This window comes from Procambarus clarkii, chromosome 87 (genome assembly GCF_040958095.1).
Source record: "Procambarus clarkii isolate CNS0578487 chromosome 87, FALCON_Pclarkii_2.0, whole genome shotgun sequence".
Lineage (NCBI taxonomy): Eukaryota > Metazoa > Arthropoda > Malacostraca > Decapoda > Cambaridae > Procambarus > Procambarus clarkii.
This window is the reverse complement of record NC_091236.1, coordinates 18,223,289-18,346,540: the sequence shown is the minus strand read 5'-3', so window position 1 is coordinate 18,346,540 and position 123,252 is coordinate 18,223,289. Positions and strand designations below refer to the sequence as shown.

The following is a 123,252-nucleotide window of genomic DNA, read 5'->3' as shown; positions in this document are numbered from 1 at the left end:
AAAAAGAGGCAGGTATAATGGGTATTAATAGGCCAGGGCATGTTCTATGTGCTTGCTTCTACTGTTTCTGTGTTGGGTCAAACACCGAAGGAACTGGGTTTTGGGTTAATTGAAACAAGAGACCCCTAGAGCTACCAGCTTCCTTTTCCAGCGCCTCAGTGTGGCGATACACACGGGAAATGCACACTGCATTCAGGGATCCTGGCCGCCATCTGAGGTACTGGAGGAACTCGACAACTTATGACAATCATCTTTGTACCTTATATGTAATTCCTTTTTGTAAAAATGTTTTAATTAAAAAAAAAAGTTTTAATTAGTTTAAAAAAAGTTTCACCCAGACAGTTAAGTCAAGGTCAGCAGTCACATCCCACCCAGACAGTTAAGTCAAGGTCAGCAGTCACATCCCACCCAGACAGTTAAGCCAAGGTCAGCAGTCACATCCCACCCAGACAGTTAAGCCAAGGTCAGCAGTCACATCCCACCCAGACAGTTAAGCCAAGGTCAGCAGTCACATCCCACCCAGACAGTTAAGCCAAGGTCAGCAGTCACATCCCACCCAGACAGTTAAGCCAAGGTCAGCAGTCACATCCCACCCAGACAGTTAAGCCAAGGTCAGCAGTCACATCCCACCCAGACAGTTAAGCCAAGGTCAGCAGTCACATCCCACCCAGACAGTTAAGCCCAGGTCAGCACACACACACATTGCACACGGACTGGTAAGGTCAGCAGTCACATCCCATCCAGACAGTTAAGCCCAGGTCAGCAGTCAAATCCAACCCAGACAGTTAAGCCAAGGTCAGCAGTCACATCCCACCCAGACAGTTAAGCCAAGGTCAGCAGTCACATCCCACCCAGACAGTTAAGCCAAGGTCAGCAGTCACATCCCACCCAGACAGTTAAGCCAAGGTCAGCAGTCACATCCCACCCAGACAGTTAAGCCAAGGTCAGCAACAAGGTCATCCCACACAGACAACACTGGAACTGTCTGGGGCGGGGTTTGACCCGGCCGCCTCAGAGCCAGACTGACAACTAAGACAATCAAGCCATCGAGGAACGGCCAGTTGTGTTAGATTTGGAAGTTATATCTATATTCCACATGTTAAAATTTTTGTATAATAACTTTTTCCTCGTTATATATATATATATATATATATATATATATATATATATATATATATATATATATATATATATATATATATATATATATATATATATATATATAACATATATATATATTTATATATATATATATATATATATATATATATATATATATATATATATATATATATATATATATATATATATATATATATATATATATATATAGGGTACCACCTCTGGTGCAAATGTAGGGACCCATAGCCTCGGAGAAGAAAATAAAGAGTACTCAGAGAAGACCTTGTGGATCCTCAATGAACACTTTGATATTTTCTTCTCCTACCACCCTTCTCTCTTCTCTCTTCTCTGTTAAGTGTGTATATTTATCTAACTTTATTTGAAAATGTCATTACACAAAAAAGTTACAAGTTATATATATATATATATATATATATATATATATATATATATATATATATATATATATATATATATATATATATATATATATATATATATATATATATATATCGTACCTAGTAGCCAGAACGCACTTCTCAGCCTACTATGCAAGCCCCAATTTGCCTAATAAGCCAAGTTTTCATGAATTAATTGTTTTTCGACTACCTAACCTACCTTCTTGAGGTTATCTTGAGATGATTTCGGGGATTTAGTGTCCCCGCGGCCCGGTCCTCGACCAGGCCTCCACCCCCAGGAAGCAGCCCGTGACAGCTGACTAACTCCCAGGTACCTATTTACTACTAGGTAACAGGGGCATTCAGGGTGAAAGAAACTTTGCCCATTTGTTTCTGCCTCGTGCGGGAATCGAACCCGCGCCACAGAATTACGAGTCCTGCGCGCTATCCACCAGGCTACGAGGCCCACCTAACCTAACTTAACCTAACTTTTTCGGCTACCTAACCTAACCTAACCTATAAAGATAGGTTAGGTTAGGTTAGGTAGGGTTGGTTAGGTTCGGTCATATAACTACGTTAATTTTAACTCCAATAAAAAAAATTGACCTCATACATAATGAAATGGGTAGCTTTATCATTTCATAAGAAAAAAATTAGAGAAAATATATTAATTCAGGAAAACTTGGCTTATTAGGCAAATCGGGCCTTGCATAGTAGGCTGAGAAGTGCGTTCTGGCTACTAGGTACGACATATATATATATATATATATATTGTGACGGTAAAGCGTTGGTGTTCGGCTGTTTCAAAAGCTAGGGGCAGGGCCTCGTCACATTAAAGAAAAAAAAGAGAAAAAGCTGGAACTTTCGTCTGTGGTAAGGTAATGGGAAGATACACAAAACACAAGTAAATTTAACAATGAAATTTTAATTACGTTAGAAAAACAAGACATGAATAAAATTGAGCATAAAATATACAAGACAAGTCAACAAACAAAATAATAAGAATAATCACTGGCAAATGAAAAGTTACGTTAAGACAAGTGAGTTATAGCAAAATAAATAATATTGGTGCTGGAATATTGGCTTCGAGCTGCCACCTCCCTTAGTACACGAAAGCCAAGGCTTAGTCTACCAACGAGAGATGTCAACTGCAAGGAGGACTGGGATATTCTGACTGTTCTGGGCCACTGCAGCCCAGACATCAACTTGTGGCGGAGGGCGGAGGGTAGGTGCGACGGGACACCAGCTAATCAGCGACAGGCAGGCAATGGACAAGCAGTTTGCCGGTGGCGGTGGCGAGCAGGTGTGCCGGTGTGCTGGATACGTTTTGCTCTCTGGGCAAAACGTTTTGGAGATACTTGCTGGCCGTATCTTCTATATTATCTGTTGTTGTTACGTACTTTGAAGGGAAGAGCAGGCTCAATATCTCTTGAAAGAGATTATCGTCACAATATATATATATATATATATATATATATATATATATATATATATTTATTATAAAAAAAATGAAAATGTTCGTTTGTTCAAAATCGCTAATCTCCGAAAGTTTTTCACCGATTGCTTTGAAATTTTCACACAATGTTCCATTCGCATCCGGCCATGTTTTATATACATACTATATAGATGTCACGTCTGTGGCGGTAAAAAAAACATGCTTTCTCTGAAAAACTGTTTTTCAAGTGAGGGAAATCTTTGAAACTTCTTTACCGATTGCTTTGAAATTTTGACACAACGTTGCAATCGAATAGGCATGTCTTTTTATATATCTACTATATACATGCCTCACCTGTGACGGGAAAAAAAACATGTTTTTTTTTAACAGCCCCATCTGTTGCATGTAAGAGCAACACACACATAATATACTAAATATGTAACAATTCCATTTCAATGTTTCTGACTGCATTGATAAATGCAATTTTCATAGATTTTGATTTATTTGCATTTGATTGAATTATTTTGTTTGAATTGCGTTGGAATTGAGCTATGTTGTTTACCATACCGTTCATTTCGTGAGAATAGTTTTTTTTGTCATTATTTCATTTCATTTTTAACTGTTTTTCTTATATTTCAGTGATTGGAACATCAGATCACTTGATGTTCCCAATTTTCTGGTGGGAGCATCAGACGATTTGGGAAGGCATTGGACGAGGGAGTGGGGAAAGGTGGGGATGATGAGGGGACGGAAGTGAGAGATGGTGGGGAGGACGAGGGGACAAGAGAAGGGGTAATGGTGGGGAAGGACGAGGGGACGGGGGTAGTTTGGGATGGTGGGAAGGAGGGGGATGGGGGAATTGAGAATGGCGGGTAGGACGAAGGGACAGGGGAGTGGGGCATGGTGGGAAGGAAGAGAGGATGGTGGAGTTGGGAGGACGGGGGACAATGAGTAGTGGAGAGTACGCCAAGCCAGGACCGTTTTGCTTTTTTCGACGGTCCTGACTTGGCGTACCCATTTTTAGTTACCCCAATGAGATTTGACGGCCCTGACTTGGCGTACCCGTTTTTAGATACCCCAATGATATTTGACGGTCCTGACTTGGTGTACCCATTTTTAGTTACACCAATGAGATTTGACGGTCCTGACTTGGCGTACCCATATTTAGTTACCCCAATGAGATTTGACGGTCCTGACTTGGCGTACCCGTTTGTAGTTACCCCAATGAGATTTGACGGTCCTGACTTGGCGTACCCGTTTGTAGTTACCCCAATGACCCTTGCACAGGCATCCGTAATGGTCAATGACGTCACCAGCTAGCCCCTCAGTGTTCCTGCACAGGTACGTTCAAGGGAATTAAAAGGTCCTGACTAGGCGTACCAGTTTTTAGTTACCTCTGCTAGTGATTGCCTTATAGTTCATGAATCCATTCAGGCACACCTCTATCATGTCACCCCTATGTCTTTTTCGCCTTTCTAGTGAATGTTTTTTAAGCATTGTCAATCTTTTTTCAGAGATTGCTTATGTAGCATAGGGCAAATAAAAATGAAAACCCACTATCAACCATTTGTATGAAAACAGTCCCCTGCCAGGCGTGGTGACTTCAATGCGATTTCAGTAGTAATCAATATTACTGAATTAACGCATAAATATATATGCGCGTGCATAAATATATATGCACATCTCACATTCGCTCAAAACATGCCTCGTACACATTACTGTAGCATATAACAAATAAAAAATACTCATTAAGTAAAAGCAAGCCTCTCATGTTTTGAAATAAGGCCTTCTGCAGTTACCTTCTTGTTACGGCCCTCTCGGGACGCAACGGGGTTCTCACTCTGATGTTGTTAGAGGAAGATATATGTATCCGTTCCCAAGCCAGTAGTGGCTATCAAGGGATGAGATCCGTGACGCAAGTAACTTAAAGGGAGTAGGGAAAGAAAGCTAAGAACTTAATATTATAATTACCATCACCGTTTAAATATATAAAATAAATGAGTGCACAAAGGGGAGGGGTATTAACACTTTACAAGGGGATTAATCCTCAATCGATGTCTTCTACTGAAGACGCTGGTGCCATAACTCTCGGTGCCGAGTCCTTGGTGCTTTCTTCGTGGCCTCACGACGTGTCCTCTGAGAATGCCGAGCCTACCCGGGCCACAGGTCAGCCAAAACGCAGGTCCACTGGGGGCACCGTCGTGGAGGCCGTCAACCACACGTCCAGCTGGTCTGCTGGCAGGTACTGAGCCACCAAGGCTGGTATGGCCACTCCACGAACGATATAAGGGGTACTCCCTAGACAGGAGTCTCGTGTGATATCACAAATCACCCTCCTGTCCTCAATACCCCAGTGGATGATCGTCTCCAACAGTCGGTCCCAGGTAAATCCTTTCACTGCCACTCCACTGGCAGGCTAACACATCACAGTGCTCTTCCGGGGGGACGACGTCACAACAGCTGCAGCAAACTTCACAGTATGGAGACTGGCTGCCTCGGGTAGACTGACTCCACTTCCATCTCAGTGGTCCCAGGTCGGCTCTGTAAGCAGACACGTCATCAATAACCGGGACACTAATACTTACGGGCTCGGGCACAAACACCTGACGTATCCAGTCCATAGATGGCGCTGTCGTCGGAGCACCACCTCACCAGAGGTCAGGAGCGGCTGTGTTGTGAGCTGCACAGGACTGGAAACTGGCCCTTGTGGCCGATATTCGCCGTCCTCATACGGTGTCGTCGTTCGTTTGGCGGGGGTTTCGGGAGCTGACCCACAGATGGCGTAGTCGTTACTGCTCCTAGCTCGGACGCTGGATCCGGGTTCGTAACACTTCTTTTCTGACGTCTATGCCTCCCCACCATCCCTGCCTCCCACCAGCTCTGCCACACACCAATCCTGCCTCCCACCATCTCGGCCTCCCACCATCCCCACCTCCCACCATCTTTTGCCTCCCACCAACCCTACCTCCCACCATCTCTCCCTCTCACCAGCCCTGCCTCCCACCATCTCTTCCTCTCACCAACCCTGCCTCCCACTATCTCTCCCTCTCACCAACCCTGCCTCCCACCATCTCTCCCGCTCACCAACCCTGCCTCCCACCATCTCTCCCTCTCACCAACCCTGCCTCCCACCATCTCTCCCTCTCACCAACCCTGCCTCCCACCATCTCTCCCTCTCACCAACCCTGCCTCCCACCATCTCTCCCTCTCACCAACCCTGCCTCCCACCATCTCTCCCTCCCACCAGCCCTGCCTCCCACCATCTCTCCCTCTCACCAACCCTGCCTCCCACCATCTCTCCCTCTCACCAGCCCTGCCTCCCACCATCTCTCCCTCTCACCAGCCCTGCCTCCCACCATCTCTCCCTCTCACCAACCCTGCCTCCCACCATCTCTCCCTCTCACCAACCCTGCCTCCCACCATCTCTCCCTCTCACCAGCCCTGCCTCCCACCATCTCTCCCTCTCACCAACCCTGCCTCCCACCATCTCTCCCTCTCACCAACCCTGCCTCCCACCATCTCTCCCTCTCACCAGCCCTGCCTCCCACCATCTCTCCCTCTCACCAGCCCTGCTTCCCACCATCTCTCCCTCTCACCAACCCTGCCTCCCACCATCTCTCCCTCTCACCAACCCTGCCTCCCACCATCTCTCCCTCTCACCAACCCTGCCTCCCACCATCTCTCCCTCTCACCAGCCCTGCCTCCCACCATCTCTCCCTCTCACCAACCCTGCCTCCCACCATCTCTCCCTCTCACCAACCCTGCCTCCCACCATCTCTCCCTCTCACCAGCCCTGCCTCCCACCATCTCTCCCTCTCACCAACCCTGCCTCCCACCATCTCTCCCTCTCACCAGCCCTGCTTCCCACCATCTCTCCCTCTCACCAGCCCTGCTTCCCACCATCTCTCCCTCTCACCAGCCCTGCCTCCCACCATCTCTCCCTCTCACCAACCCTGCCTCCCACCATCTCTCCCTCTCACAAGCCCTGCCTCCCACCATCTCTCCCTCTCACAAGCCCTGCCTCCCACCATCTCTCCCTCTCACCAACCCTGCCTCCCACCATCTCTCCCTCTCACCAACCCTGCCTCCCACCATCTCTCCCTCTCACAAGCCCTGCCTCCCACCATCTCTCCCTCTCACAAGCCCTGCCTCCCACCATCTCTCCCTCTCACCAACCCTGCCTCCCACCATCTCTCCCTCTCACCAGCCCTGCTTCCCACCATCTCTGCCTCCCACCAACTCTGCCTCCCACCATCTCTCCCTCTCACCAGCCCTGCCTCTCCACCATCTCTGCCTCCCACCAACTCTGCCTCCCACCAACTCTGCCTTGAGGAACGCTAGATGGTTACAAATTCCTCCATACATCAGATTAGATAGACTTAATGGGTCCCGTTGTGAAAGATCGTCAGAGAAGTTGGTCAGTGGTCTGTTATTGACCCTTGATTCAATTTCGGTGACGATGGTGTGAAGCTCTTGTAGATCAATCTTCTGGTGGTGGAGGGTTTTCCTTAAACACCACTTGACTGTTCCTACCATCCAGACATAGAAGCCTCCATGCCATGGTCCTCTAGGAGGATGGGGTTATGAACTTCCATTGGCACTGCTGTTGATTTAGGGCAGTGCATACCACTGGATGATTCCAGACTTCCCTCAGACATGCTTCCCCTGCCATAAATTCGGACCCAATGACTGAGATAATAAAGTTTGGACAGGATCGATGGGCCACAAACCTTAGGAAAGCAGGTATGAATGACTCGGCCCTCATGTCTGGGGTCCCTACAGAGTATTAGGGATGTAATTTTGGAGATAAATGTAGCCTCTGCGATTAGATTAATGAGGGGGTGGAGCTAATGAATTAATGTCTGTTATGAAATGTAATGAACATTGAATGTTAATGAATAATAAGAGAATATGAGTACCCTATGTTCTAATCTTATAGAGCATGATGGTATTCCAGAATGTATTGCTTTGCCGAAGAGAGAATTCCCACTACCATGGGGGGATTGTAACGTAGATGTAGTAATTATTCCAGTGCAAACGAAAAAAAGTATGAATAAGATAGGAAAGCTGAGAGCAACATATGATTGTATAATTAGAGAATTGACTACAGAAAGCACACTACATATATATTGTGATGGGTCAGTAGCTATAGTGATCATTAGCAAAAACTGTCACTGCTCTACCTGTTGTAAAGGTTAAAATAACAAGTTTTTCACAGATTAAGGAGCAAATCAAAAATAAAATACTCCCATCTATCACAATGGCAGGTTCGAAAGAGGAGTACACAGTGTCTTGTTTCTATTACATCAGTGAGTCTTACTTCCGCTGATTTAGCTCTGTGGTGACTTGTGATAGATGGGAGTATTTTATTTTTTATTTGCTCCTTAAACTGTTACAAGTTACTAGAGATTGACTGATCCGTAGCTGGCCTGTGGAACATTTAGAACAAATCGGTTTTGTTTCGAGGCGCCAGGGCAGTTTTAGTAAAGAAAAAATCCTGCTTGATAAACTTGCTGGAATTTGATAACAAGATGACGGGAATCAAGCAAGACAGAAGGATGGGCAGAATGCATATTCATCGACTGCCAGAAAACATTTGATACGATCCTGCATGAAAGACTCCTACTCAAATTAAAGGAGCAGGCTGGTGTAACAGGGAAAGTCCTAAGGTGGGTCAGATAATATATCTCAAGAAGGAATCAAAAGGACAGATACATCAAAGTAGAGAGAGGTTACAATTGGAGTACCACAAGGGTCGCTTCTAGGACCCAACTGTTTAAAAATTATGTCAATCATCTGACAGAGGAAATATTCTCTTGTATCAATATTTACCAATAATGGAAAGCTATTGAGAAGTCAGGACAGTGATGGATTGTGAGAATCAATCAAATTTGGACATACTTCAAAAATGTTCTCAAAAATGGCTGTTAGTTTAACCCAGCCAAATGCAAAGTTATGAGGAAGGGAACAGGCGCACTAAGACCAGTACAGCAATATAGAATAAAGAGAAAACAGATTATATTATCGGAAAAGAAGAAAGTCCTGGGAGTGGTCATAACGCCATTTGTGATGTCAGAAGCCCACATTAGCAGAATAACAGCTGCATAAACCATTTTGGCCAACATTTGTGTATCCTTCAGAAATTTGGACAAGGGAGGGCTTTCCGGTCCCTATATACAGGAAAGGTGAGACCCACACATATGAATGTGCATCCCCAGCATGGAACCCTTACCTATAAAAGGACAAGAAAAAAATAGAAAAGGTCCAAAGATATGCAACGAGACTCGTTCCTGAGCTGAAGGGTTTATGCTCTAAGGAAAGACAGAGAACTGGACCGTACCACACTGTAGGAAAGGGGAGAGAAGGGGAATATGATAATATATAAAATTCTAAGGGAAATTGACAAGGCAGACAAAATAATATTGTTCAAAGCAAAGAACAGCAGAACGAGGGGTCATAGAAAGAAATTAGAGACCCAAATGAGTCACATGGACGTCAGACAGAACTTTTTCAGTGTCAGAGCTGTCAATAAATGGAACTGTTTAAACGTTGAAGTCGTTGAAGTTAATTATATTAAACAATTTATATGTAAATATGATTAAAGTGGGATAAAACAGACATTGCAATAACCTAAGAATGTTTAGAAGGTGGGGCTAAAAGCCTAGCTTGACCATGAAGGCACATCTAGGTGAGTACATCTATGCGAGTCCGCACAAACACATACACAGGTCCTTGCAACAGTGTATAACACTCTGAGGTCGTGGTCCTAAGGCCCCGGGTTTGATTCCCGGGCGAGACATAGGACATGGGCAGTTTTTTTTCACCTGATGTATCTTTTCATCTAGCAGTAAACAGGTACCTGGGAGTTATACAACTGCCGCGGGCTGCTTCCTGGTGATGTAAGAGGAAGAGAAAAAACACATTTAGTATGAAAGAGGCAAAATAGGGCTGGAGTCGGTAAATTACACAACCAGCGATTAGAAAGGCGGAGTCCAAGAGCTAAGAGTTCGACCCTACAGGCACACAGTAAATACACACACACACACAGGACGCACAACACCGTAACTGGTTGCTGTACCTGGCCCCTGGTCTAGACCCCAACATAACAGTTACAGAAGGCGTTATGGAGCTTCCAAGCTACTAGGTGGGTGTGGTAGTGGGTTTAATGTCCAGTAGTGAAGTATGTGCTTTTAATACATACTCACACTTGCTCATACTTCACATTAATAGAAATAAACTCTATATTAATATTGTTGAAGTGACTTGTGAATTATTTGTATGTGAGGCGGCGTCATGTCAGGTGAGGTGAGTGACGTCACAGGTAGTTGACCCATCAGGCCAAGCTAGTCAAGAGGCGCGGCGGGCAGTGTGGCGCGGGCCGGCGTGGGGAGAGGTGCTGCTCAGCGCCCGCCTCATTGGTGTTACTAAATTAGTCACCTGGACAGTCCTGTGCATGAGGTTACCTGCGCCAGACTTACAGGCAAGTTACTCTAGATGATTAGTTATTTTATCACATTGTATTCTCTTGGTAGAATTGTCTATATTTGCTGTCTAAATAAGCAGAGTTACAAGATGTTAAAGTTTTATTTAAAAAAATCAATGTTTTGGTTTACTCATTTGTAAAGATAGAGTAAAATACCTTTGTCTATTGGACGAGTCGTGTGATTAACTGTTCCACAACAGCGGCTTGAGTGTCAACTTTATAGTGAAATTGACCGTTCGACCCAAAGCTGGTGTAAAAGAGTTTACACAATTATTATTATAGTTAAATTCTGGCAGTTATAAGGTGTTTCTTGTTAACGATCAGATTTCAATCTTTGAAATACGGACCAAAGACTTTTAGTCTAGCAAGCGTCACATGACCCCCCCCCCCCCCCCCCCCCCGCCCCGGCCCATCCCATGTGAATGAAACTGTCCATCCTGAGTCAGTGTCGTCCACGCTGCAGCCAACCCCAGAGACGCCTTAATTAACATTAACGTCCTGTGTAACAAACTACTATATTTTGTTCACTACAAATATATATTAATGAATATTAAAATTGTCTAATTTAAATATTTGTAGAATTTAAATAATTTCCATCAACTATGGTAGTCGATGGAAATTATAGCACGTGAGTGCATTCCCACCTGTCTCCCTCGCCTAATAAATAATAATGTATAATAGTTCAAGAATCAAAAACTCTTAAATAAATCTTGTGTTAAAATGTATGAACTGTTGTGGGTCAGTGCACGGACGAGCATAGACTGAGGACAAGTTAAATGTGAAGCGTTCTTCACGTTCATGTTTGGTTGCCGGGTTAACGACCACTTGGCCGTTGTTGAGAACGTCCATGTTTGGTTGCCGGGTTAACGACCACTTGGCCGTTGTTGAGAACGTCCCCGTTTGGTTGCCGGGTTAACGACCACTTGGCCGTTGTTGAGAACGTCCCCGTTTGGTTGCCGGGTTAACGACCACTTGGTCGTTGTTGAGAACGGGCTGTAGAAGACTCAAGTCTGAGGTTGGGTTATGCCATTCTGTGGTATAAGCCTGCTTTTTGCATCAAACAAAAGTCTGACCTGAGCGATTGTCTAGTTATTTCTTCATCTTTAAATGAGGATATGTTCAATTTACTATTTTGAGGTATTTAATATAATGTGTAATTTCAGGTATGTACGAGGGTGCATCAGTAGAATGGCACTGCAGGTATGGTCAACCAGACCCAAGAAATTGGTCTCGTACAACAGCACTGCAGGTATGGAGGGATTAAAGTTACTTGGGAAAACTTTCGAATCGCAATTGGTCATAATGTAGTGTGTGTGTATTCCCACAAGTACAACAGGTGAAGGGAACTAGTTTAACACGTTATACCTTGCAGCGGTGGCCTTCTAATAGGTATAGCCTAAGAACTCTATGCATTAACCACTTCAGAGTGGTAAACCATTCTTCTGGCCAGTAATTTGAACATTTAGTTGTGGTGTAACATGTTAATGTTTATCTAACATTTTTGGGTACATTTCAATGCTCTTCCCTCTCCATCCACCCTTCTGTTAGTCTTTACTATCCCACCAGTCCAATGAATTATAAACACAAACATTACCCAAGAGGGTGATGTTGCAGCTGGGGATAGAAGGAAAGTTTGTGTGAGGGGAAAGTGCCGGGGCATAACCTAGCAAGCTGAATATACCGTCGGACACAGTTTTGGGAGGCTGAGCACTTGCAGCTATGTGGCCATCATCCGCATCTTGCACAAGATATTGGTAGCCCCTGAACGCTGCAGCAATTCTGCAAATTGACAAATATTGTGGTCAGGCGGCAGACACTGAAGTGTTAAGAGGTGAACGTTCCTGGGTCTCCGAAACGAGGTAACGTGGTGCTTCAGGTTTGTTGTTAGTGCTCACGGTTCCTCATTATTAGGGGGAGAAAAGATTATATAATTGGCGTATGATGCCTTGCCGGATTATGTAATTGGCGTTTACCGTAGTGCGCCCGGCCGGACCCACCCGGGAGTACGGTTGCCAGGTACTGCTGCTGGTTCTACTACCTGTGCTGATCCATCTGGACGTTGTTCGTACCAGCTGGCTATCAAATACTTTACCATCTGCCAACCAACACGTATACCAGGGGGCCAGACGGCAGGTTTCTGTTCAGCCTAATGCACGTAAAGTGCCAGGAACCTGCCTCCTAAGGCCTTTTCCTCCACACCACCATGAAGAACGGTTGCAAAGGTCTGCCTCCAGCTCCACTCGCTGTTCAAAGCCATCTGGAGGTGATATTCACTCCAGCCGACTGCAAAACTCAACACCTGGTAATTACGAAGTGCACAAGGGGGACCAGTGCCAGACCCAAGACTCCTGACATCACTCCAGCTTCCCCACAAGTACCAGGTGTTGTAACTTCTGCCAGTGGTGGGCCTGCCCCTGATGTAGAATGGCCACACCTCGGTTCTGCCAGTGGTGGGCACGCCCTTGATGTAGAGTGGTCACTCCCCGGGTCTGGGACTGTCACCTACTCTGGGGGGGGGGGGACCTCCCACAGCTGGACCCCAGTAAACTGGAAGTTGGGGGATAAGCAACAGGATCAAGCCGAGACGGATCGCAACATCAGCCTCCATATCAACTCGCCACTGGGTCGCTCCACTGATCAAGCCGATGCTGACCATCGTGAACTGTGGCAGGAACACCAGCAGCAGTCACAGCAGGAGACGGAACAGCTTAAAGAGCAGCTCCGATATGAGAGAAAATCCATGAGCAACATTGCAGAGCTGCTCACGGTCATGAGGGAACTTTTAAGCAAGGACTGCCTCCCTCCTTCCCCCTACCCCGGGAACCGGTCGGCCGAGCGGACAGCACGCTGGCCTTGTGATCCTGTGGTCCCGGGTTCGATCCCGGGCGCCGGCGAGAAACAATGGGCAGAGTTTTTCACCCTATGCCCCTGTTATTTAGCAGTAAAATAGGTACCTAAGTGTTAGTCAGCTGTCACGGGCAGCTTCCTGGGGGTGGAGGCCTGGTCGAGGACCGGGTTGCGGGGACACTTAAAAGCCCCGAAATCATCTCAAGATAACTCGAGAAGATACCCCTCCTTCCACCCCTGAACCCTCCAAACATGTGCTCCCTTGCCAATCAGGTGAAACATCCAGTGATCTGGAATGCTTGTGTAGAGGAGCCCTTCCACGATGGTTAACTGCCAAAGCTGTGCTAAGATATTGGATCGACTTTGTTTGCCTTTTCATCTATAAAGTACCAGTCTCCGTGGTGTAGTGGTAAGACACTCACCTGGCGTTCCGCGAGCGCTTTGTCATGGGTTCGTATCCTGGCCGGGGAGGATTTACTGGGCGCAAATCCTTAACTGTAGCCTCTGTTTAACTCAACAGTAAAATGGGTACTTGGTTGTAAAAAAATTCTTCGCGGCGGGAAGGGGGGGGGGGGTCGTATTCCAGGGACCTGCCCAAAACGCTACGGTACTAGTGGCTGTACAAGAATGTAACAACTCTTGTACACTCTTTTTTTTTTAGATATGTACTAGACAATTAGAGGCAAATGGGACATTGGTAATATGCTAAGAAATGTTCCTGGAGTTGTATCTAGTGATAATATATATTAAGTGGACTAATAATATAAATCTATATAATGCTTATTTGAAATGTACAAATGAGTTATCCATCCTAAGCTGGAACATTGCAACCGTCAAAAGAAGTTCTGTAATTTACATCACAAAGTAACAACTGAACACACCAATATTGTAAGTCTCCAGGAGTGCAGAGTTCCTGCAAGAACCTCGCCCTCAAAATGGCTCTCATTTGTTTCTTACTCCCTCAGGTCCAGTAACTTTCATTCTATAAATCAAACAATCCCTACCCCATCAACTTCGAGAAAACCAAACTGAGGGCAAGAATATTATGTAGCGAGTACTTATGTGGGCAACTCTATCCTCAATATATTTAATCTATATGCCCCAGCAGGAGAGTTAAATTATATTGATCTTCCGGCCTGCGCTCAAGCAGAGCCCACAATCATTCTTGGTGACGACAATGCTAGACACAAGGACATTGGTGGCTCTCGATTCAGAAACAGGAATGGGAATCAACTTCTGTCGCTACTAAATAGTTACCAAGATGTGCAGATTGTGGGCGACCTTGAACCTCCACACTTCTGGAGGCATTCTAGACCTCTGTGTTGGTTTCAACGTCACTTAGGTCTGGTCCACATCTATTGTAACATATGTTACAATATCAAATGTTATAAAAGATGTCAGAAAAAACGATGTCAGGTCATCCTAGATTGACTACTCTATGTATCTGAAATACCATCCTGCATGGTGGTAATTTTTAAACGCAAACGGCTCAGTGTTCCTCCTGCTCGACGTAAAGACTGTCACTCATATGTCAGTGTTACAGCACTTATGATCCCTCCACAGTCGAGATACTTAACGACGATCTAGTACAGAACATTCAGATGTTCGCTGACCCTTTAAGTCGGCCCTCCGCACCAACCAGTGGTCGGAACGATATGAAAAGTAATAAACACCATGTCTATTACAATGACCCTAAACTGCGTACTTAGAAATGCACTTCTAAACAGTTGGACTTGCATATAGGGAAACACGTATGCCAGCAATGCTCAAGCTCATTCAGAAAGCCCTGCCCAAGGCGAAGGAACGCATGGCAGAGCTCGGGCAAGATAACTGAGACACTTGTGAAGTCTAAATTCTCACACTCCCCTCAGCCAGGCATGGAAGAATATTCAAAGGCGATAAGATCGTTCAAGTGTCACATCCTCACCCTCTACACAGAGCAAACGAGGTTGTCGATGCTTGGACAACCACCTCTAGCTTCAATAATCTTCACCCAGATCATAATCAGATTAAATGTTGGTTACGGAGATCTAGAAAGGCTCGTTGACTTCATGAACCACAAGGAAGATGAATGCAACGTGCCATTTACCGAGTTTTTTTTTCGCCCTGACCCCCTCCCCGCTCAGCTCGTTGTCGCCGTGTGGGGGCTTAGTGGGCGGCTGCCGGAGTGTGATGCTCCTTGGGACAGTCCTCTGTCCTTTTCTAGCCTTGTGCTCCTGCTGCCGTCCTCTCCAATTTTGCTGGGCATCTTTTCCTTTTCCTTCTGTTTCGTTTTTCTCCCCCCTCTTCTCCTATCTGCTTGCCGTTTCCTGCCGACCTTTTGCTCGTTCTGGTTCTTCCATGGACTTCTTCTATTTTGACGCCCGGGTGCTTGAGGAGGCATGCTCATGCACCCGTAGAACTGCAGTACCCGACGTCGAGAGCGAGGGGAACCTTTTATTGTCAATCCCCACTTCGTCACTGAACCCGATCTCGACGGACTGTCGGTTTCTTAAGGTGGCGTTTGTGGGGCGTATACTCACGACGCACCCCTAGGAGGCCCCGACAAGATCGGCGATAGCTTCTTGTTGGGTGTCCTGCCTCTAATTGTGGCTCCATGGTGGGTGTGGGGGCACATTCGTGAGTGAATTCTTCATTTCGTCAAGATGATAACCCCTGTTTCGGCTGCTTCTGGCTTACCTTCTCAGGCTCGTGGGGTGGGCGACCAAGCCCCCGAGTCGGTCCGTATTGGAAGACCGGGCTCTGTAGCCTCCGCTGCATTGGGCCCCGACCTTGCTCCACCTTTGGCCTCTCTGACTCCTTCCCCTGGCTCCCCTCCCTCCTCTGTGGTTGGGTCGAGCCCCAAGCCCCCAGTGGTGACTACCTCGTCCCCTGGCGCGGCTCCTTCTCTAGTTGTAACTACTGCGCCTTTTAACCCCTCTCTCTCTGGGGGTTCTCACCGCCGTCCTCGTCACGGACGCCCTCGCTCGATTCCTTCCAGTTCTGCTACCTATCAAGCCTTGTTTGGTCCCGCTTCGTGGGCCAAATATTTTGATCTCCTCCCTCTTGATTCTGCGCCTCCTGACGATTTCTCCCTTCATCGACATCTCATTGATTTCGTGGATGCCTCCATTACTTTCAACCCCACTCGTCTCGGTACACGTGTCGTTGCTGCTCCTTCTCAGGATGCTGCTTCCCGCTTGGCTGCCTTATCCTGCCTTGGCGAGACCCCCGTTCGGGTCTCGAAGAACGCTCAGTTGAATGCCAGTGTTGGCACTGTTTTGCTCCCGCCCCATGTTGCAACCGGTGTTCGGGACCTGCGCGACTGCCACGACGATATTCGCCATATCCTCGCTGCCCAGGGCCATTCTATTCTCCAGGTGGACACGTTTACTCGTCCCCCTCGTGGTAGTCGCCGTCAACCCCTCCGGGTTGTGAAGATTACCTTTGATGGTAGGACCCTTCCACCCTCTGTCATTCTTGCTGGTGCCAGGTGCTCTGTCCAGGAGTACATTCCTTCTCGGCTCTGCAACAAGTGCTGCAGGTTTGGGGATGGTGCCCTCCGCTGCTCCGGGACTGTCTCTCTCTGTCCTTTGTGTGGTGGCGAAGGTCACTCAAATTCGGAGTGCACTTCTCCCCAGGCTCGTTGCCTCAACTGCGGTGAGGCCCATCCTACCTTCTCCCGTGCGTGTGTCCATTACAAGCTTGAGGCAGCCGTCCTCAACCTGAAGCACCGGGAGCGTTTATCTTTTCCTGAGGCGAGGCGCCAGGTTCGCCGGCTCCCGCCTTATGCTAATATCTCTTATGCTCGCGTGTTGCGCTCTTCCTCTCCTCGTCCTTCCCGCCTTCCTCAGACTCACAACCGTTTCCGGGCCTTGGACCCTGATGCGCCCACTGCCCCCTCCTCTGTTCCTTTGGGTTCTCTCCCGAAGGATCCTCCTCCTGGTCCTCTGTCTGGGGTTCCCCTTCCTTCTACCCGGTCTGTCGTGTCTAATGTGTCTTCTTCCTCGTCCCCCTCCGATCCTCCTTCCCATCCTCTTCCTCCATCTATTGGCTCTCCCCACCGCCTGTCGGTGCGGGCGGATGTCCATCGCTCTCCTAACGGCCGTCGTGTGTGCTCTTGTTCGGCTTCTCCTGTTGAGACACTGGAATCCGTTGCCCGGTACGTAGTTGCTGGGACACCGGTCTCTTTAAGTCAGAAGCGTAAGCCTGGCTCCTCTCCTTCCTCTTCCCCGGCGGGTAAGAAGGCTTCGCTTTCTTCCTCAGCTCCTCCTTCTGGCTCTGTTGCTCCTTCCCCTCCCGTTTCAGTGCTTGCGCCCCCTGTTCCTGCTATGGAGGTTTCTTTGGCCCCTGCTTCCCTTTCGGTTGCTGCTCTTGCTGGGGTGCGCTCCCCTCTTTCTACTCCCCCTCCTCCTGCTGCTGTCCTTGACGGCTCCTCTCCGTTGTCTCCTCCTCTTCCTCCTCCTCCTCCAGACCCTGCCCGCCCACCTCTGCTCTGTTCTCCCGTTTCCTTCCCTCCGTCTTTGCTCAGTTTACCCATGCCCCCTAACCCTGACTTTGCTGACCCTGATCCCGATCCTGATATTCTTTAACGTGCTCTGTTGCTCTTTCGCCTTTGTTTCTTCCTTGTTCTCTGTTTTTGTCCTTTCTCTTCTCGTCGTTGTCCATTCTTCAATGGAACGTTCGAGGTTATTACGCCAATTTCCTCGAACTCCAACTTCTGATTTCGCGGTTTTCGCCCCTTTGTGTCTGTCTCCAGGAGCCAATGCTTGGTGCTCGTCCTGGTCGTTTTCGTGGCTATTCCTTTCTCTCCCCCCCCCCCAGCCATTGCTGGGGCTTCTAATTCTTCTGCTCTTTTGATTCGGGCTGATGTTCCCTTTGTTCCTTTACTTTTTCCTTCGCCTCTCCATTATTCTGCTGCTCGTATCTTTGTGGGGAAATTGTACACAGTTTGTTCCATTTATCTCCCCCCGAGTGTCCCGCTCTCTCTTCCTGATTTGAAACACCTCCTGGACTCCTTGCCGGAGCCTGTGCTCCTGCTGGGTGACTTCAATTGTCGTCATTCTCTTTGGGGTGACGTTCTGACGAATACCCGGGGTCGCCTCCTTGAGCCGTTTCTCCTCTCTTCTTCCCTGTCTCTTCTGAATTCTGGTGAGCCCACTCATTTGGACTCTCGGACTCGCACCCTTTCTTGTCTTGATCTTTCTCTCTGCTCTTCTTCTCTTTACTTAGATTTCACGTGGCAGGTTCTTGATGACCTCCATGGAAGTGATCATTTTCCCATCCTTGTTTCCTTTTTCTCTTTTCGCCCTTCCCTCTCTTTCCCTAGGTGGCAGTTTGCTAAGGCAGACTGGACCCTATTTACCCTCAGTGCTGCTCTCTCTGACCTCTCCCTTCTGCCTCTCTCTCGCGCTCTCCTCCTTTTTCATGACACTGTCTTCAACGCTGCCCTCCGCTCTATTCCTCACTCTTCCTCTCGGGGTCCACGGAAGTGCGTTCCCTGGTGGAATGCGGACTGTGCTCGGGCTGTCCGCTGTAAGCGTGCAGCCTGGAAGAGGCACCGCCGTAGGCAGACGACCGATTCTTTTCTTTTCTTTCGGAAAGCGAGTGCGGTGGCCCGTTGGGCCATCCGTACGGCTAAACGTGAATGTTGGGCATCTTATGTCTCAACAATTACGTCCGAAACCCCTCTGGCCCAGATCTGGAAGCGTATCCGCAAGATAGCGGGTAAGTTCGTTCCCGATGTTTCACCGGTCCTTCACCTCCATGATACTCTTGTGGCGGACCCGTTGCAGGTCGCTTCCGAACTGGGTTCCCACTTTTCTTCTGTTAGCTCTGGTCTTCATCTTCCCCAATCTTTCCTTCTTCGTAAACCTGTCCTTGAATCTCGTCCTTTAGATTTCTGCACTCATCTTCAGCTTCCCTATAATGATCCCTTCTCTCTCTCTGAACTTCGTTCTGCCCTGGCCCTCTGCGGTTCTACGGCGGCGGGCTCCGATGGTATTCATTATGAGATGCTTCGCCATCTCCCTCCGAGCACGTCTCAGTATTTACTGAGTCTGTATAATCGGATCTGGGAGTCGTCGTCAGTCCCTGAGGACTGGCTCGATGCCGTTGTCCTCCCTGTTCGCAAACCGGGGTCTCTGGGTACTTCCCCTAAGGACTTTCGCCCTATTGCTCTCACAAGTTGTGTCTGCAAACTCTTTGAACGTATGGTTAACGTTCGTCTGATGTGGTTCCTGGAACACCATCACCTCCTCTCCCCTTCTCAATTTGGTTTCCGCAAGTGCCGCAGCACGACAGATGTCCTGGTGAACTTGGAGGTCTATATTCGTACTGCTTTTGCTGCGAAGACCTCCGTTGTTGCCGTCCTTTTTGACCTGGAAAAGGCTTACGACACCACTTGGCGTTATCATATCCTATCTCAACTTCATTCTTTTGGCCTTCGTGGTCATCTCCCTCTCTTTCTCCGCAGCTTCCTTTCTCGTCGTTCCTTTCGGGTGCGCCTTGGTACTGCTCTCTCTCCCTCTTTTCAGCAATACGAAGGTGTGCCCCAGGGTAGTGTTCTGAGCACTACTCTTTTTCTGGTTGCCCTCAATGGTCTTCTTTCCTCTCTTCCTTCTGGTGTCTTCTCCGCTCTCTATGTCGATGATCTTACCCTTTGTTGTCAGGGTGATGATTCGCCTCTCCTTCAACGCCGGCTTCAACTTGCAATTGATGCCGTGTCGTCTTGGGCCACTGATCATGGCTTCAAGTTCTCTACTTCTAAGACTTGTGCCATGACATTTACGCGGAAACGGGTTGTTCTTCGTCCCTCTTTGTCACTTTATGGTCATCCCCTTGAATACAAAGATTCCGCGAAGCTTTTGGGGTTATTCCTTGACACTCGTTTGTCTTGGTCTCCCCATATCTCTTACCTCCGTGTTGAGTGCTCTAAGGCCCTTACCCTCCTTCGAGTCTTGTCCCATACTTCTTGGGGGGCAGATAGGCGCACTCTCCTTGCTTTACATTCCTCTCTCGTCCTGTCTAAGCTCGATTATGGTTGCCCTGCTTACTCGTCTGCTTCTCCTTCTACTCTTCGCCGTCTTGATGCTTTGCACCATACTGGGTTGCGCCTCAGTTCTGGTGCCTTTCGTTCGACTCCCATCCTTAGCTTGTATGTTGACACTGGCCTCCTGTCTCTCCAGGACCGCCGTGATCGCTACTGTCTTCGCTATCTTGCGCGGTCCTTGCAACATCCTTCCTCTCGCCTCTGTCGTGCTTTAACTTTTACCCCTCCTGCGGTTCCTGTTCCTCTTCACCACCTCCCTCTTTCTGTCCGGTTATCTCGCTTACAGGATTCTCTCTCCGTTCGTATTTCTGATGTTTCTCCTCGTGTTGTTCCTTCTTTGCCCCCGTGGAGGGTCCCTCTTCCGCGGTTTTGTACTTCCTTGACCCGTATCACTAAAGCTTTTACCCCTCCTACGGTTCTAAAACGCCTTTTCCTCGAGCACTTTTCTTCTCACTCCCGCTCCGTTTCTGTCTTCACCGATGGGTCTAAGTCAGCGGACGGTGTTGGCTACTCTGTTGTTTTTCCTGATCGCACTTATATGTGTCGCTTGCCTCCGGAGACTAGCATCTTTACAGCGGAACTTTATGCTATTCTCTATGCTCTTCGTCTCCTACTTTCTCGTTGTCAGTCTTCCTTTGTAGTTGTTGTTGACTCTCGTAGTGCCCTCATGGCTCTCGGGTCCTTTAATCCAGTTCATCCAGTGGTTGTCGAGATCCAGCATTGGCTGTTTCTCGTTCATAGTAAATTTAAGTCGGTTGAGTTTTGTTGGGTTCCCAGCCATATTGGTGTGTCTTTAAATGAGCGTGCGGATGCTGCCGCCAAGGAAGCTGTCCACTCTTGTCCCATCTCTCGTAAGGGCATTCCGTATTCCGACTTTTACCCGGTTATCCATTCCTCAGTCCTTACCCGTTGGCAGGCTTCTTGGTTGTCTGTTACTGGTAACAAGCTACGTACTCTTAAATGTTGTGTTTCCTCGTGGCAGTCCTCCTTCCACCGTAACCGGCGGTGGGAAACAGCTCTGGCGAGGTTGCGTTTTGGCCATACTCGCTTAACCCATGGTCACTTGATGGAGCGCCGCCCTGCTCCTTATTGTCCTAGTTGCATTGTCCCTCTTACGGTCGTGCATGTCCTTCTTGAATGTCCTGACTTCAAGGACGAGCGTATGTCTTGCTTTCCGACCGCCCCTCGCGGTCACCTGTCCCTCGATAGAATTCTTGGTGACTCGGATACTTTTGATATCGTTCGCCTTATGCGTTTTTGTTCTCGTATTGGCATCCTTGGTGATATTTAGCGCCCTCTGATTATTTTGCGTCTTTGATGGTGCTACATAGCCTTCCCGGTTTGGTGCCTTCTTTTGATAATTACTTACTTACTTTTCGCCCTGAGCAAAGGTATGCCACGTCACCTGATGAGGATGGCACCACTTATGGCATTTTGTTTGCTTCCTCTAGTACCAGGAAATCCCATTCTTGAGATATATAATATGAGCTATGTAACTGAGGAACTTCCTATCTCTTTGACCAACAGTATAATCATTCCAACTGCCAAGTTAAATAAAGATAATACGTTCTGCCCAATTTCCCTTATTAGCTGCATTTACAAAACATTCGAGAGTGATCCTTAAGTCTCCTCCATAGAATAAGAACAATGTTATCCCCCCCCCCCCAGATATATAGCTATGTATCTGAAGGAGCTATATATCATGGTGGTGGTGCAATGATGCATGGAAGGAGTGTGTCATTGCATCGCCACCTTTCTTACCCTGCACACTGAAATTATATACCACCTTCCTAGATCTCAAGTCTGCCTTTGATATTGCAAACAGACATGTTATCTTAAGTGAGCTTGCGAGAATGAATATGGGTGGTCGGCTTCTTTGTTGGATTAGGGGTCCCTTATCCAACAGGAAGTCATGTGTTTTTCCAGGGGCATAGTTATGTAACAAGAGACTTCTAACTAGGTACCCCACAGGGAGGTGTCCTCAGTCCTAAATTATTAAATATCTTAAACACGCTGTTAAACTGTTCCGAACAAACACAACGTGCACATGATTAGCTATGCTGCATTATCTAACACTGTGCACAGTTACAAACCCAATAAGATTTCAACTTAGATTGAACAGAGCAGAAGTTGTTACACATGGGGACAAAACCTTACTGAAGCGATCATACGAATCATAAATACTCACACTCCGCCTAAGTAAAACAGAAACAAGCAACATTTAGTGTGCCAGCCAGACGGGCACGTGCAGGAATTTCCATGCCAAAACAAATCCTATGTTGCTGATATGATACACACCACTGGGTATGCCAGCACGCAGAACACTCTTAACTCTGTATTAAACTCGTGTCAAGACCTAGGTTTAGTCATCTCGGCAGATGAAACATACTAAATCGGCTCCCACCCAGGCAAGGGGGAAGGGAAGGGAATTATCAGGGGGAATGTGCCAAGCCATAATTACTATATAGCACTTAAAAGGGGTCAGGATAAGGATTTGGGATGGGACTGGATGGGGGGGGGGGATGATTACCAACCACTTGGACGGCTGGGAATTGAACATCGACCTGCATGAAGCGAGACCGTCGCTCTACCGTCCAGCTCAAGTGGTTGGGACACGGGCAAGGAGCTGCTGTTCGCAAGATGTAACTGTCTGATAGATCACAGCTTGACTATGTAAATAGATTCAAATAACTTGGCCTTGAGGTGCCACTGTATGGACCTGTTGTATTCAGACTTTGTCGTCAGTATAAAGAGAGGCTCAGAGATCTGAAGGCTATTGTAGATTATCAATCAGGCTATTGTGCCAATATCAGAATTGTCAAAATGATGTACCTTTCATACATTAGATCTTTAGTAGATTATGCTGCACCTCTGTTTGCTTTGATGCCTGAAATAGCTTGGAGGGCTTGAAAAATTGCAGAACGAAGCCTTGAGGATAATCCTTGGGTGCCATCGTATCACAATGATACTTAACATAAGAAAGGAACTTAATATTCCGAGCGTTGTTGATCGTGTTATTGAAATTAACTCAGTGGTATAAAAATGCTTAAGCTAACTCATCCTAACCCTTGCACAGGAGCCCTCCTTGATTATTGTATTTGAAGGTCAACATTGTTCCAAATGGATAACTAAAACGAATTGAACTCTGAATATATTATTTATAATTTGTACCAAGAGACAACAACGGCACTTAATTAACTGCATCGTGGGAGATTACACCATTTCCCATTGTAATATCTCCCTTTCCACCCAAGAAACAAATTAAAGATCAGCCCGAGCTTCGTCTTGAGGTAAAGATCAACGCCTTTAGCCATATTGATGCTCTGTCCAGAGGATTCTCTCTCTCAAATCATATACACTGATGGTTCCCAACACCGCCCCGCGTGAGCAGCTGGAAGTTCAGTTGTCCTGACAATGTGCGATGGCTTATATTTTGAGTTGCGAGTCCATATAAATAACTGGGGTTCTACCCTTCAGACAGAAGTATTTGCCTCGATTCTCCCACTGAAGTGTGTTAAGTCTTCAAACTTGATACATTGTGACTCTATCATCCTTAATTGCTCTCAACTCTTAAGACATAGATGTAACATGCTCGTGTCTGAAGCTAGACACAAATACAACAAAATTATTAATGATGGTAAGAGTCCATTTCATGTGGACTCCATCTCATGTTGGCCTCCGAATGCATGATAGACATAATGAGTTAGCCAAAGAATCTGTCTTTAAAGGAGAAGCTGAATATAACCTTGGATTGCCAATAAGCAGTCTGAGAGCAAAAGTACACAAAGAACTTCAACAAAATCTTGTAGCGCTGTGGCGAAGTGAAATCGACACCAGTAATTCCATCTATCATTATATTATCATGCAAGAGGAGTCACACATCTATGGATCATAAAATACAATCTGGAGACTTAAAGATGTTGCAACTGCTCGGCTTACACTCGGTTACAAGTATCATTGGGAATTCAAATTTTGTTGATGTAGACCTGACCAAATATAAACTGTTAACAAAATTATTCGCACACTCTCCGTCACTGATGGAGTGCAAAAAGATACGCGAATTCAGAGAATTCTATAAACATGTTCCAGAGATGTGTAAATACTTAATTTAAAATAATCTGCTACCAGAAATCTTGGCCAAATATCCCTAGTTTGCTAACTGTAGGTAGTAACCGAGTGATTGTAACCTATCCACCGCTGCCCACTGGATGGGGGGTGGTGTGCAGGACAAACATATTGACACTAGCTCTCTTCATATGTCAGTTTCTTAATTTAGTAATTGAATTTTGTAACTAGCTCAAGATTGTAACTTGTTTAGCAAAATTGTTGGGTTCAGTCCCTGAGCCCATTATGTGCCTCTAACCCTTTCCACTACCGCCCACATGATGGGTATGGGGTGCATAATAAGTGAACTAAACTAACCATGACTAGAGCTTGTTAACTTCCTTTCGGATGCTTCCTGAAGCTGTTTGAATTATATAACTTGGTTAGAATAATCCTCTATAGTCTGGATGTGTGTGTTCCTGTATAAGAATGTCACTGGAGAGGGGCTGGTTTCATGGCAGCTTCTTGTATGGTTGATTCTGGACAGCCTCTAGCTTTAAAGATGCCCCCAGAGCACCTCAAAGGCTTTCCCCAGATTATTCTGATTACTTGTTATTCCTTTGACTCGGATTCCCAGAGAGAATAAGAGGTCTCTTGAGGGAAACCGGGTGGTCTTTCTCAGTCTATATATATACACTTGAGTACCTAGGAAGGGAAGCTCCTCCATGCGGGTCTAGATAGTAAATTTCAGGTCTGCTTGAACTTGCCCATTCATGGACGGCTTTAACTGCAGTGAACTGTATATTAAATTGTATAGTAAACTGTAGTTAAGCAGCCAGTCCTCTTCCACAAAAGGGCAAATGCTCGTTTCCAGCATCACGTCCTCAGGCCTGGCTAGTTAGTGGTAGCCATCCCCCCCCCCCCACCCAACCCAACCCAATGCATTCATCAGTTTCATCGTGTATTAAAAATTGTATTATCTTCATCAAAGTTAATATTATAATTTCAATTACAATGTAAATTTAGGGGGTAGGTTAGATTAGATGTTAAGGTCCTGTTGGCCATTATTTGTATTAGAACTACATGGGGTGAAAGTTATAGCTTTGGAATTCGAGCAGAGGTCGTCAGCGAAGCACTTTTAGAGTAATGTTAGAGCAGGATTTATTGAGTAGTGTGTAACAGGTCGACCTCATAAACAAAGGATAAAGTCCCAACTGATGACGTTCAAACGTTTCTCGATCAGCGGTTCACTGTTGACATTTGTTCGAATCACGAAGTTGAAAAGTGTTTCACCCACGTACTACAAATACAAATAATTGCCATCAGAACCTAAACACCTAACCTAACCAACACCTAACCTAACCAACACCTAACCTAACCAATGCCTAAATATGCACAGTATATTAATATATCAAAATATTACCTACATTACTAGGATGAGCCGATCACCAGCCATGAGACTCGCCGCCGGCGCCACTGGTACAGCAGGCCCCACACGGGTTTCTTCTCTGGAAAACTTTAGATTGAGCAACCATCGGTTCAAATCCTTGCTGTTTTGTGAGCCAGCCCTCCTCCAAAGATCCAAAAGTGATTCCATGCACCCGCCAAACCCCCTGTTTATGAATGAAAAGCGGTTTACACACGACTCACAACTGCTGACGTTCGAACATATCCGGAACAAGTGCTTCACTGACGAATTTTGTTCAAATCACAACGCTATAAATGCTTCACCCACGTACTACAAATACAAATAATCGCCAACAGAACCTAAACACCTGACCTAACCTATCCTATGCCTATATATGCACAATATGCTAATATATTATAATATTAATTTATACTTGAGAAAATTCCCGTTTTGAATAAACAGCATGTTAAAATTTATGAATGCGTCTGTGGGGTTGACCGCTGGATGTAATGGACTTGAGTCGAGGACGGGTTGTTTGTGAGGCACAACTCATCAATACCCAGACTCAGAGCTGTTGATGTAACCGCTAACTGTATTCGTGTCCGCCCGCCAGAAGTGCGTGCCGTGCAATTGTTTGGAAGTAACGTTGCAGATTTCTTCTGCAATTGGATAAAAACCTTGTAGACTGTTGTACACCTGGCTAGTTTTGGGCACACTGTTACCACAGTGGTCTGGTCGCCCGGCTCCCAATGAACTATTATTATGGTGTGTGTGTGTACTCGCCTAGTTGTGCTTGCGGGGGTTGAGATCTGGCTCTTTGTGTGTGTGTGAGGGCTGTATCACTGAGCTGGTAGATACCTTGTGAGCAGTACCACCTTGGCGTACCTTTATAGTTGTACAGAGCTTGACAGTGAAAGGTAGACCAAACTGCTCAACTAGGTGTTAGGTATCCCAGATTCTATCTGGGAAAATTATTTTTCGACCTCAGTTGAAAGAAAATAAATTTATCCAGACCTAGGAATGTGAATCGGCTTTTACTACTGGGAGACGTCAAAAGAGTCGAACAGATAGAGGAAATGGAAGCAGTTTTCAGACAACGAGGAGGGACAATACACCGACGTACAGAAAGTAAAGAGAACTGTTATCGAGGCTACACAAAGTACTTCTCTCAGCAAGAATCCAGACATAATATACTTAGAGAGAGCAGCACCAGTTACACACCAGCCGGTCAGACTCTTCACATCTTTCCAAATTGCAGACTTAGAATTTAAAAATTCCAAAACCCATGTTATGCCCACTTAGGACCAGTAACCGGGTTCTTGATGGATTAACCACTTTTATAGTATCCGACCCCAATTCGGTAGTATGCTTTCAAGAACTGGCTGTATAGTGCATTAAAGAATAAGGGAGGGAATAAACAATACACTATTCCCTTCATAAACATATTTACACTTTCACCATTAAAAATATATTAGATTAAATAGATTATAAATACACTAATGTACAAGTCACTTTCACGCAGGACAGTGTGTGGTGTTCACACCACAGTTGGACAGTGTTGGCAGTGTTCACCAACTCGTGTTTCCACCGTCCAGTACCTTGTGCACGTGTACTGATAAACACTGGCCAATTCACCTTGTACGTGGGCCAGTCCACCGACCCAGTATCACGAGGTGCCAACACTGCACTTTTGCCCTCCAGGTACTCGCTGGCAGAGGACTTGAGCAACATGCTGATCGGGTCACAAACAACCATACAAAAGGGGAGCTAACACCCTGGCAGAAACCTCTAGCAACCTGTTAACAGCATTTCACGATAGGCACCTCACTGTCGTCCATTACTCTCCTAAGCCAATCCCGGGTATGCCGATCTCTACCAACACTGCGTAATTTTGCAGCTAACACTGTGCAGATCGACGGCGGCTTACTTAGTCCTCTTCCAGGACTAAGCTGAGAGTACGTGGACTGCCCAAGGTAAACTGGCTTCCTCAGTACAACTGCTTCCACATGTCACTTCTGTGGACATAAAACGTCATCAATTAGATGGACGGTACACTGGGGAAACCATGAGGTAATTCTCACTCACCCAGGGAGTTGACATTATGCTCGGCACAAACTAGGTGACACTGATCTTGGTATGCCACTCACCACCTGCCAAACACACACCGAAACTACGACGTTGGTACAACGTTCGAACAAGTTTTAACACATCCTAACCAGTTATAACAACCAATTTAGCAAGTTGTAACAACTTTCTAATACGTCATAAACACGTTTAGCCAAGATGTAACAACTTTATTACAAATTGTAACAAGCAGAAAATGGACAGTTTCGGTTTGTGTTTCCAGGGCAGAGGTCATCCACGTCGACCTCACGTTCCGATTAAGGCAGGAAACCAGAGCCATTTGATACCAGGCTACCACCACCAGATGGCGTTGTCCATATTGCATCCAATAGCACGAGAGTTAGTGTGCAGACTCATAGATGGTGCTGAAATATCCACGCCATGCTCCGACGATGTTGTCGATATCGTAACACCATAATACAGACAGACAACTTTCCTACAGCATATGGCGTAGTAACGGCAATGGAAATACTCCAACCAGAGATCAAACATTCCGTCACTCTAAACGTGAAAGGAGAAATTATAATGACACAACCAGACCAAAAGATTGTAAATTACCTAGAAACGGTAACATTCCGGCAAGGGAAAACCTGAATGCGTCTAAAAGCTGGACCCTTCAGAAAGATGCATATAATTCCTGCTGTTGGAATATTCAGTCGACTTTCCACTGGATCCAATACTAGAACACAGGCAAATCCTAAATGCAAAGTGGTGACATGTAAGGTTCGGGTGTCTGTTATGCGACATGCGCCATAAATATTCAATCGTGGAAATAAGGGAATATATTGACAAACCATACGTCCCAGAGCCCCTGCGCTGCTTAAGGTGTCAGTTACCATCAAACACGCTGCACCGGGCAGGAGAGATGCGGAGTGTACAGCTTGAGGCATCCAACCAAAGACTGTATTGCCAAGCACAAGGTAAACTAGACCACACCAGCCAAATGTCCTAGTTGAGGAGGAAATGTGTTTGGAGAACTACCACACGGAAAGGTGCAGGCAGCTTGGGTCAGGATAATCAGACCAGCAGTACATACACCAACATTAACGTCTGGAACACACGTGAACAGCCACAACAGATGACAATGCTCATAGAACTCAATCACACATATCGAGAAACTCCTAATCAGAAAATGCACAAAACCACTGCAGAAATACAACATGGAAACAAAATACGATCACTTTAGGAGTCTATAAAACAGATTTACGGTTTTACGGAGGTCCAGCTGAAAAACCATAGATCATGATGGCAAAGACCATTACCAATTACTTACAAATGACGCATAATGCCTCTCAACAAAAGATAAAGCAATCGCTGTGCAATAATGGAGAAGATCGTGCAGTACCCTACAATTAGAAAAGAAACAGAACAAGACAAGACAAAGCACAATAGGACAAACACATGGACATAAACCACCAATAAGAGTCCGGTAGTCACATCACATCAAGCATCACAATCGACTTGAGAATGGTCCAGGACGGACCGAAACGTCGTCGTCCTTCACTTAGTGTGGTTTGGTCATCATGTTTCAGCTACGTTATTGTGACTCCTCGTCTGCATCAAACCATCAAGATCCACAAAAGCAAATGCAGGAAGCAGTGGCGAATCAAGAACAACGATATCTTGTAATACAAGAGACAGACACAATCAATCAATCCAGTTCGATTTGCAGCGACACTGCTAGCGAAGTGGAGAATATGGTTGACAATTCCAAAGAGGAGTTCTACTAGGAAAGTCAACACCAACAAAGTTGTCTTCATTACGAATTCTGCATTGGAACAAACTGTCTTGGAAATAAAATCCCGCACTCCTCTGGAAGCTGCAATCGCTACAAAAGCTGATGTAATCGTTTTGCAAGAAACGGTCTACCTAGCCACAAAATCCTTCAGATTTGCTGAATATCGCCAGTATATTATACTTCATGAACAGGGTAGACGAAGGGTTAATGATCTTCGTCAATTAGAACCATACAAAGCAAGAAAATAGATCCGATTTCGGGTGGGGATGAGTAAAGGTATTAGCAGTAATAGTGAATACGGCTAATATTGAGCTTCTCGTATATAACGTCTATAAGCCCCGAGATGTAAACTACCAGAGGAAGTGCTTGTCATGGAGATGTATGATATAACTATTACCTGAGATTTTAATGCTCATAATCAGGTGTAACTGGGCCTGCCAATGCAGATAGGAGCCATTTAGCTAAAGTTCTGCGAAAAGTACCTGAGATTACACTTCTCAACCCTGGGAAACACCCCACACATTCAAGGAGGTTGTCTTAAGCTAATCTCAACTGCACTCAAGCACCAGGCGAAATGTGAAGTCGACCCGGTGATCACCAGTGACCACAATGCTACTATCACATCACTAAACATAGAAAGATCTTTAACACCACTGGCACAACCGAGGTGGAATCTAATAAAGGCCAACTGGAATATATACCATGACGAGCTTGAAAAATGACATGCTACATACTAGCCACCCAAGGATTCGAATATAGGTAAACAATCTCCTTGAAGCCATTACAGCTGCTGAAACAGCTATTCCGGTCATCATCCCAGGAAACACAAAACGTAAGAACTATTTAGTCAACAGTAAAGAAGTTAAAGAACAAAACCACAGTCAACATTCTGAGAAAACATCTCTAGAGAAACCGCACACCAGAAGGAAGAACTCTGCTACGAGCAATGATATCTGAAGCTAGACGAGTTTCTAAAGAGTAAACGCAGGCAAGATGGTTTGAGTGGTGTCACTCTATATGAACATTGTAGTCTTGGAAAGATATAGGGACAGATTAAAAAAACGTTAGGTCGACCTTCTCGACAACATGCATGTATTTAACCATTGCAGGAGGCTGAGTAACTTGATGTCCTGTTTGCAGAAGCAGCTTCATATCAGCTTCCTGCAATGGTCAGAAGGCAGAAAAGAAAAACTGGAGGTTGACGGGCCATTCAAGAGAGCACAGCTACAAATGGCGAATGTTCCTTTAGTTTCTGTTTAGTAATCAGAGCCCAAAAGGTGGCAATGATGCTGCACCCGGTGCTGATAATATTACATACTCCATGATTGCACATGCAGGTCCTGCTGAAGAGCTGCTGGTTATTGTACGTTATCAATGCATCTTGGGAGCTAGGCAAACTACCGACCTCTTGGAAGAAAGCAGACATTCCAATTTCTAAACCGAAAGACAATGGCAGTTACAGATCTATTTCAGTAACATCATGTATTAGTAAAATTGCAGAACTGATGGTCGTAGAGAGGCTACTGTGAAAGACTGGAGACCTGCATAAAAATGTTTGGTTTTACTAGAGGGACTGAAAACGGCATAGCAACATTACTAGGAAGAGTCAACTCGGGTGAAGGTATTAAGTTAGATGAGTATTTTTCTAGATCTTCCCTGATCTAGAAAAAGCCTTCGAACTTGCAAGCCAACAAGCATTTTTACACGTTAATCATAAAATTGTAAAGAGAAAAATGCTAGTGTGGATTCAAGAGTCTTAGTCACAGGTATGCCAGAGTAAAGCTGAAAGACCAAGTGTCAGACTACACTTGTATGAGAATGAAACTCCACAAGGAATCGTCCTCAGTCCTATTCTTTTTAACATCCATATAGAAAACCTCGTTACCATGACTTTTGAAAGAGTTAAATTGCTTAGCTATGCCGAAGATACAGCAGTAGTCATCACAGGTCCTTCACTTTTAATTAAGCACAAGTGGCGCTAGATAAAGTAATGTCTGAATGAAGCATTTTACGACTAAAAATATCTGCACAGAAATCTAGGGATATGAGACTAGGTGACTGCACTCCAGACAGCCTAAAAAAAACTCAAAAGTCCCAGGTGTGGAGGGAATCCAATCCAACGTCTAAAAGGAACTGGCAGAATAACTATGCCTACCGCTGAAACTACTTGACACTAAATCTTTGGACTAGCCTACCGCTGAAACTACTTGACACTAAATCTTTGGACCAGAGGGTAGTCCCCCCTAGATTGGAAATGTCACCCTTTTTTTCTAAAAATGGCAGAAAGAGCTCTGTATAAAGCTACCTGCCGGACAGTTTACCATCACACATCTGCAAGCTCATGGAGAGAATCCTCGGAGGGAGTCATTCACCATCTTTCAGTGTACAATCTTGTACAAACGATACAACATGGATTGTTAAAAAAGCTTCGGCCTTACAAACTTGCTCATATTTTTGGAAACGGTAACCAGCCACTCGACGGCCTTCCAGTGAATGTAGTATACATGGATTTTGCTAAAGGTTTTGATAAGGAACCATTTGAAAGACTGGCAAGAAAATTGCAGGTTCATAGAATAAATAATAAAATATTAGGATGAATAAAACAGTGATTGAAGGAAAGAAAACTAAGTGTTTTCTGAATGTGTTGAGTGGAAATGAAACTGAATGGAGAAATGTGTTAAGTGGGGTGCCACAAGGGTTCATTTTGGGACCTACCCTTTTTGTCATATATTTATATATATATATATATATATATATATATATATATATATATATATATATATATATATATATATATATATATATATATGGCATAGATGAGTATTACAAACCACATCATCAAATTTGCAGACGACGCAAAGATTTTGTACAGTGGGAAGTGATAACGATATTGAAGTCTTGCATAGAGATCTACATGAAATCCACAAATGGTCAGAAGACTGGAAAATGATTTTTTATATAGACAAATCCAAGACCATGCATGTGGGGCACCAACCCACACCATGACTACCAAATTAATAGCATTATATTACAGCAGATTGATGAAGAAAATGATCTTGTCAAAATAAGCCACAAGTTGTATGACAGGTGGGTGCAGCAGTCCGAAAAGCTAACGAAACTTTTGGGATAATCAAGCGTTCTTTCGACGATAAGGAAAACAAGGTAATTGTTAAACTGTATAATTCTCTGGTGCGCACCCATTTGGATAACTGTATACAAGCACGGAGACCTCATTTTCAGAAGGACACAGCGGCTCGGGAGGAGGTGCAACATTGGGCAACAAGTCATTCCCAACTCGTCCTCTTAAAAATGCGTCGCTTTTCGCACGTTTGCCTGTATGGCCAAACATGGACGGAATTTGAAATGAGGCTCACGAGTGATGTACTGTCCAGTTCTCTGTTTTGAGTCCTCCGACTTACTCAGTTAAGATTAGGGTCGGAAACTTTCAATTAACGGTTTTCATGGCGTTTTGAAACCTTAGGCGATCTTCCTGCCCTCCTAACCTACCAGAGGACCCATAATTTGCTGTTTTGGAAAACAAATATTCAAAATTTATTTTAAATTATTTTTCATTTTCAAATTACGTCTATTTTCGGCGATACGGGCAAACGGCCAAATTCAGATGTAATTGGTTAGAGGAGAGGTTGCGCCAGTCGTCTCTCATATCAGAAACGTTTGAAGGCCACAGGACTAACACTGCAAACCAGGCATGACAGGGCGGATCTCACTGAAACCTTAAAAATGCTGAACAAGTTAGAGGATGTTGATTCCGGATATTTTCTTCACACGGTCATACGTATCGCAAACGGCAACAATTTCAAGCTCAACAAGCCACAGTGTAGGACTGAAAACAGGAGATGCTTGTTCACATTAACCCATGGAAACGCCGAAGCCGTAACTATCAACAGAGTTTTAAAATATACGTAGAAAAGATCATAAAAGGCAAATGGTGGGGACCTGGGACAAGCTGCTGGCTTCCTGTACTCTTCGAGGCCACTAGGGTTGTGGTAAATGGTTGTGGGGTTGTGCCCCCTCTGATAAATCAGGCACCTTGAATCGGGTAATTAAAGATATTGACCTACAATGGGTTACTCGATACCAATATCTTGGAGTATGGATAGATTCTACAATGACATTGAAACAGGAAATTAAGTATCTGAGAAAGGCAAAATTGCAACTGAATATGATAGCAATCACAGAGCTCAGTCTAGGTGTAGGACAGTCATAATGTTTTACCTGCTTTACTCACACTTTCTCCTGGCCAGTGGGTAATGTGTTGCGGTTATTCAAAGCAAAGCAATGCAAGACATAACAGGGGCTCCCAGATGAACGAAAATATTAAGCCTAAGACTTAATATTAAGTCTTAGGCTTAATATAATACTTACGTAATATAATGTTTATCAACTGGGTGCAAGGTCATGTAGGAACATGGAGTGCCTTTCCAGACGAAGCTGCAAAACTTGTAACCATGAGAAAACATGCAAATATTTGCATACCCGAATCTAGCATGGAATAAGCAAATAATTAGGAGATAGAGGAATGCAAGGGATGTAGAGATCACAACACCCCAGCTGCAACATCAGGATCTGTGGGATGGTACAAGAATTTGACCAACTATGAACCACTTATTTTGAAGAAAGGAATCAATAGGAAAACGGGTATTACATCAGGCTTCGATTACTTATATGTAAGGACATGGTTAAGACAGAGGTCTTGAGCAGCACAAGCAGGGCAGAGATGGAACGATACATAAATCCACCCTACAAACGTGCTAGGAGACCAAAAGAATGTTTTAGTTTGTGAGAAAAATGCGAGTTTCGAGATTGTTACAAATTAAGATTTAAGGAATTTGTAAGGGAAAACAATAGCCTAGTATTCCCCAAATTTGTAGCCTGTGACAATTATAGGAGAGTAGGTTTCCACCTAGAGAGGTGACACTGGCATACCCAGGATGCAACGAGATACGTGATTGACCACAGCCCTGCACCTTCCTCTAATCTAAAGTTGACTCGAGACCGTTACATGTGGGAATTTCCCAGCAGATGTTTGTTTATATTAAGATTAGTTACAACTGAGTGGTCTGTATGATTGATTTATATACCTGCTAGGTGTTACCACTTACACAACCTTGGGAGGTTGATTTAATATTGCTAAATCCACATTATAATATGATGTAATCATGGTAAAAAATAAATTTCTTAAATTAGTAGACTAACTACAATTATCAATGAATACGTTAGGAGGGCTTAGCTTCTGAGTTGTTTTGCATATTAAGTCAGTGGAACTTCGAGACACGGTCCAAATTTTAGCCTAGTTGGGGTGTTGAGCCCACGTGTAAACCATAAGTTGAGACAGCTGACTCCCAGTTGCTTCTCTCCATTCTGAAATGCCTTTTCCATGAGCACTTTTCTTCGCACTCCCGCTCCGTTTCCATCATCACCGATGGGTCTAAGTCTGCGGACGGTGTATGCTACTGTTGTTTTTCCTGACAGCTCTTATGTGTCGCCTGCCTCCGGAGACTAGCATCTTTACAGCAGTACTTTATGCTATTCTCTTTGCCCTTCGTCCCCTGATTTCTCGTTGTCAATAATCCTTTGTGGTTGTTGTTGACTCTCGTAGTGTCCTCTGTCGGGGTTCACCGTAAGAGGAGCGAGTAACAGTATACCCAAGGTCACTCACCGTAGCCCTGCGGGTCTTCACTCTATCCTCACGGCGCCACTGTACGCCAGGAGGGTATCCCAGTCAATCCCAACCGGCCTCTGATCGAGAATGAGTGAGAGCACAGCTTGTTCTCTTAACTGCTGTGTGCCCGCCCCGACAGAAGGCTCTACTACTAACCACAAGGTCGCCAACTTGTGTTTCCCGTGTCCAGTAACACGTCAGTGGTTTTGTTGAATTGTGGTAACAGTGGCAAGAGCACACTTAATAGGTTTGCTATCAGGCAGGTATTTATTTCTATCACTATCTCCTTTCACGTATTATATAGCCACAAGAAATATGGAGGGGATGATACAAACGCCAAGGTATTTTGTGTTTTACTTAACTCAAGACATCACATAATTATATCAATAAACAAACAGCTATTTCATGTGAAAGTCGCTCGTTCTCACAAATAATCATGAACTCGCCATGCTGGCAATGCTCCCCCTCACGTCAATGTCAAAATCAGCTGGGCGATTCTCACCGCGCGAATGTTCGTTTATCTGTTTGTCTGGCGTGAGGCGCCTGTTTCTTTAAATTCTCAACTATCACTGTATTAACACACAACACGATTACTGCTATAATGGCAATAGAACGCAGATGATTCACTGCACTGATCTTGAGTTCAATCACACATTTCTATATTAATGAACGCAATAATTCATTATCATGGTATAACACACTGCACCTCATTTAATGATAACGCATGCAAGTATATATTACTGGAGTTCTCAGTAATTCCATTCGTGGGCGAATATTCAATTGATCACTGCACACACGAATGGTTATTCAATTCACAAGCATAGACATTATATATATATATATAGATAAATCAAAGACATCAATAATAGTAATATTATAGTTACTGGGCACATAGCCTAACACCAAATACTGGTACATTTATATATATATATATATTCTCTCACTAAATGATCATATTAAAGTCTCATGAAAGACATTACCAACACAGTAAATTCATCAATTACTCCGGGGGCCTGCACACACCAATAATAATAAGATACCATGAGTGCTCTATGTAGCCCCACGCTGCACACTTGTGCCTTACTGTGACATGGGTGAGCCTTGCTCATGACATACAAAATACTCTGGCTAAATAATATAGCTGACTAAGGGGCCATGGTACCCGAAAATCCGATGAAAAATGGAATATTTACGAAAAATTACGAAAAATACTACAACGTTCTGGCAACACTGTGGTCCAAACCGTTTAATGATATCTTGAAAAATAACGTAATTAGTCAAATTTCCCACTGCCACTTTCGTGAATCTGGTCTTCGCGGCGTGAGTGCGCCGCGGGGTATTGTATCTTACGTTGTAGATGTCTTATTTTTCGTAATAGCGTTGAAAATAACATGTTATGCATAAAATGAATATAAACTCTCACAAATGGCAACAGTGTCGTGTGAGTGAGAGGGTGGTGCCCCTCAGTGACTGCGTGTCTCTCATGGAGAGAGGATGTATGCTGACGCGCTCACACAATATCTCCCAGAACATGCTATTTTTGCTATTTGTACTGCAATATGACTTACCAAACGAACAAGAGAAAAGCATTGACAGCTAGATGCATGCGAGCTCTCCATACGAGCTGGCCGCAATGCGTAAATCATCAGTCACGAGTGACCGCAAGTAGAGTAACTTGTCGCGCGCGCTACGCAACTCCAACTTTTACAACAAGATCTGCCTTCACAGCCTTTATTTTTTGTTCAATTTACATGAAACTTGCACATTATATGTAGAGTTTACGCCTCTAAAAACTGTAGTATGTTTTCTTATCTACGTAGATTTATTGATTTTATAAATAATGATACACTTCATTTTGTTGCATACGTTTTTGGGAAACTTTTAAAAATCTGTATTATTGCACTAAATACATCTGGGATAAAGATCATACTACCAAATCTTTATTATATAGTAAGGTCATAGCTGAGTGTCGTAGAAATGATTTTGGTTCACAATTGTGGGCTGTGAAAGCAATTGAACATTGTTGAAAAATATTTTTTTTTTTTTTTTTTTTCTCCTTCTCTATTTAGGCTGAGATGCTGAAACTTGGCCTAGGTGCAGCACCTTTCACATGTATCAGGATAATAAATTATGAATACCCTACAACAACTCTCATAATTCCGGGGAGATGCCCCCTAAAGGGGAATTTGGGAGGGAAACTAGAATCACCTACTTCCACCTATTCTCCGGTGAGAGTCGAGTTGTAGCTCCTGGTCCAGGCTCCCGCCTCGTGTAGGGAACGCCCCCAGTAGATATTTTGGTGACAGATAGCCCCACCTATGTATGTAGATCAGATAAGAAAATCAGAAGCGGGGAGCCACATAGTGCCACTCCATATTAGGTCACCCAAGGTGTGAGTGGTAGCAGTCGAAAAAACAGTGAAGATAGGTATCTATTATGTGCCACTATGATCATGTTCATTTACAGTAAAGTAGCTGCCTATGAAGGGTAATCAGATAAGAAAATCAGAGGCGGGGTGCCACTTAGAGCCACCCCATATTAGGTCGCCCAAGGTGTGGGGCAGCAACAATCGTAAAATAGTGAAGATAGGTATCTATTATGTGTCGCTATGTTCATGCTCATGTTCATTTATACAGAAAAGTATGACAGTATATTTGTATAATAAACACTCAGGTGAGCTGTAGTTACAACCCCCCCCACCCCCCCCCACCCCCTCCCTCTATGGGACAGGTGTAAAAACAGGATCCTCGCAGTAGGGGTGGTCCCCCCTCACCACCCCTCCTCATACTTGATGACCTTGAGTGTACCGTAAGAGGGACCAGCCTCCCTTAGTTGTTTTTAAGTTGGATATATTTTAAGCCTCTATACTTAAAGAAGGAGAAAAAGAAATAATCCTGATGATTTATAGATTATATTATCAAAGTACATAGGGTTAAACATAGTCGTATTGTAGGTCATCTCCCCCCACATAATATTTATTAACAAGACCTCTCCTTCTCGCCCACAAGTCCGTTGTGGGGTCTTCCTCCCCCTCCTCCTCCTCCTCCTCCTGGGACGAAGATGATGACTCATCATCTCCCAGAGAGTGAATGGGATGTAGTGGGCCTCCCTCAGGTGACTGACTGCTGACGTCATAGGGTTCACTCTCGCTGGTGGGGTGTTGTCCTTCCTCTCCTTGTGGTTCAATGACGTCACCACCTTCACTCTCGGTGGACATTCCTTGGGCTGAGGTGTTGGGGTGGGGGTCGGATGGTATGTCTGGGTGACCATACGCTAGGCTAGTGTATTTATTTAGGTAAAAGCGCTTATCATCAAATGCACTTAAACCCCTCTTAGTATTGAATGTGGTTGCCATCTGCCCCCCTATGTTTCTTATTTGTGAGTAATTAAAAGTATTTACTACACCATTACTGTGAAGGGTCTCTTTAAAGTGGTTATGTGTTAAAGATCTTTGCACAGCTCGGGGAATACCCTTAGCGGTGATGGAATTTTTATTGTCAAGCAAAAGCACACTATACATTTTGGGCTTGAGTGCCACAACTTCAAGGATGTGTTTATCTGACACCTCTGACTTTAACAGCCCTAAAACACCCTTTTTAGAAGGATCATACAAGGGGTGAGTTTCAGGAAAATTACTCGTATCCATCCACAAACTAAGGGGTTCTTTCCCCATCTCATTAAAGACATCTTCAGCTAGTAAGGTGAAAATGAAACTGTCTGTATCACTATACACCAGTTGTACCCTATCTGAATAGTGGTTCTTAAGTACCCTGTACCAAAAATGGTACAAGCTGTATTTTGCTAGCTCAAGAATCTGGAACCCAATGTAATTAGGATGAGTAATTTTAATGAATGGTCTGGAACTGACAGACAATAATTTATTGTCGCCTAAATGCACCATTCGTTTAAAGCGGGGATTCTTCACCTCTCGTAAAAAGACCCTAGCTGAAGTCACTAGTTTGGTGTCAATGGCATAACGAGCTGGATTCAGTAGCGTTTTACCAAAAACACTGTTCGTCAGTAATTTGAAGAGTGTTTTCCTATCATTACTGCTGGAGGCATTTCTATTGTTAACGTTGGTGTTAACAAATTCTGCCATAAAATCTGACTGGTGGAACTCGTAAATTGCATGTATTGTTTCCACTTCAAGTCCTATCTCAATAAATAGTTGTAAAAGGTGAAGAGATATGAAATAATGTTTTTTGGGGAGATGATCTCCAACCAGTTTGATGTTTTTTGGGGGGAGGTGTGTGATGTTATTTGTTTCCAGAAGTCCCCTACTAAATGGTGAGATATCCTCCATACTTATTCCCCTATGGTGTAAACAAAGGGGCAGATCGTCTGTTAGTCTAGCTATTTCGGGTCTTAAAAGTTTGGTGTCAATTAAGAGCCAGTACCCTTTGTTAGAAGAGAAAGGCTGTTCTGTCATTATCTTCCCCCCGCTAATGAAGGAGTTCATCTCATCAGATGATAGTCTCCTTAGTCCCCCATGGGGCAATTTCCTAGTCGTACAACTCCCATAGAGGCTATTGAAGTCGAGATAAAGTAAGAATGAAGACCTATCCTCCTGGGGGTTAAAAGATGGGTTGACATAGCGGTTGTTAGCTCTGACATAACTCCTAACTGCAGTTGTAAAACCCCCTCGTATGTTTTGTGATAAGAGATTGTGCAACGTCACATCTGCACTTAACTCCAACGATATTCTACTACTTTTCAGGAAGCAGTCGTAGGAGTACCCTGGGAGGCTGCAATAGTGTGTCAATTCTAAAGAATATATATCATTTAGAATTGCCCTGTGGTGTGTAAAAATGTCAGCCAGTAATCCTACATCACACCTCAAATAAATGAGGAGGTAGTCTTTTAATGTCCTACACCCTGTAGCCTCCCATACTAATTTAGAATGTCTATATTCGTCCAAAGTTATACCTGATTTGTTTAGGGAGCTGTAGAACATTTCAATAGGAGGGAGTGTTGTCATTAAAGCAGCTGATTTTTGTGGTATATTCATAAGGGAAAAACTGCTTACCCTTTAAGAGTAGGTGGTGACTCTTTTTGGGCAAACCCTCTATCATTGAGTGAGTGAATGTTAAGGGGCTGGCTGAATCAATGTGGGTCTTTGCTAGGGATGAAAGACTACCTGTAATAAAAGCCAGTGAATCAAGAAATTTAAGCTTCCCTATTTCCACCTTAAGATATTTCGTCCCCTGTCTCATGAGGATATTGCTCTTAATATTTGAATCCATGGTAAACTCCCTCAAAATTAAGCCCATGTCATAAGACATATTATGGGCAATTAGAACTAAACTCTCCAGAGCATTCTTGTGGCGGAGGTTGCAGTAATTACATAGAGCTCCAATATAATTGAGCTTTTCCCTAAGGTGATCATGATGTTGAACCTTGAAATTGGAGGGGGTAAATACCTGCTCACAAAACTGGCAGTGAGTCTGTCTCCTAAAATGGATCATATCCTCAAGAGACATGTCTATTTCATAATGGTGGAGGGTAGATCTGATAATTTCCCATTTGGTAGCAACTCGCTGCATGAAATGAGTAACACTGTCCCCCCCAAAATAAGTAAATTTATCAACGACAGTGTGGTTCCTATCAACAATTATATAGCTGTATGCTATAGGTCTATGTATGGCTGTAACAGTACCTAGACAATCCTCAGTGCTTAGGACACACTCGAAATCAAAATAGCCCACATGGGAAGGGGCGTAACCTTTCCCCGTATTTTTAAAATGGAGTGTGTCCCCAGGCTGAGGGTAAATAATTTTGAGTGATGTCGCAGGAAGATGAGTGATTTGTTAGCTCAGACGAATTTTGATATTCTGAGAGACAGTTTCTACAGAAGACTGTCTTTCGTTTGTGGCTGCGAGTAAAGTTCCGAAGGAACTTATCGAACTCTTTTATCAAGGCCACATGAGATTCCCCCAATAACAATAAAGGAACTATGACCGAGTACTGTCTGCTACCACGACGACAAAGAGAGACGTGATAGACGCCATCTGTATGTTTGTGTATTGAATACAAAAAAATGGATAGTTTATTTCTATTCTCCAATTTAGAGATATCCTCCCAAGACAGAGGGAAGGATAAATTGTCGTATTTGACCATTTTCCTAACCCTAGAGTGAGACTCTACAAGTCTCCCTATACGTCTCCACTTCCACCCTTGTTGTGACGCCAGAAAAGCAGCAATGCACTGAATAATACATGTTTTATTGTTACCAGCCGGGTTTGGGTTGAAGACCTCATGCCGTCCCCTTAGAAATGGGGGATAAGGGACATAATCCCCCAAAACTGACCTTACACTTGCATTACAGATGACGATTTTGAGGAAATCGACATTATATAATATGAAACCACTCCCCTCTGTTTCTGAAAGGAGATCTTCCAGTCGTGTAATCATATAAGCCACCCAGCTATCAATAAGATTACCCACATCCTCAAGAGTTACCAGTCTAGCGGGTGTTGTTATGAAGTGTTCTCTAAAGTCATCATCTTCCGTGAGTCGTTGTTTCAAAAGTGTTACCTTTACCTCGAGGAGGATTTTTAATGATGAAGTAAAATTGCCATGTCCCCCAAGAGAATTCATGTAATTCTCTATTTCAGATATGTAATAGTCCCTAAAGTTGCTTAGGAGTCCTATAGGGTCTGTGGCGAAGGCTGAGGGGATGGAATATTCCAGCCTAGTAAAGAGATTCCCCAGAGCCCCCACCCTATTAATTAAGTGGGGAGTGTCTATAGCATCCTCCTCATCTGGGGAATTTTCATCACTATTTAGGGCATTAAGTCTATTGATGACAGGGGGTCTAAGACCACTAGGGCCCGGCTGAGAGATGTCACCCCTATCACCATCATCACCATCATCATCATCACTCATCGCTTCCTCCCCCCCCCTCCCCTCCACCTAAGGGGTTATTGTCACGCTGTGCTTTGTCATGTTCCTCCCCTACCTGCCTCTGAATCGCTCCTGGAATGGAATAATAATAAATAATAATAATAATAATAATAATAATAATAATAATAATAATAATAATAATAATAAAAAGGCAACACCCTCTCACTAATCCCCATGACATAAGTTCTCAAAAAAGATTCTTAAGAGAAATAAAGGTGGAGGGTTTATTCACTCACCACGGGGGCATGTTTGTAGATGTTCAGAGGTCAAGTCCTCACACACAGAGGTCCCACAATTATCACAAGGGGAAGTGTGGTGAGGTCTCAAGGATGTATTTCCACACAAAAAGCACAAGAAGCCATCCTCTCTGGAAGGGAGGGTGGGCTGGCGACGTTTACCTAATGAAGGAAATAGTGTATAATTTATATACACTCTCTCTCCCACACTCATGGAGAAGGGGAAAACCCTTCTTAATATTTTTTTTATTTGAAATAAATGAATAAATAAATATATAAAATACGGTCATACCTCCAGCACAGGTTCTCCTGTGTTCACCACTAGACTGTACACATACAGTTTCTCCGCAGAAGAAACATGTGTAACACCTATGAACGAAGAGATGTGATGACCCCCATCCACAAATTCTACAAATATCACCAACTCGAGACATAACGATCACGCTTACCTAAAATAAATAAATAAATATATATATATATATATATATATATATATATATATATCCCCCAGCACTCAAATCACTCCACTTCTCATTCCTACCCCTACTTATCTATATAAATATATATATATATATATATATATATATATATATGTCGTACCTAGTAGCCAGAACTCACTTCTCAGCCTACTATTCAAGGCCCGATTTGCCTAATAAGCCAAGTTTTCCTGAATTAATATATTTACTATAATTTTTTTCTTATGAATGATAAAGCAACCCTTTTCTCTATGTATGAGGTCAATTTTATTTTATTGGAGTTAAAATTAACGTAGATATATGACCGAACCTAACCAACCCTACCTAACCTAACCTAACCTATATTTATAGGTAAGGTTAGGTTAGGTAGCCAAAAAAAGCTAGGTTAGGTTAGGTTAGGTAGGTTAGGTAGACGAAAAAACATTAATTCATGAAAACTTGGCTTATTAGGCAAATCGGGCCTTGAATAGTAGGCTGAGAAGTGCGTTCTGGCTATTAGGTACGACATATATATATATATATGTATATATATATATATATATATATATATATATATATATATATATATATATATATATATATATATATATATATATATAACCCTTATATGAAATAGATACTAATTTACTTACATCTCGGTCTAGACGGGGAGGAGAGTGGATGGTTTGGTCACAATTCAATAATACATGATGTGGGGGAGGTGTAGCGTCCTTTTATTGACTCGGAAACGTGGGGGGCAACGTTGCCACATACAACACCTCTCAGTCCTTTTTGTAAGAGAAGGGTTAGGCCTGCTGTAGAAAACTTTTTTTTTTTTTCTCTCTCTCTCGTCTGGAGGTCATCACTAGGGGACTTCTACTTCAAAAAAACATCAGGAGGACTGGCTATGTCCTGAGGGAGACACATCCCTTGCTGGGTGAATACACTCACACACACACACACACACACACACACACACACACACACACACACACACACACACACACACACACACACACACACACAATATATATATATATATATATATATATATATATATATATATATATATATATATAATATGAATATATAAGCGACCACTCCATAGGTAATTGAACCATTTATGGGGAAAATATGGAGGAGTGTGTGTCTGTCACAGACGAGCAACTTAATATTTTCCACCACCCAGCAAGAATATTTGTAGCTGGATTCAGTAATTCTGGGAAAACGACCCTAGTGGGGAATTTGTGTTAAATACCACGGAAAATTCTCAAAAATTTTAGTGTCATCTGCAAATAATACAGAACAGCCTCTTTCAAACATTCCCTCTCTGCGAAACAAGGTTACTGTCTCCCAGGATCTGATTAACCCACTAGAGTATAAAGATCCTTTTTCAAATGAGTCAGTTTTGTATATAATTGATGACTTATACCTGGAAGCCATACAGAGTCCAATTATAGCCAATATCTTCACAAGAGGGAGACACGGTAATATTTCCGTAATTCTAATTAGTCAAAATTTGTTTCCCCAGGGGAAATACGCCAGGACAATAACTCTGAATTGTAGTCATTATATATTAATGAAGCAGAGAGACATAAGCCAACTTGAAATTTTAAGTGGCCAGTTATATGGGCGAAAAACAACTAGTAGTTTCGTTGAAATATACCGTCGGGCAATATCCCAGAACAAGTATGGTTACTTATTGGTCGATCTGACGGTTCCTGAGGCATTACAACTACGAACGAGCATCACCAACGAAGACCACTGTGAAATTGTGTATCAAATGTAATCAACAACGACAACAAAAAAATGTCTCTAACGACACAGAAACGAACAATGCTCACCAGCATCTATAATGACATTTCTAGCCCAGGTGGTTTCACAGGGTCAATTCAAAAATTGTATAAGGCTGCCAGACTTAAAGACCCCAACATTAGTGTTGCAGATGTGAAGGAATTTCTCCATGGGGAGCGATCTTACACATTACATAGAGGAAATTTAGTTAGGTTCCCCCGACGGAAAATATTAGCCCCTAAACCTCGTACCATAATTGCCTGTGACCTAGGGGACTTTTGTAGTTTACAAAAATACAATAATGGTGTTAAATATATTTTAATTTGTGTCGATGTTTATTCCCGCCTAATGCAGACTCAAACTTTAAAAACAAAAAATTCGAGTGAAGTGTTAGTCGCTCTGAAGAAGATATTAGAGGAAACGCCTCAGTTTCTCGGTGTAAGGCGGATATTCACTGACCGAGGTAGAGAATTTTACAACAAGTCAGTTCAAAATTATTTTAATAAGAAAAATATTAAATTATATAGTGTATTTTCGGAAATGAAATCTAGCATAGTGGAGCGAGCCATCAGAACTTTAAAACATAAACTGTATCATTATATGACTCAAGCTAATTCATTAAAATACATCCACATCCTCCCTAAAGTTGTGGACGTGTACAACCACACTTTCCACAGGATGCTAAAAAATACTCCTCATGCCATTCATAAGTTGCAAAATATTGAAGATATACGAAGACAGTTTAAGGTCATGTATTTAAACAATGACTCCTCCATAACTGCCATCAGTCCACGGTTGCACCTTGGACAGCATGTGCGATTGGCAAAGCGCAGGAATATATTTCACAAAGGCTTTTGGCACCAAAATACAGAAGAAATATTTGTAGTGTCACATATTGACAGAACACATCCAATCCCGACATATAAAATCAAAGATTTAAACAACGAGACGATCAGTGGTATGTTTTATGAGAGAATTGATTCCAACATCCCTTCCAGACTATTTTCCTGTAACGGTATTACAGTCTAGGAAAACATCGAAAGGACACAGAGAATATTTCGTCAAGTGGAGAGGGTACCCAGATTCTGCCAATAGCTGGATTAAAGCTCAAGACATCGTCAAATTTAACAAAAAATGACAGTTCAAGAGGACTCTCTCGTAGAGAAACATCATCAGTTGTTATTTTTATTAAACAATTTATCACCCAAGAAGCGGAATAAACTAATCAAGGCTTTAAAACGGCAGGAAATTGAATCAATTTGTGAAATTTTTGCCAATTTTCTGAAACGAAACATCCCAGTTCAACCTCAGATAATTAATGGCTTACAGAGATATCAGAACGACATACGATCTGTAGCACGTAAGAAAACTCCTTTATACAAAAAGAAGCTCATACTGACCTCCAGACGTGGTGGGGCGATATTAGCAGCTCTGCTACCTTTGGCTGTATCGTTAATTTCCTCCCTAATAAGGTAATTGCGTAAATAAGTAACGAGAGAATAAAATGGTGAAAGAATATTGCCTGGTACCACGATTCATAGCTGAAAAATATTTATTTAATAAAAACAAGAACTCACCATCACCTCCTAATGCTGTGGGTCTGCCCTCCCCCGGAGGTGATGGTAGTGAAAGTATGTCCTTCTCTTTAAAAAACGAATCCATCCCAAGTAATAATATTGGAGGAGCCCGTAACCTACCCACCTGCGACTCTGGTAGGGGCGATGGGGGGGTGGGGGAAGAGGACACTCCTTCCTCCCACCTGACAACAACGGGCTGTGGGCGGTGTTGCCGTAGTAGCACCTCCAGACGGGAGGGGCTGGTCACACACCCTTTAAATGACATTGGGGCCCCCGGCGACCGTCGCCCGCCGCCACCCTTAAAAAGAAAAAAAAAACGCGGGCTGCCCGGCGCGACCATCGCCTTTAAAAAAAAAAAATAAATAAAAAAAGGGGACATTCCATCCTCCCGCCCGAAGTGCAAGTAATTGTTGCTGGCCACACTCCACATAAAGCCACCATCACACCCCAAAATCCAAGTCTGGACAACTTAATAAATGTGAATTTTAAAATTGAGGAAATTCCTCATGTCAAAGCATTATTGAACATGTTTGGACAAAACAGCCAACAGGTGATGTGGGATAGTTGCGGAAATTTATTAAAGGCTGTACAAAATTTAAATATTTTAGATATAATTAAAACTCTAGCCTTCACAAAGGGACAATTTAGGGCAAGTGACAAGGAAGATGTAAGGGTTTTACTGAGGGTGGCTGGCATAGACCCAACCCTCATACGTAATTATCGCGCTAGATCACAGTTAAAAGGGGGGAGGGGTATCCATAGGAGACCCCATTGGGAGCCGTATTGAAGACCTATATGAAGACCATCTTAAAGACCACCATATTCAGTTGCATATCCACCATGGAGCAAGCTTCTAGACCCACTCCTCCCCCAGCTACACCCCCAGAAGACAAATCTCCCTTATTAAAGAAGTTGGTTGCTACTCAGCGGTACTACAAGTATGTCGAACACAAATGTAGATTGATATATGCATTGTGGGATTGTTATGACCGCCTTGTGTTGAGTGCCCCTCCAGAACGGTTTTTTAAGTCATTTGGAGAGACGGTGAAACGTTATGAAGAATATTCATCCCAGGAAATCCAGACGGAGATATGGCAAATGGAAAAATTAACCTTCCAACATCGAGACCAGATTACAGCCTTCGAGACTGGACGGAGTGTGTATGGACTTTTAAGGTAGGGAAGGCAGCCTCTACACCACACCCCATACATTCCTTCCCCTCCAGGTGGGGGACACAGGTGTATTTAAAGGCCTCCACCATCACCCTCGGTCACCATAGTTGACGACGACTCTTCCCCAGTTCCTCTCAACCGCCCCTCCGCCATGGCTTTATCGTCCATTAAGTCAATAGACAGCGACATCACCGACACCCACGCCTTTGGGGTCGGTGATGTCATAGTGTATGACTTACCCGCTGCTGTTGTGCGTCCCTATGGACTGGCAAGTGTAATTTGGAAATGTTACAACTATGCCCGTGTGGAACGTGAAGGACTGACTCGTGTCAACAGGGCCACAATACGTTACCGGTCTACCCCGGGTGACATCGAAGTGAAGATAGCTCCCCTACCCTCCGACGGTCAAGACATTGTCGAAGAGCCAGTCTTGTTCTTCCGCCCCTCCATCGTGGCGCTAATTTCCGCTTTCGGTGCAGGAGCACCCTTCGAGTCCAACCCTATAGCTCAGGAGCAAGTGCAGTCTTCCTCCGACATCCACTACATCACCAATGTCACCCTGGATACTGCCAAGAATAGGCTATATTGGCTGAAAACAGCCCTAACAAAGGTTGGCAATCTCATGGTAAGAACTCCAACCATGTTTCGGCTGGTGGTGCCCCATGGGCTGGGGGCCTCCCGTGATGGCATGGACAACTGGCACAAGGACGTCGGGCCCATGCTCATTTCGCTCAACGCTGAGCTGGGCAAGCATAACAAGGAGCTGGTAATCCTCAAATGTCCCTCTACCGTCACCCCATCGATGGTACCCCTCCCGAATGATGATCCCAGGGGAGAGGGTGATAGTAAAACTATCACCCTAGATGCGGTGGTGGGGGAGGGTGCCACCACTCCAGGAAGCTCTTCTCGTTCTACACCACCAGCACCACCAGCCACCCCCAGGAAGAAGAGACACCTACAAGAGTACTCATCCACCTCCAGCGCTGCTCCACCCCCACCCACAACATCTGGCACGGCCAAACGACGGATCGAAACCACTATTGACTTCGACCCCCTCTCAAATCATCGTATTGACACCATCCTCGATGGAGAGTCACAGGAAATATTCCTGTTATCCTCATCACCGAAAAAACAACGAAAGCTGTAACCATCAACGCTCAAAGAAGACGTGCCAGCACCACCACAGTCAGTAACAGCAGCAGCAGCAGCAGCAGCAGCAGCAGTACCTCCATCTACAACAGCTTCGGTGGTGGTAGCAGTAGCAGGTCCACCGACGATGGTGACAGTGTTGTCAGCGGTAGTGGTAGCGGCAACGGTACCACCAACTACAGCAGTTCCGGCGGTGACAGCGGCAGCAACAGTACCATCATCGCCGGCAGCGGTAACGGTAGCGGCAGCAGTACCACCAACTACAACGGTTCCAGCGGTGGTAGCAGCAGCAGCAGCAGCAGTACCGTCAGCGGTGGCAGCGGTGTCAGTGGTACCAACAGCTCCCCCAGCAGCAGCGGCAGCGGCAGCAGCGGACGACAGCAGTACCAACAGCTGCTGCTCTTTATATGTAATTTGTTATGGGGGAACAAAATGTAGTTCCCCCTGTTGTAGTTCTTTTAAAAGTAATATTTCCTTAGTAGATTAATAAAATAAAATATAAGTAATGATGTTTTATTCCCACCCCAGTCAGTACATAACTTAACAATGGACGAGGAACACTACATATACCTCACTAGCCTCGACCAAGAAGATATATACAACAACACAAGTTCAGCATTTACAAACACCATCCCCACTCTACATTTAAACCCTTCCATTAAACATGAAGTGGCCTTAGTCAACATACTCCTACCCAGACGAATTAACGCTATCATCAAGGATGAGGGGGAGTCTGGTATAGATGTCTATGCTACTTTTAAGCGAGGAACTCTTTCTAAAAGCCCAGAACATCTCATCTACACCTTCATCCCCAAAACCAACATATTATCCAGAAACATCACATTCATCACGAGTGAGCTTAGCCGACAAATAATCACCGACATGAAGCTTAGCTTCCGAGGTGATTTCAAAATATACTTCTCAGAAAGAGAACCAATCCTCACCTATGATCAATCCTTAGAGCGAGTATTACTATCCTCCACACTTAACAATGAAGGCACTGGTTCCTTATATTCTCTTAGTCTTCAATTTAAACACAGAATAGCTAATGTACTTGGTTTTGACGGCAGTCGCAAATACACCATTTATCAGGCAAAATCAGATGACATTACAGCAGCCTCAAAGATCGTGGCCTCATTCCCCCCAGACAATGACGGAGGTTGTGACTATTTACTCATTTATAGTGACGTCATCGAGCCGGATCGTTACGGGGGGCAAATTGTAAATATCTTAGATGCAATCAATTATCATGACTCTTATTCTAGAGGGGCTCATCCCCTAGTGTACAAGACATTAAATACTAACACGTTGGAGAAGGTGAGCATTAAGATAACAGATCAGTTTGGGCGAAAGGTTAGTTTTGAAGATGGGAGGTCAGTTACGGTAGTCTTACACCTCCGCCCTAAGGTATAACAATATAATCTATATAAATATAAATATAAATATATATATATATATATATATATATATATATATATATATATATATATATATATATATATATATATATATATATATATATATATATATATATATATATATATATATATATATATAGGTGTTTACCCACATCATCGGTTATTATAAGAGGAGGAGTCGGGATGCGAGTACCTTTCCACACACCCTCCCAGAAGGAGTATGGGGAGATCTTCTCCCCCCTCTCTGGGAGATACGGGGTGAGGGGGGGAGCGATGAATGACATACGCACATTCCAAGCGCCTTATCTCAGATCTGGTGGTGGTTTTTTTGGGACCTTAGCCGGCTTGGCTCGACGAGCCATACCATTTTTCATGAAAACTGTAACGCCGACTGCTATCGATTTTGGGAAAAATGTTCTTGGTGATTTAACCAGTGGTAGACGGGATGTAAAGAGCGCTCTGAGAACTCACGGTATTGATGCTCTTAAGACTGTGGGGAAGAAATTGGTAGCAGGCGGGAAAATTAAAAGACTCTCTAGGAGAAGAAAAAATAAAAATAATAAATGTAAACGAGCCCTTGGGTATAAAAATGATGTATTTTCACTACAGTAAGCAGTCATACTTCACCTTTCGGAGGAGATCATGGCGGAGGCTAGTGGAGCTGGGTTGAAAATCCCTGTAGAATATTATACTTCCAGTATTATTGACCAATTTCCTAGAAGTAACAGAATACGTAATGTGGAGAGTTCAATTGCCTCCACACAGCAAATAGACATTCTACCTGTTAACCTACCTATTAATCAACGTTTGCGGGATAATTACTTAGAATTCCGCATCCCCGGAACCCAGGGCGCCTTCTTAGATTTAGCTAATATTGTTATAGATTTTAAGGTATCTTTAACGAAAGATGACGATACCACTAAATTGGAAGAGGATGACCATGTGGAATTTGTTAATGGGTTGTCAAATACCATGTTTAAAGGTGTTCAGGTGTTTTTAGGAGAGCAGGTAGTTGAAACAAATTCTAATTTTAATTATTGGTCGTTTATTAAATTAATTACCTCCATGCCTCCATCAAAAATGTCTTCCTTGGGGAGGATTGGAGCCTTTCGTAGGGACTGGAGTGATGATGGTGTAATCCCTAACGAATTTACTAATACATTTTTTACTGGGGCAACCGCCAAGGATAAAAAATTTATGACCGATTTAAAAGGTAAAGGATTGTCAATGTGTTTTCCCCTACAATTGGACGTAACAACCCTAGACCAATACATATTAGATAATATAGATGTGCGCCTAAGATTGGAGCTCTCCCCACATGCTTGGGTGCTAAATACAAGTGTGGACGATGGCTCTAAGTATCGGCTGCATATGGATTATGCTAAGTTGTGGGTAACACGAGTGTTCCCCTACCCAAGTGCTTACCTAGCCTTAAACAGCTCACTGTTAGCATCCCCCGACCCCATAAGCTATACTTTCAATAAAACCATTTCTAAAACATATGTCCTAGCAGGGAATCAAACTAGTCTCTTAATTGATCAGCCTTGGGCGCAAGTAATTCCTCACAGGATATTCATGGTAATTGTGCCAATTAATTATTTCGCTGGCCTTCACCAAGGTAATGGATTATATGTTGAAAATGCAAAACTGAAAAATATTGCCATGTATTTGAACAATAATGCAATTTACCGAATTGGTGGTGATTTCGACAATCATTATGCCCGCCTTTATTACGAAACTTTGAAGACATTAGGCTTAGAGCGTGATTCACTTCTAGCCTATGACACTTTTAATAAGGGAAGATCGATATTCGCCTTTGACTTAACCACCATTCAAACAAAGGATTCCCTCCCTGTGGAGAAATCTGGCAACTTGCGTATGGAGCTTGAGTTTGGTGGTGGTGTTACATATAACAGGCTGGTTTTACTGTTTGGGGAAACGACCGGGGTACTATCCATCGACGGACAGAGAACTGTTCTGTGTGACGTGCGAGCTTAAAAACATAATGAATTGTAATGATATAAATATTAATTTAAAAAATAATCTAGGGGATCGAGCACTCTACCTAGGTTGTTATAATGCTGATGAAATAGAACATTTAAATATCTCATCAAGAAAACCTATTGTTCTCATAACTAATATTTTACCATCACATAGCAGATTAACTATGGGACATTGGGTAGCTATTTATGTTGATAAAGTTAAACATCGAATGTTTTTTTTCGATAGTTATGCAATGTCGGCGGTTACTTATGGACATTATTTTCAAGGATTTATTAAAACTAACACAATAACAAAGGTGTTTGGAATGTGCTACAGACTCCAGAGTGATTTTACCCTTGCTTGTGGACTGTATTGCGTAATGTTCGTCCATAGGGTGAGTCACCTGGGGTTGCCTTCAACAGTACATTACTTACATAATGTATTTTCAAGCGTTAGTTTAAAATTAAATGATAAACGTGCCCTCGCTTATGCGAGACGATATTTTCCTATGAAACATCACTGTGTTAGGACATTTTGTAGAGGAGTAAGGGTTGGATCTTATAGGTGGTGTAGAGAATATTTTTGTTGGATAGGCAACCCACCTAACAGGGGGATTACCCCACATATAAAACCCCTCTCACCCCACAACCTCCCTAGAAGACCCCCATCCCCCTTATCCTACAAATGGAAGGCGTCTCCCCAGAAACACACGCAGGGAAGATTGAAGTCCTTGAAGGGCCTGGTTAGTATTACCCTCACTTTCTGGTAAAGATTTATTTTTTTTCCCACAATAGAAAGTTTGCTCAACCTCTATTTTACCTCTTCTTTTTTTTCAGTGCAATTCTTAGGACCTGTCCACATTTGTAGAGTAGTAATTCTACGAGGAAGGTCTGCCCCAAACAAGATGCTGTTACGTACCCTAATTGATGATGCCTGCTGTAGAGGACACAAGGTCGCTCCTGCAGGGGGAGAGGTATGTACTAACTGTTCTTAGAGGAAATAGAATATTTTTCAAATAAAAGATATAGTCCTATAAATTATTTTCCCCATCTCTTTCCAGAACACTTCAGATGAGAGTCAGAAGGAAAGTCGTCCAAAAGGCAACCAGCCAACTCACCCCACTCCCCCAAGAGAGGGGAGAGGGGGTCAAGACCTCCCCCCCACTCACCACGGATGGGGAGACGTCAGAATTCTACTCAGATGAGGAAGGGGAGGTGGAGGGGGGAGAGGGATAGGGGTCATAATTAACTTCTTATACATCATTTGTGATTTTTACCTAATAAAACATTAATAAATTCTTTGATTTTTTTTAACCCCTGGAGGAGATTTATAATTTAATACCCCTATATAAGACCCACTCGACCTCCGCTGGGTGTGGAACTCTGTTACGGTAAAGTCAAGGCCATTAGGTGCGAGGAAGGGTACGGGCGACCACCCTCACCGGGAGGAACCTGTTTTACACCTGCCCCATAGAGGAATGTGGGGGCGTAACTGGCACTCACCCACGAGTGTTTATTATACAAATAAATTCATTTTTACTTAAATATATTGTCATACTTTACTGTATAAATGAAGATGATCATAGTGGCACATAATAGATACCTATCTTCACTGTTTTTTCGACTGCTACCACTCACACCTTGGGTGACCTAATATGGAGTGGCACTATGTGGCTCCCCGCTTCTGATTTTCTTATCTGATCTACATACATAGGTGGGGCTATCTGTCACCAAAATATCTACTGCCCCCACACACACCCTGTCGTGTCCTCCAGGAACCCAATCAACGTCCCAAAATAAACGCGTCGTCTCCGTGTTCTGTCCTCCGCGGGTCTGTGCCCCTCCTCCACGTCTTGTAGGGTTGGAGTCGGTCTCCCGGCCATCAACTTCTCCTCCCAACTACGGCTGCCTACCTACGTCTCGGCTGCAGTCGTTCGGATTCCCAATTAGTGTCTTCCCTCACTGCTTCCCAGTGGATTGGCCCAGCCGCTACGTCGTCACTGTGAAGCTATCAGACGTCCCAGACGATACTGCCTAGACTTCACCTGCTCAGCACCCGACCCTGGAGCACTTGATGCTCAGTATGCCGTCAATTCCCTCTTAGGGCCCCACACAGAATGAATGAAGACCTGTCGGCATACTTGCAGACTACGGGTGACGCGTAAGATCCACAGGAATGGCGTATTACTGTCAGATTGACAGGATCAACCTTCACACATCCGTCCACCTTGACGTGTCGTGTCAGACTGATTCCCTCACGGAGGATTGGCCCAGCCACTACATCATCACTGTGAAGCTATCGGCCGTCGCATATGTCGCTGCCTGGACTCCATTCTTGCACAACACCTGTCCCTGGAGCACTTGTTGCTAAATATTGTCAATTCCTTCTCTGGTCCAACACATGAACGAAGGAAGACCTCACAGGTGCTGGCAGACCACGAGTGATGCGTAAATCCTCCGGAGACGGGGTAAACTGTCCAACTGACAGGACCCCCCAGCGCACGTCCGACCTCCTTGACGTGCTGTCTTAGACTGATGGCGCCAGAGTCGCGCACTGACCGGACCCCCCTTCCTTCGTGACGTCATATTCGCCATGGGAGGTTTTCATTGGCTTCCTGTGCCACGTCGCTGTCGGTGACCAATCTGGTGTCACTGACGTCACACAGTTTTGGCGGCAAAACAGAGGAGCCAGCGCCATATTGGCTTCCTAAAGGGCCTATACCACAGCCCAATATACTCTTCTTTTACGAATTTCTCGCCACCTCGAGAACACTACACTTTCCCACATATATCAAACTGATGCCTGCGACGTAGAGAACGCTCGGGTAAAGTGGACGTGACTCTTACAGCAGGCGTGGGAGAAATATAAGGGGGGGGGTGAACTCCGTCACACCTCATGGCTCTTGGGTAGTTTAATCCAGTTCATCCAGTGGTCGTCGAGATTCAGCATTGACTGTTTATTTCCAGTAAATTGAAGTCGGTTGAGTTTTGCTGGGTTCCCAGCCATATTGGTGTCTTTAAATGAGCCTGCGGACGCTGTCGCTAGGGAAGCTGTCCGCTCTTGTCCCATCTCCTGTAAAGGTATTCCTTATTCCGACTTTTACCCAGTTATTCATTCCTCCATCCTTACCCGTTGCCAGGATTGTTGGTATTTTGGTACTGGTAACAAACTGCATTGTCTTAAGAGTAGTGTCCTCCTCGTGGCCTTCCTCCTACCACCATAACCGGCGGTGGAAAACGGCTCTGGTGAGGTTGCTTATTGGCCATACACGCTTAACTGATGGTCACTTAATGGAGCGCCGCTCTGCTCCTTATTGTCCAAATTGCCTTGTCCCTCTTACGGTTGTGCATATCCTTGTTGAATGTCCTGCCTTCCAGGATGAGCTTGTCTCTTGCTTTCCGACCATCCCTCGCGGTCGCTTGTCCCTTGGTGAATCGGATGCTTTTGATATCATTCGCCTTATGCGTATATGTTCTCGTATTGGCATCCTTGGTGATATTTAATGCCCTCTGATTATTCCATACATTTGATGGTGCTACATCACCTTCCTAGTTTGGTGCCTTCTTTTGATAATTAATTACTTCTCTCCATTCTGTGGATAACATACAATGTAACTCCTGCAATTCTAATGTGTACCCAGTTCATCTCAAATGAATAGACTAATTTCCTATTTAGACCTAAACTTACTCTTGATGTTTAAATTCTCCTGTGGCGTAACGGCCGGCTAATTCTATCAAGGGTAAATATAGCCATAAATCCCAATAGAATGTTAATAACGGTCCGGACACAATTTCCCTTGTGTGAAGGTAGCAGCAAAGTCTGGGAGCCGTGGTAAATCAGATGACCCACATATTGGACGATGCTAGTTGGCATGCTTCAGCAGGGATCAGATAGTTCGTGTTGACATGACTGTGAACAAGAGACGCATCCTCCTCCCTCCTTCATGGTGAACGTCCGGTAAATTAGTCACGTTATTTAATTAATCTCGTTCACTAAAGAGACAATATTGGCGGTATTTTATACCCCTAATATTTTACATTAAATACCTGAGAACAATTTTCCATTGTTCATAACACTGGATCGAAAGATTTCCCGTGATTAAAAGCGCATTTAAGAAATGCTGAATACGTGACATGATTATTATTTTGCCCATGAATCAATGTTACAGATGTGGAAATTCACCTTGGGATGCAAGTACACTTTAATTCTTGTTAAATTTAGTTAATTTCTAATCAAAATAACAAATGCAAATAAAAGCAAATTGCAGTCTGGTTTTAATAAGAATTAGATAAAGAAATCGTCACCACGTCAGACGAGGTGGGTGACATAATAGCCCACCATCGATACTAGAAAACTTTTTTTGCGCTTCTCTAGAAATTAATACTGGTAGTAAATTTATTTTCCTAACACACCACATTTAACTTGCCGAGTTACGGGTTAGTGCTTTGGGTGTCAGAAATTTCCGACATCACTGGCGAGCCAAACAAGCTACGAGACAGCTCATAGGCCCTAACCGTCACTGTTACCTTAGACCTGGACAAGAAAGGATGTATGATTGAGTGCTTTGTGATTTTTGCAGGATTCCCTTTTGTGCTGTAGTGTTAAGCTTCAAAGGGGAAACAATAGACCTCTTAAATACTGGAGATGTAGCTGATGATCTTTTGAAGATCTTTATATGATGAAAGAGGCTGTACAGGGAAGACTAATGCAAGACGGATTAGTGAGGGTCGCCTCACAGCCTTATGAAGTGACTAAGGACATCAGCCACAAGTCTAGGAGTAAATGATGACAATGCAATGTCACCCTCCAGGTCGTCAAGGCACTCCCGACAAAGTGAGGGAGTCGGTAAGTCGGAGACAAGTGACATTTGTGCAGGACGTGCCAGTGTGAAAATGGCCAGTAAAAGTGTTCACTGAAACTCTGAAAAATTCAGTGACAGTAAATATTACTCACTGATGCAGGAGGGAAGTGATTACTGTAAGAGTTCTGCCGAGCCGAGAAACTATTGGTCAGCAGACATAGTTAGTGTTAAGTATTAGCCAACAGGTAGTGACAGTGGTTGTGTGGCTCTCGACGCTAGTGTAGCTTATTAGTGTGTGAAGCTACTTTTCGACAGTTACATGGGGAGGCGAGTTGGCTAGTAGAGCGACGAGCCTTTGCAACAGCCTACCTCTAAATGAGGCTTTGGGAAGGTACCTGGGAAGCAACCTGTGACAACTACGAGGAAGCCTAGTAGTGGAGTGCTCAGTTGTTAGGAAGCTCGAATGTGAAGCCAATGAATACCCACTGAGGCTACCAGAAATTGTAGTGGTTTGAAGGGTGCATTCGACACTGGAGGACAACTGGTGAGGAAGTGTGTCATCGGCGACAACAGCTGAACAGTTTCTTTTTCTACCACAGACGTGGCCACACATTTACATTGCTAACCAGCATATATAAATTTTCTTCTGTTCTCCATGGACAGGGTTAGAGATGTGTTAAACATATAGTTCAAGGGTTTATTGAACACTCGACCACAGAAGGTGATTCGGTGCTTTTAAAATGCTAAGCTAACCTACATACGTAAATACATAGATACACAGATTTACGTATGCCCTACATAAAGTGTTCGATGTGTCTTTTACATAGTCATTAATGAACATTTACAAAGGTGAAATGTAATTCTGATCAGCTTCCATATATACTTTACACACACACACACACACACACACACACACACACACACACACACACACACACGAATGAGAGAAGATGAACCAGCAAAGCTTGATTTGATATTTACCCTAAATGTGTAGGATATAAGGGAAGTTAAGATGGAAGCGCCCTTGGGAATGAGTGACCACAGTGTATTGTACTTTGAGTACCTGGTAGAGCTAGGACTTATCTCCCCCAAAAAAGAACTAGGAATCAAAAGGCTGGCATACCGAAAGGGGACTTATGAACAGATGAGAAGTTTCCTAAGTGAAATACCTTGGGACACAGACCTCAGAGATAAGTCTGTACAGGGTATGATGGACTATGTTACCCAAAAGTGTAATGAGGCAGTAAACAGGTTCATCCCGGCCCAAAGGGAAAAATCCGAGAAGCAACAGAAGAATCCATGGTATAATAGGGCATGTATGGAAGCGAAGAAACTGAACAAAAGGGCGTGGAGGAACTTCCGGAATAACAGAACACCAGAAAGCAGAGAGAGATACCAGAGAATCAGGAATGAGTACGTCAGGGTGAGAAGAGAAGCAGAGAAAAGTTTTGAAAATGATATAGCAAACAAAGCCAAGACCGAACCAAAGCTACTCCACAGTCACATCAGAAGGAAAACAACAGTGAAAGAACAGGTATTGAAACTTCGAACAGGCGAGGACGGGTATACGGAGAATGACAGAGAGGTGTGTGAAGAACTCAACAAGAGGTTCCAGGAGGTCTTCACAAAAGAACAAGGTGAGGTCACTGTGCTAGGAGAAAGGGAGGTAAACCAGGTGGCCTTGGAAGAGTTCGAAATTACGAGAGAGGAGGTCAAGAGACACCTGCTGGATCTGGATGTTAGAAAGGCTGTTGGTCCAGATGGGATCTCACCATGGATACTGAAAGAGTGTGCAGAGGCACTTTGCTTGCCACTCGTCATAGTGTATAGTAAGTCACTGGAGACGGGCGACCTACCAGAAATATGGAAGACGGCGAATTAGGTCCCAATATACAAAAAGGGCGACAGGCAAGAGGCACTAAACTACAGGCCAGTGTCCTTGATTTGTATACCATGCAAGGTGATGGAGAAGATCGTGAGAAAAAACCTGGTAACACATCTGGAGAGAAGGGACTTCGTGACAAATCGCCAACATGGGTTCAGGGAGGGTAAATCTTGCCTTACAGGCTTGATAGAATTCTACGATCAGGTGACAGATTAAGCAAGAAAGAGAGGGCTGGGCGGACTGCATTTTCTTGGATTGTCGGAAAGCCTTTGACAAGATACCGCATAAGAGGCTGGTACATAAACTGGAGAGACAGGCAGGTGTAGCTGGTAAGGTGCTCCAGTAGATAAGGGAGTATTTAAGCAATCGGAAGCGGAGAGTTACGGTGAGGGGTGAGACCTCCGATTGGCGTGAAGTCACCAGTGGAGTCCCACAGGGCTCTGTACTCGGTCCTATCTTGTTTCTGCTATATGTAAATGATCTCCCAGAGCGTATAGATTCATTTCTCTCAATGTTTGTGGACGATGCCAAAATTATGAGAATGATTAAGACAGAAGAGGACTGTTTGAGGCTTCAAGAAGACCTATACAAGCTGAAGGAATGGTCGAACAAATGGTTGTTAGAGTTTAACCCAACGAAATGTAATGTAATGAAGATAGGTGTAGGGAGCAGGAGGCCAAATACAAGGTATCATCTGGGAGAGGAAATTCTTCAGGAGTCAGAGAAGGAAAAAGACTTGGGGGTTGATATCACGCCAGACCTGTCTCCTGCAGCGCACTTCAAGTGGATAACGTCAGCGGCATATGCCAGGCTGGCCAACATACGAACGGCATTCAGAAACTTGTGTAAAGAATCATTCAGAGCTTTGTATACCACATATGTCAAGCCAATCCTGGAGTATGCAGCCCCAGCATGGAGTCCATATCTAGTCAAGGATAAGACTAAACTGGAAAATGTTCAAAGGTTTGCCACCAGACAAGTACCCGAGCTGAGAGGTATGAGCTACGAGGAGAGACTACGGGAATTAAACCACACTTCGCTGGAAGACAGAAGAGTTAGGGGGGACATGATCACCACATTTAAGATTCTCAAGGGAATTGATAGGGTAGATAAAGACAGTCTATTTAACACAAGGGGACACAGGTGGAAACTGAGTGCCCAGATGAGCCACAGATATTAGAAAGAACTTTTTTAGTGTCAGGGTGGTTGACAAATGGAATGCATTAGGAAGTGATGTGGTGGAGGCTGACTCCATACACAGTTTCAAGTGTAGATATGATAGAGCCCAATAGGCTAAGGAATCTGTACACCTGTTGATTGACGGTTGAGAGGCGGGACCAAAGAGCCAGAGCTCAACCCCCGGAAACACAACTAGGTGAGTACAACTAGGTGAGCGCGCACGCACGCACGCACACGCGCGCGCACGCACGCACGCACGCACACACACACACACACACACACACACACACACACACACACACACACACACACACACACACACACACACACACCACACACACATATATACATATATACACACATGCATTCACATACATTTCTCATTTACTCTGACAGGGTGAGATAACTGATAAAGAAACTAGTGTGCAATTAAGCACTTAGTCACTGAAGGTGATTAGGGTGCTTTTACAAGCTCAGGTTATATAGTTACATCATGTACATACATTGTATAATTCATATATTACATGGTCAATCTTGGATACAAGTCCAATATATCAAGTGTTCCATGGTCAACCACCGATTTGGTGGGTTTTTATTCCTGAAGTGACAGCGTTTATTTTTAAACCAGCCAAATTAGTGGTTGTGTCCTCCCAAGATTGTTCACGATTTTGTGGTGTTAATTTCGCGAGAGATTATCCATGAATTTTGTGGAGTTAATTTTGCGAGGTCACTAATAATATTTAATACTTCTAGATAATATTAGAAGTTTCATAGAGGCAATTAGAGGCTATCATCAATAATTGTGTGTGTTATTTCTCCAAAATAGAGAATTATTTAATATATATTGCACTAGTGTTCACAATACAATATTTACCAATTGCCAACCCACAACAGGGTAGACTATACATTGACTAGTGTTTATTGATATCCTAGTCCCCTATTACCATTGACTTGTTGAACTATTTATTGTTCATCCTAGTCCCATTTATTACCGTAGTCTAGTTGTACTGTATTGAACAACCCAGCACCATTAATGAATGGTGCAGACCCTATTTTGGGTGTAATTTTTATCAACTCGTTGAGTTCTGTATATATAATAATTTACTTATCATAGCACCTTTTGAGTGATTAATTAGTGTCTATACCATCCTAGGGTGATAATTGAAGAGCTAACCTAAAGGTACTTCCAGTGACACTGGTTTATCACTCAGATCATTAGTGTGTATAATTATATATATATATAATGTGTATTAATTTTAAGTGCTAACCTCTAAAAGAGGTAGGATTATAGCCTAGTGATAGCAGATACCCTAGGCTACTCCATCAGTATTTATTCAGCATTATAAGCCCCACAAGGATTTACCAACTAGCCAGTATGGATAATGCAGGGAGAATGAAAAGAACCCTTGCAGGTCTTAAAGGCCACTTAACAAGACAGATCAAGAAATGTGAGGATTTGTCACAACAATCTCCAGTTGATTATACTGACCTGGAAAGCTATTATCAAGCAGCTGCAGGTAAATTTGAGCAAATCAAATGCCAAATAGCAACATATGTGGCTGAACTTGCCAACACCAATTTATCAGAAACAGAAATAGACGACATTATGTCTGACCTAGCACAATATGAAGAAGAAACTGAAGCCAGGTTGGAACATTTACACAAGATTATTGAATCAGAACAAATAGGAAGTACATCAAATAAAGTAGATAATGTTATGGATGATCTGGATCTTTTTAAGAATAAATGGCAAGCCAGATTAGATCCTTTAATCAACAAGGATAAAGCGTCACCCAATATTTTACCACCAGAAATTAAACAGTTCTCAGACAATTTTTCCAGTCTGTAGATTCTGAAAACCCAATACCTGAGGCCACTAAGTTAACTTGCCTCCAAACTGACTTTAAAGGTGAAGCTGAACCACAAGTAGAAAATGTAAATGAAAATAGCGACAGCACTAATTTCCCAGTCCAACTTCCTAGGGATAATGCTGGCAATGAGAAAACTGTCATACTTCTAGTACTACAATTGCTGAACTTGCCTCAACCTGATCAGACTGCTGACTCATTACAATCCTTCAGCATGGAGTTTGAGTCACTACTACGAACATTGTCTTAAGGTTGATGTAACTACTAGTGAATGGATGACCAAAGTAGTCCTTCAACGAAAATTGTCCAGCGATATACTAGATGAATTATACACACAAGAACATAACACCATCCTGACAGTACAGGACATCATTGAAGGTTTGCATTCCATCATAAACAAACTACGAGCAAATGAGGAAGTTAAAGCCTCTTGCGAGCCTTCAGAAATAGAAAATAATAGTCTATTATAGGCTAAAACAACTTCCCCAAATAAACATCAGTCAAGTACTCTCACATCTAGTTGGAGAAATCTGACAATGCAGCAGAATCCTCCAAGCCTACTGTTACTAGTTCACCCAAACCGGTAACTTCCAAACGTGCAGTAGGCTGGGGGACATGTATGTTCTGCAAAAAGAAACATTCAACATACTGTTGTGCTAATTATCCAACCAGAGTCACTCGTATTGAGCGACTCCAGGAATTAGGGAGATGTTCAAGGTGTCTCGAGTCACACAACATAGACTATTGTGATACCCAATTCAACACCTGTAACAGGTGTAGAAGAGGTAGGCACCATGCAGCACTGTGCAAATATACGAAATTAACGTATTCAAGACCCAAGGTGGAAGATAGCATTCCCACCACTGTACAGTTTTGCAAGGTGCGAGAGAAAATTAGTGTCAAATCGGTAAAGTCAAAAGGTAATACGACTTTGCCTACTGCCCAAATTACCATCCAGAATAAGAGGGCCAAGGTCCATACCCGTGGGTTGTTTGACAAAGGATCCCAGAGGACATGTCACTAAAAATTTGGCAGATGAACTACAATTAAGGCCTGTAGCCCAGCTGTAAAAAGTAACTAATAAAAATCACTCCCTAAAAAGTAACTCCCTAATCTGAAAGTACCAGAGGCAAAGAAAGTGCATATTCAACTGTACCAAAACTCTTAGCACTTTACCGTAAAATTCAAGGAAGCAACTGATGGTGTTCTGGTCTTCTTGGGGTTTTTAGGTGTTCACCCAAGCTTGCTCCACGCCACACTAACTACTCCTAGCTCTGTCTAGCTAAGACTGAGGGTAGGTAGTATCCCTCCGTCAGGTTCATCAATTTACCAAGCAGGGATTAAGTTGAACAAACTAATCTCATATCCTGGCCAAACCTGGAGGTGGAATTATTAACAACTGGTGATAATGAAATTAGACATCTTGGAAAACTATCTCCAATTACAATATTGGCTAGTGAACTATTTAATTAAGGTGAATCCACAATCTGAAAGTGTGTGGTCACAAAAGCCGCGTGACCGTGACCTAGGGGTCGGTCAGGGCTTTACTTGGCGACCCAGTCCCCCTACTGTACTGATGTCACCGTCTCTGATGATAACCAAGTCTTTAAGCTTCATTCTACCTATATGCTTAAACAGATTGGTTATTTCCACAATCTCAGTATTGTTGAATACAATATTAAATGAAAACTTTAATTTCTGTATATTACTGAAGTAACATGGGGGAGAATGGAGGTGCGGCCAGTCACATGGCGACATGACCTAGCCGGTGTTGCCAAATAAATCAGTCATCTGCTCTCGGGTGAAAGAAGGGTATTTGATTCTTTACTCATAACACGTTAAATTAAATTATTGTTAGAAATAGCGGTTAAAGACTCCGTCTTTATAAACAAATTGATGGAGTAGCAATGGGGTCTCCTATAGGTCCTGCATTATAAGATTTTGGTTAGTACTTTATAATTGTCGTTTTTTCTGTTTATATTTTATATGCGTTAAATTAATCTACATGCTTGACAACAGGGTTATTAGTTACTTTAATGTATGAATTACTCGTGTGATACTTTAAATCCAATGAGAACTGGCAAACCTCCCCTCACGCAGGGTGCAGTTGCACCTCCACAACTGGCACTCCTGCTCTAATCACTTGGGATGACCCTTTTCAAGACTTCTTGGGTAAAAATGCCCTCACGCCACATTGTAGGACCCCGTGGTACTAATGTAATGCGTATGACAGATCTCTAAAAAATAATTTCTACAACCTAGTTTGTTACACCTGATTGGCCCTCAAAGGTCTGAGGTAAAGATTGGCCCTCTCCTCTGCCTCTCATTAGGTCTTCCTGGAACACTCGTTAGGCTTGTACTCTACTGTACTAGCTAGCCGTCTGGTTAATGTAATGCTGCCGAGACCAGGCAGTCTGATTGATTGATGAAGATTAAGCGACCCAAAAGGTGGCACGGGCTTGAATAGCCTATAAGTGGTGGCCCTTTTGAGCCATTACCAGTATCAAGGGCTGATACTGGAGATCTGTGGAGGTGTAACTGCACCCTGCGTGACGGGAGATGTCTCCCGTGACCAGGCAGTCATTTAGGGACTTGCCTGGTCTCCAGGCCAGCATCAGGGGTTCTTGTGGAAACCTGTCCCACAACAGGTGGTTGCCGTACGTGTTATGTAGCCAGGTCCACACGTCCCAGAGTGCTGCTCTGAGCGGTTCCTCTAGGCCCGTGTAGAAAGTTGCAGGAGGGATGCCACGAGCTTGGGGTTCGCATGTCGTGTTGGTCGAAGTTGTTGTTTTTGTGCGGTCTCCTAGGTTCCTATCGGCTCACTGGAGGACTACTTCTTAGTACCTTCTGTATTGGAACTTCTCCCAAAGGCCCTGGAGCTTTATATGTAGGGTTCATCGTTGCTATTGAACCTTTTTAGGCGTAGACCTAGGGAGAAAGGGAGGAATGAGTAAATACGTTTTAATTAGGGAGAAAGGGAGAGAGTTTTTGAAAGGGCCTTGTGTGGCATTAATCGTATCTAAGGTAGGTATGTAGGTTGGTTGGTTTATAGTAGGCTCTAGTGCAGAGGAGCCTACTGACCGGATCAATTAACTGTCGTGTCAAGGAAATTGATCTCTGCATTCCTCTCGATCGTAAAACGCAGGTTTGGATGAACCGCGTTTGCCCATGCATGGAAAAAGTCAGACCTGGGGAAGGGGGGGGGGGGACAAATATCACTCTAAAGATATTGTCTATGTTCCGGAAGTAGATCGGAGGGTTGTTTGGGCAATTCATCCTTTGGACTTCGAAAACTCGGTGAACGAAGATTTCCGCTATCACTACACTGCTAGAGGCTCCGGTGGCAGTGTCTTATACTTGTCTGTAGGTTGTGCCATTGAACGTCAGGACTGTCCCCCCTCATCACATAAAGAATGGCTTCTTCCGCCATGTAGCCTGTGCTACATGGACATTTCAATCTGAGTAGCTAAATCTAAAACAGCAGCTAGAAATGTGGAAAGGCAGGATACAGTCTTTATTAAGGAGTACACATCGGCACTGTATATACTGTTATTGAACACTACTTAACTGACTGACTCACTTCAATGCAGGCTGAACTCTAAGCTGAATTAGCAGGATTGCAGGAAGTAGTCAAATGTAGTAAAATTATAGTTTATTTTTTATAGATAGTAGAGGAGCGTTGGTCTTTAAATATCAGACGAGCAGTAAACCAGAGTATTGTAAGTGTATAGAGAATGTCAAGACATTAGAAAAAATGGGCATAATAAAAGATTTAAATGGCTCCGTTCACATGTGGGAATATTGTTGAATGAGGCAGTTGATGTGACAGCAAAGAGAACCTCGGAAAAAATCTTGATTTTGTATGTCAGGCAACTTAGAAACAAATAGACAAGAATCATAATGATCCAAAAGGATGAATAACAAGTTAAGAGAACCGCTATTGTGGACAGCAGTAACACACTTAAGCATTTAGCAATAATAAATACAAATTCTTCCTTCACTTATGGTAGAGGAAAGTTTATTTGGACGGATTCAATTTACAGGAGATTGAGTAGGATACAAATGTTTTTGGCTTTACGGTGTTCAGTGAAATAAATAAGGAGTGTAAATTATTTAGTATGCCCCACACCTTAGATCATATGTATTAGTGTCAACTTAATGATAACTATACAAATAAGGAAATAAGTAGTGTACCACATCAAATTGTTTAGATGTAAGATAATGGTGTGATAGAGAATACTTTGGAGTTACAAACACTTTGCCCCCATGAGTGTAACTTGTATGCTGTGTTTACAGTGTTAACCTGCAATGTAGAATGTGATTCTTGAACTTTGATTTGTGTATTTGAGTGCCACTTGAGGGACTTGAAGTAGAGGGTAGAAATAGCCTAAGTTTCTTTATCCCTTTGAGATGTATTTTGTTGTTTCAATAAACGTACTTGAACCATTTTAAGAATGCACAGTTTGATCAAAGTCTCCCCAGTTGTGTGTGTTCTGATTTGCTATCTGTCATACAACATAGGAAGCTTCAATTATCTTTCATCTTTTTTCTTGGAACTCCCCTGTTGAATTTAGTTTAATTTTTTTGAGAGCATTCCCATTATGTTCAAAAAATCTCTTGTCCTCGTTCTTGTTGATGAACATTCTGCACATGTTGCTTCAACTTTGTTGGCTTCAAAGAATCATTTGGTAAAGCTTTGATACAAATAATACATTGAGGTCTTTCTTCTCCATTGATGATAATGGACGTGAATTCATAATAAAGAGCGTACAACGCTTCCTATGTTTATCTGACACTCATGATAGGCTTCGAATTCTGTATCTAAAACAAAAGAACAAGTCTGACTGTATTGTTAAATTTATAATATAAATAACTTTTCTGTGCAAACAGCGAGGAGGACTTAGTACTCTGATACCCAAAAGTGAACTGGACCAAACTATGTCAACCAAATTAAGGGACGTCCTCTCATTAAGGAATTATGATGCTACACTGGTAGTATTCCGATGAACGTGCAGTCAGCCGATTCTGCTGTGGGTTTCAAGCTGCATAGCCAGGTAGTGTTAGCCAGCTTGCCAGAGAGTTGCCATGTGCCCCGGTAGCCAGTAAGTGCAACGGGTGAGGGGGTATGTCTGGTGGTGGGGGCTAAGAGTGAAGGCTTGCCTTGGCTGCAGTGCCACCAAGTTTTGTGGAAAAAGTGCAAAAGTATCTGGGGTTCGATGGCCGGTTGAAAGCAGTAAGGTTTCGACCAACAGTGATCGCACATTTTAGCTGGTATTGTTGTGTATTACACTCTTATGGGCCAATAGGCCTCTTCAGTTACCTTCATTAGTAAACACACAATCACCAATATATACAAACTGGCTTATTCATATGATTGACAGTGTCAAGTTATTTTTATCAACTATGTATTTTAATGGATTTAAAAAAGTTTCTCAACATGGGGCATATGACCCACATGGGGGCAAAAATTTAAATTGGGTTGTATGATACTAGTGAGTGCAATTTTTCTTTGTTCTATTTAACACGAGTGGGGGGAGGGTGATTTTGACCTTTTGATTATAAAAGGTTGAAAACCAATGGTTTAAACTTTAAATATCATTGCTCAGTGACGAGCACAGGAGTGAAATTGTGATCGGACTGTCGGCTGTGGTGCTGGAAGCAAGTTTGTATTTTCGACTTGATTCTGCTAAGTTAGCAAACTCTAAAACTAAATCCCCCCCCCCCCCCCCCCCCTCCTGAAGTAAACAATTTCCCATGGGGGAATTACCCTTGAACTAAACAGTATTCAACACCCGATAATTTATATATGAGCCGTAAATGTAATAAACTACATATATAGACATAAAGTAACACTATCATGTATATTTTCAAGCATGTATTAATATCACTTCAAGGTGATGTAGATAAGATTGGGAAATTATGAAAAGACAGGCAGGTACAGTTTAATGCTGGCAAAAGTAAGGTTATATGAGGCATATGACTCTATGCCTCATAACTGTGACTAATGATGATAGTCACAGGATATCACAGGGAAGGTGATGAGATTGCGAAAGGAATCTTGGTCATAACTAGCAAGACCTGTCAGCCAAAATATCTTTGCATAACTGTTCGAAATAAGGCAAATAGTACACTGGGAACATTTCTAGAAGCGTTAGCAATAAAACACCTGGTGTGTTTTTCTTCAGCTGTATCTAACTCGTTAGGTCTCGTGTAGATTATAAAGTTCAGTTTTGGTTGCCATACTATAGAACGCGTCATGCATAGTGTTACGAATCTTACTAGGATTCTGCCATTACTCTTGATTCTTATATTACTTTATTGTCTTATTCTATAATTAATATAGCATCCAGTTGTATGATATGAGATTTTTGTATGTCATATATTATAGCATGCTGTAGTGTGCCTGAGTTGTATTATATTGTATGAGGCTTTTGTTAGATTTCTCATGTGGTTTCTCCGTGTGGACGGTTGACCATATTTGGATACGGCCAGTGTGGGAACATTGTTGTCAAGCGAGTGTTTATAGTTTAACCTTGATTAATTCCCATTATTGGTTGCCATTATATTATATGGAGTGTTGTACCAGTGTTTACTACTCTTAAGATTAATCATGTTTTGAATATTAGTAATACATTTTGTTAGTAGAATTTCCACAATGTTTATGTGGATGTTTAGTTGATATTTTGGTAGACGCCTGGCTGGCGGACCAAAGCGTGGGGCAGAAGCTGGCGGCTAGGATCGAGAGGAGACATGTTGTTAAGTCATTGGTCACTGTTATTTTAGCCCATATAAATGTTAAATTTCTGGTTAGATGATTGTGTAGATTACATTCATTAATCCATGTGCTGGTGATAGTGCAAATGTCTCAATGATTAGTTTTATTCTATGATATTGCATGCTGAAGAATATTTCTGGCTATTATTTATATCATTTAATTGTTATGTTTGTTCCCCTTAGCATAAATATATTCTCCATTTTGTGCAGTGATGTATCTATAACCCCTAAACATATATTGGCAAGGCCGATTTAATATTATTTCTTAACACTGCGGTGAGAAGAACCTTTTTTAGTCTCAAGGGTGGTAACACATAGAATGACAATAACACCAAGAATTTAGAACCTTCTATGTGAAGAAAGATTGTTAAAGCCTAATTTACACTTTACAAAGGCAGAAAGTTAGGGGTGGCATGATTAATGTGTGCAAGTTAAAGTATGTTTGTACATCTCACAGGGATAGAGTAATTTAGGCTACTCTATCCTGGTCTGATGCTAGAAAGAAGAATAATGGAAGAAGTTAATAATAATAATCACGAAATAATAGAACCAAATTAGATCATTTTCGACCTAGAAAAAACAAATTATGGTTTGTGAATTAGGTTGTGGATTAGTGTTAAAATTCAGGGCAATGTTGGTTAGCAATCCAATGTGTTCTTTCAAATAATGTATCCCATTTTAACGTCAAAATTCCAAACAGCAATTTAATTGTCCGTCGTGGCAACTCTAGAGGACGAGCTGATACAACAGACAGGTGACTGCTGAAGTGTTTCAAGTGTGTGTTAGTGTTTCTTGCTTATTATTAAGTTCATTATAAGCAAACTGCCAAGACTCAGTGTTAATCAAAGACTCCTTCAGCTTGTGTGTGTTTCATTATGTCCTTCTCATTGTAAATATCAAATAAGACACCTCAGCCTTAGGGAAAGCTTAAGTTTAGGAAGTGACTTCATACATTATTTACCCAAAACAAATTTGTTGTAAAATGGTTTAAGAGGCGAGAACACATGGGTTCTCTGCATGATATGGAATTACATGTTAAATTTGGTATACGAGTCATACGTTGTTAAAACTTGTTTTATTTGTTGACCAGACCACACACTAGAAGGTGAAGGGATGACGACGTTTCGGTCCGTCCTGGACCATTCTCAAGTCGATTGAGAATGGTCATCGATTGTTTTATTTCATAATTATATTATATAAATAGTTTATATTTCATTGTTTATATTAAACAATAAAATTACAACTTGGAATATCTGAGATTTTAACTTTTTCAGGGTTTTTAATATATTTAGACATGAATTCAAGTAATTATCTGGAGCGATCTGAGCGAACGGCCTCGAACGCCCGTAGCATCTAGATGTGACGCCAACTGCATCGACATTTCACATGTAAGGTGTTCGTTATTGTCATAAAACTGACGAACATTATTTGTTACTGTTTGAGTTTCAGTCCGGGGCACAACCTCCTTGAACTTCAATATATATCCCAATTCTCCATCAATTAAGTCTGGGATATCAAGAGTGATGTCATTGATTGAACGCTTGTGTCTGGCTGTCAAATATTTTGCCTCGACGAAGATGAGCATCAAGAGAGTCGCCTTCCTCTATGATGGTATGTCAAGTAATGTCATGAGTTAATTTGTTTGTCTGACGTTCGTTTTGCTTTAAGCATGTTGAGTATCTGGATGGGGTCGGCATCCTTCACGACCTCTGGTGGTACATCTAGCAAGTTGGACAGCGCGGGCAGAAATTCTTCGCTTTTAAATGTTCCAGAAATAGATTTTGAAGTTGCAAAGGCAAATTGGGATTTAGTTTGTGCTCTTTCCTAGAAGGTTTCTATGGGCATAAACGAATTCCAGTTAACACTTTCTTCGGGATCCCGTGACTCATATTTTCCATAGATGTAAGCCTTCATAACTGCTGTCGCCATCACTACAGAAATGCAGTATAATCTCCACATTTTTCCAGTAGTAAAGTGATGCACTCGAACTCTGTCGATGATTTACTGATCTAGCTGCACTGCTCTAAATAACAAAGCGTTGCTTGCGTAAATGTTGGATAGTGGAAAATGGTCAGATGTGTAGTTGAAGACTCATGGTCGGTAGAACCTATGGTGACCAAATGGATTGATTGATGAAGGTTAAGCCATCCAAGAAGTGGCACGGGCATGAATAGCCCGTTAGACCAAATGGTTGTTATTTTTACATTCAGCTACTCGGAACAAAAGTTCCTAGTAGCACGGGCTATGGTGAGCCTACAAGTGGAGGCTCTTTTAGCCATTATCTGTACCAATTGCTGATACAGGAGATCTGGGGATAGGGTCCGTGGAAGTGCCAATCCAAGCCAATACCATGAGGCTGGTCTGACCGGTGAATTGATGGTACACACGTTGCTCACAGTCGAGTGCCACAGGAGTCAGCAGGGCTGGGGCCGATTCACGAAGCAGTTATGCAAGCATTACGAATCTGTACATGTTTTCTCATTCTTTGGCGGCTTTGTTTACAATTGTTAAACAGTTGATGTGCTCCGAAGCACTAGGAGGCTGTTTATAACAATAACAGTTAATTGGAAAGTTTTCATGCTTGTAAACTGTTTAATAAATGTAACCAAAGCCGTCAAAGACTGAGGAAAGATATACACGTTCGTAAGTGCTTGTATAACTGCTTCGTGAATCTGGCCCCTGACTACAGTCGGCCAGTCTAGGGGGAGATGTCAGTGTGTTAAAAGGTTTGGTTTACTTATCCCAGTTCCCCGAAGTTAGTAATCTGGTCGAATTTCCTTAAAGGTACCATAGTAGCAGAGGTTGTCAAGACGTTCTTGAGGGACGACCATGTGAAGGATCAGTCCTGCTTTCCTGCACTTGTATTCTAAGCGACATGAAACTCGGTGGTAGTTGTGGGTTATGGAGGTATGCTAGCTGTCCCCCTTGGAAAGTATATTCGGCGGCTACGATGGATATTCCCAGAGGAGACAGCATGGGAACATTTCAGTCTTGTTGGTGCCAGTGCGGGATCTAGAAGGAGAGATGGTGCCCGGGCGGCTGCATGAGGGGAAGGAGAGCCAGTGACATTTACTGAAACATGGGTGTCGGTAATCATCGTGGTCGGCTTCCTTGGGTTCGTCTTTGGAGTCGGTCGAGTCAGATGAGTTTTCGGAGCAGGCTTAGTCATTTTTTTTTTGTTTGTTGCCGCCGAAGGCGGCTAGTTTATTGTGCACCCCATACTCATCCTGTGAGCGGTAGCGCAAAAGCATTACAGAGGGCACAAAAGGTCTTTATCAGACCTCATTTTAGATTATTACATAAACAATTTCTTCAATCCTTCACACCTTATAGATACAATGTCAGCTAGTTACAGAGAAAGTGCTATTACAAGAGCTACATATTTACAGTAAGTCATCATACATTAATGGTAGGTTTTATCGTTAATACATAATAGTTTGGCCAATGGGGATATTACAGAGTCATAGGGGAGCTTCTGTTTATTATTAGTCCTCACAATACACTACTTGTTTCTGAATCTCATATGTCGTTCATCTACTGGAAGCAAAATGTGGGTACAGTGCAAGGATTTCAGGTAATTTATCCATGGTAATAAGATAGGTTGCCATATCATACAGAGTGAGCTTAGACTTATCTCTAAAAGGCTCAATTTTACAACAATCCAAGATATAGCGTTCGAGTGTGTGTCCCTGCCTGTGTCCACACACTTTACACTTTACTTCATCTAGATCCCTATACAAGCCGAACTGCCAGATATACTTGTAGCCAAGTCTTATACGAGCTGTGACAACATCTGTTAGTCTACTGACTTTGTTACTTGCCCCATACACATGTTTTACTTCACACATTTCATTGTGATGAACAATCGACCTACTAGTTCCAGTTTGCACTGTTCTACTTTCTTCAAATCCATCTAGGAGTTCTCGTCTAATGACACTTTTAAGGGACCTATTTGATAACTCAAGATTCCATTCAATACTGTCTTTATTTACTGCAGCCTTAGCAAGGGCGTCAACTTTGTCATGTTCCTGCATGCCAATGTGAGAAGGAATCCACAACATTTTTATATTTACCCTCTTGCTAAGTATTCTTACATATCTACGTCTAGCTTCCAAGACAAGCACGTTATTACTTGATTGCAAACTGTTTATTGCTCGTAGTGAGGATAGGGAGTCAGAAATAATTAAGCTGTCTACTTCAGTGTTGTCAATAATTTCGAGTGCTACCAGTATCGCTACCAACTCGGCCTGCATTGTGGACGCCCAGTTACTAATTCGGATATTTCTTTGAATTGTGCTGCCATCAGGCTGATGAGCAATAACAGCACTTCCTGCCCTCCCTGTAGCTGTATTGAGTGATCCGTCAGTGTATATGGTCTGTGCAATGTTGTTTTCAGCTTGTATATTGTGAATGTGCTCTATGGTGCTTAATTTAGCAGCAAGCTGAGCATGAGGGTTGCTTGTGATTAGTTTCTTGGTGGGGTATGCAGGGGTCAGGATGTCAAAAGGTACTATGTGCCAGGGTGGAAGGAAGTGCGGTACTCTTTCATCTGTATATACATCGTGCAGTCCCATCATTTTAATATGAGTGGCAGTTCTTTGAATCCATTTAGACTCGCTAGTTCCATTTCGTATGTGTTCTAACAGTGCAACTGACACAATGTTGTTTTTGTTATCACGCAGCAGCTTTAGTCCCATCATAAGATTAATTTCAAATATTCTATCTCGAATGCTAAGTATATTTAATTCTTTCCGCATGTTGAGAACTTTGGTAGTTATAGGACAGCCAAGTATAATTCTGAGTGCTTCATTTTGCATTTTTTCCAGTCTATCAATACTTTTGCTTAGTCATTCTGATCAGTTGTCCTGGGTGTTGCTGCCGTTCCTATCAGTGGGACAAGCTCGAAAACTGTGGAGTCACTGTGAGATGGTGAGGGCTCCCTGGGAGCTGACTCAGAAATACCCAGGACGGAGGGTTCGGTAGCCGTTGTAGAAGCTGGAAGGTCATCGGGTATAGCAGCTGTTGGAAGTCCATTCATGACGAGCAGCCTGCTGATAACGTGGATGTAGCGAGTAATGTTGTTGGCCGCTATTTTGTCGGCGAGGTGAAGGACGAATAAAAGGGTGATCTTGATGGAGGCAGGAGGCTGGACCAGTGGTGGTGTGGTCAGTGGTGGTGCAGTCAGCTGGGTGTGGCATCCCCAGGGGACAGGCAATGGAAAGGGAGTCCCACGTGTGTGTTTCCGGGTTGAAGACTTGGAATTCAGACGGCAGTGGATTTGCTGGTCGAGGTATGGTAATGGAGGAAGGGGTTGTCGTCTTTTGGATTTCCTTCTGCCAGAGGAGACTGCAGTGTTGGCCATTACAGAGCAGGCAGCGTCGGTGGGAGGATGTTCAGTCTGTATAGTGGTGGTTCTGGGCACAGAGGCTGCATCTCTGCACACGCTCGGTGCACTTCCTGGTGTAGTGGGAGTACTGGAAGTACTTGAAGCACTGCCGGAGTTTCGTGAAGTGTTCTATAGTCACTTGGGTAGGTAGTATGGTGATCCCTGTGCACTCGGCATTGGAGGTGGTCTCTTACAGCTGCCGCTGTCAACGTCGGGTTCTGATCGTTGATGATGGCGAGGATGTCGTCGCCTTGGTCGGTGATCCATGTAAACCATTCCTGGAAAACACTGTCCTATCCGCCAGGTAGTGTCGTGGTCGCATGTGAGTGATGCCAGCGTCTTAGAGGGCTGTCGTGGCGGTGGTAGTGAACATCTTCTCAAGGTCCGAATCAATGGTAAAAACCCAGGTGAACACCTTGTCTAGTCTCCAGGATGTCGACCGGCGAGACGTTGGCGGTGGAGATTTGGGCTAAAATATCGGCGGTGGAGAGCTCTCCCAAAGGCTGACTTTGATCCTATGCAACATGGGGCAGTTGGGTCCTGGACTATAGGATCTTGGGTCAGCAGCAAAGATGTACGTTTGACGTGGAGTGATGGTGTTGTGTGTGTAGCGAGAAAATAGTGAGGTGACCAAATGGATTGATTGATAAAGATTAAGACACCCGAAAGGTGGCACGGGCATGAATAGCACGAAAGTGGAGGCTCTTTGGAGTCATTACCAATAGCTGTTACTGGAGGTCTGTAAATGTATGCGGGGGGGTTACTGAGGGCAAGCTGTGCCAATTATAGAGCTGGTGAGTTAATGAAGGCTTCTAGATCTTGGGTTTTTTCTTAGTCTGAGTCTTGCTGCTAGTTGACATGGCTATGTTGTCATTGGAGTTCGGTGATGTGACCTCCACGAGGAGATCTTGTACGGAGTAGGGGAAGTGTTGTGGCAATAGAGCTCTTTCTGAAATTTCCTCGTCTGAGGAGTCTGTGGCGTAGTTCGTTGTTGGTAGTTTTTGTCTCGCAGCCTGAGGTTAAGGCTGGCTCTGGAGTTCATGAGTTGTGGTAGAAGCTAGTTCGGTCACGTTGGTGGTGTTTGTGGTCGGAGAGAGCACGTCTGTGAGAGCCTCTGCTGAGATGGTCACGGAGGTAGCTTTTGGGGGGTGGATTGGAAGATGCTGTTTGTGCAGCCTGGGTCTTTAGTGGAGCTGACGTCTGAGTTGAGATCGACCTACTGGCAGACCCTGTGTGGTAGGGGAGATAGACTTGCATCAGGGGCTATGATGGGGGTCCAGGCCATTAGCAAGGTACAGCACATTTAGTTCTCTGACATATCGGTGGTAGTCTGGTACGGCAAGTCTCTCCGCTAGACATAAAAGACCCCAGGGATAATGCCAGTACATGATGCAAGAGGCGGCAAGGGTGCTGGCTGGGCCTTGGGGGGGGGGGGGGGCGGTCCCCCATTGTGAAGGCTGAGTTGACTGGTGGGAGGACATATCTACGGGCTCACCATAGCCCGTGTTACTTGGAACTTTTTGTTCCAGGTAGCGAATCTTTAACAACAGCAATAATGGTGGGAGGAACTACTGTTTGATAAGACTGGGAATCTTCTGGCTGGTTGATGAGAGTTGAGATGATGGGTGTAGCATCAAGGGCTCTGGGGCGGGGTTAGGAGGGTTGGCTTTCTTGGTTTCAACCTGGGCTATGTTTTTCTTTCATGTTTGCAGGGGGGGGGGCCAGTTGTGAAAAATTGCAGGTTGATTGCCGTTGCAGAGAAGGAAGCGATGGGTTGTTGATTTACAGATGGAGTAATGATGGGCCTGCGTGCAAAGGCTGCACTTTTGGATGGGGCGCTGACACTTGCTGGTTAGGTGGGAGTAATCGTAGCACCGAACACCCTTTTGCTCATGGAATCGTTCCTTCTTTACTTGGCAAGGAGGAAGCTTGATGCATAAGCAGTGGAGACTGTGTATGGCAGCCTAATTAGCTGCGGCTAAGGTGGTGAAGGATATCTTCATGGTGCGCGTGTCATCGTCGGTATCGTTGCTGCAGAATGACATCGAATACCCCCAGATTCGGGTTTTCTAACTCGATCTTGGTAATGATCTCAGTTTGCTCTTGGTCCGTGATTCAGTGACGTTACTGATCATGCTGATAAAGACTGTTTGGTCGGTAGTGCACTGACGTGGGAAGAAAGGAAAGAAGTGGTGCACTTTGCGAAGTGTGCAATGGAATTTAATATTTTTATTTTTTTTAAGAGATCCTCGACATAAGAAATGGACAACAATATTCTCACCTTGACCAAGGTCGATGAGTGTAATCAGACGGCTTCTTTTAAATCTCCAGGACGTCGCTTTTGGTGAAAGCATGGCCGTCCATGGGGCGAGTCCTGACTATTAGGCGCTTGTGGTGCATTGTTGTTAAATCCCCTCAACGGGTCCTAGTGGCGATGGATGTCTTGTGAAGTTACTCAGGCTTGCTGGTGTGGACCGGGTGGGTGATGGTGGGTATGTGTAGTGGGGTGGGTTATGTATGTTATGGTCCAGTTTAGGGTTATGTTGATTCTTTTGCCTTTAGCTACTGCTCAAAGATACAAAATTGTGGTAATTAGTTCCACTTTGTCTTTCCACTGCTTTTTTCCTAATATTTGAAGTGCAACTTTTGAGTCTGTGTATGATTGCATACCGAGTGTGATGAGTAAAATAGGTGTTAGTGCAATCTCTCTAGGCAGATGGAATGCTAGTCACATAAAACAAAAAAAAAGTAAAAAAAGTAAAAAAGTTAAACTGCAAGTTGTCTTCATGGTGAGGTAACTGTAGAATAAGATGGGAGGGGGGGGGGTTTAAGACGTGGGAATAAGATGGGGAAATACTTTACTTTGAAAAAAAGATGTTAAACAATTTACAAAACACAAAATAATATCCAGGCTTGGCTCTAATACAAAGTGTGCAAAACAAACAAGGTGAACAATCAAATTTACGTTACGTTAATGTGCAAATAAAATATGGTGCTAGAATACTATGAGCTAAACCACATAAACCCGTTACCACACCGAAATATGTCAACAGGTTTACTCGGTAGAGCACTCAAGAGTTATCTGAATCGTGGTGGGCTAGGTAGCTCTATATACATGGATTGGAGGCCGTCCAGGTGCTGCTGATAGTTGTGGATAACTAGGAACCGGTTCACGTTAGCTGCTTGTTTCGGCCGATGGCGTGAGGTGGTGATGGTCCATGGTGTAGGGGGAGACTGTTGGTACTGTCTAGACATCTGGAAAGTAGTTGTTGTTGCTCTTGTGGCTGCAGTTCTTGAATATATAGATGTGATATGATAAAATAGGTGATGGAGCAGGCCGAATCTCTTCCTAGAGAGATTACCGTGACAGCTCTCTCCCGAAGCCTGCTCCTATTACCTATTCAACTGCAGCAGAGTGTAGAATAGTAGAAGTGGAAGAGTCCACCTCGTGAACTCGAAAAAGTGCGTCGGCGACGATGTTGTCAGTGCCTTTGGTGAGGAGGATGGTAATGTTGAAGTTCTGCGGATACAGAGCCCAGTGTAGCAGATGCTGGTTGGTGAACTGGGGCTGCTGCAGAAACTGAAGAGAATGGTGCTTGAAGATGTTGAGAGAGCACTGCATGACTCTGTGGAGTATGAGTCAAGCCTGCTGAATGGCACAGCATGAGTGGTGATCCAAGGAGATGGTGAGATTGTTCCTCTCATGCAAGGCCCAGCATAGCAAGTGCTAATTGGAGAACTGGGCTTGCAGTAGGAACCGAAGGAGATTGTGATACATGATGTTCACATGGTGTTGCAGGACTCGGCGAAGTTTGGAGAACAGATCCTGATGTAGGGACCGAAGAATGTTGAAGTCCGAGAAGAGATTGAAGTTGTAACCTAGGATATTTGACGTTTCCTTGTTTTGCACGTCGGGCAGAATATTGAGTGCTTCCTCTCTGATGATTGTAGCTGGAGTTCACGATCCCATCTCGCGGCGGTATGATGTGTTCCTATCGCCAGGGTTGGAAGACTGAAGGTTTTTTAATACATGGCAGGGCGAGAATGGAGTTAGTACAGGACAAGGATTTACGCTTTTCAAATGCACTGGAAGGTAAGTTTCTTACAATATTTTACTGAGGGCTGATAAAGTTGTCTGAAGGAGTACGTTTATTTGGATTATGTTCGTATAGAGAAGGATCTTTCCTGGTGTTTGAATACATAGAGACTTTAGAACCATTGTAGTCAGGCCAAGTACAACGAGAAGGATTAGACAAGACCTTGGTAATGTTGGTTGTCTTACTCAGGTCGTTGGAGGAGATGGTATCACACTTGTTCTGACTTTCCTGGAGTTGACCGTATTGCGGGCACTGCTTTCCGAGGTGTTTCACAACGTTAGCAGCCATACTGTTCTGGACGGAACCTGATGTAGAATACCTGATGGTAGAACACGGGAAAGTATATAAAGGAACATTACCTGAGCTTGTCTGGGACAGACTCGTCATAGTTGTTGATGGTATGGCTGAACGGCTTGGAAGATACTGGTACCTTTATCAGAGGTGCCTTTAATAGAGGAGCGTTCGGCTTACCTGTCATCTGAGACATGTCACAATTCTTTATAAAGTATTTAATATCTCAAATCATACCTGGCCAGTAGTAGTTCTGTTTCAGGGCCTTGTAGGTCTTGTTGAAGCCGTACTGAGAGAGAGAGATCCATGGACCAGATGCAGGATATCTGATCGTAGGCTATTGGGAACTACCAGTTGTTTGATGTTGTCCCGTTCATCGTCGTCCCCTCAATTTTCTGATTATTTAATGCCAGTATAACACTTTGTTTTCTGAAAAGAAACTTGGGATAGGGTTAGGTTGTGTCTCAGCCTGTAAGAATAAAGATGTTAAAGAGGGATCCTCTCTATGCGACTTACGGAACTCCAGTACTGTGAGATTCGATGGGTGGCTCGGAGAAGCTTGAGGAACAGCTGCAGCAGCTGATTTCGGGAGTGCGGCTTATGCACGTGTCGTCACCAGGACAGGACACGTCGTCAGAATCTGTTGCTTGGACCTCTTCTTTAACAAACTGCAGGATAGGATTTTCCACTGCGGAGTCACTTGCCTGGGGTTTTGTGGTGGTAATTACATTCGTAGGTTGTTGATCTCCTGCCAAGTCGTTGCCCAGGAGAAGTTGAACTCCAGACTTGGGAAAAGGCTTTTCCCTGATGGCGACTTGGACTTCACCTTGCATAAACGGACAATCCAGGCGGACTATGGCAAGTGGATAAGGAGTAGTTTCAGTTAGGTCCGTGATAAGGACACTTTCTCCGGTGTAGGTGACGTTGGGTACAGCTGACTTCAGAAGAATAGATTGTAGAGCAGCTGTGTCCCTCAAGATCTTCTCTTTGAACCTTTCCTCCGAAGCTTCACTGTTGGCAGAGACTGTTTCAGAGTACAGGTGTCTGTTGGAGAGTTCATCAGTGGACGAAACAAAAATATTCATCACAGGCTTAGAAATCTTAGGAATTTTAGGTGGTGATGATTTGGGCTTAATCTCAATGCCGACTTTACAGTGAGGACTGGTACACTCTTCTATGGTATGTCCATAGGTTCTGCAATAATGACAGTACAACGAGGAGTTCACATTATTGGTACTCACTTTTTAGGACTAACCCATGGGGTCTTACTAGATGTGTCGGGTGGTACTCTGAATAAGACTAGGAGTCCGCCAACTGAGCACATCTAGTAAGGTCGGTTTCTTCCTTGTTTGCGAGGTAGAGGCGTATGGGATTAGGTACACACCTAAGGAATTCTTCCACCAGGATGAGGTAGAAGAGATCTGTAGAGGTGAAGACTTGTGCGGCTTCCAGCCACTTCATAAAATATAGTTTTGTTATTTGCCAACTCTAGGCAAGTGGTAGCACTTTAAGGTAATCCATGAACTTATGTCTGTAGGTCTCGATGGAGAGGAGGTAAGCATAGAGCACTGCCCGTTTCAATACTTTGTAATCAGTTTCGGACGCCATAGTACTGAGTCACTGCAGCTCTACCTGTTATGAGACCTGAGAAGCACAGACCACTGATCCTGAGGCCAGCTAAGTTGGGTAGCCAGAGCCTCAAATGAAGTAAGACGTCTACTTCTGCCTCAACAAAAGATGGCATTCACTTAATTGCATGTGAAAGGTCAAAACGTACCGGAAGGTTGGCTTCTGCTTGTTGGCACCAAGTGTGGTGTGTAGTTTATAAGTCGAGTTCTCTTCTACGGTGGTCTAGTCAGGGCGGCTTGTTTCTTATCGTGTTCACGTTGTATCTCTAGCTCGCGTTCTTTTAACTCTATTAGTTCCTGATCACGCTCTCGTTGGAATTCAGCTAGCTCCCTCTGAGGAGCAGCTTCCTGAATAGTTTGATACTACTACGAGGCCAGCCTGTTCATCAGCTTGTCATTTTTCTGGTCATACGAGCCCAGTGAGCCCACGATGAAGGCGTGGACGGTGACCTGCCTGTAGGTCCGTCTCAGCGCAGCTGCAATTGGTGCATATTTCTGCTCCTTCCACAGACTTGCTTCATCTAGGCAAGATTCGCAGTTTTCGAAGGGGCACGTTACGGCAATGAGGAGGACCTCTCCCTTCTTTTCGAGGGCAATATCTGGTCGTTGGGTGCTGTCGACGCCAGGGATGTGTTGATTTGCCGATATCAACTTCCAAAACCTGTCCTCAGCAGCTTTCAAAATGCGCTGAAACAGGGCGTTATGACGCTGGTTCATGCCATTTGATAATCTCATGCAGTGGTTTAGGACGTGTGACAGGGTCTCGTTTGGGTTCCTGCAGCGTTTGTCAGTGTTCAGGCTGAAGCGCCTGGCTTCATTGAGGGGTAGGAGATTAAGCTTCGCCCTATGGATGAACCTCCAGTTGGCAAAGGTCGTTTATGCACCGTCGTAGATGGAGGACGAGGCTCGTACCTTCGCTACGTGTTGCCTAACCTTCCCCTGGTCTGGCTTGTCATGCAGGTGTTCGTCTCGGAGGCCCCTGTGGTGGTTACGTATGTTTCGCGCCACGAGCCTCCTTTCTTTATGCGTCATTGTCCTTTCTCCGCACGTTAGTGTTAGTTCTTCACCGTCCACGGACCATGTGGTGTGCATCCTTGCAGATGCATTTCTGGCTTTTGACAAGTCCGTTTCGTGTCCTGTTGGCCGTTGAGCCATGGCTTCCTTAGATAGATATTGGCACACGTTCGCCAATGTAGCATCCTTGCGTAGCCTCTGTCACACCACCATAGTGCAGTAGACTCGTGCGATGCTTCATATTTCTTGGTCCGGCGTGGTAAGGAGTTTAAAAGCCGAATCAGTGACGAACACGTCTGAGTCGTCTGCAGCGAGGGGGATACCACAGGAGCCTGCTGCTGCACTTCCATATAGGTAATCATTCGTGGCGAAGTTAGAGAGATAGAGAGTTGACTTGATGAGTTTGTGTAGGTGGTCGTCCAGCTGCTGCCAATCGCCCTTCCTCAGCTGCCAGGTTCACGTGGCGAACACTGTCGTGGGGAATATGAACGATTTTAATGTGTCGATTTGTTGCCAAGGTGTTAGCTTGCTGGTCAATATGGCTTCTCCAAGCTAATTGAATTCTTCAATGGCATGTGAGTTTGGCAGTAGGTGGAAGCTTACTGGTCTCCCAAGGAACATTGTTTCCTCGCCGTTTTCGCGGTTTCTGATGTTTGTCTCTCCGATCTTGAACGTCGTGTTTCTCAGACCCCTTGGCTGCCATTCAGACATGTGCATGGAGGAGCACTTTCTTGGGTTCAGCGCCAGTCTCAGGTCCTCGCAGGTTGCCGCGGTGACGTCGAGAAGGCGTTGTAGGCCTGCTTCTGTCCTGGCCAGCAGTGTGATGTCATCTGCTTTAGGCCGGGCAGGGGTATTTGAAGTCGGGGTCGGTGTCGAGGCCAGTGGCGATGGCTGTCCACAGGATTGGCTCAATGACAATGTTAAACAATAGTTCACTAATCGGACAGCCTTGGCGAACCCCGCAGTTGCCGGAGATCTCATTTGTTTCTCCACTGGTGGTCATGAATCTAGAGTTCGCTCTTGTGATGCTTCGAATTACGTCAATGAAGGTGTCCCCCGCAACCAGTCCGACGGAGGGAGGCGTCGATCAGCTCGATCGGTACGGATCCGAACGTGTTCGTGAGGTCCAGTGATGCAATGCAGATGTCACTGTTCCCCTCTCGTGCTTCATCTAGGTAGTGCTGGAGGATGAAATTGTGATCCAGCACGCCATCCGTAGGCATGAACCCTTTCTGTGCATTGCACAGGACATTGTTGTGTACAATCCAGCTCCTCAGGCAGGCAGCCAGGCACCCTGTGTACAGTTTCTATATTGTACGACACAGGGCGATTGGTCGCCAGTTTGTGACGGCCTGAGGGGTCTCCATCCTATGGTATAAAGATTGTGCGCGATTTCTTCCATGCCTGGGGATCTTCTTTGGTTGCAGCCATATATTGAAAATAGCAGTTAGTACCTTGCACTCTGGGTCGATTGCTTCCAATGCCTGTATGTGATCCTGTCGTCGCCCGGTGCTGTGTTCTCTGCTTTCGAGAGCTGCCTCTCAACTTCGCCCTCCCTGAATGCGGCAATGTTGAGTTCGGTACGGTCTGTTCGTGGTTCGGGGATTGCCTGTAGTGCCTGAGGGTCTGCTAGGGGTGGTCTTGGTGCCAGCATCTGTGAAGTACCTCACACGCTATGTTGCATCTGGCACTTTCTCCAGCGGTGATGAGTCGAACTGCCCTCCTCCTGTTTCTGTATAAACGCTGGATGGATTTGCAGTCGTTGACGTAGATTTCCGGGGGTGCTTGTCGTTCGCCATCTGTCCTGATGCGGAAGCATGAGTTCACCGTCTCCGTGATCTCCTCGAGAAGGCAAGTGAAGCCGTCCCAGTCAGGTGTCCTGAGAAGGGGTCGTAGAATGACTAACACCCACACTTGTGCCGCGTTGTCCGTGTGTTGTTGTATCGGTTCCCCTGGGATATCCTGGTCGTGGTGAGGTGATGCATCTACATCTTCTGTCATTCTTGCTGGTGGCTGGGGAGGCTGGGTCACCCCCGTCCAGCCCTGGGGGTTGGGAGGTTGGCGAGTGGTGTGGGAATGGCACTTCAATCACAACCGATGAAAGCGGGTGAGCTTGGTGTGGTTGCCGGAGTCGAGGTGGTGACAGGTCGGGTGATGGTACAGGGCTGCAGGTCGTTGGTGTTGAGGAACCTAAGGCAATTGTAGGAGATGGAGGTGTCCTTGGGGTACAGGGGTTTGAGGCAGGGGTCAGGTCAGCAGGGCTAGACGGCAGCACATGGTCAGGTCGCCAGGGTTCAGGATTTGGCAATGGACTATGTTGTCACAGTTCCTTGGCCGGCGCAGGCTGTTCGTTGCCTGGGGCTTTGCTAGCCATCCGACGTGAGTGCGACTCCTTGTAGCTCAGCATCCCAATCTTGGAGTTGCAGGAGAAGTCGCAGCCGTGGATACTGCACTGGAATAACAGGTGATGGTCTTCTGGTGTCCTCGCCACCCGGATCTCACGGAGTCGTGCGCAGGTGAGAGTCATTGGTCTTTTCTTCAGGGTCAACCCACAACCTGCTCATTTGTATTTAACCTCTGTGATGTGGATCCTGTGGCCACCGTCTAGGAGTCTCGTTAGTGACACGCTGGCTTGTCCACGCCTGTGATGCGTAGATGTGTGGACAGTTTGCCTCAGTGCACCTAAAGTGTCGTGGAAGGGGAAACCAGATGGTGAGGGTTTCCCCATGTCTCTGTGGCTGTTGGTCGGGGCTTGGTGCTGCAGGGTCAGGGTCGTCATGGTGCATGATGTAACCTTCTCGGAGGGCTGATGTCGTCTCACGAGAAGACCCTGAGGCGTCGTCGTTCTCTTCTTGTCGTAATGGGGGAGGTGAGGCCGAATGCCAGTGCCGTCACTGCTGGCATCAGAGTTTCTTGTGATTCTTCTGAAGACGTACCTCTCGGCTCGTTGTCTGTTGGTGTATGTGTCGTCTCAGAAGTCCACATCGTTGTCTTAAGGTGCCTGTATTCCATCCGGGGAGGGTTCAGGGTAGTTTAGTCTATTGCCAGAGCTGGAATCCAGGGCGGCCTTGGAGGTGGTGTCACTGCCCCAGGGCTGTGTCTGATTGCAACCACACGGTCGGCGTTGTTGGAGTCGGCCCTTCGTGGTGGTGATGCAGGCGTCGTCAGGGCCAACCCCAGGGGTGGTGTCGCTGACGACGACCCTCAGTCTTGCATCACCTGAGCTGATGTCGCTGGAGCCGGCCCTCAGGTGCACAGCGCTGTATGAGCCAGGATCGATGGTGGTGTCGCTGGAGCCAACCCCAAGAGTAGAGATGCATGAATCGATGGAGCCGACCCCAAAGTTGGTGCTGCTGAACTTGGTCCCAACCGGGTTGGTCCTCGAACCCGACACGCCAGGGTCGACCTCAGAGCAGGCGTCGTCGCTGGAGGTCATCTCATCGAGGGCCAGTCTCACAGTGCCGGGTCCGTGCTGCTGAAGATGGTCTCCACAGGAGTCGCCCTTGAGGCCGACTCGCCAAGGTCGACCTCGAGGCGGTTATTGTCGCTGGAGGTCATCTCGTCAACGGCCAGCCCCAATGTGCTAGCCCCCGGATTCGCGCTGCTGGAATCGGTCCCCATCAAGGTCGCCCTCGAAGCTGCCTCGCCAAGGGCGACCGCGAGGCAGTCGTCGTTGCTGGAAGTGTCTCCCTGTGCCAGCTTCACAATCCTCGCCCCCGAGTTCGTGTTGCAGGAGCCAACCCTCACAGAAGCCAGCCTCCCAAGGCTGACCTCATGGTGGGGAGCGTCGTCGTCCTCGAAGCCGCCTCGCCATGGGCGACCTCAGGGTAGTCGTCATCGCCAGAATCACCGGCCAGCCTCACAACGCTGACCCCATGGTTCACGTCCCTGGAGCCGACCCCCACAGAAGCCAGCCTCCCAAGACTGGCCTCGGGGCAGGGAAGCCTCGTCGTCCTCGAAGCCGCCTATCCAAGGGCGACCTCGAAGCAGTCGTTGTCGCCAGAAACATCACGGGCCAGCCTCACGGCGCTGATCCCCTGGTTCACGTCCCTGGAGCAATCCTCTACAGAAGCCAGCCTCCCAAGGCTGACCTCGGGGCCGGCGGGCATCATCATCCACGAGGCCGACTCGTCGAGGTCGATCACGAAGCAGTCATCGAGGGCCAACCCCACAGTGCTGGCCCTTGGGTTGGTGTCTAGGCAGGCAGTGTTGCTGGTGGTCGTCCTTACAGCAGGCCCCACCCTGGGGTGGGTGGGGAAGCCGGGGTCCATCACCGTCGAGGTCGACCTCGGGGTATGCGGTGGTAGTCTATATGTTTGTCGGTCGGCTGGGGGCGGGATAGAGTACGACGTCGTTGGGTAGCGTCCTGGACTGCTGCATGCAGAGCTCTAAAATTGTCCCACCCGTAGTGCTGGCAGCACCAACCGCCGTCGTCGATCCATCGCGGGAGATGGCAGCACGAGGCAGCAGTGGAGTACTAGACGGACATAGATTATGCTGCCCCATTAACTCCGTTAGGGCGTGCCGTCAGCAGCACAAACTATACGAGCATAGGCTGTGTCCATCCTCCAGCACCTGGTGCGAGGCGCAAGTGTGGAGGGGGGCACCACCTATGGTCTCACCTTCGGGCAACAGTCCCCGGACAGGCCAGCCCCTGGAGGTTAACAGGCACGGGGGCCTTGCTGTCTCGCCAGCTAGGGTAAAGGTGGAGGAAGCTCCCATCACTTTACCCTATGTGTGGTCCTAGGCGACTGAGTGAACCAGAAACCACCACTAGGTGGCAGCACGGTCGGTGATGTTGGGAGGGCGTGGCCTAAATTGTACTGGTCCTTTAACTCCTCCTTGCTCGGAAGCGGAGGGCTTGCAGACACCAGCGCAATTTATGCTAGCATAAATTGTATTCCCCCCCCTCCAGCCCCTGGTGCCTTGTACAAGGTGGGAGTTCAGAGAGGAACAATTTATTGCATTCCCCACCAAGCAACTGGCCCTGGACAAGCCAGTCATTGGTGGTGGACAGCAAGCACGAAGGCTTTGCTGTCTCGCTGGAGGAAGTGGATGGGTGGCGCAGCAACCCGGAACCCTCCCTCTTAAGGTAGTTATTGGGACTACCTGGATCGCTATATGTAGATTATACTACTCCTTTAACTCTTTTCGGGCGTGAGGAACGTAGGATAGTTTGTTTATTGAATAATGTTTACAGGAGTTGTACAGAATGCCTTGTGACAATTCCCACAGAGGGCTTCATATGGAAATTTTACATTGAAATTGATTATAATTTCATACAATATGTAAATTCCTGAAACAAATACCATAGACATGTTCTGAAAGAAATGGCATGGTCCTGCAAGAGAAAGCACAAGTATATGGAAATCAATATTGCCGGGCGCCGGTGACGTGTTCAATGTAGATCATCCTTGACCATCGAATCGTGTGGGTGACACAGAGCTTCCTGAAGAGTTTCTGGTATTTTTTGGAGGCTTGCTGTTCATCAGCTTATCGTTTTTCGGATCGTACGAGCCTAGTGAGCCCACGATGAAGGCGTGGGCAGTGACCTGCCTGTAGGTCCGTCCCAGCGCAGCTGCAATTGGTGCATATTTTTGCTCCTTTCGTAGCCTAGCTTCATCCAGGGAGGCTTCGCCGTTCTCGAATGAGCACGTCAAGTCGATGAGGACTTCTTCTCCATTCTTCTCGAGGACGATGTCCGGCCGTAGGGTGCTGTCGATGCCAGGAATCGGCTGATTCGCCGTTATTACCTTCCAGAATCTTCCTTCAGCAGCTTTCACGATACGTTGAACTAGGGCGTTATGGCGCTTGTTCATGGGGTTTGACAGCCTCATGCAGTGGCTAAGGACGTGTGGTAGTCTCTCGTTCGGGTTCCTGCATCGCCTGCATCGTTTGTCAGAGTTCAGATTGAAGCGCCTTGCTCCATTGAGGGAGAGGAGATTAAGCCTCGCCCTATGTATGAACCTCCAGTCAGCGAAGGTAGTGTATGCTCCATCGTAGATGGAAGATGAGGCTTGGACTTTTGCTACTTGCTTCATCACTTTCCCTTGGTCCGGCTTGTCTTGCAGGCGTTCGTCTCCGAGTCCCCGATGGTGATTATGGATGTTTCTCGCCACGAGTCTCCTTTCCTTCCGTGTCATGGTCCTCTCCCCTGCACGTTAGTGCTAGTTCTTCACCATCAGCAGACCATTTTATGTCAAGTCGTGCAGATGCATTCCTTGCTCTTGACCAAACTGTTTCGTGACCAGTCGACCGCTGAGCCATGACTTCCGTGGACCAGGTACTGGCAGACATTCGTTAATGTAGCGTCTTCTCTAGTCTGTCACCACCCTGGTGCAGTCCGCTCTAACGAAGTTTCGTGTGTCTTGGTCCGGCGTAGTAAGGAGTTTGAAGGCTGAATCAATCACAAACACGTCTGATTCCTCTGCATCAAGGGGGACACCACAGGAGCCTACTACTGCACTGCCATATAGATAGTCGTTCGTAGCTCGGGTCGGGAGATAGAGCGTTGACTTGATTAATGCTCATAGATGTTCGTCGAGTTGCTGCCAGTCTCTCTTCCTCAGCTGCCAGGTTCGAATTGCAAACACTGTCGTTGGGAATACAAAGGATTTCAATGCATCAATCCTTTGCCAGGGTGCCAACTTGCTGGTCATTATGGTCTCCCCGACTTTTGCGACTTGCTTCATCACTTTTCCCTGGTCCGGCTTGTCCTGCAGGCGTTCGTCTCTGAGTCCACGATGGTGATTACGGATATTCCTTGCCACGAGTCTTCTTTCCTTCCTTGTCATGGTCCGTTCCCCGCACGTTAGTGCTAGCTCTTCGCCGTTGGCAGACCATTTCGTGTCCAGTCTTGCAGATGCATTTCTTGCTCTGGACCAGACTGTTTTGTGACCAGTCGGCCGCTGAGCAATTGCTTCCTTGGACAGATATTGGCAGACATTCACTAATGTAGCGTCTTCTCGTAGTCTCCGGGTCACGACCTTGGTGCAGTCTGCTTTCGCGATGTTTCTTGTGTCTTGGTCCGGCGTAGTAAGAAGTTTGAAGGCCGAATCAATCACAAACACGTCTGAGTCCTCTGCAGCAAGGGGGATTCCACAGGAGCCTGCTGCTGCGCTGCCATATAGGTAGTCATTTGTAGCTCGGGTCGGGAGATAGTGTTGACTTGATTAATTTCCGTAGATGATCATCAAGTTCCTGCCAATCTCCCTTCCTCAGCTGCCACGTTCTCATTGCGAATACCGTCGTGGGGAATACAAAGGTCTTTAGAGCATCAATCCTTTGCCAGGGTGCCAACTTGCTGGTCAGTATGGCTTCTCCCAGCTTCTTGAATTCATCAATTGCTGTAGAATTTGGCAGTAGGTGGAATCCTACTGGCCTGCCAAGGAACTTATTTTCTTCGCCGTTCCTACGGCAGTTGATGTTTGTCTCGCCGATGTGAAAAGTCGTATTTCTCATTCCCCTTGGCTGTCTCCCAGACATATGCATAGAGGAGCATTTTCTGGGGTTTAGAGCCAGTCTCAGGTCCCCACAGGTCGCCGTTGTGACGTCTAGGAGGCTCTGTAGAACCGCTTCAGTTCTGGCCAGCAGTGTGATGTCATCTGCATAGGCCAGGAAGGGGTGTTTGAAGTCAGGATCGGTATCAAGGCCAGTTGCAATGGCTGTTCGTAAGATAGGTTCAATTGCAATATTGAACAAGAGCCCACTGATAGGGCAGCCTTGGCGGACTCCACAGTGCCCAGGAATCACGTTCGTTTCACCATCAGCCGTCATGATCCTTGTAGAGTTGTCCCTTGTGATGCTCTGGACGACGTCGATGAAAGCTTGTCCTGCACCCATCCGGCGGAGGGAGGCGTCGATCAGCTCAGTTGGCACCGATCCAAACGCGTTTGTCAGGTCCAGTGACGCAATGTAGACGTCACTGTTTCCTCCTCGTGCTTCGTCAAGGTAGTGCTGGAGGATGAAGTTGTGCTCCAGCACGCCGTCCGTTGGCATAAACCCCTTCTGAGCGTTGCAAAGTGCATTATTGTGCACGATCCAGCTTCTCAGACGGGCAGCCAAGCACCCTGTGTACAGCTTGCATATGGTGCGACACAAGGCGATTGGGCGCCAGTTGGTGACGGCTCCAGGGTCCCCATCTTTCGGGATCAGGATAGTTCGTGATGTTTTCAAAGACTGGGGTATTTGCTTGTGGTGTAGGCAGATGTTAAATATCGCTGTGAGAACCTTACACTCAGGGTCGACTTGTTTCCAGTGTCGGTACGTTATTCTGTCGTCGCCCGGTGCAGTATTCTCAGCTTTTGACAGTCTAATTTCCACTTCGCCCTCCCTAAACGCAGCCACGTTGAGTTCTGCACGATCGGCTGGCGGTTCAGGGATTGCTTGGAGTGCTTGGGGGTCTTCTAGTGCTGGCCTGGGCGCCAGCATCTCTGTGAAGTGCTTTTCAACTTCCTCGCTTGAGATTTCACATCTGGCACTCTTCCCGGCGGTGATAAGTCGGACTGCTCGCCTCCTGTTGTTCCTGTAGAGGCGCTGGATCGATTTACAGTCATTTACATCGATCACTGGGGGTGCTTGCCGTTCCCCGTCAGTCCGGATGCGGAAGCGTGCGTGTATTACTTCAGTGATGTCTTCAAGGAGGCAGGTGAAGCCCTCCCAGTCAGGGGTCTGGAGGAGGGCTAGTAGGGGGTCGTAAAATGACTCTAGCACCCATTCTTGTGCTGCCTCGTCGGTGTGACGTTGCAGTGGCTCTCCTGGGCTCTCATGATCATGGTGGGGCGAAGCATCTGCATCTTCATTGTCAGAGTCGTTGGTGCTGGTGGCTGGAGAAGCTGGGTCACCCCCATCGCCATTGTCTGGCCCAGGGGGGGTAGGTGAGGGCATGTCTGGGAAGGGTATCACTGTCACAATGGGTGAGAGCGGGTGAGCTCTGTGGTTGCCTAAGCCGGGGTGGTGACAGGGCCGGTGAAGGTATTGGGCTGGGGGGCGTCGGAGATAAGCTGGCTGAGGCGATTATCAGTGGTGCAGGCACCTCCGCGGAGCTGGAGGTTACGGCCAGGGGCAGGTTGTCAGGGCTGGGTGGTAGCACGTGGCCAGGGTGTCGTCGTTCGTCGTCTGGTGGTGGGTCAGGCTGTCGTTGCACCCTGTCTAGTGCAGGCAGCCTGGCCGCTCGGCGGGCTTCTCTGGTTGCTTGACGGGAGTGCATTTCTCTGTGGCTCATTATGCCAATTTTCGAATTGCACGAAAACCCGCAGCCGCGGGTATCACACTGGAACGACAAGGGGCGGTCGTCCAGGGTCCTAGCAGCCCGAATTTCACGCAGGCGGGCACAGGTGTGGGTCGTTGGTCGTTTGCTTAGAGTTGAGCTGCAGCCGGCGCAATTTTTTTTTTTTGAGATATATATACAAGAGTTATTACATTCTTGTACAGCCACTAGTACGCGTAGCGTTTCGGGCAAGTCCTTAATCCTATGGTCCCTGGAATACGATCCCCTGCCGCGAAGAATCGTTTTTTCATCCAAGTACACATTTTACTGTTGCGTTAAACAGAGGCTACAGTTAAGGAATTGCGCCCAGTAAATCCTCCCCGGCCAGGATACGAACCCATGACATAGCGCTCGCGGAACGCCAGGCGAGTGTCTTACCACTACACCACGGAGACTAACCACTACACCACGGAGACTTTGTATATTATATTTGTATTATTATTTGTATTATTTGTATATTACTTCTGAAATGCGGAGCCCGTGGCCACCCTCCAGGTGTCGTTGCAACGACACACGCTGGCTGGTCCACGCCTGTGATGAGTGGACGTGGGCGCAGGGCGTTTCTGTGCACTTAGTGCCTAGGGAGTGGGAACCAGATGGTGAGGGCTTCCCCCCATCTCTGCGGCTGCTGGTCTGGGCTGGGTTCGTTGTCGTTAGCGTCGTTCCCCCTGAGGGCTGGTGGCGCCCCTTGAGGGGCCTCTGGGGTGTTGTCGTGTCCTGCTGGGGCCGATGAGGCCTGGGAGCGACTGTCGTCATCACTGCTGGCGCCAGTCTCTCTTGCTATATGGCGGAAGACGAATCTCTTGTTCCTCTGCCTGTGAACGTTAACGTCGTCCCAGAAGTCGACGTCGTTGTCTGTATTGGTGTGTGGTGCAGTATTGTCGCTGGCGCCGACCCCCAAAACAGTCTCCTGAACTGTGACTGGTCGGGCGTTGTCGCTGGGGTCGGCCCTGGTAGTGGATGTGTTGGTATTGCCAGGGCCAGCCCTCAGGGGTGCATTGCAGGCACCAGCCCTTAAGGGCTCGTTGGGGGAGCCAGCCCCAGGGCTAGTGTCGCTGGAGCCGACCCCCGGGCTTGCGTCGCTGGTGCCGACCCCCAGTTCCATGTCACCAGCCAACCCTGGTCTTGAGCTGGTTCTCGGGTGGAAAGCGCTGGAGCCTATCCCATGGGCTGACATGCTTTCGTCGCTGGAGCCGACCCCAGATGCAAAACTATAGAACGGCGTCCTGGGTGTTGACATCGAGTCGTCCTCGATGTCAACATGCTGGTGTCGTCTTCGGGGCTGGGTTTGGTGAAAGATGTCGTCTCATCAGAGACCAGCCCCACATTGCTGGCCCCCGGGTTCGTCCTGCCAAGGATGGTCCCAACAGAGGTCCCCCTCGAGGCCGCCTCGCCAAGGGCGACCTCTGGGCGGCTGGTAGCGTCATGGGCCAGCCTCCCAGTGTTGACCTCATTGGTGTCACTCGGGTCGACCCCACCCAGAGCCAGCCTTCCAAGACTGACCTCAGGGCGGGGGAGTAAGGTCCTCCTCGAGGCCGCCTCGCCAAGGGCGACCCCGGTATCGTCGTTGCTGGTATCGTCGTGGGTCAGCCTCACAGCGCTGACCCCCTTGTCCTTATCACAGGTGTCGACCCTACCCAGAGCCAGCCTCATAGGACTGACCCCAGGGTGGGGGAGTAAGGTCCTCCTCGAGGCCGCCTCGCCAAGGGCGACCCCGGTGTTGTCGGCAGCGTCACGGGCCATCCTCACATTACTGACCCTCGCGGCTTCACCTCTCGCGTCGACCTTACCCCGAGCCAGCCTCACAGGACTGACCCCAGGGCGGGGGAGTATGGTCCTCCTCGAGGCCGCCTCGCCAAGGGCGACCTCGGTGTTGTCTGTAGAATGGGCCAGCCTCACAGCGCTGACCCCCTTGTCTCTGCCTCTAGCGTCGACCCCACCCCGAGCCAGCCTCCCAAGACTGACCCCAGAGTGGGGGAGTATGGTCCTCCTTGAGGCCGCCTCGCCAAGGGCGACCTCATGGCCAGCTGTCATCATCCACACGGTCGATTCGTCCAGGTCGATCACCAGACAGTTATCATCACTGGAGTCGTCATCTTCCACTTTCACATGCTGGGGTCAGGGCAGGCAGTCGTCCTAGAGTCGTGGTCCATCTTGAGTACTGAGGCCGACTCACCAAGGTCGACCTCGGGTCCCACTGTCGTTGCTGGTCCATCTTTCAGGCGGCCGGTGTGGTGTGAGTAATGTGGGTTTTGCTTATGGGCAGCGACCTGGGTTGCTGCCTGCAGGGTTTGGTCCTCCTCCACCCACGGGACCGTCAGCCTCGAAGGCCGTCGTGGATCCATCACAAGGGACAGAAGCACGAGGCCGTTGCTGGGACAGAGACAAACATTGATTGTGTTGCCCCATTAAACTCTGTAAAAACGGGCGTGCGGACCACAACACAATCAATGTGAACATAGGCTATGTTCGTCCTCCAGCACCTGGCTCAAGGCACAAGTGTGGAGGAAGACAGAGTCTATGGTCTCCCCTTCAGGCGACTGGCCCCGGACAAGCCAGCCCCTGAAGGTCGACGGCAATCACGGGGGACTTGCGGTCTCGCCAGCCACTATGTAAAGTGTAAGGAGCTTGCTCCCCCCTTTACCAGTGAGCGGTTCTGGGATAACTTCTGGGATAACTTCAGAATCCGCCACTAGATGGCTGCACAGTCGGTGCTGTTGGGAGCGCGCTCGCTGATTGGTCCGGTCCTTTAACTCCTCCTTACCCGGAGGGGAAGGTCGTGCGGACACCGGCACAATCTATGCAAGCATAAATTGAGTTTTCCTCTGAGCTCCTTGAGCCTTGTACAAGGCAGAAGCTCAGAGAGAAACTCAATTTATTGCGTTCCCCACCGAAAGACTGGCCCCGGACAAGCCAGTCGGTGGGGGTCTCACCGGTGGAGGCAGATGGGCGACGCGGCGACCCAATTCCCTTCCCCTACAGGTAGTTTTAAGACTACCTGGATCGATAAAATGTAGATTGTACTATTCCTTTAACTCTTTTCGGGCGTGTGGACAATAGTACAGTACTACACTTTGATCTTAGCCAATAGGCCGGGAAGCGGGAACCAGATGAGGACTCCCCCCCCCCCCCCCCCCCCCCGTCTCTGCGGCTGCTGGTCTCGGCTGGGTTCATCGGAGTTGTCGTTGTTCAACGGAGGATAATACTACACTTTGATCTTGGCCGAGAAGCGATGTGATTCACCGACAGTGCTCTTCACATTCACACTGTTACCCGTCGAGGATGTGGACACAATGCGACCCAAACGTCTAAAGGTTAGAGCTACCCCTCTTGACGGTCATGCTTTCTGGAAAATGAGGGATTCTGAAGGTCCTGAAGGACGTGGCCGGCATCACACCCACAGACATAAGTCAGGAAGGTGATGCTATCATGTTCTTTTCATGTGAGGAAGAACTAGACAAAATCTTGACCAACGATGCCATACTTCGCCAGTAGCACCATTTACATCCTCACGTCCCACACCAGTTCCTGGCGGAAAGAACTGTTTGTTTTTACCTGCAGGAACAGCCAATAGATCGCTGACCGACCGCAACATAATATCGTGGACAATATCGAGGACGAAAATCCGAACCTGGGTGTATTTAACTTAGTTCTGCAGCACCGACAAATTATCAATCAAGATTACTTTCACCACGATAGCTGCGGCCACACAAGGTTTCTACTGCTTTGGCTTATAAATACCACCCCACTAAGTAAAAAAGGAACGCTACCTTGAGCTCCAGCAGTGCTTAAAGTGCTACGAGCTCTCACCCCACCAGCAAGTGTCAGCACCCCGTCCAGAAGTGCAGCCTGTGCGCACTAGAACATCACTACTCCATATGCAAAGCAACAACCCATCGATGCTTTCTGTGATGGCAATCGCCCCACAATTTCTTACCGCTGCCCCTGCAGACAGGAAAACAGGTTGAAGTAAAGAGAAACCACCCTTCTACCTCCACGACCAGAGCCCAGGAGCGCAACCCACCCATTTTCCACCAAGCGACCATAAGACTTTCCAGCCTTAACAAATAGTGGCTCCTTCCACCAGGCGACCCAGCCTTCACAATGGGGGTCCCAAGGCCCCACAGGCTCCTTCGCACCCCCTGCATCACGTACTGACATTATCCCTGGTCTTATTAGACTAGTGGAGAGGCTGCCTGGATTAAACCACCGTTTTGTCAGTGAACTGACGAAATGTTAACGTATTTTACCTAGCCAATGGCCTGGACCCCATCATAGCCCCTGGTGCATGTCTCACTGCCTCCACTACCACTTCGGAGACTACCACCAGGACGACCACGGTGTCGATTCCAACAGACCCCTGAACCACCCAAGACCCAGGCGACACAAACAAATATTTCCCTCTCCCGCTCGCAACACTCCTAAAATCGCCATCTCAGCAGCCACGCTAGCAGATGTGATGTCTACAAATACTAACAGAACCACCATCGCTCCTGAAATAGCGTCTACCACCAATCCATGACACCCAAGCCCCCCTCAGACTGCGGAATGGAAAACAAAAACACCAACTATGGGTGTTACGGACTCCACTCGCGAGGAAATCTAATTAGGAGCCCCACTGCTGCACCACAAATACGACACCTACTCGATACAAGGGCTCTTCATGGAGGCCACCTCACCAAACTCCAACGACACCACGGCTCAGCCAAAGACTCGGGCAAAGAAAACGACAGAAGACCTGGAAGTCTACACTAACCTTACCAGCTCCATAACTGGTACAGCTAGCCCTCCGGGGCTGAAGTCCATCATGAAGACCCTCATCCATCCCCAAATTTCTAATATCAGCTATTGATATTAGAAATATCCCCCCTCTCCCATCAGTGGCGGCTGCGGGCACCAGCCCCCCCCCCCTCTCCCATCAGTGGCGGCTGCGGGCACGTACCAGCCCCCCCCCCCTCTCCCATCAGTGGTGGCTGCGGGCACCAGCCCCCCCCCTCTCCCGTCAGTGGTGGCTGCGGGCACCAGCCCCCCCCCCCCTCTCCCATCAGTGGTGGCTGTGGGCACCAGCCCCCCCCCCTCTCCCATCAGTGGTGGCTGCGGGCACCAGCCCCCCCCCCTCTCCCATCAGTGGTGGCTGCGGGCACCAGCCCCCCCCCTCTCCCATCAGTGGTGGCTGCGGGCACCAGCCCCCCCCCCCCTCTCCCATCAGTGGTGGCTGCGGGCACCAGCCCCCCCCCCCTCTCCCATCAGTGGTGGCTGCGGGTACCAGCCCCCCCCCCTCTCCCATCAGTGGTGGCTGCGGGCACCAGCCCCCCCCCCTCTCCCAGCAGTGGTGGCTGCGGGCACCAGCCCCCCCCCCCAGGATATTGCATGGGCCCCTAAAAGGCCTTCTGCAATTTCATTAAGTTTAAAATACAATCATTTAACTAGAAGTAATTAGTCTTTGAAAATGGGTTTTATTATTGAATCATTGAAAGTGGGATTAAATATTTAATTATAAAGGACTTATTTAGGAAGATGAGGACTTACTGGCTGATGACGTTTTTATACATTCAGGATGAATATGCCCGTGTGTCGCCCAGGTAACTATATTTAGGAGTGATGGAATGGAACAGCTTAATCTCCACGGGAAAAATTGACTCAAATCAGTGCAGTCGAAATTCACAGAAAATCTCGACTCAAATCGGTGCAGTTGATAAAAGAAAAATTGCACCGATTCGATAAATGTCCCACTACTTATGGGCACGAATAGCCCCTAGGTAGTAGATGTAGTGAATTTGATCTTTGGTCATGTAACATCTTGAAGCGTCTCTTATTAAAAATTAAAGATGTTACGTCATGAGTCTCTGCCAAGAAATCGTTCAAGGAAAGAGAGTACAAAATAATTAAACAAAATCTGTTTGATTGGGATCTAACAATCAAACCCCAATAAATTTGCTTTCTTCACCCTATGTACATTTTGTATGCAAGTCAATAAATGAAATAAATAAATTAAAGAACATGTCCTGCATTCATATATTTCGCTACTAAGAAACAATTACAACCTCCATAAGAAGACTGCAACAACTTGAATAACATAAATTAACAATTCTCATTATAGTTTTCCTAAGAGCCGTTCATGCTTGACATGTTTGGTTTCATTCTATTCCAGCATAATTGGGGCAGTAGATAGTGGAAACGATTGTGACGTTTTATAACTTGGCTTTAGCAAAGTTGTTGATACTGTGCTTCAGAAAAGACTGATTAGAAAGGTAAAGGCTAATGGTATTGGGGGTGATATCTTAAGTTTGACCTGGGCATTGTTATATCAAAGGAAACAAAGAAAAAATGAACTCAATCCAAACAAATCACCAGGGCCAGAGGAAATGTTTGCCAGGGTGCTTAAAGAATACAAAGATCATCGTGAGCTATTGTCTAGCATATTTACAAAAGCATTAGAGTCGGGCACAGTGCCAGAGTTATGGAGGGTTGCTAATGTGTTAAAAAAATTAAAGAAAGGTAACACATTCGTCGAACTTTCGGTCAATTTGCTTAACATCTATTAAGGCACAGTTGCTTGAATCGATAATTGCCAAAGCCTAAAAATCAGTCGTCCTAAAAAAGATTAATAAATGGATCACAACATGGTTTTACCAAGGGGCGCTCATGTTTAACAAATTCACTTTCAGTTTATTTGAGCATAATTTAGACAGTTGATAGTAGAAAGATATGTGACGTCATGTACCTCGACTTCAGCAAACCCTTTGGTACAGTGCCTCACGAAAAATAATTATTAAAGAGGCTCACAGTATTGGCGCGCTATCTTTAGTTGGGAAAAGGTGTGGTTATACCAAAGGAAATAAAGTATTAGTATAAATGGAGTCAAGTCCGTGAGTGAAACCGTTGTAAGTGGAGTGCCTCAAGGCTATCCTGGGACCTCTGTTGTTTGATGTGTACACAAATGATTTAGATTCTGGTCTGAGAAGCAATACTTGCAAATTTGTCGATGCAAAAAAAAAAAAAAAAAAAAAACTGGAGTGAGATAAACTCGGAAGAAGACTCAAATACTTCAAGACGAACTAGATAAGGTTTTGAAAATTTCAAGAGACAGGCAGATAGTTTAATACTGACAAAGAAACAGTTATGAGGTTAGGTAATGACGATAGAATTACAGGACATCAGTTGAATGGTTTGAGATTGCAAAAGGTATCTATGGGCACAATTAGTTGTGACGGTAAAGCGTTGGTGTTCGGCTGTTTCAAAAGCTAGGGGCATGGCCTCGTCACATAAAGAAAAAAAAAAGAGAAGCTGGAACTTTCGTCTGTGGTAAGGTAATGGGAAGACACACAAAACAAGTAAATTTAACAATGAAATTTTAATTACGTTAGAAAAGCAAGACATGAATAAAATTGAGCATAAAATGTAACAGATAAGTCAACAAACAAAATAAGAATAATCACTGGCAAATGATAAGTTACGTTAAGACAAGTGAGTAATAGCAAAGTAAATAAGAATGATAGTGCCGGAATATTGGCTTCGAGCTGCCACCTCCCTTAGTACACGTAAGCCAAGGCTTAGTCTACCAATGAGACGTGTCACCTGCAAGGAGCACTGGAATATTCTGCCTTCTCTGGGCCGCTGTAGCCCAGACATCAACTAGTGGCGGAGGGTGGTGGGGCAGGTGCGACTGGACACCAGCCAATCAGCGACCGGCAGGCGATGGACAAGCAGTTTGCCGGTTAACGGTGGTGGGGGCGAGCAGGTGTGCCGGTGTGCTGGATACGTTTTGCTCTCTGGGCAAAACGTTTTGGAGATACTTGTTGGATATATCTTCTATATTATCTGTTGATGTGACGTACTTTGGAGGGAAGAGCAGGCTCAATCTCTCTTGAAAGAAGATTATTGTCACATAGTAAAAATTTAAAGTGAAAAAATAAATGCATAAGTGTTTGAAATAAGGGCAATAGGACATGAAATTATTTCTAGAAGCATTTGGAATATAACTCCTGGTGTTATTCTAAAGCTTTATTTTGCTTTTGTTATACAGCATTTAGATTATGCAGTTCAGCTTTGGTCGCTTTGTTACAGGATGAACAAAAATTCACTTCGCAGGACGCGTCCAGCGAAGGATGATAAAGTTAATCCCGCAAATTAGGCAAAGACCAAATAAAACCAGATTGTAAAAGCATAATTTACATTCTCTAGAATGGTGACGAAGGTGACATGATTGAATGTACAAATAGCATGGGAGATTTTAATGAAGTACTAAATATATCAACACATAATGGAACACCAAAACAATGGATACAAATTTAAAAGTTAAGATTTAGAAATGACCTAGATAAATACTTTTTTTCAAGTAAAAGAAATACAATAAATAACCTTACAAAGAACATTACAAATGAACAGAAAGGAACCTAAACGGATTACAAGCATGGTCAAAAACCATAAAGGCAAAAACATAAATAGAACAAAACAAATATAAAACTCAAACATGAAACACGGTATGAACACAGTTAACTCAACAGGTACACACAAATTGTATGAACATAGAACTAGCCAGTGACGAAATGAAACATGGCAAAGTAAAAAAAGAACTACAATACAAAACCTTACAAAGAACATTACAAATGAACAGAAAGGAACCCATTCGGCCTACAATCAATGATCTGAAAGCATAAAGGCCAGAACATGAAGACAACATAAATATAAATACAAAAATATAAATAAATACAAAATATAAATACAAAAGCCACACACAATACAATCACAAAACAGGAAACATTATGTGAACACAGGAAACTCAAATGGTACAAACTAAATGTATATACACATACACAGAACCAGACAGTGACAAAAGGATCAAGTAGAGACATAGAAACAACAACACTAAGTATAAAACATAGGAAATAGAACACAGTACATTACAAGCAAAACTCAACACCCAGATGGGGCGAGCCAAAACTGGACACATGACGTAAGCACATAAGACAAGGCATCACGGGCATAAGAACAGGTAATACACAAAGCAAGCACAAGCACTACCTATATTTATCCGGGAACTCCTGCGCTGGAGAGAGCAAGCAGTACGCTTCCCAAATCAGCATGGTGTCATCGGGTTCGGGCCTCCAGGTGGCGCCCATGGCCGCCCAAATCTGGCACCCCATAAAGAAACTCACTCACCCGCGGCAACCAGATAGTGGAAGAGCACCAAAGGATCAGAAGCACCCAGATATCCCGAGAAAATTCCGACACTTGACCCTTATGGATCATGTCCCTGACAGCCGGGACAAGGCTTCCCCGCAGACGGGGGCAACAAAAAGGGGGGGGGGGGGCCACAGGGGATGCAGGTGCGGCATTGTCCCCGCCACCGGGCACAGGAACCAAGGCCCCCTCAGTACACATGCTTCCTCAGCACCATAACGAGATCCTGATCATCAGGGGCAACCTTGATGATCACAACCTGCAGGGAACCAACAGCAGGAGGCGCAGGGGGAGGGGAGGGGGGTGACAGGAATCTACTCGGAGCCCCTCACAGTCCCATCACCTATGGCAGGTGACCCCGGAGCACCATACTCCCCCCCCCCTCCTCCCAACGCCCACCCACAAAGTGGGGAGACACTCCGAGCCTGCCTTGATCTCTTCGAGACAGACCGCAGCCCTGGAAACACAAACCAAAACAGTCTCTATTTTCCGCTTGTTACAACTTGTAATAAAGTTGTTACATCTTGGCCTAACGTGTTTGACGTATTAGAACATTGTTACAACTTGCTATATTGGTTGTTATAAATGGTTAGGAAGTGTTAAAACCATGTTCGAACGTTGTACCAACGTCGTAGTTTCGGTGTGTTTGGCAGGAGGTCGTCCGAGCTATCACTCCCATCATGATTCCCATCTTCCTGCACGACAACAGAACCCTCCAGCGGGTGCGCTTGTAAAGCAATACCCCTGAGAACCACAGCCTCGTCAACCAGGGGATCTGGACCACACACACCACAGGAGACAACCCCTCGTGGACAGCTGAAGTGACAGGAGACAACATATCCTTCGATGGAACAGTCAGGGGCAGGTGAATTGAGGCGGGCCGAGTCAGGGACGGCTGAGGTGGGTTAGCCGGCGGCGGGGGCCGGGCCGCACCGACCACCACGTCGACACTCAAACCACCACCCACATCCACATCCAGGCGAGCGGCAAAAACCAAAAACGGGGCACCAGATGGCTGAGACACACATCACACCAGTACCAGGTCCGGAGCCAACAACGGGGAAAATCGCGGAAGAGATTAATTAATTAATAGGGGGGACCCGGCGCACTTCACACACCGCAGTCTGGTGATCCAACATTCAGCACCAGAAACATGTCCGAGGCTGGCCCGCTTGACATAAACGATACCCTCCTTTCGAGTATTGTCCCATACTTCTTGGGGAGCGGATAGACGCACTCAACTTGCTTACATTCCTCTCTCGTCCTGTCTAAGCTCGATTATGGTCGTCGTGCTTACTCGTCCGCTTCTCCTTCTACTCTTCTCCTTCTACTCTTCGCCGTCTTGATGCTTTGCACCATACTGGGTTGCGCCTCAATTCTGTTGCCTTTCATTAGACTCCCGTCCTCAGCTTGTATGTTGACACTGGCTTCATGTCTCTCCAGGACCGCCGTGATCACTACTGTCTTCGCTATCTTGTGCGGTCCTTGCAACATCCTTCCTTTCGCCTCTGTCGTGCTTTAACTTTTACCCTTCCTGCGGTTAATGTTCCTCTTGACCACCTCCCTCTTTCTGTCCGGTTATCTCGCTTACAGGATTCTTTCAGTTCGTATTTCTAATATTTCTTCTCGTGTTGTTCCTTCTTTGCCCCTGTGGAGAGTCCCCCTTCCGCAGTTTTGTACATCCTTAACCCACATCACTAAAGCTTTTACCCCTCCTACGGTTCTAAAAAGCCTTTTCCTTGAGCACTCTTCTTCTCACTCCCGCTCCGTTTCCGTCTTCACCGATGGGTCTAAGTCTGCAGACGGTGTTGGTTACTCTGTTGCTTTTTCTGATTGCACTTATGTGTCGCTTACCTCCGGAAACTAGCATCTTCACAGCGGAACTTTATGCTATTATCTCTGCTCTTCGTTTCCTGGTTTCTCGTTGTCAATCTTCCTTTCTAGTTGTTGATTCTCGTAGTGCCCTCATGGCTCTTGGGTCCTTTAATCCGGTTCATCCAGTGGTTGTCGAGATCCAGCATTGGCTGTTTCTTGTTCACAGTAAATTTAAGTCGGTTGAGTTTTGTTGGGTTCCCAGCCATATTGGTGTCTCTTTAAGTGAGCGTGCGGATGCTGCCGCCAAGGAAGCTGTCCGCTCTTGTCCCATCTCTTGTAAAGGTGTTCCTTATTCCTACTTTTATCCGGTTATCCATTCCTCCATCTTTACCCGTTGGCAGGCTTCTTGGTCGTCTGTTACTGGTAACAAACTGCGTACTCTTAAGAGTTGTGTGCCCTCGTGGACGTCCTCCTACTACCGTAACCGGCAATGGAAAATGGCTCTGGCGAGGTTGTGTATTGGCCATACTCGCTTAACTCATGGTCACTTGGTGTAGCGCCTCCCTGCTCTTTACTGTCCTAATTACATTGTCCCTCTTACGGTCGTGCATATCCTTGTTGAATGTCCTGACTTCCGGGACGAGCGTGTCTTTTTTCTGACCGCCCTCTGCGGTCGCTTGTCCCTCGATAGTATTTTTGGTGACTCGGATACTTTTGATATCGTTCGCCTTATGCGTTTCTGTTCTCGTATTGGTGATATTTAGCTCCCTCTGATTATCCCGGACATTTGATGGTGCTACATAGCCTTCCCGGTTTGGTGCCTTCTTTTGATAATTAATTATTTGAAACAAACGAAGAGGGTAACCCAGCAGCATGATGGAGGACGAAATATTACTCCTGAGGTGCATGGCGAAAGTGTGGGTCAAACACAGGACACCCCTCCACCTCCTGGAGGAGACTGCATTCATCCGCACATGACGTACCTGCCCAAAACGGGCAAAGTACCGACGCAAGATGTCCGCACGGAACTCGAGGGGCGCCCCATGCACTGCCACATACGTCGTCGTACCACAGTAATCGGAGATAGTCACGGATCCACCATTATCAGGAAGAGTAAAGGAGTGCTCATCATAGCGCTCGACGAGATCACAGTAAGCCACCGAGGAGCTGAAATTCACAATCTCCCATCTCCCAGCAGCACACTACACACGGCCTCCACAGGACCACATAACAGTCCAAAATCACCACTTTCACGGTCAGGTAGGAAGTGTTGCTGGAAAATTCCAAAAATTCCAGGCCAATAGTCTTTCCTGACAACAGGGGGGCACAGGCACCTCCATAGTGCAGGCCAACACGGCCCTGGGGGGGGGGCCTCGGCAAAGAACTTCACTAAGGCTACGTCAGCAGCCACACCAGGGCCTGCATTCCATGCCGGGTTGTCAACAAATGGAGGGGCAGGCAATACCACCGTATCCCATGGCCACCAGGCGCAACTCCCTAAATACTGGTTTCGTAATAGAGCTATAAATTTGTGGAATCAGTTAAATGTTTGGAAAAGGGAAATAGGAAATTTTGAGTTATTTCCAAAAGTGTTTGCAATAGAACAATTAATGCACTTCATCAGCTTTGACTTGCTCTTTTTAAGCCCCTTAAGCTTTTCTTATGGTCATTTATAGAATGAACAGATTTTACTGGTTCAGAGAAAGACAACAAATTCAGTCCCAGACAGTAAAATTCTTCCATATGAAAAGCCAGTGAGAAATGTTAATTTACATTTATCTAGAAAATTGAAGTGATATGAGTTTAATGTACAAGTGAATGAAGTAAAAAAATTAATAAAAGAATGGATTTAAATTGGGTGGATTCAGGTTTTGCAACTGGTTAGTCGATTTATGGACCAAACAATCTGGCAACACAATTGTGAGCAATCGTTGGATTCCTTTTAGGGTTCTGGCAAAATATATATAATTATTCTTCTAAACTGTCCTTCATGGGCAACTAAAACTTAGGCAATAACGTTTATTATCTTGGCCAATATGCCTTCTACAATTTCCTCTTCTTAAGTTCTTAACGAAGCAACAAATTTACAACAGAGTAAAAGTAAACAGGGTGAGGTGTAGGGCTTGTGGACAATAAAACAGCGATTTTTGACATTGTTGGGCCTAAGGCTCACCATAGCCCGTGCTACTTTGTTCCAAGTCAAGTTTGTTTTTGTCTTCATCTATGCTACTTTGTTCCAAGAAGCTGGATATTATGCTGCATTTTGATTGTGTTGGCACTGCAGATTAATTAATTGAAGATTTAGCTACCCAAGAGGTGGCATGGGCATGAACAGCCCGTAAGGGTGACCAGTTATGATAGCTAACATACATTGAAAAATGAGCCTCTGAATCCCAAAGTGTGTTAACTAGAATTCGTTTATGCCAGGAGTTATGTTGTTGTAGATGCCACCACCACATAAGAATGTAGGTAACTGCAGAAGGCCTATTGGCTCACATGTGGCAGTTCCTATTTATATCCACCCAATCTTTCATACGTCAAACCTATGCTTCAAATAATCGAGGGATCCCACATCAATTGTATTATGCAGTAACAGGCTTGTTGATTTGTGGAACCAGTTACCGAATCAGTATTTACCCAGGTCTTTCCTAAACGTAACTTTGTCCAATTTATACACAGTGTTCTATTTTGTGTTAATACTTCTAATACCTCATTAATATCCCCTTTAAGACCATTCATCCACATGTACACCACTATCATGTTATCCCCAATTCTTTGCCTTTCTGGAGAATGTAATTAAAGTTTTCTCAATCTTTCTTCATATCACAGGTTTCTAATATGTGGGATTAACTTTGTCGTCCTACGCTGGACTCGTTTTAGTGAATTTATATCCATTCAATAGTATAGCAACTAAATGAACTGCGTAATCTAAATCGAGCCTAACAAGAGCGTGTTACAGTTGAAGAACACCACCAGGTATCATATTACTAATTCTAAGATAAATAAATCCCAATGTCATATTAGCCTTATTACAAACATTTATGCATTGATTTTTTGGTTTTAAATTTTTACTAATCATAACTCCCAGATCAGTTCACAGTTCGACTTAGCAATCTCAACACCATCTAGCTCGTATCTTGTAATTCAGTCAACATTTCCTAGACTCAAATCCTTAAATTTGGCAGCATTAAAGTGCATCTGCCAATCTTTGAACCATTTCAAAATCCTATTCAGATAGTCTTGAAGTAATAGTGAGGTTTTCAGAGTTTATTTTCAGTCTCGATTTTCGTATCATTGGCAAATTTGCAAATATTGCTGCTCAAACCTGAATCTAAATAATTTTTATGTATTACTAGCTGTACCCGGCTACGCGTTGCTGTGGCTCAGCAATGCATGAGCGTTTGAGCCACAGCAACCTTTCCCCGTCCCCTTGTCCTCCCCACCATTCTCCATTCCCCCGTCCCCTCGTCCTTTCTACCATTTCCCCCTCCTGACCCCTCATCCTCCCAACCATTCCCCAATCCCGTCCTCTCGTCTTCCCCACCATATCCCACTCCCTCGTCCTATGCATTCCCAAACGATCTGATGTTCTCTTCGGAAAATTTGGAACATCAAATGATCTGATGTTCCCATCACTGAAAAATAAGGAGAATAGTAAAAAACGAAATAAAAAAAAACAATGAAAAAAAAATAAACTATACTCATGAAATGAACGGTATGGTAAACAACACAGCTCATTTCCAAGGATATGTTACACAAAATAATTCAATCAAAATGAAAATAAATATAAATCTATGAAAATTTAATGAATGAATGCAATCGGAAACATTTAAATGGAATCGTAACATATATAGTATAGCGTGTGTTGCTCTTACGTGCAACAGATGGTGCTGTCAACCCGTTCTCATACTAGCTTAGTCAATATTGGCTTATTTAATAAGTGCATATGTGACATACTAATTGATTGTGAATATTTTAGTTTACCTTGAAAAGCTTCATAAAAAACACCGACCTCGCCTAACCTTCTTAGTATGTTAAGATAAGCATCTTATTGCTTCTTAATTACAATTATTACTTAACCTATACCGTTGATAGGTTAAGTAATAATTATAAATAAGAAGCAATAAGATGCTTATCTTAACATACTAAGAAGATTAGGTGAGGTCGGTGTTTTCTATGAAGCTTTTCAAGGTAAACTAAAATATTCACAATCAATTAGTATGTCAAAAATGCACTTATTACATAAGCCAATATTGATTGTAAGCAAGTGCGAGAACGGGTTGGTGCTATTTAAAAAAAACATGGTTTAACCTTTGTCAGGTGTGGAATCAATACTTACTCATGAAATGGACGGCATGGTAAACAACACAACTCAATTCCTATGCAGTGTCACAAAATAATTAAATCAAAATGAAAATAAATCGAAATCTATGAAAATTTAATTTATCAATGCAATCGGAAACATAGAAATGGAATCGTAACATATTTAGTATTGTGTGTTGCTCTTACATGCAACAGATTATGTTGTAAGGGGGTAGAAATAGCCTAAGCTACTCTATCCCTTTGAGATGTATTTATTGCTTATCTCAATAAACATACTTGAACTTGATTATGTTGTTTAAAAAAAAAAATATTTTTACCGGTCACTGGTGTGGCATGTATATAATAGGTATTTAAAAACACATGCAAATTCAAATAGTGTTGTCAAAATTTCAAAGCAATCGGTGAAGAACTTTCAGAGATTAGAGCATGTGTTGCTCCTACGTCCAACAGATGGCAGTTTTTTTTTTTTAAGTTTTTTCTTGTCACAGGTGAGGCATGTATGTAGTAGGTATATAAAGACACGCGCCAACTTGAATGCAACCTTGTGTTAGAATTTCAAAGCAATCGGCAAAGAGGTTTCAAAGATTTCCCTCATATGAAACATGAAAACACTGTTTAAAAAAAAAAAAGTTTTTCCCGTCAGAGACGTGACATCTATATAGTATATATATAAAAACTCGCTCGGATGTGAATGGAACGTTGTGTGAAAATTTCAAAGCAATCGGTGATGAACTTTCGGAGATTAGCGATTTTGAACAAACGAACATTTACATTTATATAGATGAAAAAGCTCTGTCCTCGGACCTCTGTTAGTCACTCAACTTACAATATTTTGCCACTCTGACTTGACTCCATTTATACTAACTCTCTTTACTTTCGTATACTATTCTCTAATCCAACCTAATATAGCACCCCAATACCGTGCCTCTATCCTTTTTAATCAATCATTCATGTGGCACTTTATCAAAAGCATTGCTAAAGTCAAGGTACTCAACATCACAAATTTTACCACTATCAACTGCCTCAACAATGCCGGAATAAAATGATAGTAAATTTGTTAAACATGACCGGCCATTAGTAAAACTGTTGTGAATCATTTATTAATCTATATTTTTTAAGATGAAGACGAATGGTACTTTGCATTTTTGAAAATGGCATTATGTTACGGCCCTCTCGGGTCGCAACTGGGTTCTTACTCTGATGTTGCTAGAGGAAGGGTATCTGGCCCCAAGCCAGTAGTGGCTTTCAAGGGATGTGATCCGTAATGCAAGTAAATTAAAAGGGGAAGGGAAATAAAGTCAAAAACTTAATATAATATAATAACCGCCACCAATAAATAATATAAAAAAAGGTTACACAGGGGGAGGGGTATAAACACTATACTACACTGTTTTCTTCTGAAGACTCTGGATCCTCTCGATGCCAAGTTCTCGGTGCTCTCGTGGCCTCACGACGAATCCTTCGAAAAGCTGAGTCTACCCCGGCCACAGGCCAGCCAAAACACAATTCCACTGGGGTCACCGCCGTGGAGGACGTCAACCACAAGTCCAGCAGACAACTGGCAGGTTCTGGATCAGCAACGCTGGTCAGGCCACTCCACGAGCGATACTAGGGTAGCGCCCTAGTCAGGAGCCTCGTGTGATACCACAGATCACTCTCCTGTCCACAATACCCCAGTGGTTAATCGTCTCCACCAGTCAGTCCCGGGTATGACAATCCTCAGCTGCCGCTTCACAGGCAGGGTAACACCACAGTGTTCATCCGGGAGGCAACTCACAGCTGCTGCAGCAAAACACTTGGTGTCGAGACGGCTGCCTTGGGTAGACTGACTCAACTTCCCTTACAGCAGTCCCAGGTCGACTCTGTAAGCAGACACGTCATCAATAACAGGGACACACAAAAGCACCTCACTTACAGGCTCAGACACAAACACCCGACGCATCCACTCCATAGATGGCGTTGTTGTCTGAGCACCACCTCACCAGAGGTCAGCAGCGGCTGTGTTGTGAGCTGAACAGGACTGGAAACTGGCCCTCGTGGCCAGTACACCTCGTCCTCACCAGGTGTCGTCGTCCATTTGGAGGGGGTTTCGGGAGCTGACCCACAGATGGCGCGGTCGTCACTGCTCCGTGCTCGGACGCTGGATCCGGGTCCGTAACAATCGAGCCAATCAACTTTCCTACAAATAAAGGTTAAACTAGTTGGCCGATAGTTTGATGCAAGAGATCTATCTCCTTTCAAGAAATTGGTATCACATTAGCAACCTACTTCGACTCTTGCACTCTGCCTGTCTCTAATGATTGATTAAATGTGGTAGACAACGGCTCGCAAAGCTCCTCTTTGCATTCGTGAGCACCCTGGTAAACACTTGATCCAGCCCTGGGGAGTTGTTTGGTTTGAATTTTACTATATGTTTAATAACATCTGCCCTGGTACCTGTTAAACTAGTCAACCTGTCCTCTTTTGCACCAACATAGAATTGTTCGGCTGAAGGCATAATGTTAGTTCCTCCTTAGTAAATACAGAGATAAAATATTTATAAAAAAAAAACATTCCTCTCTTCATTATCAGTTATCTGACCTGTCTCTGTTTTTAATGGCCCTATCCTTTCCATAATCTTTGTTTAATGTAATGAAAAAAGCTCTTTAGGATTTGACTTTGCTTGCCCTGCTATGCGAACTTTATAGTTTCTTTTTGCACTCCTTATCTATTTTTTAACATTTATAAATAAATAAAATAAATAAAATAAATAAATAAATGTTTATTTAGGTAAGGTACATACATACAAGAGATTTTTACAAAGATTGGTGGACTTGTAGATAGAGCTAGTACATACAATGCCTAAAGCCACTATTACGCAAAGCGTTTCGGGCATGAAAAACTTAAATGACTAAAGCTTAATACTAATTGAGCATAAAGAGTAAAATGAAAACAAGAAATGAAAACATAGCTGAAAAAGTAGCACAAATACAATTCTATCAACAAACAGCGCTCTTTAAAAAAAAGACATTGATTGACAATAGAGGGGTAAAGTAGGTTACAGGGAATTTATTAGGTATAGCTTCGTTTTTATCTTAAACTGGTTGAGAGAGGTACAGTCTTTAACATGGTTGGGAAGGTCATTCCACATTCTGGGCCCCTTGATTTGTAGAGCATTTCTAGTTTGATTAAGTCGTACTCTAGGAATATCAAAACTGTGTTTATTTCTGGTGTGGTGCTCATGGGTTCAGTTACAACCTTCTATAAAGCTTTTGAGGTCAGGATTGGCATTACAGTTTAGCGTTTTATATATGTATAATACACATGAGAGAATGTGCAGTGACTTAATGTCTAACATCTTCAGAGATTTGAGTAGGGGTACCGAGTGATGTCTGGGGCCAGAGTTAGCAGCTTTGTGTTGAGTAATTTGAGGACGTAAGGTCCTCTAAAAATTTCTATCCAGTTGGACGAATTCTTGTTCTAAACCTAACTCCGAATCATCACGTTAACACTTCACACCTGGTTAGTCTTCCATACAATACTCGCACATTGCAGACAAGGCTCGAGTCAACAAGATCACATCCGATCCCCACATTTGACTGGTTTCTCTGTCACTGCCACAAGCAGATAAAGAGCAATATTTGATGAAATCTCGGCTTTCACAAGACTGCCCTCCAGCTGGTCATCGTCTTCACCACCATACACCCAGCATCCCAAGGACGCCATAATCACATTAAATGTGAATCTCCTTGTTTCCAAGAACTTTGGATCACCCTTTGTGACCTCTTGACAGTTAGTAACATAGCCTTGGGCGGCTTAAGGCTGACTTAATCTCTTTGACCTTACCTCTGTGTGACCAGAGTCTGACTACTCACGTGTACTACCACTCCTTTCAACCATCATATATTAAGTGTTGCTGGGACTGATTCCCTACCTAATGACATCCCCAAGTTAGGAGAAAGTAACAGTTCACCCACTTATTCGCGTTGATGCGGCTACAACAAAAGCCGCAGGTTACATTGGCCATAACCACTGCATAACCAGTAGGCATAACTGTTAATGTGCTGCCTACAACAGTCCCTCACACTTAACTCGGGTTACAAGTTAGTACACGACACACGTGTACCACGAAAAGTGAATCGTGTTACTAGCATACATGAACTTCTTGCTAATGCAAACTTCTCAGTTATTCATTAACTGAATTGCATTACTCATACAATACATTTGAGTCATTGGTACTATATTGAAATACCTTTTTGTTGCTTGCTCGGTGAATATTGTTTACCGTGACACAGACTGTGGGATTGATCATATTACGTCACACTATTTCTTATTAACTTTATCCCTTGCCCGCAGTGAACATACCCAAACGCTTGTATTTATGGAGCAGAAAGATTTGCCTAACCAGCGCATGTGTCAAGACCCCAACAAATGTCCAGACTTTTGTTGTGATGCTCAGTTTTCTCTGCGTAGTTACCGCACAAGGTCTTATCCCATTCAACTGAAGTAGTTCTACGTTTTAACCAGTGTTCTTGATTTCTTTGACGTCCTTTACCGTCGTAACTCAATTGATCCACCACTCGCCAGCTATTTCGACAGAGCTTCTCCTTTGCATCCTTGTGAGATAGCTTGCCCTCCATATTGCTTCATTAGCCTGTCAATATCTGCCCTAATCTCCAGGCAGTGCACACAGGGCTATTGTGTGTGCCATTATTCCAAGAATAATTATTCGCCAGACAATGACACACAACTACATTTGACAAGAGCGTATTTACATAATCCTGAGCTTTTATTTATATAACAAATTTAGTATTGTACCTGGATGGTGTCTGGAAGCTCTTCTACTCCCAAAGCCCGGCCGGAAGACCAGTTTTGACTCACGAGGGCTTGGTCCAACAGACTGTTGCTTAGAGCGGCCCACTGGTCTACATACCCACCACAGCCCGGTTGATCCTGCACTTCTTGAAGAAAACTGTTAAGTTTTCTCTTGAAGACGTCCGGCAATATTTCTTATGCTTGCAGGGAGTATGTTGAACAACCGTGAACCTCTGATGTTTATACAGTGTTCTCTGTGGCTATGGGACTACCCTTCAATGGTTCTATTCTGAATTTCCTTTTGTATCGTTCACTCTAGTATGCTATTATTTTACTGTTGATATGGGACCTGGCCCTCCAATATTTTTAAATATGTATATTATTTGATACCTCACTCGTCTCCTTTCTAGTAAGTACATTTAGAGAGCTTTGAGACGAGCCCAATAATTTAGGTGCTTTATCGTGTCTATGTATGCAGTATATATAAGCTCTGCATTCAAATATATATGTGTGTTCTCTGTATTCCCTCTATATAAGCAATCTCACCTGCTCTGAAGGAGAAAGAGAGTATCGAACAGTAATAAAGGCGGTACAGCTCAAGTGATGTACATAGTACAACCATTGTGATGGAATCCTGTGGATAACAAGTTTATCGTAACCCATCCTATCATTTTTCTGGCCGATGCTAAATTTGCTTTGTTATGCTTCCTTAACGTTAGGTTGTCAGTCATTATTATTCCCCTATCATTTACATTATGCTTTCCTACTATGGGCAGATTTGATTGTTTTGTACTCTTTATTTTGTTTAATGTCCTCAATTTTACCGTACCTTAGTACCTGGAATTTATCACCGATTACATCATGTTACTTTCTGCTGCCCAGTCGGTCGTAAGCTTAATTAATATTTGCTTGTAGTTTATCAATGTCTTCAACAGAATTAATTTTAATGCTGTTTTTTGTCACCTACAGATGATGATACGAAGCTTTGACTTGTACGTATGTCTATATCTGATATGAGAATAAGGAAAAGCAGTGGTACAAGGACTATACTCGGATGTAGAACTTTTAATTGTGCTTGAACTCTCTTTATATGGTTGACTGTTGATCTGTGTGTTCTGTTCCCCACAAATACGAATATCCACCGTTCTACTTTACCTGTTATTCCTATTGATCTCAATTTGTGTGTTATGACCACGCATACACCAGTATGATCATACTGAGATTGGTGTATGAGTGTGCTCAAACTATACAGTGAAATCTTGGTTGATAGCCTCGTATTACGAATATTGTGTATTTGATGTAATCTCATGTTACCATATATTAATCTTATTTTATATACTGTCAATGTGTGACATATATTTTCAAGTCTATATTAATTATGTAACAAAGATGTATGACATGCAATTGTGGATATATATATATATATATATATATATATATATATATATATATATATATATATATATATATATATATATATATATATATGTCGTACCTAATAGCCAGAACGCACTTCTCAGCCTACTATTCAAGGCCCGATTTGCCTAATAAGCCAAGTTTTCATGAATTAATGTTTTTTCGTCTACCTAACCTACCTAACCTAACCTAGCTTTTTTTGGCTACCTAACCTAACCTTACCTATAAATATAGGTTAGGTTAGGTTAGGTAGGGTTGGTTAGGTTCGGTCATATATCTACGTTAATTTTAACTCCAATAAAAAAAAATTGACCTCATACATAGAGAAAAGGGTTGCTTTATCATTTCATAAGAAAAAAATTATAGTAAATATATTAATTCAGGAAAACTTGGCTTATTAGGCAAATCGGGCCTTGAATAGTAGGCTGAGAAGTGCGTTCTGGCTACTAGGTACGACATATATATATATATATATATATATATATATATATATATATATATATATATATATATATATATATATATATATATATATATATATATATATAAATACCATGAACATCCAAATCACGGAACTATTTACTCTACCCACCATGAGAGTAAGGACAAGACAAGAACATATCGATGCCAACACAGAAGACAATGTCCAACATAATAGGCCAATTACACTGGATTAATCTTTGTGTTTAGATAGGAGCTGCCTCGTATGGGCCAATAAGCCTTCTGCAGCCTCTGTTTCACCTCACATTTATCCCTTTTATATATATATATATATATATATATATATATATATATATATATATATATATATATATATATATATATATATATATATATATTAGATGTCTAATTATAGCAGTCGCCTAATGTCATAGATTTGAAAAACATCCGTGTATGTTTATTGTAAGTAATGCTACATCAATGCTATATGGGGTAACATTATGTGGACCATGTTAGAGAGTGTATATATTTAGTTTCCATATGTATTCATCACATGTATACTGAGAAGATTCCATATTAGGGTTGCACCTTGCATTGCCCATTTGTCCTGACATTATATGAAATTATGGCACTGTGAAATGTTTTTCACTTAAACAATCTTATGATACACATGTTGTATATATCTAATATATTTATTATCTTTGTATGCATATGTATAACCGTTGGCGAATGTCGTTCAATCCTCCTAACCCACCCCCACCCTCCCCTCTCCCCCCAGTGATGTACCGACTTTGCCAGTGTTACCATCTCGTATCGTGTGATTTCTTTGTGTACTTATTTTTTAATTCAAGATAATTTCCTTAATGTAGTCAATTATTATTATATAAGGTTGTGCCTTATACTCTTTAAGTTGTTGTATAGTGAATTAGAAGTTCCTGAGTGAGTTTATATTGTAAATGAGTTAGAGAGATTTGAAAGTTGAAGGTCAGTTGACTCTTTGGAGTTGGTTAGTGTCGCCTCTCGGCAAGAATCGCTCCAGGCGTCACTGTTCTTTGATCTCTTTAAGCGAGCGGACCTGTTAGGGTTTAGTCCGTGATTTGTGACCTTATTTGGGTATTGTGCCTGCTAGATGTTACTCATGTAACTGTATGTATTTATATGGATCATTTTCTGCTGTTGTCCATTATGTATACCAGTTGGTAGGTGATTATTATGTCTTAATGAGGTGATATATTTTGAGGAACTTGTGAAATACCAAAGTGCTGTATGTGATATTATTCCTCTTACCTCATGTGTTATTGGTTGACACACCACCACCCTTGTTGGTATTAGCAGCATATAGGCACTAGTGTTCCACTGCGCTAGGCAAAGTTCCTGGTGTCAGCTAGTGTTGATTGATGCAGTTTGCAGACCTGTATTTGATGTATCATGCCCAGTTGTTGAGAAGCTGGATATAGAGTATTGGTGATGTGTGTGTGATATTAGTAGTGTGTTTTATTTATTACTGTTGTGGAAGGTTATTAATGCCAGTAAACTGGAATATTTGTTGCTAGCTTTTTACTCTCCTAGAACCTTGATTAATATGTGGTCAGGCTATATGTTCCAGTGATGCTGTAAGTTACTCCCTTAAGATATGTATATGGAGGTCTTATCTCTCTGACCCTAACAGTGTGCTATCATCCATGGTCACATTTATTAAATGCCTTTGTGAAGTCCGTGTATACCACATCTGCATTCTATTTTTCTTCTAATGCCTCAGTGATTTTTGTCTTAGTGGTCAAGCAGCTGCGAGAGGCATGATCTTCCATCTCTAAATCCACGTTGACCAATGTTGTGGAGGTTATAGCTCTCCAATAATCTAGAGACCTACCTTCTGATCACTCTCAAATAGTTTTGTTATGTGGGATGTTAGTGCGACTTGTCTATAATTCTTAGCTATTGTTTTGCCCTCTCCCATGTAAAGAAAAAAAATCTATGAAATCTATTGATTTAAGCGAATCTGGAATCTCCCCTGTGTGCTAACTCTCTCAACACTATGCTATTGGCACTTAGCATTTCTTTATAAATATTTAGTGCCTTGGCATGTTGTCAATTTATCCTTCAAAATCTGCAGAATTCGTGTTCATATCTATTATATTTTTAGGGGTTTGGATATCACGCATTAAGAAGCTGTCCAGATCATCCACTTTCATGTTATTTATAGGGGGGTGCTAAACATGCCCCCTCTATTTTTTTTAGGATGTCAGTAATTTCTGTCATCCTCTGTGTATGAACCTTCACTTGTAAGAATTGGTCCAATACTAAGTGATTTTTTATTTTTTCCGCATATGTGAAGGAATATTTTGTTTTCCTTCTCTTGAATTCCTTTTTTGTGTTCTAATTGCATGTCTGCAATCATCTGATGTGATTACAACAGTTTTTGCTACATTTCTTCAAACTCAGTTTAAATTAACTTTTGTTGGAATAGTCGTGTCTCCTTCAGCATTTCCGTTATATTTTTCCGTCTTTTGTACTGCTGTCTGCATTTTGTTTCTACGTTAGTCCTCTATTTAGCTTTCAACAAAGGAACAAGTTTTAGACAGACTTTATATTCTTTGGAAGTCAGTTGTTCTATGCCTTGTGTAGGATTATTATTACATACAAACATTCAATTGAATATTTTTTTTAAGTTCCCTGTCTATCTTTTCCCAGTCTATCCATTTATTATATTTGAATTTATTGAATAACCCCCCCCCCTTCATACATGATCATTGTTTTAGGCCTATTGCAGGTATTAATGTTAGTTTGCACTTCAATGAGCTTGTGATCTAAGTATGTGGTATGCGACTGTAATGTCCTTGATTGTCTCCTTTGTTTGTGAAGTTCAGATCTAGAATATTTTCGTTCCCAGTTGACTATTATCTGCTTTTTGAGTGTAAATTTGTCACAAAATCTAAGTAGTTCTCTAATCTGTGGTTGGTTATGTCCAGATAGATTTTATGGTATAATATTCTTTGTGTGGAAATCTAGCTCTGGTGTAATAATGTTAAATATTTTGAAGGACCATTCTTTAAGTAGAAAATTAGAGAACCAGTGTCTAATGGATTTCTTTTATTAAATGCAAATGAAATCTAATAAATCATACCAAATGACCTGTAAATTAATGTGAATTATAGAGCCGTCTCCCTTCATAATATTTGGGGGGGGGGGTAAATTTATATAATATGCATATAAGTGTGAATAAAATATTGAATCGTGCAATAATAAATCACTAGAATAATTAAATGTTCTAACTACTAAAAGAATACGTAAACAGCTTAGCTGTTAGAGATGATAGTAGCATGCATCCAGCAAATATGTCACGGCAAACTTGTCCGAGCAGGCTACCACTAAAGACACAAGACGAGCTGGCAGTTTATCGTCTCTTGCCCGTAAATCCAAGCTGAAAGGCGAATCACATGTAATTTCCAACTATGGGTGTATATTTCCCCACATAAATTTAGTGCGGATACAATATAATAATGACAGGAGGTTATTTTGATGTTCGTACGTCCTAACGACGTACGAACAATTGAGGCTACAACTATATAAAAAGGGATAACTTAGCCTTGCCGGACGTGGTGTTCGGAGTAAAATGAAGCCGTCACGTCTACTTGAGGTCCGTTAATGCACGGATGTTATTAATACGAGACGATAATCAGACAGGCTCCAGAACATTTATATTTGGAGACGCACTCCTCCAAATATGGCGTCTATTTCTGCCAAGTCTCTCTCGGCTGGCTCGCACATGTGCACTAGATTGCAATGTTGGATCTCGGTAAATAATTGCTATATTTTATCCAACTTTCTGAGATGATGGAGACAAGGTTGATCTTAAATTATACAATACTAATTTCTTATATGACGACAGATTGGTTCTCGCTACGCAAATAATTTTAACGAAATGGCATTAAATGGGCGAGAATATTAAGAGTAGAAATTCCATTCATATATTCACTGCAACAGCTGTTCATAACTATAAACTATTTCCAGTAAACAAGAATATATTTGTTAATCAACGATAAATCTCTTGTCAGCCAATAAATCTATTGTCAATTCTTAATTAAGAATGCTGAAGTAATGTGAATTTAATTCAATTCACGTATATGTAGATATTATCCCTCTGACCTTGTAGCTGACACAACACCCCGGCCATAATTTCTAGGACAGATCAGACGTTTCTACGCCTTAATTAAATGAGCTCAATATCACTAAACTACTGGTTAGTAGTGTAGTAAATTATAATGCCTAATACAAGAATTGCTTAATTATCCTTGAATTATTCCTGCAGACTCAAGAAATCTTCTCAACATCAGAAGGCTATTATCTGCAATTAGGCAGAATCAAAATACTGTTTAAGTTTCAGTTTACATTGTTGAGCTGTCATTCTAGATAGACGAGTGCTCAGGTTGGAAGAATTACTGTCTTCTGGAACTTGTGGAAAATTTACCTCGTAAGAACATTCATGTTCAGCTAATTCCAAAGGAACTAATTTTTCTAAAGTTTTTAGGGTGGTCGTTCCACGACACTGGACCCTAACTATTCTTAGTATTCCTAGGTGATCAGGATGGACAGCAACAATTTTGCCTATAGGCCACTCTTGTGGGAAAAACCTGCTGGGATTGATATAAGAGGAGACTACCAGGGACTTGTACTGAACTAAATTAAAAATTTACTGTCTGCAAATTAATTCAACTAAAATCTCTAGCTAGGGTTGTAAATCCTAGATCCTCTTTTCCTAATGACAGACTGTGGGCTGTAAGGGACAGGTGGGGTGAATGACTTGTTGATAGAAGTTCCAGTCCACCTGTAGACAGGGATCTCACATCAGCTTGTATTTTATATAAGGATAAGATTTAATAAATTCAGTTATCTGACTGAACACTGGCTCTGTTTAAATCAGGGATTTAAACATATAGTCTAACCTAGCACCATAACTTACAGCCAATAGATTCTTATACTATAAACAACAAATTAAATTGTAGAAGTACAATAAATGACCTTAAATGTAGTCTAAATACTGTTAAGTAAGTACTAGAAATTATATTCAATTAAATGAACTTATATGATAACTTAAAAAATAACTAAGCAAGCAATTGATAACTTAATTTATATATTCAAGTATATATGCAATGTATTTATTCATTTTAATGATACAGTTAGCTTGAGTGAATCTCTTCCAACACTATGGACACTTGTGAGGTTTTTACTTATTGAGGCTGAATTCTTTCTGACACAATGGACACTCACGAGGTTCAGTGCTTGGATAAGATTCACAGCTACACTACAATTTTAATAAACTTACTGATATGTGAGGCTTAGCCTCGCTTTTTAACCAACAGACAGATTTATAGGATATTAAAGCTACACAAGCATACAATTGGCCAATCATACACCAAATAACCCTCAATATACTTCTCTGCCAGTCGGGGTGCCTTGTCTGACAAGTTTGCCAGACTGATTAACTCTCTTTTGTTGAGTTTAGGCACTATATTTTGCTACAGCGTTGCTGTTTGATGATCTGGTAGCGTTGCTACGTGATTGTCCCTGCTGTTGCAGAAGAATGATTGGAGTTGATAAAAGATTATGAATGAAGGTGGAGGAAACCGTGTCACTGATCTCCACTATACACTCTTATTTTATATAAATGTTCTAGGATTTTCCTTGTAGATATTGTCCAGGTACTCCCCCAGTTCTAGAGTGTGTTCACTGGCGATAAAAATGTTAGATAAGGTGTCCTTGAGCTGGTAATGTTCGCTAAGGATCAGTCACTTGTTCACTCAGTTGTAAACAAACGCGGAGTGCCTCGAGGCATCGTCGTGGGCGCTTCTCGCCCCCGAGATCCTCCCCTCTCTCCCTTGAGAGGTAGCTTTCAATGAATATTGATTGATTATTTTTACAGTCTAGACTTATGATTAAGATAAGATGTGATTATAATATAATTTAGATATAAGATTTAAAAATTATAAGTAGTATTTGAAAGTACCACTGAATCTTATTAAGGATTCGATATTATCCCTACCGGATGTTGAATAAATGTTCCAATAGTTTTTTAATTAACAAATCCTTCTAGAAGCTTCTGGATCCTTGAGAGATCATGTACCAAGTCACGTAGGCATCAAAAGGGCCCCTGTTACATACGTGTTCATGGTGCCATTGTCATCCAGGATCAAGCTATGTAATGAATCTATAATGATTCTAATATGATTTTGATACGATTTAGATATGATTTTGATATGATATAGAAATTATACATTTCTTAGATGATTATTAGATATGGTGGGTAAAAATTTCCCACAACTCTGACCTTGGTCCATCACTATCAACTAGTACAAGATCACCTGGTATTAAATTGACTTTATTATCTGTTCTCTTATTAGCATCCTTGGTGATATTTAGCGCACTTTGATTATTCCGCACATTTGATGGTGCTACATAGCCTTCCAGGTTTGGTGCCTTCTTTTGATAATTACTTACTTGATATACTGGACCATCAAATGTTTATGAATTTATACAAGTTCATAATTGATTACGAAGATGCCGAATTCCTCAATCGTTGCATCTTGCTGTTTGGATATTTGAATAATAATAAGTTTTTTCTCTCTCTCTCCCAGCAGAGTTAACTCGGCAAATGAGGTGGTAGTTAAGAAGCTCAGAGCATACAAGGTCTTCTCTTATATACAAACCTACTCCTCCATGTGACCTATTTACCCTATCACATCTATAAAGATTATATTCTGGTATCCAGATCTCACTGTCCAAGAGTTCCCCTGCATTGGGTTTCTGCGAAAGCTCCAAATATTGTATATGATTCGGTGATGAGGCCATTTCTGAACGGTACTTTGTTTTTTTACTTTTGTTTTTAGACCTTTTATGCTGGCAAAGAGGAATGAGGTTACTCTGGGGATAATTTGATGAAGATTTTTCAGGTAGGTCCATTGTGTGGGCATTTCTGTTTTGTTAATTTTTTTTTTTTAATTTTGCCCCGAGGGGCGAGTTTATTGGGCAGCGCCACTCATCTTGTGAGTGAACATACCGCCATAGCAGAATGTACAACACTCCCCAATAGGAAGAAAACCCGCTGGGTTGTTCATCCTGTCACTTGTACCCAGACACAGCTGGGACTTGCTTAACTGTCTCAAGTGAACAGCTCCCCAAACAAGAAGATTAACATTTATCAACCCTTAAAAGCTTACGTTATCTTGCGGGTGCAAAATTGGGAAATCTTTTAAGAACAGTATCAACATTTGACAAAAAGTGTTTTCCTAACTCAAACAATGTGGGGTTTATTATTCTACAGTTATTCCTAATATCTCTCAGGTGTTCACATTCACGTAGATAGTGGTCAAGGCGGTGTCCATCACTCTCACCACAGATGCTGCAACTTCGCTGATCAACTGTTGTTTCCATTCCAAATCTCCATGGATATTTGTATCCAAGACGGATTCTCGCTATTACAGATTCTCTCCCTCGTCGTCCTCCTCTTCGGCCATACTGATTGGGATTGCCAGCTGCAACCATGTTGTACCATCGTACAGATTCACTGGTTTGTGCTTCTATCCTCCTTTCCTCAGTTACCTTGTCACGGTGATGTTGCCTGATAATACCTCTAATTTGTAGTTGAGTCTTGGGTATGAAGTATTCAATATGGTCTCCTTCAGCGCCTTCAGCAGCCAGCACATCTGCTCGTTCATTCCCACATATTCCAACATGGGAGGGGATCCACAGAAACTTGATGACTCTTCCCTGGTTGGTAAGTACTCTCACAGGTCTCTTGATTTCAGCGACTATTGCAAGATTTTCTGTCTGATTTTTACTTAGGCTTTGCAGTGCTGCTTTTGAATCGGTGCAAATCACTGCACCATTAGTGTTCCGTTCAAGAAACCTTAACGCCATAACAATGGCAGTTAGCTCTGCTTGCGTTGAAGAGGCATAGTTCTCAATACGTGCTTTGTCTTCATTTCTGCGTTGGAAGGTATTATCCTTGATTACCGTGTATGCTGCACCAGCCCTGCCATTGATAGGATTAGATGACCCGTCAGTGTAGATTTGATCTAATTCATCTCCGGCTTCTTTATAAATGTCCTCGAGATACTTGTGCCTCATTTCTTGTGGTATCATGTTGGATTTTTTCATTGCCATTTCATTGATGATGATCTTGCACGAGTCATCCTCCCAGGGAGGTAACCTCTCTACAGGCAGGAGCTCACGGGCTTGCTCAAGCAGGTGAAGCTCTTCAAGGTAGCAGACTGCTCTGTGATGCCATTTTTTGCTTCTCCTGTTTCCCCCTGAAAGTAGCACAGAGCTCAGTTTTTTCTTGGCAATATCATTGTAATGGGGATCTCTGGCTATCTTAATTGCAAGCTTAGCATTCAGCTCCTGAATTCTGCTTTTAATACTGGGAAGGGACAACTCCTCTCGTAGATTAGACGTTTTGGCAGTTCTTGGGACTCCAAGAATGATTGTCATGGCTTCATTTTGAATGCTTTCAAGCCTTTTCATATCGCTTTGGGAGTAGGTGCACAGTACTGGTGCGGCATAGTCTATGACGGAGCGCACATAGGCTGTGTACATCATTTTGAGCACGGCAATAGAGGCTCCATGTCCATTCCAGGTCATAGCTTTCAGTGCCCTGAGTCGACTTTTGCATGTTCCTATGAGTTGGTTGAGCTCCTCTTTCTTTCCCTTGTTAGAGCCGACAGTGACGCCAAGGTACCGATAGTGGTCAACCCATTCAAGTGTTACACCATTAATTTGCAGTTCTTCATTTGCTCTCCGCTTGTGATGGGAGTATGCCTTCGTCTTGTTTGTGGAGAGAGTGAAACCGAGCTCAATACATTTCCTTCCGAGGAGTTCAATGGACTGTTCAATTTTTCCCAAGGTGGGAGCTTGTATTAGGACATCATCTGCATATCCCACTTGTTGTGTTCCTTCCGGAAAATCAATATTTGCAATGGCGTTCATAAGTACATTGAATAGTGTAGGGCTTAAGACTCCGCCTTGGGGGGTCCCGAGTTCCATATTCATTGTTCTGGAGACTGCTCCATTGAAGCAAACCTTGGCTTTCCTTCCTGTGAGGTAGTCTTCAACCCATTTCATGAGTCTCCCCTTGACACCCATGCATGCAAGCTCGTCCAGGATCGCAATCCCCTGTGCTTTGTCGAAGGCTCCTTTGATGTCAACAAATACAGAGTACCTAGCCGTGTCATTAGCCAAGTAATTAACTATACAATTTGCTGTGCTCCGTCCTTTAACAAATCCATTGACCCCCTCCCCTAACCTGCCTATTTTGTGCAACAGTCGGTTTAGGATGATCCTTTCAAGCATCTTGCAAGTGCATGACACGAGGCTGATAGGTCTGTAATTACCAGGGTCATTAGGCTTCGGTATAGGAATAATTATTGCGTGTTTCCATTGTGTGGGCAACACTCCACTTAGGAATGACTTGTTAAACAGGTGGAGTAGTGGATTCCCAGACACTTCACACAGTGCATTGAGTATGTCGTAGGTGACGCCATCTTCACCAGGTGCTGTACTTTTACCCTTTTTCATAGCGCCCCTTACTTCTTGGGCTGTGATTGGTTCCCCATATTCGTCATCACTAGACAGTGCTCTTGTTATCCTAATTCTTCTGTCATCATGTCGCAGGAGCTGTTCCCTGCTGATTTCTGCAGGGAGGGAGGAGGAGGATGCTGCATCACTCCACTTGTGAATTAGTTCCTCAGCCTTACCCTGGGGGTCTTTGTGAGCCGCAGGCCGGGCTCTGCCCCCCTTAGCTATCTGAATTTTTGCCCACACTTGTCTTGCAGATGTTTCCCGTCCAATAGAGCTAGTGAACTCAAGCCATTGTCTTTCCCGCTCTTTAATCTTCTCTTCCCTGGCTACTTGACACACAGTTTTAAACAACTCTTGGTTACTTTCAGTGGGATGTCTCCGGTACTCTCTACTCATGTCTCGCACATTTGCGTTAAGCATCTTTATGTAATCATTCTCATACCATTTTATTTTCTTCCTCTGAGGGTTACTTCGCCCAGGCGTACGGCGCGGAACTCTTAGACAGCTCTCAATGTGGTGGTTAAGGTCATCAACAAATGTGTTAATGTCTTCTGGGATTTGGTATTCCGTGAACCAGTCACTCATCCTGTTTATGAAGTGCGGCCTCATATCTTGTCCGAGTGATAACCTTTTTCTTTTATTTGTCTCTTTCCTTCTCTTGCTCATGTCGACGGTGGAAATCAGTGCCCAATGGTCACTACATAAACTGTGCACAATGTGTGTACTGGCATCCGTGTCCTGTGCATTCAGCAGGAGAGCATAATCTAATCTTCCTCCTCTGAGGTGAGTTGGCTGTTCATCACCCAGGACCCTAAGGTTTTCACTTCCCCTGACAAAGAGTGACAGTTTCCGTCCATTGACATTGGGCTGATGACAGTTGGCACCAAAGTGTGGGTGTCTGGCATTCAGGTCACCAACCAGCAGGGTAGGTTCTTCATTAACAAACTCAGGCAGTGCGTCAAGGTCAAGTTTACTCTGTGGCACATATAGGTTGATTATATGTAGGGCATTATTGTTTAAGTAAAGGGTTACTCCCAGTGATTCAAACTCATCCCCCATGTGCAGGTCATCAATAATCTGTGCGGGAATGTTGTTATTTACAAAAGTGATGAGACCCCGTTTTCTTTCCCCATGTGGCAGGGAGAACTTGCGATAACCGCTGAACCTTGGGTTGAAGTCATCACCTACCATTGTCTCCTGTAGCACTATGACGTCAGTTTGGTGTTCACGAGCGTATTGTATGATGTCATTAATTCTATTGCGAACGCCATTGCAGTTCCATTGTAGGATAGTGAGACTTTCTTCAGCGTGGTTATACTGATTGTTGCAGGATTGTTGCCTGTAGTAGCTGTAACTCTGTTGTGGGGTGTAATTGCATGTGTGATTCTGGTATGCAAGTGGGTCATTCAACCAGTTCCATACACTGTTCTATCTTTTGAAATCTCTCTCGTCTGGGAATAAAAAATTGTTGGTTTTTCTTCAAAAGCATTTTATTTGCCTCTTTATTTAGCGTTCTG

The 123,252-nt window shown here is 44.3% G+C and overlaps 1 protein-coding gene and 1 long non-coding RNA gene across 2 annotated transcripts; one reads left to right on the top strand and one right to left on the bottom strand.

The window, feature by feature from the left end:
- The first annotated feature begins 10,098 nt into the window (after window positions 1-10,098).
- On the top strand, window positions 10,099-53,195 carry LOC138358858 (uncharacterized). The gene is made up of 3 exons (XR_011225596.1): window positions 10,099-10,435; window positions 52,836-52,972; window positions 53,060-53,195. It is a non-coding gene; the product is annotated as an uncharacterized lncRNA (long non-coding RNA).
- Window positions 53,196-90,761: 37,566 nt separating this feature from the next.
- On the bottom strand, window positions 90,762-91,430 carry LOC138358957 (uncharacterized). The gene has a single exon (XM_069317449.1). It carries the CDS (start codon window positions 91,428-91,430, stop codon window positions 90,762-90,764), a length of 669 nt encoding a protein of 222 aa, XP_069173550.1.
- Between the last annotated feature and the right edge of the window lie 31,822 nt (window positions 91,431-123,252).

What these genes read in the sequence shown, in the direction of transcription:
- LOC138358957 (XM_069317449.1), bottom strand. Translation starts at nt 91,430, where the DNA reads ATGTCAACACCCAGGACGCCGTTCTATAGTTTTGCATCTGGGGTCGGC.